General features: G+C 34.8%; 2 protein-coding genes across 2 annotated transcripts; one reads left to right on the top strand and one right to left on the bottom strand.

Annotated features, from left to right (window-relative positions):
* Window positions 1–25,749: 25,749 nt before the first annotated feature.
* On the top strand, window positions 25,750–41,600 carry Zswim2 (zinc finger SWIM-type containing 2). The gene is made up of 9 exons (XM_076866515.1): window positions 25,750–25,914; window positions 27,099–27,175; window positions 28,908–28,948; window positions 33,599–33,806; window positions 34,847–35,098; window positions 36,956–37,040; window positions 37,713–37,828; window positions 39,762–39,915; window positions 40,791–41,600. Exons 1-9 carry the CDS (start codon window positions 25,750–25,752, stop codon window positions 41,598–41,600), a joined length of 1,908 nt encoding a protein of 635 aa, XP_076722630.1.
* Window positions 41,601–59,145: 17,545 nt separating this feature from the next.
* Window positions 59,146–119,271, bottom strand: Fam171b (family with sequence similarity 171 member B). Its single transcript, XM_076866697.2, has 8 exons — window positions 119,046–119,271; window positions 81,815–82,048; window positions 74,631–74,723; window positions 71,841–71,999; window positions 67,807–67,977; window positions 66,639–66,755; window positions 60,710–60,833; window positions 59,146–60,490 (listed from the first exon to the last, which is right to left on the bottom strand). Exons 1-8 carry the CDS (start codon window positions 119,269–119,271, stop codon window positions 59,146–59,148), a joined length of 2,469 nt encoding a protein of 822 aa, XP_076722812.1.
* Window positions 119,272–124,318: the final 5,047 nt, after the last annotated feature.

Consider the following 124,318-nt stretch of genomic DNA (forward strand, 5'->3'; position numbering starts at 1 on the left):
AAATAGGAAAAGAAGAACTTAAATTATCGCTATTTGCGGATGACATGATAATATATTTAACAGACCCAAAAGGGTCTACAAAGAAACTGCTAGAGTTAATAAATGAATTCAGCAAAGTGGCAGGATATAAAATCAACATGCATAAATCAAAGGCATTCCTGTATATCAACAACAAAACTTCTGAAATGGAAATGAGGAAAATCACTCCATTCACAATATTCTCAAAGAAAATAAGATACTTGGGAATCAACCTAACAAAAGAGGTGAAAGATTTATACAATGAAAACTACAGAACCCTAAAGAGAGAGTTAGAAGAAGATCTTAGAAGATGGAAAAATGTACCCTGTTCGTGGATAGGCAGAACTAACATCATCAAAATGGCGATATTACCCAAAGTTCTCTACAGGTTTAATGTGATGTCAATCAAAATCCCAACAGCATATCTTTAGAAATAGATAAAGCAATCATGAAATTCATATGGAAAAACAAAAGACCCAGAATAGCAAAAGCAATTCTAAGTAGGAAGTGTGAATCTGGAGGTATAGCGATACCAGATTTCAAACTGTACTACAGAGAAATAGTAACAAAAACAGCATGGTACTGGTACCAAAACAGACAGGTGGACCAATGGTACAGAATAGAGGACACAGAGACCAATCCACAAAATTACAACTTTCTTATATTTGATAAAGGGGCTAAAAGCATGCAATGGAGGAAGGATAGCATCTTCAATAAATGGTGCTGGGAAAATTGGAAATCCATATGCAACAAAATGAAACTGAATCCCTTTCTCTCGCCATGTACAAAAGTTAACTCAAAATGGATCAAGGAGCTAGATATCAAATCAGAGACACTGCGTCTGATAGAAAAAAAAGTTGGCTCCGATCTACACACTGTGGGGCCTGGCTCCAAATTCCTTAATAGGACGCCCATAGCCCAAGAGTTAATAACAAGAATAAACAAATGGGACTTACTTAAACTAAAAAGTTTTTTCTCAGCAAGAGAAACAATAAGAGAGGTAAATAGAGAGCCTACATCCTGGGAACAAATTTTTACCCCTCACACTTCAGATAGAGCCCTAATATCCAGAATATACAAAGAACTCAAAAAATTAAACAATAAGATAACAAATAACCCAGTCAACAAATGGGCCAAGGACCTGAACAGACACTTCTCAAAAAAGGACATACAATCAATCAACAAGTACATGAAAAAATGCTCACCATCTCTAGCAGTCAGAGAAATGCAAATCAAAACCACCCTAAGATACCATCTCACTCCAGTAAGATTGGCAGCCATTATGAAGTCAAACAACAATAAGTGTTGGCTAGGATGTGGGGAAAAGGGTACACTTGTACATTGCTGGTGGGACTGCAAATTGGTGCGGCCAATATGGAAAGCAGTATGGAGATTCCTGGGAAAGCTGGGAATGGATCCACCATTTGACCCAGCTATCGCCCTTCTCGGACTATTCCCTGAGGATCTTAAAAGAGCGTACTATAGGGATACTGCCACATCAATGATCATAGCGGCACAATTCACAATAGCTAGACTGTGGAACCAACCTAGATACCCTTCAATAGAAAAATGGATAAAAAAAAAAATGTGGCATTTATACACAATGGAGTATTATGCAGCACTAAAAAATGACAAAATCATGGAATTTGTAGGAAAATGGATGGCATTAGAGCAGATTATGCTAAGCGAAGCTAGCCAATCCTTAAAAAGCAAATGCCAAATGTCTTCTTTGATATAAAGAGAGCAACTAAGAACAGAACAGGGAGGAAGAGCATGAGGAAAAGATTAACATTAAACAGAGATGAGTGGGGGGAGAGAAAGGGAGAGAGAAGGGAAATCATATGGAAATTGTAGGAGACCCTCAATGTTACACAAAATTACATATAAGAAGTTGTGAGGGGAAAGCGGGGGGAAATAAGGGAAAGAATTGAAGAACAGCAGATGAGGTAGAGAGGGAAGATGGGAGGGGAGGGGAGGGGGGATAGTAGGGGATAGGAAAGATAGCAGAATACAACAGTCACTAATATGCCATTATGTAAAAATGTGAGTGTGTAACCGATGTGATTCTGCAATTTGTATTTGGGGTAAAAATGGGAGTTCATAACCCACTTGAGTCAAATGTATGAAAGATGATATATCATGAGCTTTGTAATGTTTTGAACAACCAATAAAAAAAAAAAAAAACAAGTGAAACAGGCCAAAAAAAAAAAAATAGATCTTAATTCTCTCCGTCTGTGCATTATTTTTGTAACTTGTGTCTCTGTGTCCAGCCTGGGATACAGTGCTACCAGCTTGGTATTTCACATGCTGCCGATAGCTTTAATACCCTGCTGTTAAACTTCTCTGAGGCCTTGTGCTCAGCCTCTGATTTTCCAACATTTAATAAAGGCTTTTTTGTTTAAGGAACAAACTCAGCTCATGGGAAAAGGTAGAGAAAAAGATATAAGGTGAATTTTATAGTGTGAAGAACACAGCTTTTATGAAAAAACAGACCTAGAAGCTAAGATGGTATCAGTATGGGGCTGCTCAACTCCCTCTGCCTCTCTTACAATGTAGGAATATAGATCCCAAGTTAGACTACTTGAGTCTAAAACCTTGTTCCACCCCTTACTAACTATGTGGCTTTACAAAAACTAATGTATTTAAGTCTCACTCTCTCCATGTGAAAAAACGGATCAAAGTGGTTTCTCCTAATAAGTCTGTTATGATACTAGAGATGTAAAGTGCTGAGAATATTCCCCATAGTATGTAGTAAGTGCCTCATATATGTAAAGCCATCATATTATTATCTCTCCTTATTCCTGTGTCTACACTGAAACACTCCAGCTCAACATGGCTGCCATTTCTTCTCCCTGATTGGCTCTTTCTATTTGAGCCATGAAAACAATGATGTGGATGTAGTTAATATTGGGTTAACTCTCCTCTGAGGGCTCAAATAATAGTTGGCCATGGCAAGGACTATTAGACAAGAGACAGGCGCATGCCAAATTCACACAGGCAAGGGATTCAATTTTGGACTAGATATCCTGAATCTATATACTACATATTACTTAACACAGTTACTGGCATTTTTCTGCTCTGGTTTCCAAGAAACTGATGACACACACAGAGTTTAAGCCAAAGTGACTTATTTCTACTTGTAGACTTTTCCTTCTACCCTATGCCTCTAAATAGCTCTTCTATAAAGAGTTATTTCATCTCTTTAACCACTAGTTTTCTCAAAAGTATAATGTAACTTATGTAAATCAGTGTTTCTCTAACTTTCTTCATGCATCTATGGAAGATAATGGCTCCCAGGAGATAGATTCTCCCATGGACTATACTACAGATGATATGGAATGTAGATTACAGGCGATTACTGGTAGTTTCTCTTCAATTTCATCCCTTTTCCTCCAACTCAAAAGAAAGAAAAACACATTGATGAATAAATCAAAAACAGGTAGATGATCTCTAAGACCTCTGCCATTCCAAGTTACAACTCAAGGAAAGTTCAAGACAAATTCAAAGGAATTCTTTAGATAATCTAAATGATATAAAGTCATTGTTTCTACAGTTATTTAATAGCCTCATAATGTTAACTAAAAACTTAGATAAATATTCACAAGAATGAGTGTTTCATATGTCCTGGAAAAAAGCATAATGATTGTCTTTTGGACTGTTTGAAGGGCTAAAACACATAAAATTATTCCTTATCTAATACTATTTGCAGAATCATTTTATGATATGTTGTCAAAGATAGAGGTTATTATTTAATTCCAAATACATCCTAATTTTTTATTATTATCATTAGTTCAAGAAATAATTTATGAGATATCTTTAATATAAAAGAATGATTCATTTCTAACATCTTTCAAATTTACTTCTGGGTCATAATTGAATATGGGCCTTTCCTTCAGACAAAAACTTTGGCCCTGTTTGCCAAAGAGTTTCACATAAAACAGACATAAATATAAAATTATTATCCATCTAAATTATCAAGATAAAAATTTGTTTTATTAACAAAAACATTTCATAGTTTCATATTATTGTATTCCAATATTTCTGCAGGGCCAATTACCCTCTCAGGCTATTCCCAGTAGGCACATCCCTACTTTTATGGCAGAGAGAACAATTCTTCAAGCACAGGATTTCCTGTTCAGTGGCTGCAAAATTACAAGGACTTTAGTTTGGAATAACTTTGAGCCAAGTACTTAATGGTAAGGAATAATAGCATATATTTGATACACTCCAGATAAAAATTCATTCCTATCTACAGAAATAGTTTTCATTCATTTTCTATTTTGTCTTAAGGAACTTAACTTTTGTTTCCTCAATTCCACAATGAAAATGATATATTCTACTTTTATATATATATGTATGTATGTATCTTAAAATAATGAAATCTCTCCATTGAATAACTCTATTGTTACAAAGATAGCATAGCCAACAGATTTTGATCTAGACTCCTTAAATTTTCCAGTGAATTCTCTTCTTTTTTAAAGAAAATAAAAGTAAATTTTATGATTAAATTTGACTCTAGAAGAATATTTCAGTATTTTAATCAGTGAACAATATAGTTTTTACAGATATAAAACCTGAAAATATTAGGCAAGTATAATAAGTAGAATCCAAAAACAATCCTAAAAGGGTTATAATTGCATTAGTTAAGTAAACCAATAGGTTGGAATTCCCCAGGAAAATGCTTAGTTACTAACACTTTTCAAGTAAAATATGAAGTTATTATAAAAAGTAGTGATGAGGATTTTCCAACTAAGGTAGTCAGAATTCTAAAACTGTGAGCCCAATTCCTATCTGAACTGGCTTCTAGACCATATGACACTTCTCTTAGCAAGGAATCTCATTGACAGCAAATAAAATAATAAAATGGTAAATGAAGCAGGCATGGTGGTGCATACCTATTATTCCAAATGTATGAGGCTGGGACGGTGGATTGCAAGTTCAAAGCCAGCCTCAGCAACTTAGAGAGGTCCTAAGCAACTGAGCAAGACCTGTCTCAACATTTTAAAAAAGGGATGGGGATGTTGCTCATCCCTGGTACCAAAAAAAAAAAAAAAAAAGGCAAATGAAAAATGCATTCAATTATATCACATAATAAGAAAACTAGAGGCCGACTATTTGCTGATGGGTTAATAATGACAAGGTTATGAAACTTTCTACAGTTCTCCTTACCTTTCCTTCATGGTTGTAATCTAGCTACCACAGTTCCAGATATCACTTCTCTAAAGGCAGGAATCTGGAAGGTGAAGGAACAACCAGTGGTAGAAGACTATGATAAATTCATGTTCGTCCTCCTTTCTTACAAGGACTAGAGATAACTTTCCCAAGTATTCTCCAGCAGAGCTCCCTTCTCATTTGTCTCAACAGTTATGTGGACACTTCTGGACACAAACTGGGAAAATGGACTACTTGGCTAAGGAAAACGAGATTCTCATGGCTAGTCAGACTGCTTCCAAGTCTGCACAAATACATTTTTATATTCTATTAACATTAAAAAGGTGTGAGTCTTAGCAAAATTTAAAAAGGAATAAACTTTTGGGATGTGTAATAGAATGGATGAATTTCTAAAGAACTATACTAAATGAAAGATCCAGACTCTACAGGCTACATACTGATTCAATTTATGGCATTCTAAGAAAGATAAAACTAGAGGGACAAAAATAAAATCAGTCATTAACAGAGACTTGGGATGGTGCATGAAGATTTTTAAGAAAAATGTAAATATTATCTGTCTTAAGTGTGGCAAAAGTTACACACCACAAATTTCTCCACATCCATAGAACTATACATCTAAAAAGGGTTACTTTTCCTACATGCATAATATTCTTGAATAAACCAAAAAAGTTGGGGGCTTTCTCTTGTAAAGATAACAGTAGTGTGTATTACAACTCCCTCTCTAAATAAATCTCCAGAAGACTTTAGTATAGTTTGAAACTTAATCTGTGAATCAAGAATTAAATATTCTGTTTAAAGACATTTCCCCCCAAAAGTAGCCTAATCCTGGAAAATTATTTCAATAGAGACTAGTTATGAAAAAAAAATCCAGGTGCTCCAGAAAGTTTCTGGAATAATCTCAGCATTTTTTTTTTTTTTTTTTTTTTTTTTTTGGCCAAAATCTGTTTCCCATGGTCAGCGGCAACACATGGAGCCAGACTTGGCCAGAAAATGTTCCTCTGGCTCTGCTCTCTGTACACAGTATTCAGAATCTCATGTGCCTTTAGAGCATGGCTAATTAATACAAAATTGTGACCTAATACACATAATGGCAGTCATATTTCAGTATAAATACTTTAAGAAAATGTTAATCTTGCAAAATAACATTGCATATAAATTTCTTACATAGAAAACCTTATTTTAATTTTAAGGTCCAAGTCACTTTATATTGCTTCAATTTTATCATTATTACTCTAGTTCAAGAAAGCAAAATATAAATTACTTAGTATCTTACAGTAGTTAAACCCCAATATTTAATTTTATTAAAAGAGACACATACTTTTTGGTGTGGATGATGCCTCTGAATTAATACTTAAGTGATATTGGATAAACTTTTATGCACATTTCTAAAAAACATATTAGCCATTGGTATAATGCTTAAATGAGAGCAGGGTTGGCTCAAATGAGTGAATGCAGTAAACACTAAAACTAGATAACTTGTCTTAAAAATTTATAAATGAGTTTCTACAACAGTACTCTTTTTTTAATTAGTTACACATGACAGTACAATGATCTCGACATATCATACAGTTGAATCAGATGGGATATAATTTCTCATTTTTCTGAGTGTACAGGTTCAAGAATTACATTGGTCATGCAGTCACGTATATACCCACAGCAATAAAAATGTCTATTTTAGTACTCTTTCTTGATTTGGTTCACATGGCAGTGTTTTTGCGAAGTTAATAACATGCTAAGTAGACACAACAGTGAATTTCAATAAAATCAGGAACTTGAACACGTCTATAATTTTAAACCTCTTGACAAACATTTCAGTGTTTAAATATTTCTTCTTTGCTTCATCCAGATATTCTGGAATTTTACAGAAAAGTTAGGAATGGGAAATAATGAGACTAAAATACATCACTCAGAATTTTTATTTTAAGTAGGTTTTGAGAAACAGTCACTAGACATTTGAATGAATATTTGTGATTTTAAATAATGGCCAATTTCCATTATCTATTCTAAATCTTGAACAGCTATTTGCTATTGCTTTGCACGAATCTACTCCCTAAATGTGGTCACTCTTGAAAGGTCATATAGAGATCAACAATACCCCATTAGTTTAGCTTTAGCTTTAAATTGCCTAGTAACTCCCAGGTTTCCCAAACTTCCCTAGTTGAAGATTCAAACATAATACACTAACAAACACAGAGGTTCTGCTGAGTCACCAAACTTAACCTCTTTAAAACAAAGCATTTCTATTAAAATAACTTGCTTGGCACATCATTAGGGTTGTGCTATTATTAGTTCCAAGCAAACAGATGTCTTCCTGGATAAAATCCAAGCAAGGCATCCTTTTTATTTTGGCAAGCTGGTAACATGTTAAATTATACTTTTTCCAGCTTAGTAACTTTTTAGCATCAGAAAAAGATGCAATCTTGCAGTTCCATTAGAATTGAATTCCTAACTTACCCTTTTACAGTAAATATTATAACAATTTTGATTCCTTACAAAAACAAGATAGTAAATTCCATCTTTCCTAAAGATGTAGATATATTACTAGACAATGGCATTAAAAGTATAAGACCACAATATTTGTAATTATTTCAATATCACAATTCCATTCTCTTAAAAATTAAAAATATGCTAATGTTCTTCCTAAAATGTGCCTAGATGTCAAATCTTGAAGCATTCCCTAACAGAGCCACCATATGCAAAGGACTCTAAAATCTACTGTATATACACACTGCAACATTTTTCTTTTAATCTAGAGCAGAAATTTCCTGTTTCATTTTCCCACATAGACACACATTTCAGCAGTATTTTCTGTAGTAAAAGTGTTTTTTTAATTTTCTACTTAAATGATTTTATATAAAAATTTAGAAGTATTGCTGAGACAACCATTTGTCCCAGGTACAATTGGACCTTCTTACTTTCAGTAACAGAACACGTCTGAACTCATGTGAATGCAATTGCCCAACTAGATGTCATCCTCCTAGCCTCCGTTGCCAATGTGAATGGTGATATGGCCATATTCTGGCCAATCAGATATGAAGGGAGGTGATGTGAGCAACTTCCCTATTATTTCCATAAAGAGAAGTTACTCTCCCCACCCTTTCCTCCTTCTCAAGGGCTGCTGCCAAAAAGCAGTTTCAGCCTTTCGTCATGGAGAATGCAAAGTTAAAGTAACCTTAAATCCTGAAAAGCCACCGAAACTTCCAGAATGCTTCCCTATATCTAGAATATTCCTAGAGATACAGTCTAATATGACTCACCATATATTTCATTTTCTTTGCTACCTCTGCTTCATCAATTTTATGCATCAGTGTTTATAATGTGGTTCATCAGTATAAACACAATATGTAAAAATGTTGCTTTATCTGCTAGCGATCCATTTGGGGTATTTTTAATCCTTGTGGTTCAGCTTGGGATGCCTCTGTCATCATTCAGTCATCCAAAATTAATGTTGAAATGTAAGCTTCAAAGCAATAGCCTTAATAGGCAAAGTCTTTTGGAGGTGTAATTAAAAGTGATAATGGCTTCACCTTCATGGGGTTAGCATCCTTGTACAGGGGCTCCATGTTGAAGGGAGCACCATTCTGCCCTTCCCTGCTTTCTGTAATGTCTCCCCACTCCCCATGATGCACCACATTCTCCACCTTAGATGCAGGGAAAGTCAAGTTCACTGACACCAAACCCAAAAGCATCTTGATCTTGAACTTCCCGGCCTCCAGAACCATGAAACTTAAGTTTCTATTTTGTAACAAATAAAAGTCTGTAGTAATTTGTTATAGCAGCACCAACAGGCTAAGACACCAACTTTTTCCACAGGAATACAAAGATCACAGTCTCTTCATTCAGTACTACATTGCTCTATCATGAAGGATGACTGTTTCAAGCTGGACAAGCGACCCATACCAGGCCAAAAAGCCCTCCTAGCTATTTTTGCTAAAACTGCCAGGAAAAAAAAAAAAAAAATCGTTTTCTCCATTGGAACTTTAAGGGTAAGTACCACACAAGTTTGGAGACTCTTAAGGCTCTTGACCATCAAATGGGATAAGTCTGCCTAGAAATCAACGCAACACAAAAGAAAATTGTTTTAGTCGGCTTTCTTTGTTGCTGTGACTAAAGGACCTGACCAAACAGTTGCAGAGGAGGAAAAGTTTATTCGAGGGCTCACAACTTCAGAGGTCTTAGTCCCTAGAAGGCAAGCTCCATATCTTGGTGCTTGAGGTGAGGCAGGACATCATAGCCGAAAAGTGTAGCAGAGGGAAGCAGCTCACATGGTGATCAGAAAGCATAGAGAGGGAGACTTACTTGCCTAATACAAATACATACCCCCAAAGCCATGCCCCCAATTAACAACTTCCTCCAGCTGCACCCCACCTGTCTCCAGCCACAACACAGTTAATCCCATCAGAGACTGACCTACTGATTAGGTTAAGGCTATAACCCAATCATTTCTCCTCTGAACCTTCTTGCACTTCTCACACATGAACTTTTGGGGGACACCTCACATCCAAATCATAACAACAACAAAAAAAAAAGAAAAGAAAAAAAACAAGAATGAAGGAAAGAACGTCCTCTGGATTTGATCTTTTAAACCTTTACATCCTGCTATGCTAAAGATAGATTAGATGCTCCCTAGGTTTCCCAGTTTTATGGGCCAATTTTCATTTGGGCTAAAAACAAATTGAAATTGTGTATGTGTGTGTATGTGTGTGTGTGTGTGTGTATGTGTTAACATACCATCAATTCATTCAACAGAAAATATCTGTGATCTTTGTATTCCTGTGGAAAAGGCTGGTATCTTTGTCTGTTGGTGTTGCTATGACAAATTACTGTAGATTGTAATTTATTACAAAATAGTATGCATATATACAAATAGTGTATGTGTGTGTGTATATATATTCTCTCCATATATATACTTTATTTTTTTTAACCAGGGATTGAACCCAGGGACACTTAACCACTGAGAAATATCCTCCCCAGCCCATTTTTTTGCTTGTTTGGCTTTTTTCTGAGACAGGTTCTCAAGAAGTTGCTTAAGAGCCTCCCTAAATTGCTAAGGCTGGATTTGCACTTGTGATTTTCCTGCCATAGCCTTCCTAGCTGCTGAGATTCCAGGTGTGCACAACCACACAAAAAAAAAAAACTGGATTTCTATAAATTGTAACTAAACAACTCTTCTTAATTTTTCCCTTTCCCTTTCTTTTTTTTTCCCCGTGTGTGTGTACGCGCGTGCGTGTGATGCTACAGATCAAACCCAGGACCTCATACCTATGCACATGCCAAGCAAATACCCTACAACTGAATTATACCCCTAGTCCCTAAGAAACAGTTGACTATAAAACAGGTGTTAATTGTGATCATTTTAATGACCAGAAAATATCATTGACTTTACTCTAAAAATAGTTCTTAACTTCAAAGTTATCCACATGTTTCCAAGAATGTCAGTTGAAGACTATTGCTAATCTTCTTAATTTACATGATCATTTGGGTCTATTAAAATCAAAATCTGGGAGAAATTTATCTTCATGATACCAAGTCTAATTAATGCTTTTAGCCTATTACTTCTCTGCTGTCAACCAAACACACAAATACTCTTTTCCTTGACACACATTGACATAAACAAATACTCTAGTATATAGAACTTAATTGAATTAATATTATTATTTGAATTACAATTTTTTTCCTCTCTCCCTTAACAATATGTATCACCTCTATCTCTACATCTCTTTTTTGTTTTAACTAATGAAAGAGATGTGAAAACTTTCAAACACAATAAGCTTTCTTCAAAATTGACCACTCAAATTAGTTCCACCAAGTGAAGACTCAGGAGTCTTTGGCTATTTCCAATGACTGTCAATTCACTCAGCAAAAAATATCTGAGCAAACTGTGCCAAGCAGTGTTTTGACATTGAGCATACAGCACTGAAGAAAGCCATCAAGCTCTTACTCCACGAGAAGTTTGTTTTCTGAGATGTACTGAATTTCCTCCCACCACCTAATAAGAAGTTTCTTTTCAAGATGGATCTATTCCCAGTCATTGTTGAATGACGTCCTAAAAGTTATGAATCCTGAAGGGAAACTAGTATCACAGAGTTTGCCTCGTTGGACAGCTGACATCACCTGAGGCCTCTGTCTACATCTGCCTAGTGCTCACAGACCTTGAGGCACTAATCCCATCCTGTCACTGTTCACCCAGGACAGCACCAACGCAAAAGTCCTACACTGACCCCTCCTCTCCCCTGTCCTCATTCCCACACACCAAACCCTCTTCTCTTTCCCAACACTTTCCTTTGTACCCTCTGGGGTTTCTTCTCTTTTTGTCTTTTAATTTACTTATGTAGCAATGAATAAATATTATTTATGTAGAAGACAGTGTTCAGCATGAATTTAATTTCCATTGTACTGTTTTTATGAATACTGAGAAAAATTGTTCACATAACAATGTGGGATGGGACAAGTAAAAAGTTTGGTATTAGCAACATAATTCAACTATTGAACTTCTTTCACATTATATGTCACAAACAACCTACAGCTCTCATTATATCATAATCTATATCATATTATGTCATAATCTATCATAATTGATTATATCATAATCTATCAGTTCCCTCAATTGTTTTGAAAGCAAAGAATTAGAAAACCCCCAGAGTTTCCAAAAGGTTTCTTTCTGAGCAATTAGATACATTCACTCCCTTAACATCAATAAATAATTTTCATTTTGTCTGGAATCCCCATAAATTTATACCTTGAGGTGACGAATATCAGATTAGAGATAATATATAATTAGAGATGATATATAAGATCTTATAAAGTGATAGAAATGTGGTTGAAAAACTAAGTGGAAAAAAAAAGAAATGCATGCTATTTTAACTGAAGTTCTCAGATTGGTTAATATTAGGAAAGAATGTACATAGGAAGTGAGGATTCAGACACTGAATCTCTTAAAATTATTCCAGGCTCAGGTACTTGGAAAAGTTTCTGTGGACCTTAAGACATACACATATTTAAGTTTGAACACTGATGATCCACTGTCCCATAAAATTCCAACTTTGGAGTAGATTAGAAAACCATGAGCCACCATATTCTTTTGCTCTTTTCCTTTAAATATCCATAATTCACCAAAATATATTATATATTCACTATTTTAACTTCCTCATCTTCTACTTGGTTCTCAATCATACTTAAACAGCAACGCATTCTTTTAACTTCACTGAACCAGCTCTAGTAAGAGTCATCAGTAATTTCCTAACTCACAAATGCATGACTTTTCATTGCTCATGACCAGATTTCTTTATGGTATTTGATCCTGGTGACCATTCCACTTATCTTGAACTTCACTACTCTCTATGCTTATTGATTTATTCCTTCCTGTCTGCTTGTTTTCCAAGACCCTCCTTTGTTGTGCTCCTAAAATTTTCTTCGGCAAGGTTTCTTCTCTTGGCCTTTTTGTTCTCCTCATTGAACAAATTCTGCCCAGATGTTCTCATCCACCTTTCTGGCCCTTTCTACATCACGATAACTTTTGTATCTCCAGCTCAAACATTTCCACTAAATGCACATGCTTTACAACAGTGTTTGTTAGACAGCTTCACTTTGGTGTCAGCTTGTAATGTCTTAAAATGCCAAAATGGGAATTCATTCTTTTTCCTGCCAAATTTGTGCCTGTTCCCCAGTCGCAACTAGTTATGAATGTCACCACCAAGGCTTCTAAATTACAAAGCCCTAAGAGTCCTGATTCCTCAAACTTCTGCTTCAATAATTGACCAAGTCTTTTTAACTATTGCACAAAAACTCTATTTGTATCTTTAATTCATTCTTTTAACAAATATTATTGCATACCCATTATGTTTGGGGCATGATTAAAATTATAATAAATAGAGATTTAAAAGTAGGCATGCTCCTTATATCTTTAAATGTTTTGAATATGACTATATATGTAGATGTACACATGCACATACATATATATTCTCCACCTTAGAATTATGCCATATAAAAGTTTTTCAATACAAATATTTAAAAGATTGTTATATAAAAAAGAAGAAGATTTTTTAGATATATCTATTTGCCCAATATTTCTTTACACTTTTTCCCTACAGCCTGGAATAATCTAATCTCCCAAAATTTCTATAGTTTGTATTGTTTAATATTGGCTTTATGTCACTTAACTGATTAATATTCTGAATATATTAACTTTTAAAATAATTTTTACTATGAGAAATAGCACTGTGAAGCAGAATTTTTCTATAAGTTTTGAGAAGAAAATTCAAAGAAAAATTACAAGATTATAACTGACAATCATTAATGAGAGGCTCAAAATACTTCAGTAAACTCAGATTACCTTTCCATTGAATATCACTCTGTTCCTTTTCCTTGTGTCTTAAAACTTAAGATGTTGACCACCTTAAAAACAAGTGCCTAATATTGCATGTTTTAATACATTTTTATGTATTGTTAATTGAGAAATACTTCAGCATGTAATGTTTTCCTTTAAAAAGTAGTAAGAGTGTTATTAGGCAAAATGACAAATCTTATACATAATCAGGCAGACAGAAATGAATAGGAAACAACTTTCACAAACACTCATCTGTTTCTACCTGGTGAAAGTATGACTCTGGTCATGTTTGCCCTATTTAATTTAAGTGAAGCTTACCTTCAGAAGAATCAAGGTCAAGTCCACACAAAGCCAAAGCAAATGATGCTACTTGGAGTAGTGACAGGGGAAAGAAATAAGTTAAAAATATCTAGCTTATGAATTACCCAATGCATCCTCTTAACAAGAAAGCTTATCAGTCACCATGGCATTAAGCTACTCAATTATGGCTCATATCCTTTAAAGCATATTTATAAACTAGACAACAGAAGGTGGAAATATACTTTTGATCTTCCCCGTCGGCCAAACGCCTTTCATAACCATTAAAGAAAAAAGCCACTGACTGAAAACCCAAAATACAGATACAGGAAGCAAACCCATTACTGTTATTCCTGTGTTGTAGGAAATTTTTTGTTTGTTTGTTTGTTTTCTATTCTATTGATGTAGATTAGCCTCAAAACTTAATGAATTTAAGCAGCTGACATTATTCTGAATAGGTTAAAAAGTTGGGTAGACAATAATAGTTACAAAGCACAGGACTATTGCATCATTGTATTTACATTTTATATTATCCTCCTTTGGAAAAAAAAAATAAAACCATGTTTATGTACAAGGAATGATTGAATAATTGTTAAGCCCAACAACATTCAGGTTCATAGTGATATACTGACACCTAGTGGAATAAAAATAGAATTCCAATGCTGCCAAGAAATCTGTTTTTAAGCTTTTCACACTTAACTTGTAAAATAAATAATATTCTCTCCCTCTTTCTCTCTCCATATATCACAAACATATGCAAAAACACAAGATGGCCTTGATGCCAATGAAGTATGAAATTACTTGAAAGCAGACACTATCAGATCTCAAAAACATCTCACTAAATTCTGAGAAGTGGCTTATTTAAAAGCAATCAGTATTCTTTACTTTTACTTTTGTTTTAATCAAAGTTTTTAACTAAAATAACTTAAAGAATCAATGTTTAAAACAAAAGTGTCCCTTGTCTTTCAATGCCTTATTGTCCCTTTGACAGTGGCAAATGTGTGTTAATGATTTTAGTTGATTCTTTTTATTTTTATTTTTTATTTTCTGGGCTGAGTGCTCCATTCTGCAGGACCATCTCCACAGTCTGTATTTCAGGATAGTCTGGAGTGGGGGCAGGGAAACAATCTACCTACCACTTCCTGTATTCCATTAGTCTCCCAAGGACCTAAAATCCCCCAGCATTTCCAAGCCCTGGTTTTATCAGGTTTAGAATGAAGATCCAGCTTCTGGAGCACCACCTTCAGCCCTCAGGCTGACAGCCACAGGTCACTTTGAGGAATGGGAGGCCAGAAACACACAGCCTGGTATAAGATGAGGTGCTGTCAGTTTGCACTCACGTGAGATTGTCAGTGCTACTGCTTCTGGGATGATGCAAGTGCCCAAAGGCCCCCAAAAGAGCTGTGGCCACGCTCATCTGAGGTAGTTTATAAGAGAGATGGAAGATAATTTTTTTTTTCTTAATTTCAGTCTCTATCTCTGATTCAACAAGTATCTCTAAAAACTAAATCAAAAACATCATATAGTCTATCAGTTTCATCTTATTCAAGATAACAAATCTGTAATTTTCTCAACTGCTCCAGTCTGGGCTCTTCCACTGGTGCACAATAATTATCCTGGAGATTTCCCTCTGCCTATGTCTCCTGTATGATTCACTGTGTCCTATGTCTTTCTCTTAGTGGTGTATCTCTGTTTTGCTGGAGCACATACTCTAGTAGCTTCCTGAGGGAAGGTAAACAAAAAGGAAAAGAGATTGATGGGAGGTAAATATTTTAAAATGGTGTGTGTTTGAAAATGGTTTTCATCTGCCTAATGCTTAGTTTGGCTAAGAATAGAACCCTAGGTTAGAAATCATTTTCCTTAGAATTTTGGAGACATTACTACAGAGTTGTTGATAAATGAAAAGCAATTCTGATTGCAGATCCTTGAGTCTCTCTCTCCCTGTTTTCTCTGTCTCTATCTCTCCATCTGTCTTCCCTCCTCCTCCTCCAACTCCTCATGCTCCTTTTCTTTCTCCCTATCCTCTTCCTCCATGGGCCTTGACAACAGAGCACTCAAGTCCAGCCCACAGGCATGTACTGCTGATCTCCAGTTATGCAAGTAGGGTGTTCCCCTGAGTGGTTCTCCTACCTATATGCTCACACTCAACAGACAGATTAAACTTGAAGGGCAATTTTGGTTAGTTCTAGCAAATTTTTAAAAATTACTTATTTAATTTTTTCATCCCATTTCTTTTCTCTGGCCTCTTTTTGTAAGTTCTATTATTCTAGATATTGAGCTCTAAGATTCTCTTACAATACTTTCTAATTTGAATTTTTCTGTTTTTTGTTGGTGGCATTGTTGGTGGTGGTAGTAGTGAGGTTCAGCTAGGTTTTATTGTTTACTTTCTTTCATGGGGCAATTTCAACAACTTGAAAACTTGAGTTTTCTTTTGTCATAATTTAAATTGCTACAAGCTCTTTTTCATCCTCTTAATACTTCTTTCTTATAGCATTCTATTCTTTTTTTTTTTTTATGGGTTCAGTAGACATCTCTGAAAAGATGGTGCAAAACTTTTCATGTTTTTCTCACTGCAGAATCTCTTCTTCACAGATTTTTGCTTTCAGGAGTTGATCTCATTTAGGCTAAATTTCTAATCCTTAGTTTCCAGCTCATACTTCAGAGGGGACAGTGAGAAAACCCCAGCATGAAACTACGGGCGCAGGGGCTTCGTGACTGTAATACTACAGATGGTCTGGGCATCACCGAGCCCCTTTCATTACTGTTCATATTGTGAGCTGGGCAGATTGTCTGAAGACTCTTCCTCTCTTCTTGGAAGGTAAACGCCTGACCACCAGAGCTACAGTTTGGGTGTTGAATGCCCCTGTGTTGAAGGCTTAGTCTGTACAATACCACTATTGAGATACCATGATCCTTTAGGAGGTGGGAACTATTGGGAGGGCCTTAGATTATTGAGGTGAAAGCATACCCTCAAAGGGATTTTTGGACCCTATTCTCTTCCTTTTTCTTTCCCTCTTTCTCTGCTTTTCTTTTTTGTCATTCCCCCCCCCACCACCACTGCCCTTTAGCTTTCTAGGCAGGAGGTGAGCAGTTTTACTCTACCCTGTCACTTCTATCCAGAATGCCCACCAGAGGCCCTAAGTAGTGGGACTGTTTGCTCTTGGACTACAACCTCCAAAACTATGAGCCAAAATAAATCTTTTCTCTTTTTTAAAAAATATTTATTTGTTCTAATCAGTTATATATAACAGCAAAATGCTCTTCGATTCATTGTACATAAATGGAGCACAATTTTTTAATTCTTTGGTTGTAACCAAAGTAGGGTCACACCATTCATGCAATCATACATGTACCTAGGGTAATGATGTTTGTCTCATTCCACCATCTTTTCTACCCACATGCAAATCTTTTCTCTTTATAAGTTAATTGCCTCATATATTTTGTTATAGTTATGGAAAGCTGAATAACAAAACCAGTGATCTAGTTACAGAGTAAAGTAAGTGGCTTAAATGCAACCTCTAAAATGCGTTATGTTGACTTCAGAACATTTTTTTCCAGTCTGATAGAACTACTTTCATTTATGCTTGGTATCCTCCAATATAAAGCCCTTCTTTTCTACTTCCTGCAGAGAAAAAAAATCTCTGCTGATTTTCCTGGGTGGAGGCAGTTGCGTAAATGTTCACAGTGGGAAATGGGAACTAAAGAATAACTCCTTCCTAAACAGCTTTCCATCGGCTTCCCTTATTTTAAAATATCATTCATGGCACTCTCTGACTGCCAATGGTAACTGTGCCAAATCTTTAGATTCTTGGAAATCTTCAGAGTAAATGATTCTGTCTCACCTTCTCAATACAGAAGCTTTCACCAAATTGTTCTCATTCCTACCACTCATCAGTCATTCCATTATCCAAACTTATATAGCTATTGTCTCTATTCTGATTCCTTTTGTACTTGTGGGAGTACTACACCCACATACATCCACATGTGCACAAATATGCATACACACACACACACACACACACACACACACACACACACACACACCAACAATAACTTCCCTTCGTGTCTTAGTTCAGTTTCCAACAAATCCAGTCTACTAGGTCACCTTCGTGAAGCCATACCACCAAAATCAAACTGATCTATGAACCCTTGTTCAATATATGTCCACTCCTAATCCACCTGACTATAATAGGAGGTGGTGATGCAGGCTACCTCCTATCAACAAATATTGTAGAAGGAGAGAGTTACTGAGAGGCAGGCATGGATGTGCAGTAGAGCTCTCTCTTCTTTTCTTTGTCTTATTTATGGCAACATTATCCAGGCCTACATAGAACTATACCATTGGAGTGCAAGAAACAACTTTTGGAAACCAAAAGATAGGATAATATTCCCATAGGGATATTTACTTCAAATCATCATCTCATTTTGAAATTTCTCTCAAGACTTAGGTCTAATTATCATACACTCTTCCTGAATCTGAAAACACATGCACACTATACACACAGAGATATACATTTCAAATCCTTTTACCTAGGGAATGTCATATTTTTCTGTTTATAATTATATGCTATGGCCCTGTCCTGAGAATGGGAGGTGTTGTCACTTTTTACAAAGGCAATATTTGATAATATATTTAAACCACAGATTAGCTAAATTCAGTTCCTACTATGCAGATGAGCATAGTGTCAAAAATCACACCAGAAAAAATCACCACCTGGATGGTAAAGAGAAAAGATAAACTAGATTTTTCCAAGTTAATGACTAATCAAGACAAAATAAGATGCAATTTTATTTAATATTAATTTAATTTTTTTAATTTACATAAATCCTATATTGAATATTTACACTGGTGACATTCTGGCCCATGAAGTCTGCAAGAAAGATTCTCCAGTGAATAAGATACTCAAATTTACACATAGAATATTGAAAGTTGTACATCTATTTAAAGAACTCTCAAGATGTTTTTATTTGATTTTCTTTCAATATGGAAACTAAGATAATATTTCCCTATATTTATAGGAAGATTAATGAATGCTACTGAAAATTGTATAACAAATCTTAATTTAAACATAACTTATATATGTCTTCAATAAAACATGTTGAAGTTATCCCTCAATGACAAGTAACAAAGAAAATATTCTGTAACAACAAAAGACTCACCTTTCAAGAGGCAGAGGAAGGGTATTTTTAAAAAGACATTATAAATATTAGATTGCATATCTACTTTATATGCTTGGTAAAATTCATGAAAATATGTTGTCTATTAAAAAAGGGGGAAACAGTGATATGATAACTGCCTGCAATGAAAAAAGTGCCTGATACGAAAGGAAAATTATGTGAACAACAGGCAGATAGCAAATGAACAATAAAGTGTTATTAAATAAACATGTCATGTAATAACTTTCAATGCATTAGAATGAAGAAAAATATGAAAAGCTCACTCGAAAGTAGAAGAAACAGAAAAAAAGAGACAATAACAGATAAATACAACCAAAAATTAACAAATTCAGCTATAAAACATAGTTATTTTGTGTCCCTTCAAACAATAACTGGAGGACTGGGGCTCAGAGGTAAAGCACTTTCTTCTCATGTGTGAGGCACTAGGTTTGATCCTCAGCACCACACAAAAATAAATATACTGTGTGTTCATCTACAACTAAAAAAAACTTAAAAAAAAAAAAAAGCAACAGAACAGAAGCCATAATCAACAACATCACAGATGAAGACATTGCACTGGCCAAATGCCAGGAAAATTTAATGAAAAACAACTTATGAAATGATTTTGCTTGGAATCTTAAACACAAAGAACATACAAGCTTCCAGGAATAAAAGGGCTACCAATATATATACAATGAAAATTCTGGTTTCAGACTTATACCCTGTATATTATGGCTCATTTGCCAAATATATAGCAATTATGTTTATGGTTAAAGAAAAAGGAGATGAATTTAAGTATTTTATAACCAAGTAAAATGTCAATCATCTGTGAAAGCAATTTTGAGACAATTTGGATTATTCAAGAATAGAAAAAGCATTTATTTTCCCTACAGAAAATTTCAAGAAGTTGTTCAGACCACTAAAAAAATGAACCAGCTAGATGGAATGAAGAAGATATGGTATAAAAGGACATATGTCACCATTTCAACATAAAAATAACAAGTCTGGTTTTTTCTAGTATAATTCTCTATTGTTTTAATCACTAATCATGAGTAGTAGATAAGCTTTCTGAATCCTACATGAATGAAAATGACTTTCTTTTGTCTTTATAAATGTTAAATAACTCAGAAAGATATAAAATTCTTTTGTCAATTTTATTTTCTCTCAGAACATCTGCACGACTTTTAGTATCATATAATTAAATGAAAAATCTAATACTTATCTAGTTTTTCCTTTTTGTACCTATTTTTGCATTCTGTGAATGGTCAGATTTTTTCTCTTTATCTTCAACATTCTGAAATTTCTCAGCCACTTATCTAGATATGAACCATTATTTATTCATATTGCTTAGCACTTCATAAGCCCTTTCCATTTGAAAATATAGTTCTTCTAGTAAATTTCCTCTATTATAGACAATTTCCTCACCATTTTCTTTTTTGAAATCATAATAATCTGAATTCATACATCTCAAATTAACCTTCTTCCTTTCTTTTAAATAACTTTTTCTTCCTTTTGGCTCTATATTTGGATCAATATCTTTCAATTTTTCTATTGAACATTTTATTAGTCTATCATTTTAAAAATAAACTTTTCAAGCTCTTTCTTATTTTGATTATTCTTTTCTTTTAACCCATCTTCACCTTGTCACTAGTCAAATTGCTTTAGACTCCTCATCTCTTCACCCCTTTTGGAAGCTCTCCAAATTTTTAACACCACCTTTCCATATTCCCCAAGGTTTTTGTTTTATCCTCCAGATTTAAATACATAACTATCTTTTGCCAAGATTTGAAAGACATAGTGAAGCTCTAGAGAACATGAAGTTCAAATGCAATCATAGTTGTGAAGTCCTTTACATATTATACAGCAAACATAATGGAGGTATGATGTTTCTTGAATGACTCAAATGTATTTGACTGGGAAAATCTGTTATGAGTGAACATTTCTCCTGAGTACCTCAGAGATCAAATTTTGTGGCCCTTCCTTTTACACTGTTGGTGACATTGTAAATTAGTACAACCATTATGGAACTCAGCATTGAAGTTCTTCAAAAGACTTTATGGCCCAGCTATCCCATTCCTCAGTTTTTATCTTAAAAACTTAAAGTCATCTTACTACCAATAATATATGCGTACCCATGTGTATAGCAGTACAATTCATAATAGCCAAACTCTGGAATCAGGCTAGGTGTCCATAAACAGATGAGTAGGTAAAGAAAATGTGATTATATATATATATATCTGAGTTTTATTCAGCCATAAAGAGAAATGAAATTATGTGATTTTTCAGGAAAATGAATAAAATTAAACCATTATGTAAAGCAAAATAAGCCAAATTCACAAGGTTAAGGATGATATGTTTTCTCTGATAAATGGAAAGCAATGGCCTCATATCCACTTTTTGTTACTGTTTAAGAAAATTACCAAAAACACAGTGCCTTTAAAAAAAAGAAGAAGAAGAAAGAAAGAAAGCCTATTTCCTAATCTTCAGGCCTGTAGGTCAAAAATCCAGGCAGGCTCATCTAGATTCTCCACTAGTGTCCCGAAAATTTGAAAATCAATTTGTCATTCAAATTGTGTTCTTATATAACAAATCTGTGCAATAATATACTTTTAAACCAAACCCATTTAGTTTGATGGAAGAAATCCAGATCCTTGCTGCATATATCTAAGGACCACCATTTTCTTGTGAGGCCCCAGAATTCCCTGTAATGTGACCTCTTCCATCTCCATCTTGATTACCAGCAAGGTAATAACTCTTCCATTCTTGTTTCTCTTTTTGCTACAAGCTAGAGAAAACATCTCTGCCTTTAAAGGATTCTTAAAATTGGATTAATCCAACCCAAGTTATCTCTCTTTAACTCAAAACCAACTAAATTTTAAAATTTTCTTTAAAAATGTTTTAATTGGTGATTTTTTTCAATGCACTATGATTTTAACTCATACATAATAAATTAAATAATAAGACAAAAAACAACAACAACTGATTAGTAACTTTAATCACATCTGCAATGGCTCTTTTACCAGGTTACATTACATATGAATATGGGAAGAACTTATACAATGGCAAGTGACATTGGGTCATTTCAAAGAGTTCTGCATACCTCAGCCTTTTCTAGTTCTCTTCATTGCAGTAGTTCAAATCTTCTTTTTTTTTTTTAACTTGAAAAAAAGTGGCATTACCTATCCAGTTTGTCATCTTCAAATAAAAGCCCCAATCTCACTAGTAGTAAGTTGTTCATTTATTTATATTAAACATAGTGGCACAAAAAGTTGAAGTGTGTTTTCTCCATAAATGATTCAATCATCTTTGGTACCCTCCACTCTCCTTTATCACAAAAGAAAAAAAAAAAAAACCTTAGTAAAGTATAATCTAGTCTGATTTAATAATTTAATAGTCTTCTTAAATAAGTGACATCTGTTATCAAAGAAAAATTGCATTATCTAGAGTTAAACAGGTTTTGTTAATACTATTGCACAAAGGGAGAGAGAACAAACTCAACTTCAGTTAATAAAATACATGAGTTTTTAAGCACTGGGATGAGCTAGTGGGAAAATACTGGAGGGCGTTAGGGAGGAGGTTGGTCCATGTAAGTAGGCCATCTGCATTTGTTAATTGGCACCTATTCAAGTTAGTCTCCCATGTTGCCACAAAGTCCAGGATTTAGGAGCCCTAACTTTCTTGATGATTTTATTTCAAAGGGATGGCTCTAAGATTCTTGCCAAAAAAAAAAAAAAAAAAAAAAAAAGTTTTTTTTTTGCTGGGTTGTTATACCGGCAAGAGACTGGGAGAATTTTAGCACCTCAGTGAGAAAAAAAAAAAAAATGAAAATTTTCTACAGTCATATTCGAAGACCAGGAGACCAGGAATCTACATTGAGGAAGGAGCTTTCTCTCTTTTTTAATATTTTTTTAGTGATAGTTGGACACAATACCTTTATTTTATTTATTTATTTTTATGTGGTGCCTAGGATCTAACCCAGTGCTGAGGATGTAACTCAGTGCCTCGTATGTGCTAGGTGAGTGCTCTATTGCTGAGCCACAACCCTGGCACCAGGAAGGAGCTTTCTCAAAGTTTAGTAAAGTTAAATGGAATGTTAAGACTATCTTAATCACTACTAAGGATAAAATGCTTCAAATTCCAGATTTCCACACAATCTCTATTTCTCCCCAAATATGTATGTACAATATAAGAAAACTGAAGCTTTCATAATCCTGTATCTGATAACAAAAAAATGTCCCCTAGATTCTTGCTGGTCCCTTCTGCAATGTGGCCAATCTGAACTGGTCCCTGTTGGTAACTGACCCTACTTGACTTTTTTAAAAGTTGTCATATTGGCACCTCCCACTGGAGTCCTTGGTCATGACTATATACTTTCAGTCTTGAAGTCAGTGAATTCCATATTTTTTTTGTCAGACACCAGTATTCTGCTTTTCTTTGTAACCCTTCACTAGAGTTAAACACAAACTACTATATTCATGGCACGTCTTTAATCCTTGAGAACCAAGGCATTACATCCAGTTCATTTATCAGTCTTCCACAGGTAACTCTGCCTATGGTTACCATGTGTTAAACATAGCAAAAAGCTGAATATTCCTAGCAGATTACCTCTCCATAACTAAATTCCAGAAGTATGCCCCCCAACACATACACACACTTCCCAGGTATTCTCAACCATCCCAAACCCACCTCAATCCATAACTCCACATAGTCACACCCAAACTTGTGCACATCTTTGTTGAACTTGGCAACTGACTTCTTCCTCTGGCTTCTATTACTCTTCTTTCCACCATTCTAAAGTTAGTCTAACTTTTTACAACTTAAATTGGAGTTATAGTAATTTATTAATTTCTGTCTTTCACAATCAATTGTATTGCCAAAAAGGCTAAAAGTTAGTACATGAAATTCAAGTTTATCAATCCTAGAAACTCAGATATATTTGTTTCTAGCAGTGACCAGTTCTTTCTTCCCTCAGGCAATATGTCTCAAAATATAACTTTGGAGGAGAAGATTATGAATTTAAGAAGAACATTAACTCTCAAATTTAATATTTGTAAAATATATCCTCTGTTGCACACTGTTGAAAGATAAAGCTAACATAAGGGATAATCACCTGGCTATAAAAATGCTTCCAAAGTTTTAACTGACAGATATAAAAACAAACGTCTTAGAGCGAGACTGAAATTCTGTCTAGCAATCTGTGCCTTCTCCTAACTTTCATGAGGGCATGAATATTGTTATTTTTTCAAGCCCCCAAAATGGAATTTATGAACCTATATTCAATTTTTATAATGACTATTGTGTCTTAAGCACATGACTTTTTGGAAAAATGGTGGTTATCATTTACGCATGGATCAAGTATCACTAATCTAAGTAAAACACAATGGCTTTAACAATTATTGTTATGCTGATTTTTAAATTCTTAACTATGTATCTATTTATACACTATATATGGCATATATTTGTGTATATAAATGCCATATACACATATATATAACCATTTATATATATATTATACATACACACAAATGATGAACAGTGATTGAACAGTGATTGAAGTACCTTAACTATGAAACACAATTTATCTTTTTATACTGGAAATATGAGTTATAATTTTAAGAATTCAAATAAATTAATAAGTATTAATATAGAAAATGAATTTAATAATTTTTGTTCTCAGCATGAGATTTTTTTCCAGTGGATTTTATTTTACTTTAACATCTAGTACCATTAAGTTGATGTTAATGTTGGAAGTACAGTAATATGCATATTAGTTGTTATTACTCGAATAGAGGAGTAAAAACAATATTTGGTGGGTTAAAATGTTAGACCTAGGGCCAGATGGTGTTTATCCATGTATCTCACACATGAAAGCTGCCATTTCCATCATCTATTTTAGTATTGTGGTTATCCATTTTCTTCTTTCCTGATCTCAACATAATGCAGTTGTGGCTTCCTCCCATGATAAAATAGAACCAATATCTGTGTCCTTGTCTGGGTCACCAATTGATACTATCTCCTGCTTTTAATTTCTTAGATTCCAGCAACATGGCTTCTTTCTCAGTAATTATGGCTCAAATGTTGACCAGTACTTTATTGCAGCTCTCCTTGTGGTATGTGATAGGAAAGCTCAGAGATGACTTACATGACTGGGTCAACCTTGCATACCCTGAAAATACCAGAGGCTTATAAACGTAGAGGGCATGAACCCATAAGTCTGCAGATTCTCTACTACCAGCCCCAAGTCCCAATCTTTATTCAAACATGAAACTTAGAGATTTCTCCTTGCGTTACAAAACACACACACACACACACACACACACACACACACACACACACACTACTAGGGAAATGTTTACGAAATATGATGAAGTCCACAATTACTTTCCAAGGAAGATGATGAATCACCATTCAGAGCCCACTGTTACTGGGCTTGCAACTGTCGTAATACACAAGATTTCATCAGCCCAGCAGAAGGAACGCAAGAGATTTGACAGATAGGCCTTTGACAGCCAGCTTTCAAGCCAGTCAGTTGGTTATTTGAAACACTTCTCAGTCAGAAGCCTCATTTCAGAAAGCAGCGCAGCCTGTAGGAACTGCAGAATCCACGCCCTCCGGCACCCTGGTCTCGAGCTCCACCACAGCACAAGGCACGCTGGGAGGCCACGGAAGCTAACCGCCATCACCAAGGCAACCGGCTCGCAGCACGCGGTTGTCATGGAGACCCTCGGGTGCCTCGGAAAGCCTCACCGAGAAGCCGCCTCCGCCTGCACCCAGGCAGGATGCTTCGCGGAGGCTACCGGCCCTCTGAAAGGCGAAGACTCTTGAACGACAGCCTCAGCTGGCAACAAGACCAGGCGTTGAACAGCAGCATCTACCTCCTACGACAGATGGGCCCCACCGGCTTCCTGCTGAGGGAGGAAGAGCCAGAGAACAGGGATTTCCGAGTAACTACCGATCCCAATTCACCTCGGGTCCCCCCAGGCCCACCCAATGAGTTTAGTCACTGCAGACACTCGCTGCCTGGCCCAAAAGGTGTATCCCTGCAAGTGTCCCACACTAGAAAATGTACAAATTACAGAAGGAAAAAATATTCATCAGATTAGTTTATATATGGAAGTTAGGACCCCAAATTGCCTCCAACTCTTGTGAGATAATGGCCCCTGATCTTCAGGCTGAAAATGTCTGGTTTTTATAGACATGTTCGTTTTGCATTTATAGGTTCTGTTGTTAGAAATCACTAGCCCAGTAAATTAAGCAAAATGGAAATCCTAAAAATCATCTTAGGTAATGTAAATAGTTACTAAATAAATAAAATCAGTTGCTCTTTAAAGATATAACAAGGCCTTGTTAAAGGATGGTATTAATAAATGGTGGTGGTTTGGATAGGTCTTAATGAATAAAAGTTATTTATTGTTTTGCTGAGGGACCCATTCTCACCAGTCAGAATCCAGTCACCACACCACCTTCCAGGTGGTGAAATTTTTAACTTAAGGCTGAATATATTTTAGAGTACTGAACATAACTTATTAATCTATTCTTGTCCAAAACACTTTTTTTACTGTTGCTTATAACATTTGCTTTAATACTCTTCTGTCCAATAGTTTTGGTGAATAAAATTAGTTCTCTTGAATAAAATGATATTCCAAATGCAAAATAAAAATGAACAAATAAAAATGAAAAGTAAACTACCTTACAGGGAGTTTTTAACTCCACTCCAGGTAGAATGTCCTTACAGTTAAGAAATTTATAGTTTTAGGGAGATGGTGTTTGGTTTGATTTTTTGTTTGTTTTGTTTTGTTTTGTTTGGGGATTTTTTTGATTTCATTTTATTTTTATGACTTCAAACTTAGATTTATTTTCATTGGAGTACATATTATTTTAAAAACTGTCTTAATTCACACTAAGTCCTTAACCAAGACAAAGAATATGGAAGTGAAAAATTAGCCCATAATGAGGGGTCAAGAATTAAGATTTCCCAGTAGACTCAATTCAATAATAGACTGAGTTTGGAGTTACCTAAACCAAATTACCTCTTCAAATCTCTTTTAATCAAATTATATACCAACTCAGTTTTGCTCTCTCAAAATTACCTGGAATGTTTTAAAAGGATGCCTTTCCTTTTTTAAAGGTTTTTCTAGGAAATCCTCATGTTTGTAACTGTTCCACATTTCTGAAAAAAGGGGAGCTTTGTAAGCATATATGCTGGTAAGTCACTTTTTAATGAAGATCATTCACAAAGGACCATCTTGAAAGATTACATATTTTATGATTTTTCATGGTTTAAATACAACAAAACTAAACAAATTTAGTGTTGAGGAAATGTAAAGATAAAATGCTCATACCTTTCTAATTTATTCTTCATTATTTCCTTTCATTCTGAAAACTTAAGTTTAAATTGGGAAACATTTAATAATGTAATTATTTTAAATTTACTAAAACAATGTTTAGATTTTCATTATGTGTATAAATGTAAACTCAAACTACAAAATTGGGAGGGGAAGGGGGATGCCTGATTCACACCACTAATGATAATTGTATGGTTCATTTTGAGACATTACTGTGCTTTAACAAATTTTTTGTCTCCAAAAATACATTTTCTTAAAAATCAAAAGTGTTCTGTTTTCTTTACATAGACATAATATTGGAAAGTATTCACCCTTTTCATACTGGTATATGTTGGCCAAGTTTAATAAAGTTTTCCTGCTCAATGAACATTTAGTTATGAAGCCTTAAGGAAAGAAATAGGACCCTATTGAAGATCATTTTTCTCAAATCTGAAATTAGGAACCTATTTGTAGGTTAATTAACCCCATAAATGGAAACAAAACAATCTCCATTTAGTTTAAATCCAATTCAATTCAATTTGTTTTGCCTGCCTATATTTTTATTAACAAATTATTAATTATAAATAATTTATAATTGATATTTGAGGGGGGAAATAAAACCAAAAAAATGAAACTCTGTATATCATTTCTAATGCTTTTCTTCACAGAAAAATAAAACTGTATATATCTTTTTTTTTCTAATGCTTTTACTCACAAGTTTTTGCTGTTTCATTTTGGTAAGTTTTTATTAAGTATGTAGTGACAGGTTATTTGCGCCTGTTAACATGAAGATAAAAATATAAATCTTCCAACACTTGCAATTTGGTATTATTACTATACTTACAATAGGTTTTTCCATTCTTATTTTATGTCCATTTTTATTTTATTTTTATATTCTGTTCTGATTTAATGTTTGAAACTCATTTTGTACAGTATTTTAACCATAAACTAAATGGAAACATTATTCAATATGCAAAAGTATATTTAATATATTTAAATAAGAACTTAAAATGTATTTCCCACTTTTTAAAAAGTCACATTTCAATTGGTGAGACTTGAAAATATTTTCCTATTATCCATTAAAGTGGTATTTGTAGAAAAACAATTACTTGATGTCCTATCCAGAAAATTCCTTTGTTTCCAGGAAATTTTTTAATTTTTTTGTAGTTATACATAGACAGCATACCTTTATTTTATTTTTTATTTTTAATGTGTGCTGAGGATAGAACCCAATGCCTCACATGTGCTAGGAAAGCACTCCACCACTGAACTACACTCCCAGCCCCTGTTTCCAGGGAATTTTAAAGGTAGTATGATGAATATATAAATTTGCTCACTCTCCTCTCTCTGAAGGACTGTATCTTATAAGAAACACATGGACTGTCTAATAAATCTCTTCACTACAGATGTCTTTTGTTTCCATTAATCATACTTTTTCACATGTTTACTTTAAAACATAACTACTAGGATAACAGAAATTTGATGAGCTTTAAATTTATTCATAACATTTTCAGCGGTGCAAATTCTATAATGCTATTTCTATTTTAAATTTTGAAAACTCTATGGTCTTGTCAAAAATAAATATTTTACTTTTTTCTACTTGTGAATATTAGGGTCTTATTGAAAAAATTCAAGCTTCCAAGGAATCATGAATGTAAGTGTTCCGTTTGTTGTTGTTGTTGTTGTTTTACTAATTTAAAATTTTTACTTAAGCATAATATAAACTTAGATGCTTATTTTTCAGGAGAATCTGATACCTATTTGTAACCCAGCTTGTTACACTTAAAAAAGTTGGAACATTTTTCTTCTTTAGTAGAAAATGTAACTTTATATGACATTTCCAAAATTAAAGGCACTTAATTAAAAACAGATAAAACAATGGCCAGTTATTTGATAGAAAATAACTTTCCTAATCCTAAGCAAAGATTCACAGTATGTTTGTACTGAAAGCTATTTTTATCATGAGAAATATAAAAATGCAGGTTTTCCAATCCCACAAGTAGATAACATGACATATAATGTCACTCAAAAAAGTAAACTAACTGAGCCTTGCACGGGGGCGCATGCCTGTAATCCCAGCGGATAAGGACTGAGGTAGGAGATAGTGAGTTCAAATCCAGCCTCAGCAAAAGCGAGGCACTAAGCAACTCAGTGAGACCCTGTCTGAATAAAATACAAATGGGGTGAGGATGTGGCTCAGTGGTTCAGTGCCCCTGAGTTCAATCCCCAGTACCAAAAAAAAAAAAAAAGTAAACTAACTGAACTTATTTTGAAAATAAATATTTTATAAAGTAGTTTTCATGTCAGTACTTAGAGTTTAGAGGCAGGCATATAATTATATAATCTTAAATTTCAGAGTCCTCAAAATAAAAGAAAAAGAAATACAGTTACAGATCATTTAAATTTTTATATTTTATAATAAAGCTACTATCATTATGAAAGTTTTCTCTGCAATAGAGGAGTTGATTTATCTATACTAGACCCATCTAATTTAATAAATTTTAAAATTTATTAATAGATGTTCATAAAATCCCTAAAAAATTTAAGTGGTAAACAGTTTTCACATTTTTTTTCAATTCAAAGGTTCTATTTATACACACTCATGTCCCACCCCCTACTATTATAGAAAAATATTTTAAAATTATATTAGGAAATAATTTAGTATTAGTGTTTCACAAGAATTTTCTTTTGTAGTCTCACTTTACATGCTCTCAGATATTCAGTTGTACCTACTAAATTCTACATATCCTGTTTCTCATATGTTCTAACATGGCTCAATCTTCTTCAGCCTTTAGCTATATTTCTGTGCAGCTTTACTGTTTTCAGTTCCTGAACTTTGTACATCCTTCTTCACGCTCTAGACTTTTGTTTTTATAAAAATCTCACTCTTTCCTTAATTCTCCCTTTGAATCCCTTCATATGTGATAACTGGGTTGTTCAATTTCATACATATTTGCTCATCCATCCAAACAAAGTTAAATGTTGACCGCCTCTCCAAAGGCTTAGTTATTCTTAACATTGTGTATCCAAATCATTTTCCCAAGCTTCTATACTGAGAGGGTTCCAAATAGAAATAAATATAAGATGAGCCAAATAAGTAATTTTATAGACATTTGGTAAGAATTTAAAAGGAACAAGGAGGAAATAACTTTAATAACATTTTAACTTAATGTAATATATCAAAATATTATCATGAGAGCATGTAATCAGAGTAAAGATTATGAGCCATGTTATTTTTGTTTCCACACTATCTTTTTGTTTTTATACTATCTTGTGTGTATGTTACACTTACAGTGAGTCTCTGCTCAGACACTATATTTTTATTGGAAATATTTGATCTGGATGGGGACTTCATAAACTTTTCAGTTGAAAAATAGATTCACAAAATACACAAATTATTACAAACATTTATAAAGTTTTCATAACTATAGACTATCAGTTATAAATTTAAATTAAACAAAATTCAAAAGTCAGTTTTTCAGTCACATTAGCTAAATCGAAATGCATAATATATAGCCAATGGCCACTTCATTAGATGATATAACACCATTCAATTAAATTCAACAAACATTTATTGTACTACATATCTGCCAGAAATTTCACTAGGTACTTTTTTTTATAAATTGGGCCATGTGAATTGCTAATATTTAGATTTTTTTATCTACAAAACAGCAAGGTCTTATGTACCAATCTAATATTTTATGTTACATTTTCCTTTGTACTTTTTGAAGACAAACTATTCTTTTTATAAAAACCAGAAGGGAATGTTTAAAAGTTTAAATTAATTATGCATATTAATTTTGAAAATGTATACTTCCTACTGAAATAAAGATTTTTCATATCTTCTATATTTAAAATAAGTTTTAATTAGTTAACATCAAGAAAATCCTAAATTATACACAGTACAGGAATGTTCAAAAAAAGTAGAAAGCTTAATGACCTTGAAGTTTATCACATAAAATTAAAGCAATAGTAAATATGCACAAAAATTTAAATAATTCAAAGGAAGCTATGAACAGTTTTTAAATGGGATTATATAGAGTACATAAATAAGTGTGGAGGGAGTGGAATTAATACTGAAGGGGGAATGCTTTGAACATCATTTATATACTCTTTCTAAAAGGATTTTGGGAACAATAATTTTACACATTAGTGCTATATATGAGAAATTTGAGATTTTTTTTCTCTTTGAATCTTATAAAAAATTATTACAAGGAATTTTATTGTGCAAATATCAATTTTTAACACTAAATATTCTGTTTCCCATACATTCTCAAGAAAACCTAGATTTGTCACCTCATAGTTTCTTCTAAATGCTATTTTTAAAAATTATTTATGGATTAAAAATAAGATCACATTTAAGGGAAATTTTCTAAGTGTATATCACAAAACTATAATAGAATTCCTCAATTTTTATTTTGCTTTTATGAAAATATATAATTATAAAAGATTATGTATATATGTGTATATATACATATATATGTAGAATATATATATAGATTCATGTCTAATAGTATATTGGAATTATGTGTTCTGCTTTTATCACACAGAATTTCTGTTGCTTTGTATTTTCAAAGCTATATAATCTCTGCTTAAAGTCATCAAAAGCTAATATTATATTTTTATTATACCACACAGAACAGTTTCTGAACATCTCCTTTTATGAAATTGCATTCTTCAGCATTTTCTCTGCCTTTTGGAATCTTCATTTTCAAAAACAATCTTTTGTTCTTCATTTTTCTCTTCCTACTTTTAGAGAGCAGATGTTGCTGTGTCTCTGTGACAAATAGTCTTTCTCATCCAAAGCAATGGTTAATTAAAGTATCTCCTCCCATAAGGAACAGAGGTCTCAGTATTGAAATATAACATGATGTCTTCAATATTTTTATTCTTAACTTAGGGTCTTTCCAGGAAAACAAAGCTTTTCCTTATCTTATAAATCATTTAACCTATATATATTAAATAATGTATAAGATGACTGGAATTCAGGAGATTAATAACAGTTAGCATTTAAATTATGGTTTGTTAAAGAAAGGGAAAGGGAGAGGGAAAATTAGGATAGTAGTAGGCCAGGAAATTAAAAATCTAGGATGTTCTGATCAAAACTATAGGTTCTTAGAACATAATTCCTCATGAGAACATCAGAATAGAGAAAAATCAGAATTCAAAGAATGCACATCCCCAAAGGTACAGGCAATATAGTACCTATAGCATCCCAAGGCATACTGACCAACTCTGTGAAGAACATGGCCACTAAGATGTTCTTGGACAGGGAACAGTAGGCTGAAACAGGAAAACAGGCACAGTTGTCTTGCTCTCTCGTTATCTGTTCACCTAAAGAGGAGCAATTTACACCAAATACAGTGACGCAGCCACTTAATGTTTATAGCAGCTCAATTCAGAATAGCCAAGCTATGGAACCAACCTAGGTGCCCTTCAAGAGATGAATGGATAAAGACAATCTAGTATATGGACACAATGGACTATTACTCAGCTATAAAGAAGAATGAAATTATGGCATTTGCCAGTAAATGGATGGAACTAGAGAATATCATGCTAAGTTAAATAAGCCAATCCCCCGCAAAAAAAAAAAAAAAAAACCAAAGGTCAAATATTCTCTCTGATATATGATGCTAACCCATAATAAGAGAGGGCAGGGAGGGGAATTACAGAAGTTCATTGGATTCAACAAAGGGGAATGAAGGGAAGGGAGCAGGGATGGGAATAGGAAAGATAGTAGTAGAATGAATTGGACTTAACTTTCCTCTGTATGAATACACTACCAGTATAACGCCACATCATGTTCAACTACAAGAATGGGATCAAAATCGTAATGGGTTGTACCCATATATGTATGATATGTCAAAATACACCCTACTGCCATGTATATCTAAAAACAACAAATTTTTTAAAATACCTATTTCTTGCATCTGTGCCCTATTTCTTTTAATACTTTTGTATGCAATGAAATATTAGCTTATGGACAAATAAACAGATCAAAGTAGGACATGATTATGACACCAATCTGAAAATAAACATTATCATATCCAAAACTCTTATAGTGCAGTTTGTCCTGACCCTTTTCACTAAAAGAAAAAAAAGAGATAATTTTTATTCTTTTTATAAATGGTTCTTTTCTGGCATTTTTGTTATAAAGGAGTACAAAGACATGGTCAATGTCAGTATAATAATTCAACTAAAGCTTTTTGATATTGGAAAGAAAATTCTAACTTTCAGCATAACTTATTACATCTATATTTCCAAATTTGCCACTGAATTCTACTACTTTGGGATTTTTCACTAGCTGCTTTCCAGTTAGGTCTTGTAGAAGGAGAAATAAATGACTTGCTACGGGGAATACATCAAGTTCAAACTCCCCAACCAGGAACAAGTGAAAATGCACATGTGAAAGAAGATGGGTATATTAAACAGAAGGAAATTGATTCAGAGGATATCTGCTCTATTTGTCAAGAGGTGCTTTTACAGAAAAGGCTGCCTGTCACCTTTTGCAGGTGACAGTATTTTCTCTTGTGATTCTAAAAACTTGTGAAAATTTCTAATTTAACATGTTTCTAATTTATTGCATTATGATACATGTTGATGGAAAAAATAGAAATCTTTACCTATGACTGATATATACTTCCTTAGTGTTCTTTTGTTTCCTAATGTATATCTCATGAGAGGTTCTATTCTTACCCTAAATATTCCTGAACAACATTTTAAGAGTGAAAATTTGAAACGTTACAATTAGTTTTCCCTCTATTTAAGTAATTAAAATAATATAGTTTTTCATGCTTTTGTTTCATGCACATGAATAAATGACTTGGCTCAGGGTAGTACAAAGATTTTGAATTTATTTTGAAATTATAAAAATTCTCAGTTTTTAAGACTTCTATCTTTAAACTTAAATAGTTCAAATTTTGCTTATGCAAAAATATGTTCATTGAGAGGCTCATATTCATACTATTCTTCATGACACTTTAAAGTTAGACTTAAAGAAATTAGGCATCTATTACTACTGAAATATTTTATTCTTTTTCCTCCTGATTATTTGACAAAATTTTCATCAATATTATAGTTTTTAGCGTGTCTATTTCTGTTGTATATTGTAAGATAATTAGTTATTTCACCAAATATTATTTTTCCCCAGCAGATATTTCTTAGGGGTTCATTTTAGCAGATATTGTATGTTTTAAAAAAATTGTACCCCTGCTCTCAGTGAAGTATTTTATTTAAATAATAATTAACATTATGATTTTTCTTGGTGTGAAACTATATTCATTCTCACTCTACAAATTTCGATGCAAATTCCATTGTATTGGGATGAGAGAAATTTATGTTTGAATTTCTGATACACTAAATTAAAGATAGTAAATTAGATTTGTGTGTGCGTGCATGTATAATCAAGCTATATCTAGGAAATTATTTCATAGTCTAATTTTATGGTAAATAACATTGTAGCACAAATTCTTGTTTATATGAATATGTACAATGTATATATGGATATAGTTTTCTTTATGCAAATGGTAAACTTAAATTTTATTTCTGATAGATTTGGCTGTGGTAATAATTTCCATATAAAATGCATGAAGATCTTGGCTAATTACCAGAATACAGTATCAAACACTTCCACATTGAAATGTCCTCTGTGCAGGAAGGAGTTTGCACCACTGAAACTTATTTTGGAAGAATTCCAAAATGCTAGCAAACTTGTGACTGCAGCTGAGAAAGAACGACTGAACAAACACCTTGGAATTCCCTGTAATAACTGTAAACAATTTCCAATTGAGGGGAAGTGTTATAAGTAAGTATCACTAGTAAAGTTAGAAGTAAGAGAAAAAAGTTTTGTTTTCTTTATTTTTTTTTTAACAAAATTTAGCATTAGAGTACCTTTCTTTAATATTGCCTTCTTCCTCCTACACATATGGTATTTTCCCTATGACAGCTTATTTGGGATTTCTAGACCTGTGATTCCTTTTTATTTTCTTCACTTTGCAAAAGTAGTGGCTTTGCATTCTTGTCTAGGTTGAATATGAAGTAGCACCCTGTCTTAGTAGGATGCTTTGGCCTAAATAAGGTTCCAAGTGCAGAGCCCTGCTGGATCTCTCACTCCTTGTAAAATGCTTTGGTCTACCAATGAGGTCATTGCTAGAATCTCCTAAAATTAAGCTAAAAAGATATTGACATACATTGACTGAATTTTTAATTCAGTTTTATCTATTCCAAATTGCAAAGAGTGTAGATTTTTTTTCTTTCATATCTTATACCTCAACAATAGCAACAAAGCAAGATAATTAGTATGCTAATAAAATTTACTGTTATTATGAGTAACTCCAAATTTTCCTACAATTTCCACAATTAAACATCAGCTAATTGCTATGCATTGAATATTGTGTTTTCTTAGTTAAAATTTTTTAAATATTTTTTAGTTGTAGATGGACACAATATCTTTATTTTATTTTTATGTGGTGCTGAGGATCAAACCCAGGGCCTCACATGTGCTGGATGAGTGATCTACCACTGAGCCACAACCCTAGCCCTAAAATTTTTAAGTTAATGATATGTTAAAAAAATATTTTCTTTCAATATTTATTAAAAACTTTTCTGAAATGCATTTACTTTTCTGTCTTCTTTGAATTACATTATGATGAGCCCAATTTGAATTACATGTTTTAAATTTCTCATAAAACCATAAAACATTTTTTTACACCCCAACTACAAACATACCTTTATCCTTTGGATTTATTCCTTAGTTTTCTGTATGTGTCACACAGAAAATCATTAATCATTAGTGAAAGTCTTTATCGGAAAATTGTTAGCCTGATAAGGCTCCAAAGGAGCACTGCAGCTTGAGGAAAAAAGGCGGAATTTTGACAGACATTTAGCAGGAGATGTTCAACTAATTTAAGGAATATTGGTTAAAGAGGATTCTAGGAAAAGCATGACCACAGCCAGTGTTTGTGGTTGGGTGTAAAAAAAAAAAAAAATCCTATAGGAAATTAAAGAAAGAGATGACTAAAAGCTGTTCATCCAGGACAGCATCATGAAAGGGGCATGTGGTAGGTACAATAGTGGTATCCTATGTATTTCAATATCCTTATGTCAAGAACTTTTAGGTTAGACTATAGGTCATAGGGGAATTAGGTTGCAGATGGAATTAAGGTGTCTAATCAGCTTACCTTGAAATAATGAAATTATCTTGACCTGCATAAACCAACTATAATCATAAGCTATCTTAAAAGTGGAGGAGGGTGGCAAGAAATTCAGAGGGAAATGAGGTTGTTGGAAGAAAGGCAGAGAGATACTCCATTTCTTGCTTTGAAGATGGAGCAAAGAACAGGACTAGGAAAGGTCAAGGAATGGATTCTTCTAGAGTTTCAAAAAATATCACAGACTTGCCAATGTCTTGCTCTTAGCCCATTGAGGCCCATGTCAGACTTACCTTATAGAACTCTAAGATAATGATTTTTTGTTGTTTAAGCTAATAAAGCTTTGGTAATTTTTACAGTAAGCAGTACAAAACTAAAACAAAGTGAGACTTGAAATAGGCCTTGTCATGTTTGGATGGTTCCCAGAAAGTTTTGATAAGAATTTTCATGAAAAGCCATCACAATAACTGGATTTTTTTATTCTTGCACATTATGGTGTTTTGCATTTGCAGGTGTACCGAATGTATAGAATATCACTTATGCCAGGAATGCTTTGATAGCTACTGCCACCTTTCTCACACATTTACATTCCGTGAGGTACAGTATCCATCTCAAATCTAATATAGTGTTTAATTTATTTTGTTGTAAAGCTAAGTAAATCAAAGAAGAAGACGAATAGATAACACTGTAATAAAGATTTTTTTAAAATAAACACCTAAAACCATATACTCAGGAGAACTCTTTGTTGCAGGGGTACAAAAGGTACAAAAATTGCACTGGTAATTTATTAAAACCAAGCATCTGATGACATAAATAAATCTTAAGAAGAGGAACTATAGCTAGCCATCACAGTTGAAAATTAGTTTTAAAATATTTCGGCCTTATAAATTGGCTTATAATAACATCAGTAGTAAACGTTATAGTTTTCTCTTTGAATTTTTTAACCAACAATAATGAAACATGGAACTTTATAAGATCATTTGAACTAAGTATCTCCTAGTGCTGAATAATAATGCTAGCTTTTCTTTCAATTATCATGAATATTTTTACCTTAAAAATAATGTCATCACTGTAGCTGTGTAGTATGTGAAACTCAAAAGACTTGCTAACAATTTGTAATCTTTAATATAGTAAAAAATATAATAGATATGTTTAAAAACAATGAGTATCATTCACATTATCTTATTGATGTACAGCCTACTAATTTTAATCCACAAAATAAAAATCCCATGACTTACAAAGTAACATCTACCTTTTTACATATTATAGAAGAGAAACCAAAGATGGAGATCATTAGACAATAGACTGGATGAAGGTGTAAAATATTTAAATGTTAAAAATGAGATAGAAGAAGAAGAGATGCTACATGTTCAGGAAAAGCAAGGGTGAGATTATCAGTAAAAAGTACATTTCTTGTATGGCTTGAAATTTTTGAATAACTTTTCAGTTTGAAAAACTTTGTATTTATTCCTTGATTTAATACTTATATAGTATTTACCATATTCTAGGTGACATTATAGCATACAAGTGGAAAGCAAGACTCTGAAGTCAGACTATTTGAATTCAATCCTAGTTCAACCACATGTTGTCTATGTAAATTTTGGGCAAGTTACTTCTCTTGGCTATATCTTCCTCACCTTAAAAATGGGAATAATTATAAAATCAATCTCATAAGATATTTTATTATGAAATTAGTTAATACACATGTAAATAGTCAAATAACCTTGTCTATTATTAATTCTATCAGATTGTACTAGGTTGAGGATACAGCAGTTTTCTCAGCAAATAATCATCTAAATAGATGTTAAACTAAAACTATCATAAATTATATAAAGAAAAGATATAAAGGGATTTGGCCTCTAGGAGAGGGAGGTCTTTGCTGCTTCATTCCACCCTTTTACCTGTCTACTTCAGCCCATGAACAGATTTGTCATATTTCAGAACATAGATTGGACTGTTTAAGTGGACAGATCTCCAGAACTTTTATCATGTTCCTTGTCAATTAAATAAAATTAAACATTAATAATATTGTTAATAAATTATATGCATTGTAAAACATATTCTAAAGAGACTATTTTTAAAGGATAGGGTAAAATTGAAATTTTTTTAAAGTTCTAATGAATTAACCAAATTAAACTTATGTTTATTCTCATTTAATATATAGATATACATATAATATACCCCCCCATACACACCACTACCACATATACATATATTCACATATACGTGTTTCTATTCAAATCTCAGTGGACATTTAACTTATGTACAATGGATATAGCAACATTTTGGAGATTAAAGCCCCTGTGGGACATATATTTAGCTTATTCAAAGGTGCTTCATCTTCGTATCCCCTTCAGGTATCACATTTCATCCTATTGATTTAATTGTATAACTAAGAATTGAATTAGAAGATAAGGGAATAGAAGGTTTAGAGAGAGAACATTGGAGTAAGAAGGACATTCTAGGCAGAGAAGATGGAATAAACAAAGGAAACAATCTCAAGTTTAAAAAAACGGGGAATAACCTTAGGAATACTATAAACAAACATGTTTAACTGAAATTAGATGACCTTTATGAAAGCAATTTTATAGCATGATGGGAACACATCTGAAGAGTAATGAGAAATGAGTTTTTATCAAGAATATATGGAGACTATTCTGAATGACTTTTGAATAATGGGAATGCATCTGGCCTTTTAACTCAGCTTTTGTTTTTAAATATTTGTGTTATCTATTTTGCCAGTTGCTAATGGAATCAAATTAAGTTCATTATCAATTAACATATCATCTTCATTATGATGGTTAGTCTAACAATATTACAGTAAGCATATACCCCAAGGGAAAATGAATTTCCTCACAGAGTACGATTACCAATTTAACAGAATAGGCCAGAATATGTAATGTGGTTTACTTGTGCACCCCACTTCCTACCAGTTGACAAAGTAAATTGTATTTAATTTTTCTAAACATACACTGAGTGTTGACTCATACTGAAATAATTTGAGTATGTAGCTCTCATCAAAATTTTGTTCTAGTTTTGTAATTCAGATTAATATATAGATGTACATATATATACATATATATATGTATATATTTAGACTAACTAAATTAAACTTTGTTCTTTATATTGTTGGATCCATCATCTTCAGGATAGATATAATAGACTTTTTAATTCTACAATGTATGAGATTTATTATCATTGGTTCAAGAAAATTTTGGGTTCTGTTGCATTACTTATGTAGAAAACCTGTAATATGGATTACTTTCAGATCTGTAATCACATATGAACATTCAGGTATCTCTGCATTTTCTCTCTCAGTCAGGTTTACACACCAAAACACGTTGTAAAGTCACTACCACTCCTACTAATTACAAAAAATAGTAAGCTGCTTGCTCCAGGGTACCAGTGTCGACTTTGTTTGAAGTCATTTCATCTTGGTCAACATGTAAGACTGCTACCGTGTATTCATAAGGTAAAGTCACATCATTTTATTTTGACTTCCCCCATGGGACCAGCTTTCACAAACAAAGTGACAATTTAAGTTTCTACTTTCATTTTTTAAGTTGTACTATGTGCAGATATATTCAGATTGCACAATAGAGATAGACAAGCTGCTACAGGGATTTCTGAGAAGGCAACTCTGCCTCCTCATGATTAGGACTCACTTCTGTATATGCTGTCTAGGAAAGATGAATGGTATTAGGTTCATTATCTGCTTTATCTGTAAAAAGAAACAGAATGCTAACATTTTGTTATATATTTTTATAATCCTTTAGGTGAAATAAATACCTAAAATGACATAATTAATTATTTCATATAAACTCACTACAATAAAAGTCTTAGTATTGCATGATTACTATTTAGTTGATAACCAAGTTTTTCCCAAAATAAAATTGTTTCAATAAATACCTTTGGGGTCACCCATACCTCAAGTATCTGATAACTCCTTTTACAACCAAAAATGTGATTTGTTATTTTACATATTACTATTATCAATCAATTTTTAACTCCAATTGGTTGAAAATTTCTAATAATTTTTATTCACTAGAAATAATTACAAAACATGAAATTAATAGCTTGAATGGTGAATTTTTTTACTGACTTGTATTATTCATACAAGACTTTGCATTTTATTATTGAAAATTGGAGATAAGTCCATAAATCATTTGTAAGTAAACTTCAAAATATTTTCATAAAACTTGATAAATTACAGTTACCTTCAATTTTTTCTAAATAATTTTAATACACAATTATGAAGCTGGGAAATTTTGTTTAAAAAGCAGATTTTAAACATGATAATTATAATTAACTTATAATCTAATTAACTTATAATCTTTTTGTTTTAAGTTTCATAGGAAGTGTATTGACAATTGGTTATTCCACAAGTGTAATTCATGCCCTATTGATGGACAAGTTATATATAACCCTTTATTATGGAACATTACAGCAATGAATGGACAAGCCCATCAGTCTGCTTCAAACATAGACATCGCCCATCTGTCAAAGCAAGAAGAACCAAAACTTTTTGTTCCTGGTACTGGATTAGTCCTAAAGACAAATGAACTCAGAATCTTACCTAACATATCTCAATGTAGTTTTGAAAAGTTAAATACACTTCCAAGTCCAATAGATACTTATCAGAACATAACAATAGATGATCTATGCTCAGTCAAATTAAGTGATTCAAATTCAAGAAAATTAATCTATAAACATAAAATTAGCCAACATTTCCCCAGTCATCTTCAAGATTTACCCACTGGATCTTTTGGAGAAGTATCTCAAACATTCCTTCCTTCTATTGCAAAAAAGAATATTATGTGTCCCACTAGAATAGAAAGCCCATGTAACAATGAAAAGTGCCATGCTGGTCAAAATCAAAAGATGGCCAAAAGTCATAAACATATTACCCTTGATCCAAAGAAGACTCTTGGTACTAAAATAAGGGAAGACAACAGGAAATCAAATACTTTACTTCCGGAAGATTTAAATCTTATTATCAATTGGGGTAAAACTAAACTTAGTTCACCTAAAAGGTATAATAATTGTATGGGGAAAATTAGAAAAAGATGTAGTCACCTATCAAGACAACCTGTATCTCGCCCTTTAAATACAAAAAGTACTGAGCTATCTTTAATAATGGAAGGAGTTCAGTTGTAAAAAAGTATTTTTGATTGGCACCAGAAAATATTTCAATATTCAATATAAAAATGTTTTATTTATAGAACATAAAAACATATACACATTCTTGACAAATGTATATAAAATTCTGTTATCCTCTTTCCTATTTGTCTATGAATAACTTACCATGCTTAAAGGAAATTACCCCATTACTTACAAGACAAGGCACTGTCTTAATGAATATGCTCAGGATATTATAAATTATGAATAATTATTAGAGCTTTCATATTTTATTTTACACTGATTAAATTTCTTATAAAGATACAGATTTTCTCTGCTTTGAGTCACTGCTTTCAATTGTTCCACTTGAACATAACAACATGTAGGGATTATTTCCAGGTACTTGTATAGTTTTGTTTTGTTTTACTTTTTGCCAATAATTACCACAAACCTATGGAAAATCCAGATCATGGTTTTATGGTTTACTTTATTTCCTTGAAGGAGGTTCACTATACATGAAACAAATGTCAATTATAATGCTATAAACATTTATAATGTTCTTAGCATTTTAAAGAAATTTATGTTTTATAGGTACTACCAAATTTTTTGATACCATAATTATTTAAGGAACTGTTTTTATAAACCCATTCTATTCTTAAAACAACTATTTCTTCAAAATTCATTTGAAAAATGTAACCCTTAGATTCTTATTTTGTTTAAATTTTAATTTCTATGTTCTATAACTCAGTGAATTTTCAAATATCATTTTTTAAAATCAATGATATTGATTTTTATTATCTGTAAATAGGGAAAAAAACTTACATGGTATTTTTTGTCATGGTGGAAATGAAATACATAGTTTTATGAAACAAATTTTGAAGACATCAAGTAAAGCTCTATTAAAATAGCATTCGAATTTAAATAAATGATTAATTTGAAGTTAATCAGACAGAAAGTAAATTACAAAAAAAATGTAGTTCAAAAGCTTTACTTGAGAGAAAAGGAGTTGTGTTTAAAATTAAATGAATTTTTTTTCTTGTTTTTGATGTATCAGCAATCTAGAATTTTAACAAATTAATTGCCTTGAAAAATAGGTTTAAGGAAACTGCAAAATAGTTTATCAATTAACCAAATATTATTTATGTTCTAATAGTGCAGTTTTCTTTTTAAAATCATCCCTCAAAAGTGAATAAAAAATGCTTAGGAAGCAGAACACTTAAAGAGCTATGAAAGAATTTGGGATACTAGTGGAGAAAAACAATACCCCCAAGTTCATTTTTTATGAGAAAATTGTAATAAGGACACTATTCTTGTCAGGATTGTTAATTATCATCCTGCAATTATTTCAGTTTCATTTTTCAGTAATATATTGTATACAAAGTGCTCATGATTATGCTGAGCATGCTGGAGAATGCCTTGTAATCCCAGTGACTTGGGAGGCTGAGGCAAAAGTATCCCAACTCCAAGGTGAGATGCTGACTCAGAACAAAAAATAAAAGAAACGAGGGATGTAACTCAGTGATATAGCACCCCTGAGTTCAATTCCCAGTATGAAAAAAATATAAAGGAAGGGGGAGGGAGGAAAGGAGGAGAGAGAAACAAAATACCCCTAATTATGAAAGTAGAGTAGAAGTTATTACAACAGCAATTCCTTATGACTAGATGAGCAAACTTTGCTTAGAGTTAGGGTGACTAAAAGAGGAAGTTAACTATTTTTTTGTTTGTTTGTTTTTGTTGGTGGTGGTCAAAATAAATTTTACAAAGTGTGTCTTCCTATTTGTGAAGAAGAAGTGGCCCCAGTGTTAGTATTATGCTTATCAAGGGCAGTAGCAAATGACCTAACAATCTATCCAGGACCTAGGAGAAGATGAGAAAATTGTAGATAACTGGTCTGGGGCAGGTGGATGACATATGGTCTAGGGCATTGCCAAAACTCTACCTGCTGGGAGGATTTTCTCTCCCTGATTTTTAACACTACTCCTAGTAACAGAGAGCTGTTGCCATCCATCTTTTAGTATATACCCATATACTCAGTTGACCCATCCAGAAACCAAATCTAAATTTTTTGCTCCTCTGTCACCTCTTCATAGATGTGAGCCTAAGTAATGTCAACAGTCCAACACTGGTGGATAATGGGAGGCTGGACTCTGCTCAAGGAATTTTAACTTCAGTAAATGTTGGGTTTTGTAGATTCCCCATAGATAATAATCATCTAATAAGACTCCTGGACTTAAAAAGTATATGCACTCTAGTATGTCCACATCTCTGAATTTTTAGGTGCACCTAATGTTATGGCATTTTGGTATCTCAGCTTCACTTAGAAGTCATCTTGTAGTGACTATGCACCATCACCTGGAATGTTTACCAAGTTAATAAATCCCTTTTCACAAGAATACTCTCAAGTTAGTAAATTCTCCTCTGCCCAATATTATTTTGTGACCTTCTGATTAAGTACACACTCAGAATTCCGATGCCTAGGTTCTATTTCTCAACACTTGCCAATACACAGTGGCTAGGATATGCAACTTATTTCAAGGATCAGACCTTATTAGAACAGGCACATCCCTGGCTGGGTTATGCTATGATGGCTAATAATATGCCATGCAATCATAAAAAGAGGTAAAGGTAAGTCCTAAAGAAGAATATATGATATTTTATGGGGGAAAGGATTCTGCATTACACTCAAGCAAGAAAGATGGACTGCTCCTGTATTTTCAGAGTTCAAAAGACTCTGGACGCAAATATTTCAGGGCCACCCACCTAGGTATTCTCTTTTTCAGGTGTCCAGGTCCCTGTCGGGGCTAGAGGGGGCGGGGGACAGGCTCATTTTTTCTAATGGGACTCTGATCTTGGCATAACCTGCCTAATCTAGTTGAGCATCCTTGGGGCAGGCCCAAAATGGCTATAGTTAAGCCCCTTAACCAAGACTTCCAGCAGGCTATATTGTTTTATGTTTTTAGTGTAGCCAGGTCTAGGAACCATCTACGTTACAGTTTATCAAGGCCAGAAACACACTGATTCAGCATATATACTCAAGGTCATAAATATTAACTTGTGAAAATGCATCTCCCTAATGTAACCTGTTGGCAATGTGCCTTATTTGAACTGTACATAAAACGGGTCTATAAAAATAGCTTGGGGGCTGGTCAAGGACTATGGCTACCTCCAAATAAAGGATGACCAATATCCCCACCATGCCTCACATCTTCTTTCAACTGCTGGATTCTCAAACCTTGGTTCCTGGGTTTGAGCCTTGCTCTCCCTCTGACAAGCATTTGATCTTATATGGAGCTCTACTGCACAACTAAAGTCTGGTCCTCAGCTTCCTCTGCCTTCCCGAGGTACAAAAATGTTTCTGTTCACTACTAGGAAAGTCCACTGGCTTTCATGCTAGGTGTTCCATTGCCCACCATCTTTCATTATCTTGTTCTAGGGTAGGTAGGGATTAACAGTAGCCATCTATTTCCATTGTCTTTGTAGTTAATATTTGTCCAGTATTTCTCAAACACGTCTCACCAACTACTACATACCCTCCTCTTCCAGTGGAGAGTTTCAATAATTGGACATCTTACCTTATGCACGGAGATGTCTGTGTTCCACTTTTCAGAGATGGGCTCCTCATTGCAGCTGGGCTGAAAGTGTTCCAGTTCCCAAGATATAAGCTGCTTTTTCAGACCTCTTCCATTACCAACTGTAGAAGGTTTTTTCTTCCAACAGGAAGTGACTAAACAGAATTCAGTAGGCAGGGTCTGTGTTAAGCATTGACACCTGTGAAAAGGGGCCTGCCTCTTCCTGTTTAACATTTTGATGTTTTGTTCATCTCTCTTCATCTTATTCCTTTTTTCTGGGGAAAGCAAACAAGATTTGGGAAAGGAAGATGTGGAACCGTTAAGTCTTAGTCATCCCTCCTGCCTCAAGCAATTATGGGATAGAGGTCATTACAGGAAGAGTATGCACTTGGGTTTGGTTGTGCTCTGCAACCCAGGCAGAAACTGAAGAAGCTGACAGCTGCAGTCTATTGACTGATACCATTCTCAGCAGCTGAGATAACAAAGCCTGCCTTGGAGACTGATTAGGCAATATATCCACCATAAACAGAAAATTAGACAGTTAGGTGGTGATAGATCAAGGAGGAAAAAGAAATTCAAACAAATTCTTTTTGTGGTAGGTCTTGTACACCTGGTTCCTTCCCTGATATTTTCCTGTGAATTACATGATTCACTCTTCCTTATGGATGAACAATACTCCATTGTGTATATGTACCACATTTCCTTTATTCATTCATCCACTGATAGATATCTATGCTGATTCCATAACTTCGCTATTGTGAATAGTGCCATGATAAACATGGGTATGCAGGCATCTCTATTGTGTGCTGACTTTGATTTCCTAGGGTATATACTCAGGAGTGTTATAACTGGACCACATGGTAATTCTGGTTTTAGTTTTTCTGAGAAATCTTCATACTGATTTTCATAACAGGTTTTTTCGTTGGTTGGTTGGTTTTTTGTTTTTGTTTTTGTTTTGGTAATTTCATTTTCTAAAGGGTAAGATAGAATCTCAGTATAGCTTTGATTTGCATTTCCCTGAGGGATAAAGGTGTTGAGCATTTTTCAACTCATTAGTAGTGTTTGCACCTCTTTTGAGAAATGTCTGTTCAGCTCATTGCCCACTTATTGATTAGATTTCTTTTGAATTCTTTGTATACTCTTGATATTAATCCTCTATCAGATGGATAGCTGTCAAAGATTTGATCCCATTCTGTAAGCTGTCTTCACTCTGTTGATAGTTGTCTTTGCTGACCTTTAATTTGATGTACTCCCATTTGTCAATTCTTGCTCTATTTTCTGAGCTATTAGAGTCCTATTCAGGAAATCATTGCCCACAACAATATTTTTAAGTGTATCCCCTATATTTTCCTCTATCAGTTTCAGTCTTTCAGTTGTCAGTTTAAGGTTTTTGATCCATTTTGAGTTCAGTTTTGTGCAGGATGAGAGATAGGGATATAGTTTTAATCTTCCAGTGTGGATACCCAATTTTCCCAGTATAATTTGTTGAAGAGGCTTTTCTCTCAATATGTTTTTGACTACTTTGTCAAGAATCATACAGATGTATGTGTGTGGGTTCATTCCTACTTTATTCTATTCCATTGGTTTACATGTCTATTTCTATGGTAATATGATGTTTTGTTATAACCGCTCTGTAGTATATTTTGAAATTGGGTATTTTGATGCCTCCAGGTTTGTTCTTTTTGCTCAGGATTTGCTTTGGCAATTCAGGATGGTTTTATGCCTTCATATGAATGTTAGGATTATTTTTCTAGTTCTTTTAAGAATGCCATTGGTTTTTTGATGGAATGGCATTGAATTTGTGGATTGCTTTTGATAGTTTGAAAATTTTGACAATATTATTTCTCCAAATCCATAAATATGGGATATCTTTCTACCTTCTAGAATCTTCTTCAACTTCTTTCTTCAGTGTTTTATAATTTTTCATTGTAGAGGCCTTTCACTTCCTTGGTTATGTTTATTTGTAGGTATTTTTTAAAAAGGATATTGTAAATGGGATTATTTTCCAGATTTCTTTCTCGGGAGTTCATTATTGATGTATAGGAAAGCTACCAATTTTTGTATGTTGATTTGTATCCTGCTACTTTCCTGAATGTGTTTTTCAGTTCTAGGAGACTTTTGGTGGATTATTTATGTTTTATTGGTAAAGAATCATATCATCTACAAACAGGGTTAATTTTACTTTCTCTTTCCCTATTTTTCTTTCTGTCTCGTGTCTGCTTGCTCAGACTAAAATTTTCAGTATTATACTGAATAAGAGTGGTGAGAGTGGATATCCTTGTCTTCATTTCTAGTTTAGGAGAAAATATTTTCAGTACTTTTCCTCACTCTCAGTACAAAGTTGGCTCTGGGTTTGACATGTATTGTCTTTATTATGTTGAGATATGATCCTTCTACACCTAGTTTGGTTAGTGTTTTTATATCATGAAGGGATGACAGATTTTGTCCAATGTTTTTTCTGTGTCTATTGAAATGATCATGTGAATTTTATCCTTGATTCCATTCATGTGAATTATGTTTATTAATTTGCATAAGATGAACCAAATTTGTGTCTCTGTAATAAAACCAATATGATGATGGTTTATGACCTTTTTAATGTTATGTTGAATTTGATTTACAAATAAATCATTGAGGAGTTTTGCATCTATTCTCATGTAGCATAATGGTGTATAGTTTTATTTTTCTTTTGTGTCCTTCCTGAGTTTTGGTATCACGATAAAACTGGCTTTTTAGAATAAGTTTGGAAGGGTTTCTTTTCTTTATATAAATATATGAATTGTTTGAGGATCATTGGTATTAGCTCTTGTTTAAAAGTTTGGTAAAAGTCATCAGTGAATCCATCCAGTCCTGAGCTTTTCTTTGTTGGGAGACTTTTTATTATTACTTCAATCTCAATGCTTGCTATTGACCTGTTTTTTAAATATCTTCTTGGTTCACATGTGCATAGAAATATGTCTATTTCCTTTACATTTTCTGTCAGATATTTTTTTGAAATATTCCTTAATCATTCTCTGGATTTCAGTGGTATCTGTTGCAATATCCCCATTTTTGTCTCTGATTTTATTTATTGGATTCTTCTTTCTCATTCTTTTGGTTAATTTAGATAATTGTTTGTTAATTTTATCTTTCCAAAGAACCAAGTCTTAATTTCATAGATCCTTTGTATGGTTCCTTTAGACTCTATTTTGTTTGTTTCTGCTCTATTATTTCCTCTACTAATTTGGGGTCTGGTTTTATCTTTTTTTTCCCTAAGGCATTGATGTGCAGCATGAGGTTATTTATGTGAAATATCTCTGTTTTTCCAATATAGGCACTTATAGCTGTAAACTTTTTTCTTATAACTGCTTTCAATGTGTCCCATAGTATCTGATAAGTTGTGTTATTATTTTCACTTGATTCTACAAATTTTTAAAGTTTTCCCAAATTTCTTCAATGATCTACTGCACATTCAAAAATGTGTTGTTCAATCTTCATGTGTTTGTATATTTTCTGCAACTTTCTCTTGTTGATTTCTGATAATATAAGAAATCATTTCAATTATTTGTGCTTGAGATTTGCTCTACTGCCTAAAATGTGATATATTTTGGTGAAAGTTCTGTGTGCTGATGAGAAGTATATTATTCTGTAGCCACTGGATAAAATATTCTGTAAATGTCTGTTAATACCATTTGATATTCAGTGTGATTTTGTTGATTTTGATATATTTCTTTGAAAAATAGAGTGTGGGAAAATGATTGAGAAGTTGTTTGAAATATTCCCTTTTTTCCTTGGAGAATTTCATGATTAACTGCAGACATGCACTTTTCTTTTTATATGTTTCATGCCATATTCAAAACATATTCAAAATGAGTTTGGGAATTGTGATTGTTTCCTGCATATATTGAAGCTTTTAGGAAGTGAATTTCATCAGTATGTGAGTAACATTAAAGTTAACATTGTCTGGACCAATTTTATGTACTTTGGTTTAGTTGTATTAGTTGTCAATTTGAATACCATCTTATTTACACAGGAGTTCTTATCTCCCCCAAATTGGCACATCTTATTCATTTCCTATATGGCCCCTTCTTTATAGCAGGCAAATTTCCCAAAGAAAATGAAATCCAGGAGACATCTTAGAATAATTTCACACATCACTCTTTTCAAAATTTGAGTAAGTTTCTTTTTCCCTTACTATGAAAGTGAAATTAACAAAGTCTTCTTCCATCCAAAGCCCTTCTTCAGCTATGTAGGTTTGTAAGTTACCCTTAGTTTTTATTTCCATATTCTCAGGTAGGGGAACAGAACTAATGAAGCATGAATCATTTTTCATTTTTAAGTTTTAAATATTCTTCTCAGAGAAAACTGGGAGAAAATAAGATGTGCATGTGAGTGCTATAAAAATGAAAATATGGGGATATTTTCATAAATTCCCAGTGAAGCTTGGGACTAATCTATTGTTTGTAGCATCTAAGGATTGGTTATGGCCTCATGTTTGTAACACATGATGATCTAATCCTTCTCATTGCTATGTTATAGTTTATTGACAAAGCTCAGAGAAAATCAGCAATTTTGATATTCTTTTTCCACCAATCATCTATTTTATTTTTCTACCTAGCTAGGGCTAATATTAGAGTAAATATTCCAAGGAATTTACAAAAGTCAATCTAAAGTCTAAATAATTAATATTAAAACTATTTTGTAGCTTTGGCATTTATACTTTTTGTGTCTCAGTTTCTTTATTTAAAGAATATAGATGATTATGTCAATCCAGTGTACTACACAGAATAATGATTCTCAACTAAAATAGAAAGTATGAAAGGTCTTTATAAAATTGAAAAGTGCCATATAAATCTGGGATACCATTCATTTTGTTGTGTATAAAGATGTGATTCCCTGTTCTGACTTCATTAAAAGTCAGCAAGGTGATGAAGAAGGCTAAATTTGGATTAGATTTCTTTCTACTACTCATATTTGTATATCTCTACTTTTTAATGTATCAAACTTAATCATAACTTCAAATTTATGCATCCCCTTTCCTTAGGACCACATTCTTATCTTCAGAGAAAGAATATTTGAGCCAACTGCAGTAGTGCAACTTTTAATCCCAACAGCTCAGGCTGCTAAGGAAGATAGCAAATTCAAAGCTAGGATCAGCAAATTGGCAAGGTCCTAAGCAACTTAGCAAGACCTTGTCTCAAAGTAAAAATACATCAATAAATAAATGTCTGGGGATGTGGTTCAGTTGTTAAGCACCCCAAGTTTCTATCCCTATGAAGAAGATGTAGAAGGGCTCAGGCAGTTTGGACAAGATGGCAGTGAAGAGTTGAGGGCAGGGCCATAACAAAGGAGCATGGAAAGTGTCTTTTGATGAGTTTAACTTCCTGCTTGAATAAAGCATTCATGAACACAAGTGGAGAAATATCAGACAGACACTCCCCCCCCCGCCCTTTTTTATGGAGTACGCTGGATGTCTCTACAATTTTGTTCAGATGACTGCAGAACTTGGAAAAGCTATTGCTGTTATTGATGCATAACATACTGATGTTGTTAGTTTTTTTATATGAATGTATATATACACATACATAATAATTTGAAAATTTTGAAACTTTAGCTGGGCTGTCAACTTCGTAAAAAGTATCCCAGTTTACTGTGTTGAGTTGGTATGGTACAGAAATTAACAGCCACATTGATCTACAAATGTTAAACTTGATTTTTTCCATTTGTACAGGGTTAATGCACTGTACTAAATATGTAAGGTTTTGTCTACTTGGGTTTGATTACAGAAACTAATATTCTCTAAATAATGAGAAAAACCACTTCAGATATTTTCAATTAGACAAAAATCCATTATCTTTTTTTTTGATCTGTAATACCATTGAATAATATTTATTGAGTATATACTTTATAAAAAGTATTATTGGGAACAAAGGGATTATAAAGCAGTTTCTGTTCACAAAAGTCTTATGATCTAAAGAAACAAATACAAGTATCAGTTCAATATAGGAATTTAGTACATTGATAAGATAACACATACATAATTACCATGGAGATTTTATTTTCTTTAGAATCGAAGCCAGGAGGGGCTGGAACTGTGGCTCAGCAATAGAGCACTCTCCTAGCACAGGCAAGGTGCTGCGATCTATCCTAGGTACTATGTAAAAATAAATAAATAAATAAAGGTATTGTGTCCAACTGCAACTAAGGGGAAAAAATTTTTTAAAAAAAGTGAAGTAAGGAGTCTGTCTTGGAGCAGATGAGATTTTAGAAATTCTTTTTGTTGTTGTTGTTAATGTAAACTGAGTTTTTTTTCACATTTTTAAATTTGTTCTAATTAGTTATACTTGACAGTAGAATGCACTTCGACACATCATACACAAATGGAATATAATTTCTCATTCTTCTGGTTGTACATGATGTAGGTTCACACTGGTCATGTAGTCATATATCTACATGAGATAATGATACCTGATTCATTCTACTATCTTTCCTTCCCCCATAACTCCTCCCCTCCCTTCACTCCCCTCTACCTAATCTAAAGTACCTCTATTTTTCCTCTGGCCACTTTATTGTGAATTAGCATCCGAATAGCTGAGAAAACATTTGGCCTTTGGTTTGGGGGGGGTTTGGCTTATTTCGTTTAGCGTGATATTCTCCAGCTCCATCCATTTACCAGCAAATGCCACCATTTCATTCTTCTTTAAGGTTGAGTAATATTCCATTGTGTATATATACCACAATGTCTTTATCCATTCATCTGCTGAATGACACTGTTCCATAGTTTAGCAATTTTGAGTTGAGCTGCTATAAACATTGATGTGGCTGCATTACTGTAGTATGTGCTGATTTTAAATCCTTTGGGTATAAACTGATGAGGATTTGAGAAATTCTATTATTCGGACTAAATTTGTTTTACTAAGTCTAATTTTAATAGTATTAAATTTCACCTTCACTTCTACAAGGAACAGGAATAGTTTCCAATATCAAGAAGAATAATTTGTTTATTACAGCTTGTCTCTATGTCGCATCATAAAAAAAGAAAATGATGGACCCATAGTAAGGTTGTATTTTGAGAAACCAGGGTTTTAGAAGACAAAAATACATTAAAGATCATTAACGTAAAATTCACTTTTAGAATTTTTTACAATTTTATTTACACATTAAAAAAATAACTGGGTACAGTGGCACACACCTATAATCCCAGTAAATCAAGAGGCTGAGGCAGGAGGATGGCAATTTCAAGGCAAGTTTTAGCAATTTAGTGAAGCCCTAAGCAATTTATCAAGACCCTATCTCAAAATAAAAAAGGACAAATACTCTAAGAATTCATGTCACTCCAGTCAGAATGGCAGCTATTAAGAATATAGACAACAATAAGTATTAGCGAGGATGTGGGGGAAAAGGCATACTCATACATTGCTGGTGGGACTGCAGCCAATATGGAAAGCAGTATGGAGATTCCTTGGAAAGTTGGGAATGGAACCACCATTTGACCCAGCTATCCTACTCCTTGGTCTATACCCAAAGGACTTAAAAACAGCATACTACAGGGACACAGTCAAATCAATGTTTATAGCAGCACAATTCATAAGAGTTAAACTGTGAAAACAATTTAGATGCCCTTCAGTAGATGAACGGATTAAGAAAATATGCTATATATACATAGTGGAATATTTTTTATTGATTTTTTTAAAAAAATTAAATGACAGTGGGATGCATTACAATTCTTATTACATGTATATAGCACAATTTTTCATATCTCTGGTTGTATATAAAGTATGTTGACACCAATTTGTGTCTACATACATGTACTTTGGATAATGATGTATATCACATTCCACCGCCCTTGCTAATCTCCTGCCCCCTCCCTTTCCTTCCTACCCCTCTGCCCTATCTAGAATTCATCTATTCCTCCCATGCTCCTCGTTACCCCACTATGAGTCAGCCTCCCTATATCAGAGAAAAAAATCGGTATTTGTCAAATCGGTATTTATCTTTTTGGCATTGGCTAACTTCACTTAGCATTATCTTCTCCAACACCATCCATTTACCTGCACATGCCATGATTTTTATTCTCTTATTGCTGAATAAAATTCCATTGTGTATATAGCAGCACAATTCACAATAGCTAAATGTGGAGCATATATACAAAGTGGAATATTACTTGGCATTAAAAGAGAATAAAATCATGGCATTTGAGGTAAACGGATGGAGTTGGAGAATATAAAGATAAGTTAGCCAATCCCCCCCCAAAAATAAAGCCAAATGTTTTCTCTGATATAAGGAGGCTGATTCATAGTGGGGTTGGGAGGGGGAGCATGGAAGGATTAGACAAACTCTAGATAGGGCAAAGGGGTAGGAGGGTAAGGGAGCAGGCCTGGGGGTAAAAAAGATGGTGGAATGAGATGGATACCATTACCCTAAGTACATCTATGAAGATACGAGTGGTGTGAATATACTTTGTATTAACATTAACACCCTCTATAATTGTCAGTATTCATAGTTTTATTAAGTAATCCATATAATAATGTGAAGCTACTCATTTTAAAAAATTAGAAATATAAAATGAACAAAAGGAGTAACAATGAGAAAATTACCTATAAAATGTTAACAATTAAACTTTTTGTATTTTATTGGTTACAAATCTTTCAGAAATTATCTAAATTAGAAATTTGGGTCACAAAATAGTATGTATTACACAATGTTGGATAACAGAGATAGAATTAAGCTGAAAACCTCAGCAAAGTACTTTCTATGTAAAACAAAAGTATTTTCTGATCTGAAATAGGAATACATAAAAGTTTTTCTGGGATATTTATTCCATGTTGCTTTACACCACAATTGTGCTCTTTAGTATGTTATTTAGGAAAGGATTTTAATGAAGCTGTTCAAGAATAATAAGCCCAGAGACTCCTGGGAATGTAATTATCTGGTTTGTTTTGAATCAGACTGTCTGCAGTTCGTCTAGTGTTTTAATAAGGTCTACAAGGATTAGAACCAGTCAACATATGAATTATGAAAATCCTAATCAACCTGAAAAGGGAAAAAAGACCAAATCATGTGGGAAATGGGAGAGTCCTTACAAAACCTTGGAATATCATTCATAAGCATATCTACTATAGACTTGAAAACCAGGAAATATAGGGATCAACTAAGAAAAGTTTGTCAGCATGTACTTCTCAACATGTGAGCCTTCCCAACAGAAATAGGAAGGTATTATGCATGTAACTAATGAAGTGGATAAAAGAGAATTGCAATATTTTGAGAAGCAATACAGGTAGTAAAACCTGAGATCTTTAAGCTTAGCTCTTTCAAAAAGATAATTACCTCATTTTTTTTCCTATGAAATCTGTCATTGTATATTTGATGATGTTTTTCCATGTGTAATCGATTTTTATCAACTTTTTGGTATTTAGCCATCATAAACTGCAACCAACTTCTAGACAATTTTTCTGGGGTCAAACTCTGACAATATGCATCAAAGTGCATTCTACTGCCATGTGTAACTAATCAAAACAAATAAAAAATGTAAAAATCCTGATAGAATTCTACAGTCCCCAAATAAACTAGGGCTCAGAATAAAAGAAAAAGGAATCTCTATTTTGATGGAAAGGACAAATACAAATACAAGATCATTGGCAGTTTCCTCAGAAGAAATTAGCTCTCCAATTGATTTCAAAGTAGGCTATTATCTCACTGTGTATCCTGATAAATATAGCTATAAAAAAGTGGCCAAAATGTTGATTTTATGGTCTATGTAATGCAATGTTGTGGCAAAGTTTAACATTTTCCAATATATGGTTCAAAGGAAGGGTCCCTAATTATCTGTCACAATCATTAGTACTAATAGGTGAATCACTCTTGATAAAGTAAAATATCTCCTCCAACTTCCTTTCCTAGAATCTATATTTCCCATAGTTTTTCCCACATCAGTTTTCCTTCTAGGATGAGAATGTGATCACCAGCTCACTAATGTCATCTGTTTGGCAGTTGTGTTTGAGATTTAGAAAATCTTTTGTTACAAACCAGTTCCATGTGAGCTTGGGTTCCTGGGTGACTCATTCTGGGGAGGCACATCACCCTTGAGAAGACTTAAGACTCTGTCCAAAGTGGAAACCTGGCCCTAGAACAAGGGCAGCTATAAACTGGCTGGCACCTACAGGGCTCTAAGCAGAATCTCTAACTCAATGGCAGTGGTGGGGGTCATAATGTCCCATTAGAAGTGACCAAAGGTATTTCTACTAACATATTAACATAAAAGTTAGGGTGGGCTATAGCTCAGTGGCAGAGTACTTGCCTAGCATGTGTGAGGCACTGGGTTCAATCCTTAGCACCACATAGAGGTAAATAAAATAAAGGCATTCTGTCCATCTACAACTACAAAAATTTTTTTTAAAACCCATAAAAGTTATAGGAACTATGTAAAAACATGGCAGCCAGGACAATTCTTAAAACTAAAACTCCCAAACTGCCTGAACTTAAATATTGCTCAATTGACTAAGCAGAGGCTCTCAAAGACGTTAACACTGCAAGTATAAGCAGTCTTTGGGTTATCAGCTTTAGTTATCAAGTCCAAATAATATTTGAAATGGGTGAATACAGGATTTTTGTATTAAGAGTTTTGGGGAGTTGTAAATTATGTTGCATCTACTGAACTCTTTTAATCTCATTGCATGAAACAATTTATCCACCCTCAGCTTCAACAGTAAAAATGTGAACTATAGAGACTTGAAATAGAGATCTAATTTATTTTATAAACAGGTTTATTTTATTATGGAGAGTGGAATGAATAAAAAGTAATGAATATTTATTAAATTAAATGACAATATAGGAAGCCCTTGCATTTCACCAAAAATTAAACAGCACATCAAGTATGCTTTTAAATTTATTTTATTATCTTTAATGAACTATGGTGAACATTTTACAAATCTTCAGACTGTTACAGTTTTCAGCAGTAAATATAGTAATAACAGCAATAAATACACTGAAATATGAGATTTCTCTGATCAAAGAATACAAAAGAAAGCAGTTGGAAACGAGGACAAAATGCAGACTCTAGATCTGAAAAAGAAATTAATACAAATTCCTTTACAATGTTGGTGTATGGAGAGGTGAGTAATCCATACCTGATAAATGAATGTGTAACTCTGAGCTTCACCTTTCTGGGAAGTTTTGAGGGGCATTATTTGGCCCCCATATCTCTAAAACCCTACAATATGTATTGATAGTAGAGAATTCAAACACACAAAAGGCGATCTGAAAGTGATTGCCAAAGCAAAGAAGTGCTTTTATTCCTCAACATCTGTGATCTTTGTGATAGACTGTGTATTATAAAAGGGCATAATCCCTATACAACTGCATAAAGTCATAAAAATTGATTTTATAAAGTCTCAAGATCATAATATGTATTCAAAAATACATATAGCTGTGCTTTAGTAAAGGAATCCAATAGTTGAGTAATAGCTTTGCCTCTTATATCCAAAGTATATACAAAGGATCCACAAATGTTAACAATTTGTAATCAAAATTACCTAGGTTTATATTTGCAAAAGGCTGTTGGTTTTTAATTTAAAAATTTAAGAAAGTAGTGGATATTGTTTATCATCACTTGGGCTAAGAAAAAGTAGATGGCTTCCACTTTTTTAAACAGGAAATTTGTAAAGTACTCACAAATAAGTCATATTCTTTGATCACTAGAAAAGATAAACTGCCTATAATTCCCAATTGAAAACAATATGTGCAGTGTCCAAAAAAAGGGGGGGCGGGGTTTGTTCTGAAACCAAACAAACAAGTAGTTCAAGAAAAGCCCTTGGGATACATTGTTTCATTTCCTTTACACAGAATGAATAAAATAAGTGGCATACCTGAATGGTATACCTATACCAATAAATCTATTTCACTACCAAGCTGAGAAATGAAACATTTTTACTTAAAGGTGGGGAAAAACATACATGCAATATATTGCGGAGGTACAATATTTTGCTATATTGTTTCTAACTTCATTCCAACATAATTTATTCCAACATAATTTATCAACATATGCTGAATTTTTAAAGGGATTAAATACACAAAAGAAATATGACTTACATGCAAAATTCATTGTTCCAACATGAAACACTAGATCTATATTTTTAAATAAAAACTGCACATCTTTTTAATTTGGGTAACAAAAAATGTACATTTAATATGTTATTATATCCTTCTAATAATGCAAGTCTGTATCAAAGGCACTTCCACAGAGCATTAACTCCTTAACCTTTTCAAAAATCTATTTCATTCATACTACTTTTACTGTATTGTTCTGTATATGACCAATAAAAAGCCTCCTCTAATTGTGAGCCTTATTGGTATTTTAAAAAAGAAAAAAAAAAGTAAGCCTACATATTACCCAACACATTCATCTCTTCTATGGATCGGGGTACTATGTAGCAAACATATGTTCAGGTCTTTTAAGTTCTTTGGGTTACCACAGAAAGGGAGGAGTTATATGACAGAGTAGATGTTTCAGAACTGGTTCCAGGAGAATAATTGGCTGAAGTCTACTCAGGAGGGAAAAGCTGCTGTGTCTCATTGTATATCTACCTACAATTTTACTAAAGCTCCTGTGGCTGTTTTCACTCTTAAGTGGCTTGAGTCTCTATGCTGCTTCTATGTTGAACACTAGAGGATATGAAATAAAGCAGTTTAGTTTCATTTTTCCCCCCACCAAGAAAAGAAAAAGGTACACGAGATGGGTCTTCATGCAATTTTAAAAAAATGGATGGAGCCTTTATTTTTTTAGGACTTATGAATGATACCTCAGTGCTGAAGACACATAATTAAAAATAGATGTTAACTGTGTTCACACTTCGTTCTTTGCTATGATGAAAAGGATAGGGATATAAGACTTCCAAAACTCAGGGGAAAAAAAGCTGAAAAACTACAAGTGATGTAAGGAAAAGCTTACATTTGCCCTGAAACTGAAACTGTTTTCCTCAAACATCTTTTTAAAATGTCAACATTTGACACATATAAATAATATCCTGAAGATATTTTTTTAGCCTCAGGAAAATGGCATTTCTTTTTCTGCTCAATGACATGAAATGATTATTTTTCTCTGCACATTTTGTTAATATTTTGTTTAAAAAATTATCATTTTAAAATCAAGTTTTATAGCCTTTAGTGACTGAATTTGGACTTTTAGAATAAAGGAAATAAAACTCATTTGAGCCTCCATGTTATCAGTGAGCCTTAAACTAAAGTAATAGATTTTTTTTTCCCAGATTGGAAAAAAAAATTTTGATATCTAAGTCTACCCCAGTTTTAAGGAAAGAAAAAATAAAGAAACCTTAAAATTCAAATTTGTTATCAGAGTTTTCATTTCTCAAATTTCTATGTAACTTTTGATTTATTATGTGAAGTTATATCCAAAACGTTGGCACTTCCCCTCTCCAAGGACCAAGAAGCTTCTTGCCCATCTTCCATGAATGTAGGATTTACTTTGGGGATGACACAATATACATGCTATTTATCTCAAAAAAGAAAATGTTCTCTAGTCTCTACAATAACATCAGCGAAAATGTTTATGTGGTGGTTCTTGAGTGCAGGCAGAGAAGGACATCATAGTGACATTTTACAGGGCTGATGCCTGAAGAAGACAGTTTCATTTCTAAGGGATCCATGGGGCAGTCACCAAGGCAGAAGTGACAATTTGGGGAACAGCTTTAGAAGTACACATTTTACTATCTTATTCTTAAGAGTCAGTACCAAATTGGCTAACATTTTCAGATACTAACATCTTGACGCTATTTTACACCTTGAAAGCTTGGATACTTTAAATTCATCACTCAAAATTACAGAAAAGAATAGGCCAGAAAAGGCATTCCTCAATATCATTCCCTCTGATTACTGAATTACCATTTTACTATTTACTCTGCTCAGGGCATGTCCAGGGCCAAGAAGAGGTCACTCAGTCTCAACTTCTTAAGACGTTCATACTGCAGTTTATAACAAGAAGCAAGAACGCACAGCACAAGACAGAGACACAACCACCTTTGGAGCTAATTGATGGGAATTAGGGGGCGCTCCTCTCGCTTCTTCCAGATGTTAGTCTTGCTATCTCTTTTGGCTAGTGGTGGTCTGCCCCGTCTTTTAGAGGGAGATATATTGGCTTCAAAATCTTCAATAGTGCTTTTTCTTCCTGGAGATTCTTCCCCAGGGTGCTCCATAATAACCCCACTCCCTCCATCTAAGATGTGCCTTAAAGCCGGGTCTTCCGGGGAGCAGACAGTGGTGCCACTCTCGCTGCTACTCAGGTCTAAATCTTCTAAGTACAGGATCTTGGGCTGATGCATGCTTTTGATGAATGTTTTCTCCCTCTCAAGCTTTCTACTCGAGTGATGCTCATTCATGTCCACCCCAGAGTCTAGACTCGTATCATTGCTCTGGGTTCTCTTGCCCTTTTTCAGGTCTATAAAGGAGTGCCTTACTTGTGCTACTGGCTTTCCATCAAGAGACACAAACCATGCTCGGGGATGGGGGGAGGGCTTTCCTTTGGACAGCTCCAGGAGGGTCTGTTCTGAAATCCCTTGAAGTTCCGATGAAAATGGAGTCATTACAACAGCTTCATTCAGTGTTCCAGGAACAGAGACAGATTCCAGCAAGCTGTTGGAATAGCGGCTCCAATCTGAGGTCTGAGAAGGCAAGCTCTGTTGACCTTCAAGGACGATATCCTCTTCCCTGGCATCTGGGGTCTGTGTATGGGAATGCATTGGCATTTTGGGCAATGTCTGCGTAAAGTTCTCTCTGTTTACTGGTTCCATCAGTTGGCCATAGACTAACTGGCCCTTTCTTGGCAAAGTGGCTGACTTAGCAGCATGTAACTGCTCTGAAGTGGGGAAAAGATCAGATGTTTGAAGGATGGCGATGGGCTGGCTATAGATATGCATAAGCTGCTCAGGAATGTGGGAACGCCCATACCCCTCCTCATCACCTGTGAGATACCTCTTTTCCTCTTGAGCATCACTTAATGATGAAGATAGATTGTTGCTGATATGTTTTGATTGTTTGGTCCCAACATTGGGCTCCAAAGACTGTGTTGGGTTTCTTGAGTAATTATTTTGATTGACTGATAGAAATGAAACATCTTCATTGTAGATTTTGAAGTTGTCCCGGGTTTTTACCATGGAAACTCTTTCATCTGCTTCTGCCTTTGATGGTTCTTTTTTCTGAGGGCTGTAGGAGGAGTTTTTGGCATTGTATAACTGTGACTTGTCCTCAGCTTTTAAAGCAACTTTAACTGAACTTATATGATTTATGTGTGTTGTTGAAGTTGTCTGATCTCTTTTGAGGACCTCCAGTTTAGTGATATTTCTTTCTCTTTTCTGTGGAGTAACACACTTATCCCTAAAGAGGAGGAGTAGGCAAAAGTTATGATCTAGAAGGTTAACTTTTTAAACACATCACATATGTAGTGCTATTGTTAGAATATATTTTTATTTCTAATCTACATATTTTAAAGACTAATCTATTTCTACAAACTTTGTAATGCACAGAATATGTTGAAGTGATACTATAATTTGATAGTTTTCTGGATTTATGCATATTGACTAATGTTGTTCTTACCTGCAATAACAAAGCAGTACAGCAAAAAATCCAATGACAATAACTATTGTTCCTCCTAATATGGCTGTAAGAAACACTGTGTGATAGGCAGTTATGTCCTTGGAGTCCTCATTCAGACCTGAACCTAGATGGTTCAACATAAACCAAAAAACAAAGAGAAAACATTATTTTAGGTCAAATTTTCAAGTATGTCACATCCTAGATAAGGCAGACTGAATATGTATGCTTGGTTTTGTTTGCTTCCCCCTGATGTCAGAATTCCCCGTGAATTAGCATGAAGTATGCTTTCCCTACCTTTTGAGATTAATAAACTGTTTTGCTTTGACCAATGAACTATGAACACTTTAAATTGATGGTATAGCTCTACCCTCTTACTAAGGCACTCTAATATATGAATAGCATATCCCACAGTGTATGTAACTAATCCTTCAAGCTGAGTTCTGGAATGAGAAAATAGGTTAAACTGAACCAAGCCAAATGCAACAGTACAGCAGTCAGCCTAAAATACTTCTACAAGCCTGGTGCAGGGATGCACACCTATAATCCCAGCAGCTCAGGAGGCTGAGCCAGAAGGATCTCAAGTTCAAAACCATCCTCAGCAAAAGCGAAGCACTAAGCAACTCAGTGAGACCCTGTCTCTAAATGAAATACAAAATGGGACTGGGGACGTGGCTCAGTAGTTGAATGCCCCTGAGTTCAATCCCTGGTACTCCCCCAAAAAACAAACAAAAACACTCATACAATATGGAAAGCAAATAAATGTTTGCTACTGTTAGCCACTGAAAGTGCAGGGTTGGCTGTTACAAAAAATTGGAATCTGGATGCTGAGATGCTGCTAAAACAAAAACCTAAAATATGTAAGAATGGCTTCCAGAACAGGCAAAAAGTAGGGAAAAAATTGTTTCAGAAGGCAGTTAAAATGGTGATTCAAGATATAAAACAGTAACAAAATATTTGGTAAAATAAACCAGGAAAAAAAATATTTCTAACTAATGTGGGCTTTGTTCAATCAGGTTTTGAGACAGAATGTTGTGAGTATTGATTATTAGTTGCATTTAATTTAAAAAAAAAAGAAATTTTAAAGATATATTCAAAAATGCTAAAGCAAGCAAGAATATAAAGAACAGAAAAGTCAGAAAATCCTGGGACTTAAAGAATTAAAAGCTGCAACTCCTTCTGTCTGGGCTCTGCAATAAGAAGACACTGTGATCCCAGGTAAGTTGAACCCAGCTGGGGCACAATGGACCCACTATCCTCTTGTTCTGAGGGAGCACACACCTGCAAATGCTGTGTAATAAGTTTTATTGCAGCAAAAGCTGGCTACTACAATAGGATGATCAGTGTAGGTTAATAAATTCTGAATAAACGTGAATTCTACTGAGAACTAATTTATGAAGACTTCATTTTCCTCTGAGAAGTGTACAATAAGACTAGGTTGTTATCAACTAGATTGTAATATGTATTCAGGGTGATGGTACAGCTGATTTTCTGATAATCTCTACCATGAGAAAACGTCCAGAATAAGGACCCTAAGTGCACCAAGGACACTGGAAGAAAGTGAGGGACCACAAGGTCTTTAAGTCTATTCTTTACATTTTGCATCATCCAATTTTAAAAAAGTAAAGAAATAACAGCAATATTTAAAATATTTGGAATACAGCATTGTGGTTATGCATATAAACCTTGGAACCAGAATGTGTGAATTAGAATCCTGGCCTTGCCATTTATGTTTCTGTGGTCTTGGCAAGTTTCTCTTCTTTGTGTCTCATTTCCCTCATCTATAAATCAGCAATAACAAAAGCCATACATAACCAATGTGGGTTGTTGCAGCTTAAATGAGTTAATAGTTATGAAATACTTAAATCTGTGGTTGGCCCATGGTAAGCACTCAAGTGCTAGCCATACAACACCACGGTTGTTACAGAATGAAATGTTAAGGTTACATAACAGGCTCTTTTGTATTAGCTACAGATTCACAGATGGTGACTAAAAATAGTGTATCATATCTAACAAGTAAATAAATACAGCATTGTTCAATGTAATTTCTCTTAAAAAAAAAAAAAAAGAAGAAACAAAAGTGGCTTATTCATATCTGTAGAACCAAGAGCTACAACAGAAAAAGTATCAATTAGGCAAAAAGCAATTTTTGTTCCTAAATATACATGAAAAAAATATATATATATATGCCTTTACAATAGAGTGCCACTAATAATTAACACTTCACAGGATTCTAGCAGAACTGGTTCTGGAAATAAGAGGTTGGTATTGTTGGACTGGCTCAAATCTTACACTTTCTGCTATTGTCATACATGTATGTCTGCTCGTGTGCTTGTTAGGTACATAGAAGAGGCCAGAATGCTAAAAAAAAATCACATATTAATTCAAATATATATGTAAATGCATATTTGAAACATTGATAAGTGGTTGTTTATTAAACTCTGCACTCATTCACCTATTTTCCTTTAGAAGTCTGAAAATTACTTTTAATCACTTAACCATTCTTTTCCCCCAAGGAATTCTAGAATTCTATTTTTAAATGTTAAAAACAAATTCAATGTACATTTAACCAAATTGTAACCAAAGTAACTCCAGCATACCGGACACTAACCGATCATGGGACTAATTTTGGCTTTACAGTAATATATCCTAAAATATTTAGGGACATTAGTGATTGCGACATTAAAAAATATATATTTAATCTCTTCTGCGGGTTCCTGCCTCAGAGCTCCTAAAAACCCTTGGGATTTCCTAGGTTATAGGAGTCATTTTGGTCTAATGAGATAATTCCTGGTGGGCTCCTGGAAGAAGGATGATCACCAGAGTGAAAGCCCAAACCATAAGGAAGATAGGAACTTGCAGACCAGTCCCACACCCAGCCTCCAGAGTTTTCCACTGAATTTTCCTCCAGAGTTTTCCACTCTCCACAGAGTTCTGTGAGCTAGCACAGCAAATTATTAAACCTAAAAAGGCGATTGTGGGAACTCCCAGTCTGAAGCCAAGACATACAGAAGTGTAGGTAACCTGGGGAATCTGCTACTTGCGACTGGCGTCTGAAGTGGGGGCAATCTTGAGGGATTGCCTGTGGTGTATGAAGATAATTCCAGGTAAGTACTGTCAGGATGGTAGTGTAGTACACTGCAGAGAATGCTCACTAATAACTAGAGAGTCATGCAGTGTAAGGAACGCCCCCACACACACAATTTGTGTCCAAAGTGTTCTGTGGTAACATTAAAAAAACAACAACAAAAAGTTGATTTCTCCCTTTTCAGGGATGACCACATCTGTTAGCCCTAACATTCATATATTGGATCCTTAGCTCCCAGTGTTACCATATTTGGAGACGGGGCCTACAAAGAGGTAATACAGATTAAGTGAGGTCATAAGGATAGGGTCCAAATCAGATAAGATTTGTGTCATTGTAAGAGGAAGAAGAGACACCACAGAAGTCTGTTTCCATGTATGCACAGAGGAAAGGCCATATGAAGACTTTATTAAAAAAAAACTATCATCCATCAGCCAAAAAGAGAGGTCTCATCGACCCTGAGAGCACCCTGATCTTGGGATTTCCAGCTTTCAGAGTGTGAGAAAACAAATTTCTGTTGTTTAAGCTGCCCAATCTGTAGTATTTTGTTATAGCAGCCAGAGCAGAAAAATACAATATCCAACTCCCCCTGTTTAAGAACAACAACAACAAAAAAAAAGGAATACTCAGATGAATACCTATTTCTTGCTTACTTAATTATGAGCAAAGTCAGAGATATTATCAAGTTATACATACTTCTAATAGTGGAGTGTTGCTTTGACTATTATGTTTGCAGAATCGATTTTTCAAAGGCATTACTAGAAGGCGTCTAAGTGAGAATCCCATAATTCTATTTTAGTACTCTGTCACACACAAAATCTTTTACAATAAATAGATAAGCTAGAAAAGAACTTCTGGGCTGAAGGTTTAGTTTAGTAGTATCATGCACAGGATGCTCTGAGTCCCCAGCACCAGAACAGTTTAAATTGAACTTAAACTGTTTTTAGAAATTATATTGGCTTTTGTAATTCAAATGATCACATAGAAACTAGTCCTTTTGGATATATATTTTAGTGGAAGTACACTTTTCTGTAAAACTCAAATATTCCTGGGTTATTTTTTTTACTTAAAATGAAATAACTAGATTTGAGTTTAGGCATCAAATATTAATTGTTCTTTTTAATCAATATTTCATTATTGTTGCAAACTGAGAATAGGATAAGGCCAGACAGCTGGCCAGACTGCATGATATTTTACAACATGAAGAACAAAGGTAACCACCCTCTGATTTGTGAATAAATAATCTCATAAGCACTAAGTTCAAATAGAAACAGAAAGAATATCCTTCTTGATCACATATGGCTAATGGCTCACATGTCATCTACTGGAATAGTAAATATATTGCTTTCATTTTTTAAAAAACAGCCATGTGATCTTGCATGTTTTAAAATTCAAATGTTTCCAATGTCAAGTAAAAATCAAACTGGATTAAGAATGCTTTTCAGAAAAAACTCGGAAATAATAATTACTATAAAGTTAGATTAGAGAAAACTACAGAGAAGTTATGTGCAAAATGTCATCCACATCCTGGATCAGAGTGTGTACTGCAACTATTTTTGACTAGCATAAACAGCCAGGGAGTAGCTTCCTCTCAGCTAGGAGCCAAAGCACTTCAAAAGCCAAAAGAATGATCTGTGATACTCGATCGAAGATGGAGGAATTATATATGTATTTAACTTTCAATCCCAAGTCTTCCCTAAAACAACACTAAAAGTTTTGCTTTGTTTTGATCCTATAAATACACAATCTACAAAGATAAAAGAAAATTGAGATAACAGACAAGAGCAACAAAATGTTGAAAACTAGAAAGTTGACTTAACAAAGCTTGGTATAGGGAAAGCCCTGAAGCAACTCGATTTCTGCCAGCAAACACCCAAAGGCCCAGAGAGCGGTAGCAAGCCCACCATTCAACCAGTTTGGACGACAGCAGGTTTGAGGATCTTTCTTTATTCATAAAAATTTAATGGATAGAATAAGCAGTCATTCAAATTTTTGAGAAATTTTCTGCATGAGATTAATGTAGAGTCTTCTTAGGTTTAGATCATCTGATACCATGTTAAATGGAAGAAAATAAGATACACATTTATCCTAGAAAATTATAGTTCTTCCCTAGTGAATAATTCTTGGTTTGTGGCCACCAGCCCCCACACACCTTCTGTTAGAAATGTCAGGTCAATTTTCATTTGGTATATCACCTATATTCTCTTCAAAACAGTCTGGAGACACTATTCTCCAAGAGCCTTTTCTTCCCCAGCTCCCACAAGAGATGTGCTTACTACCCAAGCAAATTCTTCACCCCTGGGATAATCAGGAATCAAATGAGAAAAAATGCTGGAAAGCAGTGGAATTGGCCATCACACAGCAACAACCTGGCAAGGACAGCAGAGAGAGTCCCCTAACCAGCCCCTGTGGAGCTGCAGAGATTCTGCCTTTTAGCATCTGGTTGTCAACCTTCTCTAGGACCCTATAAATTCCCCATATGCTTTTAAACTTGTTTTAAATTATCCAAAATGTTTCTGTTGCTTGCAACAAAAAGCATCAACTGATCTAGATAGAATTTATTCATGAAAAACATAAACTAAGAAATATTTGATTTGAATAAACTTCATTGTTTGCAGACTTATGGGACACTCTAACTATAAGGAACCTTAGAGTTTATGGAGCTTAATCTTCTCTTCTGTGCATGGAAAAAAAGAAAAAAGAAGAAGAAAGGGGAAGATGAGGAAAGTAAGTGCTTTGCCCAGTATCAGACAGTTGATAAGTGGCTGAGTGGTGGTCCATGAATATCAAATCCAGCATGATATCTAGATTATTTAAAAAAATTACTTTGTTTGACTTTCACAGTACCTCTAGTTCCTGGAAGTGGAGCTGCTATCCAGTAGCCCAAATGTGGTGCATCATAAGTCCAAATTAAGTGATTGTTATATTCTTTGACCATTCCCCGGCCATGGTTTACCCAAGCACCTGAAAAGAAAGGTAAGCAAAACACTAATTAGCTACTATTATGTATCTTTAGGGTGATAGAAATTGGTTGATAGTAATGTGAAGAATACAGAACTTTTTGAAAAATTATGAAAACCATGACAATATATTATCAGGTAATGCATATTAAACATTAAATTATATTTAGAATCTATTATAATATGTAAAATATAATTATTTGAATGATTTGTTATGACCAAAGGAAAAAAATCATTATAAATAAACTAAGAATGCAGACATACTTAGAAAAATCATGACTTTCCAATTAGTGCTCAACTTGTGTATGCTCAGATATCTTCGAAGGTTATAAGTAGTGGAATCCCAATGTAATCAATAAATGGTTATTGGTCCTCTGTCCTGGGAATTTGATTAAAAACTTACAGTGTATGTTTTATGACCTTATCAAGTTATTGAATATTGTTTTGTTCTACTATTGGTATAGTTTTTTAAGAACTTATTTTTTTAACTTTAAAAAAATGTTATCTATTCTAGTAAAATCTTGCCATCTAGAGAAAACATTTCAGTAAAGTCCTTAACTTTTATGAAGTTTTATGAATGTACAAATTGCATAATAAAGTTATTATAGGTTTGTTGTATAGGTATATATTTGTATTTTGGTGTATTGACTTGTTACAGTAAATTATTTACAACATGTAAAACAATGTCTATTTTATTTTTCAATTGACACATTTGTATATATTTATGATAATGTGATACATGTAGACAATGTATAAACATAAATTTCTCAATTGCCTTAATCAAATTTTTAGATAAGCTCACATCACCTATCAGGAAAAAAAAAACTAAGAGGATAATTTTTAATTTTTTTGTAAGTAATTAATGTTGTATTTTTTCCTGTACATTATATATTTGCACCAATTCCTCCATGGTTATATTAATCAAAGTAAGGCCGACTTTAGTCACTAAACTTAGTGCATAAAATTATGTTACTGAAAACCTAGAACTGCATCAAATTCTAAGACAAGACATTCAACAGAAAAATATTCAAAATATATTCACCTAGCTAACTTACCTGTGTTCATATCAAATGTCCAAGCAGGTATGCGATCCCCCACATTTATATCATTTGTATGTAAAAGGGGAAGAGAAACTTGAATGGAGCCATCCACCTTTAATTCTTTTCCTCCAGAATATATTTTCACACATACTGCAGCAAGAGGAGTCAGTTCAATATTTTCAAAACCTAGAAAAGACAGTTTAATAGAATCATGTACAAACAAAGGTTGCAGTTATATAGTAATTGTTATGGATCTAAACTACCTGATTTCTCCATTTCACTCAGGGTTATGCATCCTTTTGCGTGGGGGGGGGCAGGGTTGGGGATTGAACTCAGGGGCAATTGACCACTAAACCACATCCCAAGCCCTATTTTGTATTTTATTTAGAGACAGGGTCTCACTGAGTTGCTTAGCACCTTGCTTTTGCTGAGGCTGACTTTGAACTCACAATCCTCCTGCCTCAGCTTCCTGAGCCGAGTTATACATTTTAATGTCAAATAGTTATTGAATCCACATTAAGGATTTTTATAATGTCATTTCAAAATACTTTATATATATAATTTATGCAATGTAACAGTGACAAATCAGTAGGAATCTCAGTTTCCTAATTTTCTCAGAGTCGTCTGATTTAAGGGATCTTGAATCTAACTGAATGCTTTTAAAAATGAACTAAAAAATAAACAAACATGCCCAAATAAAGGCTCTACTGTACCATACCATTAATCCAGTTACAGGTTTGCAGCATCTGGCCCTGCTCCTCCCAAGACCATCTGTTTCAAGGAGGGCCACAACAAACAGTCATGGCTGCACTACTTAGTAAAAAGTATTCTTATTCAAAATACAATTATTAATCGCTAGGTTTGGCAATTCAACATAAAACAAAACCACCCACAATACCATTATTTAATGAAGGTGATATGCTTTGATATGTACTTACTAATACTATAGTGAAAAGAATTAGTATAATTGAGATTAAGAAACTTAGATTTTAAATATTAGTATCACTTAAAAATTCAATGCCCCAAAAGTAGGAGAAAAGCAGGTTAATAGAAGGTTGATTTTACTGTTTTCCTAAAGGGTTTTGTTTTGGTACCAGGAATTGAACCTAGAGGTGTTCAATTACTGAGCCATATCCCCAGCCCTTTTTATTTCTTGTTTTGAGAAATCACTAAGTTGCTTAAGGCCTCACTAAATTGCTGAGGCTGGCTTTGAACTTATGATCCTCCTGAGCCACTAGGATTATAGGCATGTGCCACCCTGCCCAGCTGCTTTCTTGATATTTTAAATATTTGATTATATAATTGGTAGAATGACTTCTGAAATATCAGAAGCTATCTACAGACTTCTGACTCTGGAGGAAAAAGCATAGAAACTGCATTTCTTTTGTTTTTGAAATATAAACAATGCCCAAATTATAAGATGTACCAGAATATTTACAGTAAATAAAAATATGGTTAGATGTATCATGTTAAAATTCCAGTTTTAATTTCTATAAATAATTAATTATAGACTAAGTACTTTACTAATACATGATAAACAGAAAAATTATTCTTTTTTACATCTTATTTGCTTTGACTTCAAAGCTTAAGTTTTATGCACTCAGTTACTGTTTATTATAAAACCTCAAAGGTACCACACATTAATATGGATCACAAAGATATGGTAAGTACATGATCTCTTTTTGTATTACCTACTGTATATTTTTAATTGCTTATCACTGTCAAAAATCTTTGTTTCTTTAATCATGGTCAGCTTCTCTCCCACCTGAATGTAAGCACATGACAATTCAGAAAGGCAATGAATTAGGTGATCTAGGAAGAATCCCAAGGAGGGATATTTGAGCTATAGTCATATGGTAAGGAGCTACCCAAGCAAAAACCTCAAAGAATACCCTTCCAGGAAGAATAAACAAGTACTAAGCTCCCAAACCAGATGTCACCCTGGTAGGTGTGGCCCAGGGCTTGGAGGGCAGAAGGAGACAGAAGCCATAATGCAGGGCCTTGGAGAATATGGAAAGTAGTTCATTTTCATTATTACTACTACTACGAGACCTAGGTCTTCAGTTAGTAGAAAGGGCAAACACTGAATCACTGAAAATGTTCAGTTAAATATAACAATTTGTTGTAGTAAATTTCCTGAAATACTAATATCAAATAATCATAGTGATACCATACATATTTTGTAGACTAGTTCACTTGTTAGTGATCTAATGTTAGCACAAATCAAGCATTATATAATCTGCTGAGTAACTATTTCAAAATACATATTAAAGTCCATCAGCTGGCTTTCTGAAGTCCCTGCTTCAACCCCATCCCTTAGCTGTATGTAGTCAATGGCTTCACAAACCATAAAGATTGACACCCCATTTGAGATAAGGTCAACTCAAAGGAGGACATAAAAGGAAATGTGTGAAAGACAATGAAAAAGTCAAAAGAAACTTTTGACTTACAGAGCTCTAGAACTTCACAGTCCAACAGAGTAGCCACCAACTGCATGTGGATATTTAACTTAAATCCATTTCCTTATTAAATTACTGGTCATATTTCAAGGCTCAATGGCCATATGTGGCTACTGGCTACCAGGCTGGACAAAGCAGAAGAACGTTCCCAGATGGGCAGCACTGCTCTATAACTTGAAATGATAGTGACATTCTCAGGATAATCAAACATTTAATGAACAATTTCAAAAGCAGGTAGTAGAGAATGTGAAGACATGGAACTCATTTTGACCCCTTCCCACTGTATCCAGTGAGTCTTGTCCATAATACCCCCAACACAACTGTATCTTCATTGCCACCATCCTATACATGCTTTCATTTTGAGCATGCTTTAATTTATACCTAGGGAAATCTTGTCAGGTATCTTAGATTGGCTTCCTCAAGAAGCAGAACATCAGATAATCTGAGCTTAGACTGTTCATTTGGAAGGTAATCTCTAGAAGCATCTACCATTCAGGAAGTGGAAACATTATACTGAAGGAAGCCAACAGAGGACATGTCAATAAGCAGATTATCACTGTGGCAACTCCACCTCAGTCCCACTAGGGACAGAAGCCTAGCTTAGAACTGTCCTAGCCAAAGCAAGGAAAACACAGTATTAAGTCTCCTTTGCCCCCTGTAAAGGCCAAGCCTGCTTGAAGGACCAGAGAATGTCATCAGGCAGTCACAGATGTGTGCAATAGGAGACAACGTGATAGCAGAAGAGTGGGGGTCATCTGGCTAGGCACTGATACATCAGCTATGGCAGGTTAGAAAAATACCTATGTACCCCAAAGGCCCATTTGCCCTTCTTACTCTCATTTATAACTGCTCCTCAAATGAAATGAAACAAATTTGACATAACCAAAACCACCAGAATTATAAATTGTTTGAGGTAGAATTTCAGTTGTTTCAATAAGTGGTAGAAATCATGGAACAAATGTGGATATATTCTTAAGTATGAAATTCCACCATTCCCTTAACTTTTAAACCATGACTAATATTAATATAGTAAAGCTGTTGACTTTGGAAAAGATGTGTTTTCAATATTTATTTGTATTTCACCCACAGAGAATAGAGAGAGAGAGAGAGAGAAATTACAATATTTACTCCAACCTATAAACTTAATAACCTTTTCTATATCTTAATAATCATGGACACTTCTCATCAGTTTAATAAAATTGAATAGGAGGTCAAATTACAAAAAGATATGTATAAATATCTTTGAATCTCTATTTGTATGTGTATTTTTAATTTTGCTATGTTTTATAATCTGTTATTTTTATATTTTGCTTACATGTTTTGGATCAAATGAAATTTAATGAACTAAAACAAAATTTTCATTATTTTGAAATAATGCATGCCAAAGACTTAGGTATAATTGTTTTGTCATTGAATAAATGGGAATTGCTTATAAACATTTAACTCAATTTGTTTCAAATGTGACATGTATTCTCTAAAGTTGAATATCAAATTTCTATTAACTATCTAAATATCCAAATATATAATGTTTGGTTTATATGTGACTATTTCTTATAAGTAGTATTACATTATGTAAAAACTAGAAAATACCTGGTTTATTGAGAGTAATTCCAGTGGTATACAGAAAATTGTCCACTTTCAAAAATTGTTGTAGAACTGTAAGAAAGCCGGTAACGTTGCTAATATGATGGTTGTCAGGAAGTTTAATTAAGGCTTTTGAAAACTGAACACTTGGTTGAGATTTGGCATCTGGAAAAAGGAAACCTCATTAACAAATAGATAAAACAAATGCATGTTAAGTATATCACCATTGGTCAGGATTTCACTTGAAAGGAAGTGGTTATAATTATTTTTAAATGTCACTATCATGCCCTCACATAATTATTTTAAATTCAGAACTGAGTAAGAACTTGTCCCTTTCTTCAGATCACACAAAAGCACCTTTGTACTGTTTGATTCTTTTGCCCAGAATTTCTTCATCGTTTTTTTGGATTTCACTCTAAGGAACCACATACTGACCCTTTTTAGTTCATATGGTTCACTTAGGGTTTCCTTTATTTTCCAAAATGAATGGACAGTGTATGCCAGGAAGGCTGAAACCAGTCAAAAGCATTTTATTATTCTCTTGGTCAAAGTGATTTGTCCAAAAATAGGCCTTTTCCCAAGCACAGTAATGAGATATCATGCGAGTTTTGCTTGAACATGGTGGGAATGGGAACTTGGTTTACCTCTACAGGATTTTCTGTGAGCAGAATCATATCTAGGAGTAGCAACAGCTGTCTTGTGACCAAAAATGAGAGCTTGTTTAAAAATTGAGGCAACATTCATACAGTGGAGAGTTTAGAAACAGAGAAAAACTAGTTTTCGGTAATTTCAACTGAAGTACTGATCAAGCACATCTAAAGTGGGTCCAACTAGGGGAAGAGGGCTTCCCTTGGGTGGAAGCTTGTTTAGGACTATATTATCAGCTCTTTGCAACAGAAGGTGTCTTTGATGGCATTTGGCCCCATACTTAGGTGGGTAGGTTCTCTATTAGGTACCCAAGCATTCATTAAAAGTCTTCCAAATACCAGTTCCTCAATTTATAAATATTATCTTAATTCAATAACTTTGAATTGACTATCTTTTAACCTTTATCAACTGAGAACTGAGAACTCACTAACAATACTGATATTTCTGTAACCAATACATTTATTTAAGTAAAGGACCAACTCCTAAATAAAATTAGAAATTATTAGAAACATCAGCTTTTATTTTGGACTTTAATAAGAGCACTGATAAAAGCAGAAGAAATAAGTTGAATTATTAATAGAATGGGAAAAAAGCAATTTTTAAAGGGTTGTGTGATATTAAATAATAACATAATGTAAACTAATTCTCAGAATCACTCTCTATTTGATTTTTGATGTGTAAAGCCAGAAAAATAACTCCCAGAAAATAGAAGGTTAAATAAAAACAGCACAATCACATATAACTGTTCCCTTATTTGACAGAATAACCCAATACCCTCATATCACTTACAAGTACTATCTACAACTTACTCTTAAAATATGTGGCTTAATTGTGTTAATATACCCTTGAAAATGAGCACTGTATGCAAAATATCCAGTTGAGCATTCTGAAGGATTCCCAAAGTTTCTGATTCATCCTTTCATCACAAATACATTCTCATGCCAAACACTATCACTGTACAAACTGAAGAGCTTTCTGTTTATAAATTTTATGAAAATGTACAATGTCTACAAAAGTTTTAATACCACCAGAAACACCCATCCTTTCTTGCTTGTCTTTACCAATAGGTCCCCTCCCAACAGGACCTGCCAAGGGATACCCAATACTGTCCAGACAAATGAGTCCTCCTCACTGCTTGGTACAGAGGCCAAGGAGTGGACAGGACATGCTCAGACAGGTCCAATGCATGGATTTCAGCAGAAAGAACAATTTCTAGTAGGGTTTGAAGAAGCCCATAAGGGGTAAGAAAATGTAAAAAGACCAAACTGAATAAACCCAACACATAAGTGGGCTATGGAGAACCGTATTTTAATGGGGCCCCAGCAACATAATACGTGACCTCTGAAGATACGTGGTTCCTACTTCTTCTGATCCCTCCAAACACAATTCCACATCCTCCATTCTGTCATACCCGAGCAGAATTAGTGATTCAAAATTCTGCCAAATTTCTTGACAGCTCAGTAAGAGGTCTACTACCTCACTCAGTAAATTATTCCAAGATTAACCAGGCCCAAGTTCAATGTTTCCCCTCCCCCAATAATAGTATTAAGTTTTCTCCTAAGTACCAATTAAAGGGCCTGGGGAGTTAAGGTAAGGACCAAAGGATCATCTTCAGAGTTGGAAAAGAAGAACAGGAGGACTCAGCTTGAATCAGTACCCCCAATAAGGCCATTTGCATTCTTTCCTTTGGGATATGCAAGTAGGACAAGCTATATCTGCCTAGCAGATCCACTACCCAGTCTGAGACCTCTCTCACCCAAGCAGCAAGGTTAACCCAAGGGACAAAAAAGGAATGACCTGCAATCGGAGAGCCCAGAAGTTCTCTGGGACCTTTTCCTTATTTCACCAGCCACAATGCCCCAGTGAGAGAAGTGATGTAAAGCACAGACAGACACTGTTTTCAGTATTTTCTAAAATCAACTATTCCCATATGGGTGTTAAAATAGTAAAAGAAAAAAACAATTCCCAGAATAATGTTTTCTATATCTATATAAAACACATAATATAGTTTTATACTAAGATGAGAATCAGTTCAGATTATAGTCAATACTAATCACTGACCAATTTATGTTTTTCCCAAGTTATAATCCATATTAATTCACTTACATAATAATCATTTCAAGTGTAAGTAAGAATTTCTATACTTACCAGCTAATTTTCCAGTAATCAAAACAGTGTCTTCAAATAGCCATATATTTGCTTGGCTTTGTGGGAACAGTGAAAGTGTAATTGATGAATAAACTGTGAAATATAGCACAATTAAAACATTTAATGTAGGGGAAAAACTGAGACCAATATAGTTCTATCACAGAAAGTCCTAAAAAGTGGAAAAAAGCAAACTACTTGATGGGAAGAGCAATTTAAGACAAAGGAAGAATGGATATGAAATATGACAGAGAAAAATAATAGAAAAAATATTAACATTACTATTTTATTCTATTGGTCTTTTCTATTTCAAATAGTTTGACCAAGGTGACTTATGAAGTTCTATAATGGGACCCAGATGCAAATGATTAAGTGCTTAAATAACTGTGCTATTTTCTCTGTATAATTGTTCTTCAGTTCTTAGGATTTTGAAAAAAAAAATTTTGGCTTCATGACTCAAGGTTCTTTAACTAGAGATACTTATGACATACCTACTCTCCACTTTTAACTGTCCATATAAGATCACAATAATACTCTTTTGCTTACAAGTTAGTATGTCAACCGAACTCAGAGTTGGCAGAGGAGGAACCAATTTAGCACACAGAAAATGATTCACAGGCAACATTTAGTAGTTATGCTGGATGAGTAAGGGCGGATCATTTGAAACAACTTATTTTCTCCATTTTTTATTGGCACATTATAATTACACATAATGGAATTCAATATGCTATATTTGTACATGCACACAACATAATTTGATCCATCTCATTCCCCAGGACCTTCCCTTTCCTTCCCATCTCCCTGCCCCTGATTCACTTGGTCTATGTTACTGATATCCCTTCTATTATTATTTCAATTAGTATATTATAACTAAATTGTTTCAAAATTGGGGTCAAGAAACTGAGACAAAATATCATCTTATAAATAAGAAAAATCAAAAAAATAAGGCACATGCCTGTAATCTCAGTAGCTTGGGAGGCTGAGGCAGGAGGATCATGAGTTCAAAGCCAGCCTCAGAAAACATGAGTCGCTAAGCAACTCAGTAAGGTCCTGTCTCTAAATTTAAAAAAATGCAAAATAGGGCTATAGGGCTGAGGATGTGACTCAGTGGTCAAGTGCCCAAGTTCAGTCCCTAGTACCAAAAAAAAAAAAAAAAAATGAATAAGTTTTGGGAAACTATCAAAACCACAACTTCTCATTTTGTATCTTTACCCTATGCTAAGTAAGCATCTAAAATGAAGAAAAATAACACAGTATCCTCAAGCCTCTTAGAAGACAAAACACATTTACATGGAAATAATTTTAATACTTTTAGATATTTAAAAGACCGTTAAAGGAAATATGAAAAAGGGGGGAAATGCTAAAAGCGTACAATGATGGGTGAAAGTAAAATGAAATATACTTCTAGTTACTTGCACAGAAAATGACTTGCCAAATGAAAGTGTAATTTCAATTTCAGGATACATTAGGATTTGAAGTAGTGGATTTATTATACTGGAGAGGAGGTGGAGAGATTGTAGCCTGGACCTCAGGAGGATTACAAGCAGGGCCTTAACCCATATTTGTATACTTTCTTTGTAAGAGGGATTTCCCTGACAGCTTCTTAAGGCTACAAAACCTGGGGAGAATCTTTCTAAACCTCACTAAAATTATACTTTGATTTCTTTTCACTTAAAATTTTTTTCTTACTATAAAAGGGATATAATCTCCATGGTAAAAATGTTAAGAAATACAAAATGATGGTTATTGCAAAACCCCACAGAAACAATCATTAATATTATATCCTTTGATAATTCTTACTGTGATTTTTAAAATAAGTATAATATACAGAATATTTTCACACTGCTTTTGTCATTTAATAACATCAGCACTTCTGTCTCTAAACAGAGTCTCTTCATAACGTATGTAAGGCCACATGTCTCGTTTGTTAAAGCATCAAGGTTTACGTAAGCCCTATACTACGTGCAATAATATTATAGATTTAGATTTCTAATAGTTCCAATATTTTTGTAATAATAGTGAACTAACATCTGGTGGACGAATGTCTTCCACTCTATTATTTGTATGTTTGTTTTCACAAGAGATTCTAGTAAGTTTGTTGATAAAGACTCTGAAGTCATTAATGCTACTGCCTGCTGCTTCCTTACCACATTAATGCTCTCCTTTACAAATCTATTAATTTAACCAAAACGCATAATGCAAGTTCCTCTGACACTAATCTAGGTGCAGGTTTTTTTTTTTTTTTTTTAATTAATTTTTATTGTAGGTTGTTCAAAACATTACATAGTTCTTGATATATCATATTTCACACTTTGATTCAAGTGGGATATGAACTCCCATTTTTACCCCATATACAGATTGCAGAATCACTTCAGTTGCACAACCATTGATTTACATATTGCCATTCTGGAGTCTGTTGTATTCTGCTGCCTTTCCTATCCTCTACTATCCCCCCTCCCCCCTCCCCTCCCCTCTTCTCTCTCTACCCCCTCTACTGTAATTCATTTCTCCCCCTTATATTTTCCCTCCTTTCCCCTCACTTCCTCTTGTATGTAATTTTGTATACCCCTGAGGGTCTCCTTCCATTTACATGCAATTTCCCTTCTCTCTCCCTTTCCCTCCCACCTCTCATCCCTGTTTAATGTTAATCTTCTTCTCATGCTCTTCTTCCCTACTCTGTTCTTAGTTACTCTCCTTATATCAAAGAAGACATTTGGCATTTGTTTTTAAGGGATTGGCTAGCTTCACTTAGCATAATCTGCTCTAATGCCATCCATTTCCCTCCAAATTCTATGATTTTGTCATTTCTTAATGCAGAGTAATACTCCATTGTGTATAAATGCCACATCTAGGTGCGGGTTTGAAACTGGAACTCACTTTCTTAAAATTTGTTCTAATTAGTTATACATGAGAGTAGAATGCATTTTGACACATCAAACATAAGTGGAGTATAATTTCTTATTCTTCTGGTTATACATGATATAGAATAACACTGGCTGTATGACTATACAACCTAGGGTAATAATGTCCGATTCATTCTATTATCCTTCCTACCCATATCCATCCCCTCCCTTTACTCCCCTCTACTTTAATCTAAAGTAACTGTATACTTCCCTAGCTCCCCACCACCACCATTATGGACCAGCATCCACATATCAGAGAAAACATTCAGCCTTTGGTTTTCTGGGATTGGCTTATTTTGTTTAGCATAATATTCTCCAGCTCCACCCAGTTACTGGCAAATGCCATAATTTCATTCTTCTCTACTTTTTAAAAACTTTTCCATGGTGAAAATCTTAGAAGTGTGTATTTGGTGTTCAGCTCTTGGTTTATTAGGAAGGTACAGCATGCTATTTTGTTAACCAATTATTTGTATTTCCATTTTTGAACACTGTTAGGTCATCACATGGTCCATTCACCTCATTTAGGGAGGGCATTGGCACTTGCTTACTGATTTGTGAAAGTTCTTCCGTATCAAAGACGTCATCTCTTACTGTTTCACATACATTTCCAACCTCAGTGGCTCTATGCACAGGAGTTTGAGGGCCTTTTGCTGTTGTGGCTTTTTGATGTACAGGAGTCTGAGCCTTTTGTTTTTTAAAAATGATGAACTAACTTTTATGACATCTTTTACTGCTTTTAATTTAAACAGATCATTCCTAATTCAAAGTTCAGACAGGTTTTTTCTTTATATTTAATATTATTTGATTGCATCTGCTCTCTTTGAACAATGTATGTTGGCATATGGATCCAATTAACTCATTCCAAACAGTTTACCAAAACAGCTCTATACCATTGATATTTCACTTTTCTCAATGATTTATAATGATTCCTTATCCCAGAATACATATTTAATATGCTCAATTTGTATCACAATACAATTTCTTAGTCTGGAATGGCAAATGGCCCCTAGCAAATCTTTTTTTTTTTTTTTAAACAAAATGAATTAAGATTATAAACCAATTTAAGGAGAAGTGAATCTGGGGGTTGTGGTTCAGCAGTAGAGCACTCACCTATCATGTGTGAGGCCCTGGGTTTGATCCTCAGCACCACATAAAAATAAACAAAATAAAGGTATTGTGTCCAACTACAACTAAAACATAAGTATTTAAAAAAAAAGTAGTAGTAGTAAAATCATTACTATATTCAAGCTTCCTAAAAAGAAACATATTTTTCCAGTTATCCAGGATTTTGGCTTATTCAGTTTTTTTGTAGTGGTTGATTTATGTGTGTGTGTGTGTGTATTTTTATGTCTGTCATATTTGGTAGTTTTAGTTTCCTAACACACATAGCTGTTTTAAGGTTTTTTTGTTTGTGTTTTTGTTAGGTTGCCCTAAATAACGTTATTGTTCTGAGAGAGATTCTTATCATTATTTTTCCTAACTGGTTACTATTGCTGAAATATAAGAACATATACTAATTTGCACAAATGCTAATTTTGTGATCAATAAATCTTGAAATTCCACTGATTTTAAGAATTTTAAGATTGATGCTCTGTAATTTTCTAGGAATATGATCATATCAAAAAATAATGGGAGCCGGTGCACATGCCTGTAATCCCAGCAGCTCAGGAGGCTTAGACAGGAGGATCATGAGTTCAAAGCCAACCTCAGCAATAATGAGGCGCTAAGCAACTCAGTGAGACCCCGTCTCTAATAAAATACAAAATTAGGCTGGGATGTGGCTCACTGGTTGAATGCCCCCGAGTTCAATGCCTGGTACCAAAAAATAAAAATGGTTTGATCTTCTCTAATAGTAATCCCTTTTTCCCCCACTTGTAACAGCTTTTTACTCTAAGAACCTCTACAGTGTAAAATAGTATGAATATCTGTGTTTATTTATTTTAGTAGGATCACGTCTAATATTTTAATTAGGTATGTTTGTGAAATCCTTACCATGTTAAGCATACCTTCATTATTATGGGATTTTAAAGACTTTATTTACATATAGATTCAAATATTGATATTATAAGACAGTAGTTATAATTTGTTCTATTAATATGATACATAAAGTTAATAGAGTTTAACATAGTTATCATCCCACAATCCTACAAGAAAAGAAAACTACTTGGTTTTAATAGGAAGTTACACTTAAACAATGATAAACAACTTCTTACTATTCTGTTTTAAGAATGTTTCCTTTGGAGTTACAGGTAAGATTGGTCTATAGAAGAAAGAGAACACACACATAAGAGCATCTATTGATATCACCTCTATTAGATCTTAGGATCACAGTACATTAGTTTTGTGAAAGATCTGGAATACTTTTAAAGTAATCTTTGAATCAGGTTATTTTTACCTAGAATATTCTGGGCCTACTTCATCAGAAACCAGTATAATCATTTGTGTATCAGAAAGTTTTTCATTTTATTGAACTTTTTAAGCTTACTGCCAAATTTGGTGTGCAACATTTTATGAGTCTGAAGTTTTTATGTATGACTCTGAAGTTTTTATGTATTCCTCTTCTTTTCCTTGTCTTTTATTGCCTGTTTTCTGTTTAGGTTAGCCAGATACTGTGTTTTCTTTTAAATTTCAAAGAATCAGTATTTTGTCAATCATCTCTTTTTTTATATTTTCCTGTATATATCAATCCACTTTAATCTTCATTAGTTCTTTTGGATCATTTTACCTGGTTTCTTCTTTCATTATTGTTTTTCTGTTTATTGCATAAATAGTGTGGTTAAGTTCTTTCTTTGGGGGAAAAAAAAGCATATATTTAAAACACAAATCACATTAAGCTCATTTCTATTATGTTTTTCTGATTATGACTTTATTCAAGTTTTACTTGTTTAAATCTTATTTTTCATTTTGTTTATCATTAACAATTCAAGAATTCAAATGTTTTCAATATGAAACCAAGTGAATTATCTAAATTCTAACAAGAACCCTACAGTAAAAAGAAACTGATAATATAATGGGTCCTCCTTCCAATCAGTCAGGCTTGCATTTCAGTATCTTGTGTGGCACAACTTTCCCAATATCCAATTAGTCACGCTAAGCCCTGCCAATGCTTTCTTCAGTTTGTCTCTCGTATTCCCCTATCCTTTTCACTCCTTCTCCTAATCCAGGCTGTGGTCCCTGCGCACCAGGAGCGCTGTCACAGTTTCTTAGTCAGGCTATCTGAGTCAACTTTAACACTGTTGCTTATACACTGTTGCAGAGATGCAGTTTCTATATTTAAACTCACTGTGCTCAAGAATCTACAATGGCTGCCTTACTATTTAACATACAAATCTAATTCTTTTGTCTAATCTTTTCCAAAGGTTCTTCCATCATCTGTCCCCACAACCTGGCCCACCCTGCTTTTCACTAATCCTTTGAAAATACCAATCAATCTATTACCACCTGCAGCACAATTCCTTTAAGCTTCTTTAGAAGAAAAATGACTTCATGATTGCTGTGGCTTGAATGTTTATGTCCCCCCAATTATGCTGAAATCTAACCCCAAGGTGATGGCATTAAGAAATGGGGCCTTTTGTGTGGTAACTAGGTCAAGAGGGGAGAGCTTTCATGAATGAAATTAGTGCCCTTTAAAAATAGGCCCAAGGGAACTCCTTTTGGCCCCTTCCACCAAGTGAGGGCACAGTGAAAAGGTGCCATCTACATCCAGAAAGCAGACCCTCACCAGACACCAACTCTGAGGGGAAAGGAGGGAAAATATAAGGGGGAGAAATGAATTACAGTAGAGGGGGTAGAGAGAGAAGAGGGGAGGGGAGGGGGGAGGGGGGATAGCGGAGGATGGGAAAGGCAGCAGAATACAACAGACTCCAGAATGGCAATATGTAAATCAATGTGCAACTGATGTGATTCTGCAATCTGTATATGGGGTAAAAATGGGAGTTCATATCCCACTTGAATCAAAGTGTGAATTATGATATATCAAAAACTATGTAATGTTTTGAACAACCTACAATAAAAATTAATTAAAAAAAAAAAAAAAAAAAAAAAAAAAAAAAAAAAAAAAAGAACATGAGAAATAAATCTGTGCTATTTACAAACCACCAATTTTCAATATTTTGTTATAGCAGCCCAAACAGACTATGTTTTCTTCACTGGCCTCCCTTCTTACCTACTTCAGTAGACTTCCCTAAGAGAAAGTCATTTTCAGCTTACCAGAACAACATAGTCCCAAGAGAGAAAATGCATATCATTTACATTTAGTGAATGCAAAGCAATTTAAATGCTTACTTGGCATTCTTCCAGTCTTCCAAGGCAGAGCAGTCAACACGTAGCCATCTTTGTAAGCAATAATGGTTAAGCTGAGGCCTAATTTATAGGGTACTTTTATCAACACTGCTCCATTGTTTTTAGTTATTGTGGAATTTGTCTTCGTGTAGTTTACAAATACTTCAACAACTGCTTGACTCAGGTATTGACGACTGATGATGTCATTCACCTGAACTTTCAGCATAAATACAGACACTGGAAGAGAAAGGCAGAAATGGTAACCTATTAGATCCTACAGTGCATGTCATTGTACTATAAAATGTCCCTCAACTCATTCAAATAACAGTATAAAACTGAATAAAGAAATATTGATGAAAGGATAAAGAGAAAAATTCAACAAATTCATTCTTCTTTCTAAAGCTAAATAGATTTAAACACTTATTTTTAATAAGGCACAGTATTTTCTCCATTTTTTTCTATTAAAAGAAAGCAGTACCCATTCCTTTTGACACATAAATATACTTTTACCCTGTTTCACTAATTCTAATGAATCAAGTTACAAAAATTTAATACTAATTCCAAATGCAGTCCGAATTCTTAGATAAAATGCATCTGAATACCACAGAAGTGCATGACTAATTCCTTTATTTTGTTGTTTTCTCTAGAAAGCAGAGGATGCTTTTTAGTTCCTAATATACAAAGTATCAAACAAATTATTCCCTAAAATATCAAAAAGAATTATTCATTAAGTACAGAAAAAATTAACATAAATTGAAGAAAATTAGAGTTAAAGCAGTCTTACTCCTCAAGTAAAAATCTTGACCATGTGCTCACTGGCTTTACTAATGAGAGCATCCAGCTAAAAAAGAATTTGTACCACACTAAAAATGCCTTTGCAAGCATGCTTCACAACATCTTTGCCAAGCAATCATAAATGTGCCTAGAGTAATGATGCCCATCTCATTCCACCACCTTTCCTACTCTCATGCTTCTTCCCCTCTCCTTATTCCCCTCTACCCAATCCAAACTTCTTCCATTCTTCCCTTGCACCCCCCATATGGATCGACATCCACACATCATAGAAAACATTTGGCCTTTGGTTTTTTTGGAATTGGCTTATTTTGCTTAGCATGATATTCTCCAACTCCATCCATTCACCTGCAAATGCCATAATTTTATTCTCTTTTAATGCTGAGTAATACTCCATTGTGTATATATACCGCAGTTTCTTTATCCACTCATCTGTTGAAGGGCACCTAGGTTTGTTCCATAGCTTAGCTATTGTGAATTGAGCTGCGCTATAAACATTGATGTGACTGCATTACTGTAGTATGCCGATTTTAAGTCCTTTAGGTATAAACCAACGAGCGGGATAGCTGGGTCAAATGGTGGTTCCATTCCAAGTTAAGAAATATCTTTTAAGGATTAACTGTTTTGCTCTATATTTGCATAAAGTGATTTTTCACCTAACATTTTTCTTTTAACCAAGAAAAGCATGTCAGACAAACATAGACTAGTCAATGTTGACTATGCCATGATATTAATTTTAAAAAGGCCATTAAACCTCGTCTATTCTTTGTTAAAATACACTGGACTTTATATTGCTTTTGAATAATAGGTATTCTAAGTACAAATAGAAAAAATTAACAACCACTCAGTCCTAGGAAGGTACAATGAAGAAAGTTAAAAAATAAATTAGCTCTGATCCTTTAAAAAACCCTCACTAGAGAGACAGTGTTGTTTTCTTCCTTCTTACATATATTAGTAACAGAGAGGTTTGACTATTGGCCACAACTAACCCACAGCAGATGGGACAGGCATAAACTCAGTACTGCTCTCCTCAAAGCTTGTTTGTTGTTGTTGTTGTTGTTTTTGGCAGGGGGTGGCAGGGACTGAACTCAGGAGCACTTGAACACTGAGCCATATCCCCAGCTTTATTTTTTGTATTTTATTTAGAGACAGGGTCTTACTGAATTGCTTAGGGCCTCACTTTTGCTGAGGCTGGCTTTGAACTCGCAATTCTCCTAACCCTCCTGGGCCACTGGGATTACAGGTGTGCATCACCGCACCCTGCACAAAACTTGTGTTCTTAAGCCACTGCACTGTCTGATTATGTGCTTTCAAGCAATACTAGCCCAAGTTTGGAGGGTGGGGAGGAGAAGAATTGATTGAGAAAATGTAAGAGAAGGTATCCATCAGTCCTTAAACTAAGGATCCATCAGTCTGAGTGAGGCATTGCTATTTCCAGGACAGCCAATCTCACATACAGTCCTGTACTCCACAGTGACATTTTGGTCATGAGCTAGCTTAATGAATACCAGTGGGCTTCTCAGATTGTAATACAGGTGAAGAACTCCTATTATTTATGGACAACATGGCCATCATAATGTCAGAGTACAAGGCTTTCCTCGTGTGTTTGTGGATATGCTGGTGGAAACAAACCATTTGTGCTGCCAATGCTATAAAAGCATATCACATAAAATTGTGTACAGTACATAATGCTTGATGACAGGTAACAAGCAACTATGTTTCTGGCTTATGTATTTACTATGCTATTTACATTATTTTAGAATATACTCCTTCGACTTAGAAAGTCTCTTGTGAGATAGTGTGTCGTGTTATGCTGACAGCAGACTATCTCACATCTACTCTGTCCAGCGGTTTGTGTGAGTACATTATATAATGTTCACACAATGACAAAATCTCCAGATGATACATTTCTCAGAACCCTCTTGCCATCAAGAAATGTATGACTATATACTCAAAGTAAATCTAAGGAAGAATTTCAAGGCAAAATATAGAAAAATGAAAGATATCCACAATTCTGTTTTCTTTCAATTTACTTGGCATTCTTCCAGTCTTTAATATTAGCCATGTGGGAAGTCAGATTATTTGTGAGTAGTCATTACTATCATTACTTTTAAGATTTTTGGTAGAGTGCTTGCCTCGCTTGTGTGAGGTCCCGAGTTTGACCTCCAAAACCACCAAAAATAATAAAAAAAAAATGGAAAAATAAATTTAGGAATGTCTGGTACTAAAAAGATCAGTTGAACTTTGGGTCTTAATGTCATCTGGTCCTCAACAATTTTTTTCCATCATATAAATGCAACTCATTAACTAAAACCATGTAATAATTTAAAATCATATATAAAGAACTGGCAATATATATATATACATTTCTGGTACATACAAAGCCTTTTATACATATTATCACAAAAAATCTCAATATTCCTTTGTAAAATATATTAAGTTCATTCTGCCAATGAAGACATGAGGATTAAGACAGGTTAGGCAAGCTTCCCAAAACCACCAAGAACTCCAAAGCCATCTTTGTACCTTATAACACTGAGGTTTAGGGTCACATTACTAAAATTAACCCAAAGAACATAGGATCATGATCATCACTGAGAGCTTCAATTCTTATCTGACATCAATTTATAAGAAAAAACAAAATGTCTCCTAGCAACACACATACACACTTATAACAATCTATGGCCTCAAATTAAATGGGAAATGAAACTCTTGGGTAAAAAATAAAGTGTTGTATTGTAGATGACATGATGAACAGTTGAAAAGGTTCATCAGGTACAAAGAACTGTTGAGTACAGAGTACGGTACCCAGCCACTCATCCCCTAATCCTCTAGTCAAAATTTACTGAGCCACTTGCATAAAGTACCCCGCTAATACAGACTGCCTTGACAGAGACTCTCAGGACCTCAAAATGTGAATAAAGACACACAGAGGCTGATGGTTATAGAGTTGAATATCCTAGAAAGGCCACAAGATTCTACCATTATGTTTTGCGCTCTGCCCTGGTCCTCTCTTACCAGAGACTGGGTTGTGCAGTCCTCTGGCAAATCTGTGAGCTCCACCATAATCCTTCCTGTGAAGTCCCTTTACTTACTGTAGCAACAGTCAGTTCCTGTTGCTTGTTCCTCAAGCAAGTGCCTTAAATGATACGTACAGTGTATTTTATTAGCAGGCCACTCACTTTTCTAAGAGAAAGTAAAAGAAAGGAAGGATAATATTAAATACTTTTCTTTGGCATAAGGAGGCTGACTCATAATGAGGTAGGGAAGGGGAGCATGGGAGGAATAGACAACTCTAGATAAGGCAGAGGGGCTGGAGGGGAAGGGACCAGGCATGGGGTTAGCAAGGATGGTGGAATGTGATAGACATCATTATCCAAAGTACATGTATGAAGACATGAATTGGTGTTAACATACTTTATATACAAAGAGATATGAAAAATTGTGCTGTATATGTGTAATAAGAATTATAATGCATAAAAAAGGTATTCAGTTTGGGGTATTAGAGCTCTAACTTGATTTGTTTGCATTTAGGAAGATTAATCCATTTTTCTTCATTGTGGTAGAATTTTAAAAATTTTACTTTTATCTACATCAATATTGATTTGTAACTATTTTTTATCATAAAACAATGACAGCTGAAGAACTTAAAAAAAAAATAAAAACCATGAGAAATCAGTTGAGAGAGAGGTTGGCCATAACTGAAAGTTAAGGGGAAAATAACTAAAAGTTAATTAGTACTCCTTATTTAAATTTGATAATTGTGTTATTCAAAACAAATGTGCTTAAAATGGCTTCTTTGACAGCATATCAAGAAATGATATTCCATGGGGAATTTATTAATCAATTTGCTTCAAATATCAATTTCAAAAATTCTCAGTCTTTGGAATCTCAAATTCCCCAAGTGTGGTAAAACCACAGTTAAATTCACAAAATAACTACATGCTCCATCTGTTTCATCCTTGAAAAAATACAGTTGCCAAAATAAACCACAGTCAACTCCTGACAATCTGAAGCTGTGTTTGATTCATAAAATGTTTTTTAAAGGTTTCCTGATCCAGAATGTATGATTTTATTTTTTTTAGCTTACAATGTTGCAAATTTTATGAGAAAATATATTTAGAAAAAAATTTTACAAAGGTCAAATTTTGATTATCGAAAATACTCTCCCTCTCTGATGGGATCCCCTGTAGCTGTACCTTTGATGGTTCAGGAGACAGTGCCTAATGGGAGATGGACCACCAGGGTCCTTTCTAGTTCAACTTGGAAAAAGATAACTAGCTTCTGTCCTGAAATTGTTTCCTCCCCAATCCCATGGACACTATAAAAGCAGGAGAGACTGACACATACACACACATTTTATGTGAGACACACACAAATATCAGGCCCAAGGCCAAATATTACATATGTTAACCAATTTCATCCTAACAAACCTGCAAGACATTTTCCAGTGTTAAAGCAAGGACATTGAGGCTAAAGCTGCAGAGTTCACAAGTTCTTCCTAGTCCACATCCCACTGTCTGTGCTCCACACACTCTCATTGACTTGCTCTCATCATACTTACTAGTGCACTCATTTTCCCTCAATCAATTCTGAGAAGGAAGTGCTCATTTACTTTCTCTGAGTCTCTTTTCCCCATCCTGGAACCTGGTTTATCACTCACCCCAGTGCAAGGCTTTTTAGCTAAAGCAGCATGAAAAAAATAAACAAACCTTGGTCAAAGTAATTAGCGAGACATGAACCTCACTTTATCCTTCAAATAGAAAGGAAAATTATAAGAATTACGTGCTCATATCTTAAATAGGATGCTTCTGACTTTTGTGGTGTCAACAGTTTGATCATGCAAATACCACTAGCAGCCATAAGCAATATATATCCACAATAATTTCTTTACTAGTTTTCTCCTCCAACAAAAGTACTTTGACATTTAGACTGGGCAGATTCCATGATTAAACATGTGATTTCAACCAGAAGTGCAATTGTCTCCATAATCTACCTACTCTGCTCCATTGTGTATTTCAGCTTTTTATGAACATATTATTTTCTCTGTCACTTAATTATAATCATTATGTTTTGCCCACAAAAATCTTCTTTTCAATATGTCACCCTTGGTTTAAAAATGGTTCAATATCAAATGATTTCAATTGCACCCTTAGGAAACATATAATTTAAATGTTGAGTAAAAATAAATACATATCAATGAGCTAGGTCCTTTGGTTGCTGGTTACTATTTATCACATGATTAGAAGAAAAATTATTATGTAGTTAGAATCACTAAGATTTGAACAATAATGAATAAGTAGGTATAAAGGAATTTATTTTATATGTATATCAGAACCAAGACTATAATGATTTTGCTATTTAAAAAAATAGGTCAAAACTCAAAAGTTTAGAAAGAATTTCTAAAAATACTGCTAACTATATATTTGGGTGACAGCTACATCTTTATTTGGGATGGACTGATAACATTATAACCCCACCACTTTTCAAGAGAATCTGACATCAAACTATTATGCTGTTATCATTGTGTAGGTTACAACTGCACATATGGAGAAACGACCTCATTCAGATTTCTGCTATAAAAATCTAACTTGCTTCTTTCCTATCTGTGCTGCAAGCATCTCACTTAATAATCATTTAATAATGAGATTATTGTAGATGCTTACAACAAATAGAACTTTTTTTCCTCTTTAGGAACATACTACAACTTTTTATCTCTATAGGAATAAAATGCTAAAATGGAAGCTTTCATAAACAGATAAACAGACCACGGGTCAAATTTTTAAAAATAAATAGTTTGATAAAATAAATTCAAAAGTCTTTACTAAATTTTAAGTACTCTAATGAGAAGTAGGAAAAATGAAGAGCACAAAAATATAGCTGAATAATGTATTTTTCTCATAATAATTAGAAATATTACTTCCATGAATTCACTAACAAATATTTAATGACTACTTACCTTGGGTCAGACCTACAGTCTGATTAACAGAACACAGTCTTGCCTTGAGGACAATTTATTCATGAAAAGAAAAACCCTGCATAAATTCTAACAATAAAGGAGTTTAAAAAGTAATGTTGATACACACGTAAGAACTTTTTATAGTATCTAACATAATCTATGAGATTTAGATACTAGTTTAGAATATGCATAATTCCTATAAGTATCCAAAAATATGGATCCAATATCTGCTATGGAATTGGTCCATGCCGGTTTTCTGAACAGGGAGAATGTCTATTTTTTGTTATTGTTGTTCCAGTCAGTTACACATGACAGTAGAAAGCTCTTCAATTCACTGTACACAAAAGGAGCAGAATTTTTCACTTCTCTGGTTGTATGTACGTTTTTAGTTCAGATCTCAAATTCAAAGACCTGCCAGGGGTGTGTTTTGTTTTTTTCCGTATTTGTCTTTTCTCTCCATAGAGAAAGCTTCTTGGAAAACAATAGTGTTTTAAACTCAGCCCTGTGTTTTGCCAGAGTTCAATAAGGGATGGCAAATAAATACAGAAGAGAAAAGAGACAGGGAAGGAGATGAAGATGAGGAAAGAAAGAGTGAATGAAAGGAGAAATGGAGAGGGAAGAGAAAGGAGAACATCAGAAATGACCAGTCTCTTCTCTGGGAGAAAATGACCACTGTGGGATTTGCCCAGGAGCCATCTGAAATTACAGGCAGCTTTATAGTGCCAGTATTATATGCAAAATCATGAGTTTATTCCTACGGTTGCCAGTGAAAATATTTTACTTTACTACAATAATCACAAAAATAAATACATGTTAAGATTTCTCTTGATTTGGGAAATTAGTACAACTTTTCCTTCTTTTTCTTGAGCCATCTAGCCTGGACATTTTAACTAGAGACTGCATAATAACAAAATTTCTTAAATAAATATAAGGAAAAGAATCACAGTGAAGATTAAATTTTATCCTTATTAGAAAACAATACCAAAAAAAAAAAAAAAAAAAAAGGAGTTCCACAGGTCTTTCTCTCAGGGTACTAGTACAATTTTCCTATTTAATTGGAATGAAAGCTGAAGGTTTAGAGAAGAGCCAAGAACAGCAAAAGAGATTATAAAGAGAAAGGACCTTATAATTATGCATTCTGTAAAGCAGAGAGGGAAAGGACTTAAACAGTTTAATCTTCACAGAATTTCAAATATGGACACACAAGCCTCCTTTTAAAGGGTGCTGAATTTAAAAAAACAGAAACCTCAGTAAAGTAGAAAAGATTGCTTTTCTTTACTTAAGTCCCAGAACTGGATCCGAAATTCTTTTTGGCTTTGGAGTTTAAAAGAAAAAAAAAAATAGTGTGCATGTTTGAGGAAAAAACATTTATTTGCAGTAAACTATTATTCATTTCAAAGAAAATGTCAAATCAAAGAGAATAGGGACATAATCTCCAAAGGCGAAAAATACTATGGAACAAATAAAATACACATTTTCCTCATTAGAACTGAAGGCTTGAGTAAGTGTGATTCATCAAAACTAATGAAATGGTAACATAAAAGAGTCTTTATAATTTAAGAACTAGCACAATGACAGACAACTGAAAAGGAACAAATGTGAGCACTGAGCCATTAGTATTTGGACCCAGATGCTTCTTGCCTATCCAAAGGGTCCTTTTCCTCAATGAAAATAAATAATCTGATTCAAGGTCCTACAACACATTGTCCTGGCTCACTCCACAGGCATTTCTCATCCCAACTTTTTTTTCCCCAATTTTTCACCGTTTTTAATAATTTATGAAATTACTTACGAATGTATTTAACACAGGTGTTTTGTTGTTGTTGTTTAACATGTTTTGGGTTGTAGATGGACACCATACCTTTATTTTATTTTATGTGGTGCTGAGGATTGAACCCAGTGCCTTCCACATGTGAGGTGAGCACTCTACCACTGAACTACAACCCCAGCCCTATTTAACACAGGTTTGTTAAGTACACTGTATGTGAAGTCACAGAATACAGAGCATCAGAAAACTAAAAATCATTGTGTTAATTAAGGTATTTGAAAAAGCATTAGTCATGGCTGCTATGGAAGTACTAGATACCTCAGTCAAAATAAGGTATAGAAAAGGGTTCTTTTGTGGAGACCAAAGTAGATGTTTTTTATGGTTATAGTCATTTATGAAATTGAGTTTTGAAGGCATGTGGGAGAACTGTGAATAGGGTAGCCCTCTGAAATCTGGGAACTCAATCACCCATCCTTAAGACAGCTCAGAGGCCTTCTCCAGAGTGGGAGGGGATGTTGGGGGAACTGGCTCTCCTCTTCCTTTGAACTAACAGGACTCAACTCAGAGTGTTCACCTAAGGTCAGGGTGATGTTGGTATCACAAATGAAGAGAGAGGAAGTAGTGAGCCTTTTCATCTGAATTAATTCAGAAAAAAAAATGTAAAGACTGAAAAAAGACCAATCCAGTTATGAATAAGACTGAAAAAAAAAAAAGAAGTAAGTAAACTGAGAAAACATGAAAAACAGATATTCTTTACCAGAGGAAGGAGAGGAATTTACCAATTCATCCAACAAGCATATACTAACTCACATCATCTACCCTAAGAATGAATGTCCTTGTCTGATGATGTGCCCCACTGTCTCTCTGGGCTTATTTCCCCTTCTTTACCCTGACTCATGCTGATCCACTGTAGCCTCCTTAAACTTCCCTGAACATACCAGTCATGCTCCCACTTTGGGTGTTCACACAAGCTGTTACACTTAAGAGAATAGAATTCCAGGAAGAAGTATCAATGGTTCATGCCCTCATCTCCTAAAGTCTGTCAAAACGATACTTCTCATGATTCTTATTCTCCCAAGCCCTTTACCCTGTGTTTCAGAAGTCCCAGACTACCGTCAAGTAGTGATTCACCACAAGATCTCATGACTGGATGGCAGGTTATACCCACAGCTAAGGTTTATTACAGCAAATTGTAAAGAATAAAAGAGGAGAAAGATATGAATGGCAAAGTTCTCAGAGATCAACATAGGATTCTGAGTCCTTCTCATTCTGGGATTACAGACCACGTTTTCTCTAGTTATAAGTTACAGGTACACATGTAAAGTCTCTCTGTGGAAGGAAGGCCAATCAAGTCTTAGGGTCCAAGGCAGTCATAAGACACATTTTTGTTATATAGAAACTCATAGTAGAAACACCGGACCCTGCATAAGTACCAGGAGCATATCATAAACTTGCTAAATAATCCTGAGAAGTCTTGACATGCTGAAAAGATGCCCTATTGTTCCAGACATATAGATCATCATCATCATCATCAATTAATAATGTAAGAACACATCCAGGTCTACTTCCCAAGGAGCTAGCTGAGGGCAATCATGGTTCCAGGCTGCATGACACACAAAAACTGAGCAACCAGACCTGCTATATTAACACTCTCCTCATGCTCTGATCTATTTTTCCATAATTACTTCCACATTATCTTCTTTACACATGTATAATTGACTCATTATGATCATTTTCTGTCTCCCCAACTAGAATGGTAACTCTGCAAGGTCATGAGCTTTTTTATTTACTGTGATAGCCTCAAACATCAAGACTCATTTTCTAATGAATGAATAAGTGAATTAATAAATGAAGTCCTTTCTCTAGTGCCATCAGTTGGGACCACTTGATTCAGAACCATTTAATGATTGAAAGGAAGGATGTAAGTATGTAAAATGAGGTAGATAAGCCTTAAGCAGGGGGTATAACAAGGAAAAACACTGCATATGCCACCATTTCTGTGCACAGACTATCTATAAGTTATGTACTTTAAGCGAAGTGCAAATTTTTATATTCTTTACCACTTCCTTCAGCAACTTCAAGAAGATTATTAACTCTTGTGATTTTGAAAAATGACTTCAAAATACAAAATTAGGAGAACTGTTGTTGCTTTTCTTAGAAAAACAAATGTGATCACATTTTATCAATTAACTACTACATGATTTTAAATAATTAAAAAAACATTGGAACCAAAGTTGAAGCTAGCAATAAAAATGAGAACAAGCAGTACAGCTGGGGGTGGGGAGCTAGTGCTAGACTTAAGTTTCTTAATAAACTGCTATTTAAAAGGAGTCATTCACCAGGAATCTCTGAATAGTACATTTTCCCCTCAGGTGTTTCAAATATACTGATGATAGAATATGTGGCAAAGACAAAAAGACCTTTGGGGAATCAACAATTACTGAATGTTCCCTCTCATGAATCTAACAATGTAAGTCTGGTTAATTTTCTTAGCTAGGGTACAATGCCCCCTTGGGGATGAATTAAGAGTGAATTACTTGAATTGAATACAAGTACTCTAGACTCCTTTGCAACACAGAGACACTGTGTCCTTAAGTATGCCCAATTTAGTGTAACTGATGGATAGACCAGAGAGAACTATATCATCTCCAGGCCAAAAGGAGAATCAAGTGATTGCTATTTGCATAATTAACACCCTGAAAAAGGATTTAGCTTCTAAAACTGTAAATGTTACTCAAAAACTATCCCCCCACCCAACAATTTTCTCTCAGTTTCTAAAAAGGATGCAATATCTCCAAACAGCAGATAATTGTAAAGTATGAATCTGTTTTGAGTATATAACTCTAAACCAGAGAATCTGGAGTCACAAAAGAACTGCTTACTCCAGTCCATGGTAACCCTTTTAGCAGAATGAGCTTTAAGGTGAGTCTGTCTTCCAAATACAAAGACCAGTGACATACATCACATGCCAAGAAAACTTTGCCCTAAGCTTGACATCTCTAAATTCCCAGTCCTCTGTATTATATACCAGTGTTTTCTTTACCATTGGCATAAGCTGCATTCAAATTTCAAACACATTTAATGTTTGAAAATATAAAAATGTAACAAAAAATAATGTTGGTCTCAAAGAATGTGATACTTAAAAATACATATTAGCACAGTGCCTGGAATTTAGTTGTTTTCTTCTTTTAAGTACCCATTTTTAGTGGTTCCACATCTTAATGCTAAAAAGAAATAGTGTAACTAGTTTTCTCTCAGAATGTACACAGATGTTTGGCAATCAGATATCTAAACTGAATCACTTGAACAACAACAAAAAATTATAAATAGTGTAAATGCCTTTTCTTAAAAAAAAAAAAAAAAATCACATGCCTAACGTTTGAGGCCAGTTTCCAAACTATTCTCAAAGTCACCAAAATGAAACAACAAACTCACAGGAATGCCAAAAGATATTTTTAAATTTTTCAAGCAAATACAATGATACTAACATTTGCTGGACACCACACAAACTCAAGAGAATTTTCAATCTCAACATTAGAAAATAATACACTCAATTCAATGGTATAACATTTTTGTGAAGTTGGATTTTCAGTGACTGCTCTGTGAGCAAACACTATATTAAAATGAAATATGAACAGAAAATCAGAGTGGCAGGATTCAATCTTACACAAAGTTGATGGTCATACAGTGCTTGACACACGCATCACATTAAGTAACAGCAAATATGTGTTATTTGACTACCAGGTTATTAAAAGTTTTTTTTAATAATAAAAATAAGAAACTTACTAGGCACTAAGGAAACAGAACCAAAAAAGTTAGAAGTCTCTGTGTTTGTGCAGTCTTTATTATCCACATTTTCATTAAGCACTTACTACATACAATATCTGTACTAATCATTGAGAGAGATAAAAATCAGATGCCTTCAAATACAAACATGAATCAGTTGGAGAGATTCATAATGAATGCCAAGAAAATTACAGATAAAATGTTTGAGAGTTCAGACTATACAATTAAATTATACTGGTTAACAAAGTTAAATGAGAAATATGTTACATATGAACTTTTAATGAACATCTTGCTAAAAGGTACTATTCACTTTACTGTCTTAGTAAGAACATTCTGGAAATGTTCTTTTTCTTTGAAAAAGTCTAGTATCATAAATATGCACTTACTTAACTATTTTCTGGATGCATGTCTGATTGGATCAGTAAATAAGTGAAATGTTGAATCAGAATCTTCCAAAAACTCAAAATTAGCAATTCCTGTAACATGTTACTATTGTTACTTCTCCAGAATACTCAACTTTTTTGGCTGAGGACAGCAGTGCTGAATCCTGACCACATGTTAGACTAACCTGGGGACTTCTGCTGTGCTCCCTGGCCCCAACCCAGTCTAATTATGTCAGAATCACTGCAGATGGGGTCCAGGGAATTGTATTTTTAAAAGGTCCCAGATGATTTTGGTGACTGGCCAAGGCCAAGAACTACTGAGATATAATAGGTCAAAGGCATAAACTGTTAAGAGATTCTTGACGTGTATTGCTAAAATGCTTTCCAGAATGTGACCAATTCATACTGTAAAGAGGAAAGTATTCCTATTTTATTTTACCATAGTCAATTTATCCATGTGGTTACTCCCATCTCCCTGGGGAGTGAATGTGAGAATGAATTTAAAGCTTTACTGAAAATTCTTTCTGTTTTCCTTTAGCTTACCTTTCATTCACAACATTGCTAGTTGTTTTATTTATTTTTTTCACAACACCCTCTTGATAAGTTGAGAAAGTACTTAGGAAGAAAATCAAATATACACACAAAAGCCTAACAAAGGACAATGAGAACCCAATAGATATTCTTTTGTTGTTTTGCAATTCCATGGGTGAATTCACATACTTCTTTCACAGTAAAATAAAGTGGAAAGGACTTAATAAAACATTTATTTTTCCCTTTTACCAAAGTGTTCTCTCCTTATTCTATCTGCATGCAAAATATGTTTAAATCAATGAAAGAGAAAATGGAACTTACTTAGAAACTGCCAGACACACACTTCAGCACGTCATTTAGAAAGGGTCTAAAACCTGCTGTCAGCATTTCATTTAAGCAGATGATTGAGACCCCTATGCTGAGAGAGTGGTTAGGTTTAAACAGAAGGTGTCTCAGCATTCTCCCTAATGTTTCTTGAACACCTTAGTATAATGTAGCATTTTTCCCTGTAATTTGATATATGAAAGGAGCACTGACAAGTAAATAGAGACCCAGGTGCCATAAGAACAGGGTGTGCCTGAGACATTAGCCCAGCAGGAACAGTATCCTATATTGGCAGACACTGCCAGTGTTAAAAGCAGCAACAGAGAAGAATCAGACAAAAAAAATAAATAAAAATTTGTTTAGGATCTGGCAACTGATGCAATATTGAAATTTAAAATGTGCTGAAATTTAAGCAAAGTAACCATTCTTAAACTTATTCCTTCAATGAAAAATATTAAATTGAAAGATCTTAAAATAACAAAGCAGGTATGACACATTGCTTATGTTGTACATATTTTGTATGAAAGGAAAGCCCATTGGTAGCACCTCAATAGTCTCAAAAGATAAAACAGCCATTAAATTTACCCCAGCAAACATTTATTGAGGCTGATCAGGCATTAAGAAGGTGCAAAGCCCAGCAGAAGCGTATATCACAACAGCTTCTGTTTATTCAATACCTTGTCAGTACCTACATTAAAATTTTCATGCATTTTAGTATATTTACTCTTCCCTGATTTCAAGCCTAAAGAAGTTAAAAATCTACTGGGAAGAGCATATTTTAAAAATGAGATGGACATAGTGTTAATGGGTATACAAAAAAAAGAAAATATTAATTCTGAGGAAATTTGTTATATTTTCCGTTAGGAACTAGTTAAGATTGAAGTTGGAAGAACACATTTTAAAATCTAGAGTTTAAGCAAGGACATATCAGGAAAAAAATAACAACATGAGAAAGATTACCAAGGTTTTAAAATTGAATAAAAGAAAAGAAATGTGGTGTTAGCGTAATGACAGCCAGATGTAGCAATAAAGATAAATTAGTCTGGGAGCAATGGGAGATGACTGGATTCATTCCACCACCGATGCAATGAAGGTCAATCAGTGCACGACAAGATCTTCCTTCTATAAAAGGACTTCTATGGGAGCAATTTGTAAAATGAACTCACTTGAGAGAAACTGGAGGTAGCTACTGAAATAGTTTAGAAGCAAATAAAGTCAAGATTAGAGCAAAAGTAGCAACAGAGAAGAATCAGACAAAAAATTCATTTAGGATCTGGCAACTGATGCAATATTGAAATTTAAAATGTGTTGATAGTTTCGTGCTTTAACAACTAGAAAACCAACTGTAATATTACTCAATAAATAAATATTACAGAAATGTCTAGCAAGGTGACAGGTTGTCTCTGATGGTCAAACAGAACAAAATAACAATAATCTCTAATCTATGAACTAGATAGTCTAATGGGAGGCCAAAGTCAAATCAATAGGCCATTTCAACCGAGCAGACTGTGCTTCAGTGACTCAAGTGCTGTGGAAACACATGGCAAGGACAAAAAAAGCCAGACCAGCAGGATCCAGAATGACTCCTCATGAAAATGAAAGCAGATGCCACAACGTCTCTCCTCACCTTAACTAGCAGTCTCTCCAAACAGTACAGAGTTCTAGGCTGGTAAGCAAAGACACCAAGGTCTAAAACAGCAGAGGACAGGAACTGCAGGTAGGAAAGCCTCACTACTGCAAGGAAAGGAGGGAGGAGCCTGAAAGGTAGGAGCAGCATCTGAGCAAAAGCCCCTATAATGATACGGCCATCCACTGTGTTGGAAAGAAAGCACAAATGAGCTTTCAAAGTTTGCTCATCCCAGTGACACTGACATAGCACCATTTAAATTCTCTCTCCATCTTATAGCACAACAGTAATTCTTTAATCTTTAATGCTATTGAGAATCTAGTTAATCTACATGATCTCTCCTTATACTCCAAAAATAAAAAATCCCATACTCATACAAATATTCTATGTGATAATTCATCCTACAAAGACTCCCATGAACTAAAGTTCTAAGTATTGCTAAGGATATCATCACATTTCATGGTTCACATTTTTTCAAACAAGAAAGGGATAGATTGTTTTAACTACCACTGCTAACTTTGTGGATAAGCTCTGTCATTCTCTGATAGAATGGCTCTTGCCCTAGACTATAGAGCCTAACAGCCAAAGTTCTAACCAAGGACCATCCCCACTACCTGGGTCATTGTGACAAGTTATACAATCTGTTTGAATTTCATAGGTAAAATTTAGGCAATGACAGCACCTAAAAGATATGCCTCAGAAGAGTAATGAGAGAATTATATGAAATAACATCATCAATGTACACAGAACAGCACTTAGCCCCAAAGTATGTATTACTAGATTTTGGTATTATTATTCCATACTTATAAGTATTTATAACTTTTGAACATGCATCTCCTGATATTTTTGAAAGGATGTTTTGACATTTCCAAGGGCCCCCTCAGAAAAATTAGCACTTATGTTAGTGTGAATAATATGACTCTTCTGGAAATTTTTCTTTCATTTTAAGGAAGTCTATAGAAACACTATTTCTATGTAACTAAACCTCAATAAAATACTTTACATAAAATACCATTTATGATATAATGGAATGGGAATGTTGGAATTTACTAAAAAGTCTTAGAGCAAATTTTGATAAACGATTCACATTTGTGAGTTACCAAAACATGTGATTTGTTATTACTTTTTTTAGGCAACAATATTAATCTCATATTTAAACTTCAATTTAATTGATCTGGGATGAACTGGAGAGAAAAGACAGTCTAGTTAAGTAAGAAATTTTTGTATTCAACAAATATTAAATATATAAGAAATGTTAGCACTAGGGTGGATTATAACACTCTTGCCTGGTGAGTCATTATGTTCTAGGTAATCTCATATATTAGGTCATTTTAAGTCTCAAACATCTTAGGCACCATTCTTCCCAATTTAAAAATGACAAATAGGGGATGGGATTGTGGCTTAATGGCAGAATGCTTGCCTAACATGTGTGAGGCATTGGGTTCAATCCTCAGCACCACATAAAAATAAAGGTATAGAAAAAAAATGACAAGTAATTTGCTCAACATCTCATTCCTAGACAGTCAGGAAGACAGTGCCTTGTCAAATAAAAATATTCCTTCTCAAGTTGAAAAACTGGGGCACCCCATGATGTGACAGCAACCAATAAGAAGATTCTAGAATATTAGATGGACTTTCACGTAGTTGTTTCTGCTAACTCAAATAATGCCCCAAGGTGTATTGGGGCAAATTTATTAAATACCAAGTAATATAGTCTTTTTCCACCCCCAAATCTAAATATAAGTTGCTCTGAAGAAACTATATAATAATCTAATTTTTGAAGGTGTCAATTCAAAGTATGCTATATACAAAAAAAGAAATTCCTACACTCCCAAGATAGGGATGTTCTCTAACCATTGTAATACCCACCCCCCAAAAAAATGAGCTTTAATATTCTTCATCAATATATGACAATCCTGCGGCCTTGGAATCACTGGAAACGTTTGAAAGTTGATTAACCAATCATTGGGAACCTGTCTCAGTAAGACAACCAATCAGTGACCAGCACCCCTAAGCATAAGCCAATCAGGAATGTACTCATTAGTGATCTGCTTCTGAGTACCAATCCAACCAGTCTCCCATGAGAAGGCAGCTTCCACAGCCAACAGATTCCTACCATCACCATAGGAAATCCTCCAATCCCAATATTCAATGCTTCCTCAAAAAAAAAAACAAAAAAACCTATATTATAATCCACAAGAAAGACTGCCTGACCAGCAGAGCTCTCCCTATCAGCAAATAAATAATTCAGTTTTATTTTTTAAGGTATGATAGTCTCATTCTATGACACACACTGTGTTGTTTCAGGCCTTAGCAGACACTGAATACAGTATTCCCTACATTAATAAATAATTTTGCAAACATTCTTCCAAGCCTAGAATTAAATCTCTCACACCAATACTATGTATGACATGAAATCATTTGCCTTATAGATCCTTTTCATTCTGAATGCTTCTAAGGCAATATTACTTCATACATAATTTAAAAGAATATAATACATATTTAAACAGAAATGATGCAACAATTATAAATAACTAAATATTGAAGAATTTAAAAGCATGTATGCTTTTAAATATTCCAATATTTCTCAAAGCTTTTTCAGAACTAGAAAAACAACATGCAAAGTTTTTAAAGTTGTATTTTTGTTGTTGTTGTTTTCTTCTGTAAGCAAGTTAGATTTCATGTTAAAGATAATCTTGTTAAGTATCTGGGGAATGAACCTGGTCTACATTCTTCTAAGGGGAAATCCTTGACCCAATATTGAAATCAACAATGGAGCAGGTTACTGGGCCCCAATCCAAGATCAGATTAGTGGGCAGCAAGACCTGGAAATCTGCATTTAATTTTTTTTTCAAGGATTTAAATCATTTTATTATGTTTCTATCTTACACTTTTGCTATGGTTTAGATATTAGGTGTCTGCTAAAAGCTCATGGATGAGACAATTCAAGAAGGTTTAGAGAAGAAATCATCGGGCTATAAAAGCCTTAATCCAATCAGTGAATTAATCCCCTGATAGGATTAACTGAGTGTAGGTTAAAGGCAGATAGGGCGTGGCTAGAGGAGGTGGGTCATTGGGGGCATGCCTTTGGGGTATATATTTTGTATGTGACAAGCCATTTCCTTACACCACACTCTTCTGCCATGATATTCTGCCTCACTTCGAACCCCAAAGAATGGAGCCTGCTGTCTATGGATTGACACCTCTGAAACTGAGCACCCAAGTAAATTTTTCCTCTTCTAAAATTGTTCATGTTAGGTCTTTCAGTCACAGCAGTTAAAAAAGCTGACTAAAACAACTTTATATAAAAATAAATTCCAAATAGGTAAAGATTTAATTATGAACAGAAACAGTTTTAGAATCAAGTTCTGAGATAGTTGTTTTGTTGTTACATCAGATTAGATAAGGAAGTATTAAACTAAATAGGTGAATGTGATGATTAGTAAATATTGCTAAATTAAGATGTAAAAAATGCTGCCACAAGATTCTAAAAAGCAACATTAAAAGCAAGTCAGATACTAGAAAAAGCAATGTACAAAACAAACAAATATTTCTATTCAAAAGAACGAACGAACTAAAAAGATAACTCACACAAAAGAAAAATGGAAGAGGAATAATGGGGAGAATATACTGTGCAGTTACCTCCAACCAGAAAATACAAAATTTACCACTACTTTTTTTTAATTGTTTAGTTGTTGATAGATCTTATTTATTTATACGCAGTGCTGAGAATCGAACCCAGTGCCTCACACATTCTAGGAAGGCGCTCTACAACTGAGCTACAATCCCAGCTCTTTCCACTACTTTTGAAAGCCATTTGGACACATGTAGAAACACTGAAAATGTATACCCCATACAAGCCAGCATCCCATTTCTTTTTATGAACCCTAGATAATTCTTATACACATCTAAAAGGAGACACCTACTAGATTGATTAAACTTCCTGCATAATGAAAAAATAAATAAAATTTAACTGTAGTCTATCAGAGTGGCTTATTTATATAACAAAATGTTATGCAAAAATATCAATTAAAGTGCTTAATTTTGTTTCTGGTCCTGTGATGAGGCAGTACCTCAGGACAGAAGAGAATGACACAGCAAAGCTGCTCACATCGTTGTGGCCAGGAAGCAGGGAGAGAAAAGGAACAAGGAGCCATGGATCCTTTCAGGTCAGGTCTCCAGTGACCTACTTCCTCCAACTAGACCCATCTACTGCAGTTTCTGCCACTTCCCCCAAAAAATCCATTCAATGAATCCATCAGTGGATTAGTCCACTAGTGAGGTTAACACCCTCAATTTCCAATCATTTGCCAAAAGTCCCTCCTTTAAATACTGCTGCATTGGGATGGGGATGTGGCTCAAGCGGTAGCTCGCTCGCCTGGCATGCATGCGACCCAGGTTCCATCCTCAGCACCACATACAAAGGTGTTGGGTCCGCCGATAACTAAAAAATAAATATTAAATACTGCTGCATAGTACAAGCTTTCAATACAGAAGCCTTTGGGGCACATTCCAGATCCAAACTATAATAATGTATATGTACAGCTATTATAATTTTTAAAAACACAAAAAAGATTGACAACCATTTCAGGACAGTTATTAATTCTGGGTAAGGATAGAAATGGAATGAGAACGGGGCTTGATTCCATCTTTAATTTCATTTCTTAAAAATGAAGGAGAAAGGGGCTGGGGTTGTGGCTCAGTGGTAGAGCATTTGCCTAGCATGTATGAGGCACTGGGTTTGATTCTCAGCACCACGTATAAATAAATGAATAAAATAAAGGTCTATTAACTAATAAAATATTTTTAAAAATGAGGACGAAAGAAATGTGAAGCAAATATAACAAAGGCTAATACTGGATTAATCTTAACAATTAAGTACCTAGGTATTTATTTGTTTGGAATCTTTTATAATTAATTTTTTAAAATAAAAATAGTAGTAGTTGGAGAAATAACTATCATGGTGAATATGTGAGAAAATATAAATCAAAATCTTAGTTTCTATTTCCTTAAGTTCTACCAGCTAGCCTTATATTTAGAGGCAAACAGAAAAATAAAATTCTCCTTATTCCTTTCTAGTCACCACCATTTATGTAGGTTCTAAAACTGTGCTGATAAAAAAAAAATCAAATAAGAAATAAACAGCTGGGAAATCAGTCCCTTAATACTTTAAAATTTGTCTCTCCTTCCCTTTTTCCTCATTGTACTTTAAAATGCTAATAGAGCATATTATGACAACTTGCCATCTATTTATATATGTGTATGCCCTCTCCACCTATAAATATTAAAGAGAAAATACAAAAAAAAAAAAAAATGCTCTTCAAACTCCTTTCAAAAAGCCAGAAATTCAGTGCTTAGTAAATGTTCACTTGCATTTGCTGTGTTGAATTTGAATATTGCACTACAGGCCCATTTCTCTGCTTCAATCTCTTCCATTTGAACAGTTTGGTACAACATCTTTAAGGTGCCATTATTGGCCCTTACAGACTTCAAAAGAAATTACTAAAGTAAAATTTTACTAAGTCTTTCTCTGATGACAAAGCCTGAGGGAATAATAAAAAACTGAGTGACAGGGTTCAAATCTTTTATTTATCAGGCCTTCAATTTAGACACAGCTGCCTTATTGACCTTTGCCACCCTTATCAATCAATTCCATCTAACTGATCAAGAAGTAAAAGTTTATCCATCAATCTAACCATCCAAAAAGCTATTGCTATAAGCCCAACACAAGGGCAGGGTTGATACTGTCTTCCTGCTATTTGCCAAGCACTGGCTAGAAGCACAGGGCAAAAGAGGTCATTTAACGTGACTGAATCCTTTGTTTTCAGCTATAGCCAATGTGGACTAAAAGTAATTCCTAAATAATGCTCCCATTTCTTTTTGTACCACCAATTTTTCAAACCATCATTCGATTTGTTACTTTAATTTGGACATAATCCATATCACAACTAGGAATTTTTAGTAACTTCTGATGAATTCTATTTGGCCTTTATAATTCATGACTTTCTCCTTCATGTAGACACAGAATGAAAGGTAAATAAATTCTGAACAGTTTTCTCTTGAAGTACAGTTTCTAATCATGATGAAAAAATATTCTTTTACTTGTGAATATTGACAACATTTGAAAAATTTTTGTCTGGATGCAATCAGCTTTGGATTTCACAGAACATAATCTTCTAGATCAAATCAATATATTAATCAATCAACTGCCTCCATTAGGATATTAATGCCCTTCTCTTCTGTGGAGTGGTAACTGCAATACTAGAGAGAAACATAATTGACAACTCCTTTGAGTAAGTGTTCAAAATAAAAAGATTCCAACTACTTTGCAGCAGAATTCACTTCTCAAGAGACTATTCCAAAACACACCATTTTAATGGATATATGATATGACCCAACACAATGCCAAAGCTAGCAAGGACAAAAGAGAACTATAAAACATTCTGGTTTTTTCCATAAAGAAGAAACACTCTCTTTTCAATAAAAAGTTTTTCAAAGCACCACAGTCAGCTTTTCTTGTATCTGAGAACATTTTAGTGCAAATTAAGAATTTATAGACAGAATAATAGTAACAACAACAACTACTCTTACTTGGATTCTTTTTTGTTGTTTTAAATGTAGATAAATAAATAAAAATAAAGGTATTGTATCTATTTTTATGTGGTGCTGAAGATCAAACCCATGTACTAGGCAAGTGTTCTACCACTAAGCCACAACCGGATTCTGCCTTTCTTAAAAGCCAGTTTATCTTTACAAAAGGGACCAATAAAACGGTGAAAAACTGAAGCTTACACATGAATATTTCACTAATTTGTGTTTTTAAATATATTTTCCTTTCTTGCTTGATCTAGGTGATGTTTCAGAGAAAATATGGTTTCTCAGTTGTTTTCAAAGCACATATGCTTTCATATGTTTTCAAAGCACATATGCTTACTATAAGAGGTTAGTTTTCCCATTTTTTAACCCTATTTATTTTATCTTATAAATCAATAAGATAAAATTTCATAGTTCTGAAGAATATAATTTAACAAAAATTATTCTCAGTAATTGTTTGATGAGTACCCATTGAGTTCTACACATTTTACATACATCATCTCTAATATGGCAGTTTTGCATGTACATGTGATTAACTCCATCTCTGAGTTCAAATCGTTTTCCAAGAATAGATTTTCTTGAACACATTTTGAAGTCTAAATCTCTAAACACCAGAACCCATCCATGCTCTGGCTACGAAACCACATAGCCCTAGAATGAGTTCTCTGCGAGTAATCAACTACAGAAGCCCAGGAGAGATCAGAGAACCTGACGCTCTGCCTGACCATACCCAAGCTCTGCCTCCCAGCCCAGGACCCTCTCATTTCACTTGGAGGCAGACACACTGGCCTTCTTGCAAGTCTCAAATTCACCCACTTACTTCTTTCCTATCCAACCTTACAATCATATACTGATATTTAGTTAGCCACCTAGTTTTTTTTTAATTGCGAAAAAAAAATTATTGAATGACTGTCAGTTGGTTTTCGTGGCAAAGAATAATTTGGTAATTATTGATGACTAATTAGCGAAATGTACTCGTTTGCAATGAGATTTAGAAATGTATTTTTATAAGCCAGAGGCCCTTGAAGAGTATTTAAGGAGAATAAAAAAATTCTGTGTGGAAGAGAGACACCTAAGGACATCTAAATTAGTACTGCAAAGTGAGGGGGGAAATGAAAGAGAAAAAGGAGGGGAGCAGGAGTGAGAAGGCATGAGGTTACTGTCACGGATTGAAAAGCGACAAAACTAAGTGCTAATAAGAGACAAAAAATAAAGGTAGAAATGGGAACAAAAATATAGAACATGGGGAAAAAAAATTACTCTGAAAAAGTGTTCCAGATTTAAGAATCGTACTTTAGTTCATTAATACCAGGATTGACTGGTTTAACATCAGGTTGAGTAATAGCGCTAAATCTCAAAGCATATTTTGGTGTTGTGCATCACCTTCTAACTTACTTAAATATCAATATTTTGCCATGAACTCAAATCTGAGAACATATTTTAAAATTCTGGAGTCCTTAGTGTGTGTCTAGCATTGAGAGAGGCATGGAGATACTGCAGAAGACCACAGAGAGAGAGCTCCCGGGCCTTACTCTAACAAGACAGCACATATGATCCCATTTAAACATATTTTGCACTGAGTGTTAGATTTACTGGGATATAAAGTGGTGAATGAATACATCTATGCTATGAAGGATTCCAGAAGCTCAAGAGAGTCAAAATAAACATACCAGAAACAATTAGAAACTAATTTTAAAAACATATTAGCAAATACTGAATTATCAAATAGAGCATGTATGTGAGCTAGTGAGAGAAAGATAATCACTGACAAGAAAAGCTTCTTGGGTAAAGGAGGGCTAAGTCAGTTTTTGCTGGAGTTAGGGCTAAATGCAGGTGGAAGAAAAATGTGTCAAAAGATTTAAAATTTGCTTAGAGTGAGGACATTTGTGGGAAATAATATGGAGAGCTAATTAGGACTTTGGCTTTAATAATTAAGGAAATCCAGTAGTAATTTGATGAAGCAAAAAATATATGAATTTATCAGCTCATGGAATACCTGGAAGGGTTGGCAAAGCAAACCATGCTGACAACTGTCCAGCCTGATCTTGGGAAGGACTGAAATCAGGAGCTCCACTTCTATGTGAGATTCATCCTCTCTGTTGTCCTTGGCTCTCTCCACCTGGTGGGGATCGGGGCTTACGATAGCGCAAGGGTTTTACCTCTTGCCATCTCCTTCATCAAAAACGGAAGAGTAAGCATGGCATAAGAAGAAGAAAGGGAAAGAGAAGTACTGGAAAGAAAGTTCTGATACCCACCATAAAAAACTACATATAGCAGAACTGACCAAGAGGAAATGACCCGAGATTGGCCCCAAATGACCAAAGAACAAAATAAATTGGAGCCTTGGCAGGCAGTAATGTAGCTAAAATGCTACCTTTATACAATACTCAAGTCTCACCGCAACCTTATGGGCATATAACTTAAATGTATTATTTGCACAAATACAAGTCAATCAAAGTGAACCTTAAGAATCTACCAGATGGGCTGGGACTCAGTGGTAGAGTGCTCACCTATCACATGGGAGGCCCTGCGTTCGATCCTCAGCACCACATAAAAAGTAAACAAAATAAAGGTTATTGTGTCCAACTACAACTAAAAAATAGTTTTTAAAAAAGAGGCATGCTGAAGCTTTTAGGGATGAAAAAAATGTTTACATATGTGTATATATACACACACACACACACATATACATATGCACACAAAGTTTATATTTCTCTATAAAAATGTATATTTCTCTATATATGGAACCAACCAAGTTTCAGTTGGTTCTAAAAGTATGTGTAAGAAATAGCAATAAAAATAAAGCAAATGACACAATTTTGACAATTGTATCTTGGTGGAGAATATATGGGTCACCACTACTCTCTCTCAATTTTTCAGTCTATTTCAAAATATTCATTAGAAACAATTGGAGGTAGGTAGAAACCTGATAGAGATTTGAGACTTCAAACTTTAATGGCAATAATATATATATTATATCATAAATTACATTTTATGAAACAGCAGTTTCAGGAAGATGCATGCAGAAAGGTCATGATTTAAGTTGGAAGAAAAAATGGGGAGATCAACAGAGTACTATACCAGTTGGAGAGGAGACCTGAACAGGGAATAAAACAGCAGGAAGATACACTAAAAACTCTGTGAATGGATACTTAATATGTGGGAAGATGACAGACCCAGTGATAATTCCTGGTTCTCTCCGTGAAATGACTAGAGACACAATGGAAACAGAGAAGGCCCAATGGGGGAGCGAACTTGTAACGACAGTGACGTTCATTAAATATACTTATAAATGGCCTCATCCACATAAATACAGTTCACTCTCTCAATGGTGGCTATGAGGTGTCATCTCCCACTTAGCTCTGAAAGCCTAAAAAGACACACGTCACACAAGTACCCTGAAAATGCTGGGCCAGAGCCCAAGGGAGAGCAGCCACAGTTGGCCCATATGTTCCCCGTTAGGCCACCTGTTCCCTGTCTCAGTTCCCCCGCCTGCAAGATTTACAGAATTTCAGAGATTTTTTTTTTTTTTTAATGAAGAAACTGCATACAGGGTACTCCAAGTGGTAAGAGGAAATATTGGTTGTATTCACAAAAATACATCAATGTATATAGCTTACAGTGAGTGTGATAACTTTATTATTTCTATTATTGGTGTGTGTGTGGGGGGGGGTGCTAGGGATTAAACCCAGGGCCTCTCACATACCAGGCAAGCATTGTACTACTGAGCCATTTTTGAAACTCATTTTAGGTATGCTTTCTTCTAGGAAAGTCAAGCAAAATTACCGTCTCCAAAACTTGTTTCCACAGTAACTATATATCCTTCTAATATACTTATCATACTCTATTTTCATGTGTCCCCACTATTCTCTGCAAGCAGTGATAATGTATTTTATTTCTATATATTTGATACCTTGCATAATGCCTGGCAAGGAGTAAACACTCGATGACCTTTGTTTAAAAACATTTGGGGCTGCTGGGCATGGTGGCACATACCTATAATCCCAGCGGCTCAGGATGCTGAGACAGGAGGATCCCGAGTTCAAAGCCAGTCTCGACAACTTAGTGAGGCCCTAAGCAACTCAGTGAGACTCTATCTCTAAATAAAATACAAAAAAGGGCTGGGGATGTGGCTCAGTAGTTGAGTACACCTGAGTTCAATCCCTGGTAATCCCCCCACCAAAAAAAAAAAAAAAATGGGGGGTTAAGCCTGTATTTCAGTGGTGAAGCACTTGCCTAACACGTGCAAGTGCCCGAGTTTGATGCCCAGCACTTTAGAACTAAATAAAATATAAATTTTTAAAAAATTAAATGAATAAAATCATTTAAATCTTGTGTTATTGCCACACCCATATATAAACCAGCATTATAGTGTGTTGAATTCAAGTAAATAGCAGTTCCTCCTGTATATATTTTTTTAAAACCAGCATTGCTCTGTATCAAGAACTATATACTTTGGCCACATCACTCCTGAGGACCTTCAGCCTTTGCCCTATGAAAATCCTTTAAAAATCAGCTCAAGTGTGAGGATGAAAAAATATATTCCATCCCCCAAACATTTATTTATATGGAGTCATTTATTCAATCAAAAATTATATCGGTATATAGCCCCAAACAAAACAATTATGGCACCTGGCCTCATCTGGCTTCCAATCTAGAGGAAAAGACAAATATGGAAATATGGAACAAGTGCCTAGCCAAAAATGAATTATAGACCTTGATCAAGTAGAAGGTGCTTATGACAGAGGAATCCAGTTCCGACTGGAAAGTCAAAGAAATGTTTTTAGAAAGTGGCATTTAAATAATATCTGAAGTTTGAATACAATTATCCAGATGACTGGGGTATGTCTGGGGGAAGTTGCTGGATGATAGAAGAGTCACAAGCAGACAAACAACCTGTATAAAGGCCCTGAGGTACCTGTTAGTCTCGGATGTATCACTCTCAACACAGAGAATTTGAGCATAATGGTGAAGAGAGAAGCTGAAGCCAGGACTGAAACAGCAAATCAAACAGAGCCTTATAGGCCATGTTAAGGATTCTGACTTGGCTTTCAGGGTAATGGCTCTCAGTATACAAATTTGTACTTTAAAATAATCACTGTGAAAGGAGGATAGATCAGGGGAACAATTCCATGACTTTCCTGGGGAGTATGGATGTGAGAGCATCAAAAACAGACATGAGACAGTACGTTGCTATTTGTATCAGTATTTCCATTGTATAAAATGTAAATGAATTTAATATCTGTTTATTTTTTTTTCCTTGATAATTGTAGATGGACAGCATGCCTTTTTTTTTAATGTGATGCCGAGAATTGAACCCAGTGCCTCACACGTGCTCTGCCACTGAGCTACACCCAGCCCAGATTTAATAGTTTGTTTAAAAAAAAAAAAAAAAAAAACAGACATGAGGGGACCAGTTAACATGTCAACCTGCAGGGGCAATGAAAATTAAGAAAAGTCAACAGGTGAGGAATACTGAGGGGTAGACTACTAGACTTGTTAAATGAGTAGAGGAAGGTAGAGCTGGTGGCAAGAATGCACCCACGACTCTCATTGGCCAGTGAGGCACATCACTGACTTTTAATGACAGTAAGGAAGGAAGCACTTATTCTATATGATGTGGTGGGAAATCAAGAGTCCAGTTTTAGATGTGATGAAACAGATCCCTGTGATATATCCACACAACGAGTTCTAGGGAACCTTAGCATATAGCTGATATTTAAAGCAACTGAAGTGGATGAGATCACCTCATGATAGGGAAACAAACACTGTTAAATTGGAAAAAGCTACTTTTTCTGCTTTTATGTTTTAGAATATAAAGATGTTTTAATGGTTCATATATTATAATGCAAACATCTTATGGCTATAACAATATCTAAGTACAAATCTTCAACATAATTATTAGCTAATAAATCATTTTGGTGTTATAGAGTTTATATTGTATTGATGGGGAAGGAGAGGGAGCCAATATATTTCCATCTGACATTGTCAAACCTCTCTAAGCTACTGGACTCATGATGTCCCCCCACACACAATCCCTGTATGAAGTCCTAATCCTTACATACAGCAAGCATAATGACCACAATAGGTCTTGGATTTTTCAGGGACACCAAAATCTATTTTTCCCCTCATGTCTTTGCCCCATGCCGTCCTCTGAATCTGCAGCTTTCCAAGTCTCAACACACTATTATTTACCTTTGAAATATCACAATGGATGGAAATACAAATTTCTGCATTTGGATTTTCAAATGAAAGAAAAGGCTCTTCAAGATAGAGCTAGTCCTCAAAACAAGGAAATCCTTCACTCTGCTTTTCACTCTTCATAGTATCTAGCTTTTCCAAATGCAATCAGTTACCACTGAAGCCAAGAGAGGTGTGAATCAAAAAACTACGAAAAATATGGGCTTTACTGACTTTAAAGAAATTAACTCCAAAGTCTGAAACGATGTTGGTGACAAAAACAGTACATTATACTACAGATCTAAATCACTTTTAAGCTGAAATTACTTCTTGGACCCCCAAAATGTTTAAAGACCAAAGTTTAATATTTGTTTCAGCAGGTGGGAAAGGTTTGGGTTTTTATACATGCCTTCCTAGGGATTACAACCAAGGTAGGCATGCTAAAACTATTTGAGACTTATCAACACATCTCAAGGAAGAGATGACTGGGGACTGGCAAAGCAATCAGAGCCCATATTAATCATTAGCTTAATCTCAGCGACCTATGCTTCAGTACGGTAGCCAAGAGCAAGATGCAGAGTTTCTGGATTGACTGCCAAGGAACTCTTAACACAGGGTTTTTCAGCTATAAGCTATCCCACTGGTTTGTTACATAATAAAATCTGGATATAAAGCAGTTCAAAGTCATGTGATTTATCAAAAGATATTTATTACATATTGGTGTGCAAACAGAAAGGAAAAACTAAAGGCTGAAAGGTTAGGTATTTCCTAGGTACTACATGCTAAGCTTCACTGCTTGCCAAGATTAAAGCCTTCTCATTGAATTGGTTATACAGCTTATTTTACCCATCTCATCTGCAAAATAAGAGAAAAACCTCACACATATAATAAAACACAGAAATGCTATTTGAATCAACCTGCTGTTTTTTGTTTTGGTTTGGCATAGCAGGGATTGAACCCAAGGGTGCTTAACCACTGAGTAACATCCCCAGCTCTTTATTTTCTATTTTGAGATAGGGCCTTGCTAAGTTGCTGAGGCTGGTTTTGAACTTCTGATCCTGCTGCCTCAACCTCTTGAGCTGCTGAGATTACAGGCATGCGCCACCATGCCCAGCTAAGTGTATTTTGAGTCTGAATGTTACCTTTGCTCTTTTCTTATTGAGTCCACTAATTAGCCATGGAGGTTTTCTTGACCTTTAGAAGCCAGGAATTCCTTTGAAAAGCTCATAGACACTGAACACTGGACAACTTCAGATTGTAAAATTAATTTCAGGGTTTTTATGAACCTATTCACCCCCTCTGCACCCCCCCCACTACAGGTTCCCTAGAACCTCTACATTATTAGACATAAGGAATAGGGAGGACCTTACACATCCAGAAGAGAAACAAGATTCCCCACTTAAGAATATTTTTTACCTCAGCAAACTTGACTTACCTGACTCCCTCTCGTCACAGTGATTCGTAGTATCTCCTCTCTAGGGCTGCCAAAATCTTCACTTCCCACATCTTTACTTCCTGTATTTGCCAAGCTCTGTTGAATCACAAGACTTTTTCCCCATTTGAAATATGATACAGAAGCAATTTTTTAAAGACCCATTCTTTAGGTTCACAAACTTGAATCAGGCAGTAATGAAAGTTTGAAATTATGAAAAAGCTCATTCTCCACCATATTTGCTACAAAGGAAACCATCAAATTATCCTTAACTAAAGTCTATCAGACTTTGTAACTGCCAGGCAACACCACAATTTCTTTCAAGGATATGTGGTGGCTTTCATCACACACTTTTCAAACATTGCCAGAGGAAAGCATTTAGGAGAAGGCAATTTCCATCTCATTCTAGTTCCTAAAGTTCAAGAAGGCTTATCATAAAGTATAGATGGCAGCAGAACCTGCAAAATGAACACTTTTGTTTAAAAATGATTACATATTTTATAATTTGGACATTGCTTCATTGTAAGCAGCATTAGATCAGATGTTCTCTCATACTCATACCTTACCATAAAATATTTTTCTCATAATTATAATGACAAACTTAACTAATATAAAGGCACATTTAAATTTGGAGACATTCAAATCACAACATTCTTGGTAAACCTCTAGAATGTAACAATACAAATATATCATAAAATAAACTCTGAGAAGTACTTACAATGTGACATGAAACTATTTATCTTTCAATGTAAATATTTTTTAAAATACCAGTTTGTTGAAATATAAATAAGGTGACAAGATTTTAACTCCAGGTACACAAATTTAATTAACCATAATCTGTTTCACAACATGCTCTTGTCACTGAACCGTGCATGGTTCGTTCTACTTAAATAATTAAATAAATTCTACTACACTCATTATTCTTGTTGACATCTTTCCCTTACACAAAAAGAATGGTCTCCTTCTATTTCATTTTGACAGTAAATGTATATTCATTTGGTAAACTTGTCTCAGCTCATTTATAAACAAACCCCACTAGCACAAATGTGAAAGACCAGTATCATATTTGTAAGTTTTTGAGGAAATGTAATCCACTTAACTATTCTGAGCCGCATTATGACATCCCTTAATTTCTATCCTTTCCCCAAGTATAGGGGAGCAGGCAAGTGTGGAATGGGTTACAGAATCCAGTGATTCACAACATCCAAGACCTCTGCAGTCTCTATTCACCTTCTGGTTATAATTAACACATTAGGAAAAATAAATCTTCTATCAAACCATCTGTTTCTGTTTCTGTCACATTCCTATTTTTAAAAAGCAGAGGAGTCTGTAGATGGGAATAACATTTTAGAAAGGCCAAAAGATATGGAGTTCTATAATATCCCTAGAGCATGTAACTCAGATGGAAGCCAGAAGCCTGGCAGTATAAGGGACATGACTATCAGCTTCCACCTGGTCAGACTGAAACCTTTTAAACTCCACAAGCATTTGAGTCCACAGATATGAATTTTAATTTGCCTAGCCAGGTAAGTGTTCTAAATTTCAGCAGAACTAACCAGTGAATTAAAAATATTTTATAAATATTTCTTTACTGAAAAGTACAATAATTGATAATACTTGTAAACGCTTATTTAAATGTTAAATTATTTCCTAAAGGGATGTGACATAGAAACCTGATTAAGAAGCATATTAAATAGAAATTACTTATAAATCAAGTTAATTTTAAATCTTATCTTCTGTGCAAGACAGAACCTTAAAATGGAGAACTTTGATGTCAAACTCAAGGTTTCAAGAGTCATGATCCATTACTGAGGCACAATACAGTCTTGGCTCATAAGGTCATCGAGGCGTATTTGACATGTTAGCAATGATGGAAACTGATTGCCATTTCCTTCAAATCCACTGCCCTACATGAAATGGCAATCAGAATCACTCACTCGTTTTATGCCCAAGTGAACTGGCCTTTATATTCACAGACATCACCAAGAAGTATTTAAGAAAGCAATCTAGTGATTATGATATGGATAGTCATAAAAGAAAAATAATTGAAAATGCACAGAAACCCGATATGGCTCAGGCATGTGGACTGTGCTTACACAAAAGGTCAATTAAAAAGGCATCTCCAAACAGAATCTTCAAAGCAAACAGAAGCTGTTTTCTTAAGCTTCCATTTCACTACCACACATAAACATATAGCTCTCATAGTTTATACTCTTCCAGGTAAGTATTCTAACGCACACTTTTTTCCAATTATAGGTGGAAAATACAGCACTGATCTCCCAGCTAGAGCAATTTGGAAAATGGAAATTAAGAAACATTACACTAAGCCAAGTAAATGAATGACTAAACATTGCAGCTAACCTAGTCAGACAGAACTTTGAAAGGGAGTCAAGTTCAATATTTATATACTTGGGGGCAGAGTTTTGTTTCAGAAAAATATTTGGTACAGTTTCTGTTCAGTCATATTCAAAACATTATAAAACCACCACTAAAACAAACTGGACTTAAATTCAACCTGTAATCAACACCAAAAAAATTGCTCCTTTTCTTTGCTAAAATCCTGGAAAGAAATCATATTACCCATCTGGGAATATGACCTTCACAGCATGAGTACTTTTAAAATAGAATAGTCAATGTCTAATCCCACTTTTCCTATTGGTTTTCAAGTTCCTTAAAGAGAAAAAAAGATAAACAAATATTTGCATAGGTGGGAGATTTAAATAGGGAATAAAATAGTGGTTATCAGGGGCAGAAAGAAATTATAAGATGTAGGACATGGGTACAAAGTTGCAGACATGTACGGGTAGTAGGTCCAGAAATGCAACATTATAATATTGTATTATATCCTGGGAATTTACAAAGAGTAGGGAGAAAAGGAAAGAAAAGGCTAACTAAGGATAGATATATTAATTTATTGAATGTAGTAATTACCTCCTTATATCAAGACATCACGTTACATACCTTAAATCTACACAATAAAATTTTTCAAATAGGAGCTGGGGCTGTAGCTCAGTGGCATGTGTGGAGTCACTGGGTTTGATCATTAGCACCACATAAAAATAAATAAAATAAAACAATTATTTTTTTAAAAAAATTTCTCAAATAAATTTAAAAAGTTTAAATCAAGTTATTTTTTAAAACCATACAGCAAGGGGCTGGGATTGTGGCTCAGTGTTAGTGCTCTTGTCTAGCATATGCAAGACCCTGGGTTCTATCCTCAGCCCCACATAAAAACAAACAAAATAAAGATATTGTGTCCAACTACTTCTAAAAAATAAATTTTTAAAACCATACAGCAATACTCTATATTAAAGTTAGTATAAAACATTAATTTAAAGTTAATTTTGAATTTTTAAAATTATATTTTACTTCTGTGTATTAGACTTCATTATTTTTAATTAATAATTTTATTTAGTGACACAGGTCCCACCTACATGGAATATGGGTGGGGGGGGAATCCTTTTAAACTTCAAAAGTATACCACTTGGCCAAGCAATTCCACTCCTAGTCTTATCCACAAGATACAAAAACATGTCCACATACAGACCTGTATAAGAATACAGCAGCTTCACTTACAATAGCTAAGGCTGGAGACAACCCAAACACCCATAACAAAGGAAGCAATAAGCAACAACTATGGTGATTCATAGGATGGAATACTACCTGAGAGTAAAAAGAAACTACTGAATGTGTTCTAGTGAATGAAATCCATGAAAATCATGCTATGTGAAGAAGAGCTGGATATGAAAGATAACATCCCATCTAATTCCATTTTTTGAAGTTCTAGAAAATGCAAAGTTAATCTCTGATGAAAACAATCAGAACATCAGGTGAGAAGCAGAAACTGCCTAGGAAGGAGACTTGTGGAAACTTCTGGGTGACGTAAATGTATGTATCTTTTTTTAATATTTATTTTTTAGTTGTAGTTGGACACAATACCTTTATCTTATTTACTTACTTTTATGTGGTGCTGAAGATCGAACCCAGGTTCTCACACATGCCAGGCAAGTGCTCCATCTTTGAACCACAACCCCAGCCCCAAATATATATATATCTTAATGGAGTGATGGTTACCTGGGAATCGTCATTGTTGAAAATGTGTAGTTAAGGTATTAACTAGTAGTTAAGGGATTAACTACACATTTAATTTCCAATATATATTACCTCAAAAAAAATTCATGTAGTAGAAATAGGTAGAGATGTGGGTGAAATGACATGGCAAATTTTTAATCAATCATTGTTAAAACTGAGTGACAGGTATAGTCTTTTATTATGCTATCCCTTTTGTTTTCTATAAAGTTTAAAAATATACATCACTAAAATACACAATCGAAAAATTTTATACCACACAAATATACTTACCAAGAATTTTTTTTTAAATTTTTTTTTTTTTTTAGTTGTAGATGGAAACAGTACCTTTATTTTATTTATTTTTATGTGGCGCGGAGGATCGAAACCAGTGCCTCACACATGCCGGACGAGTGCACTACTACTGAGCCACAACCCCAGGCCCAAGAATTTTTGTATGCACAAGGCATTCCTAAAGATCTATGGAGATCCCCTGTGTCCTATGCTTCATATGAGCTACATTTAAAATTCTCCATTATTTTCTCCAGCTCCCCTCACCCAAACTCCTAGCATGCCTCCCACCTAATGGACCATCAGAGTGAAAATATTATGGTTGTCTCAACTACCACCAGCCCCCAAATTAATTCTTCTCTAGACCCTAACTTACTTATTTCTAGCAAATATGGTACAGATGGAGAAATCAAAGCTGCTAGATATGCTGGAACAAACAAATGATTTAATAGATCCCAGTCTCAATATTTCTTTATTCTCACTATTCTCTGAAGACAATGTTTGTTTTTACAAGTTACAGACATGAATTTTCAGAATAACGAAATCCACAGAACACTAACCAAGGCAGATGATCAATTTCTCTACTATGGACAAGTACCAATCAGTGAATGTGTCTTAGTTTTCTAAGTTCTTCTAAGATTTGCCTGAGAAAAATTCTATAGCTTTCACATGACATGTCCATAAAATCAGAAGCACCACACAGAGGCAAAGGATAAACTCAGGCTCAAGCACAGGTGTTTAAAGGTATAATACGTTAATACCCTCCTTGGTAATAAGAGGATATTAAGTGCACCTCGGTAAAGAATCTTCATGACAGGACCTAGTCATGAAGGTCTCAAGTATCAGTATCAGTATCAATTAATTCTCTATAGATAGCATAAAATAAACGTTGAAACTAGGTAAAATTAAGCACCCCAAGTTTATATACTTTATCACCTCTACTACAAATTTTTTTTGTTTTTATTGGAATTTAGCAAAAAATTAATAAGAATTTATAAGAAGTTAAATATTTAGAAAATACTCAGAAAGTAAAAGTGTTCATTGGTGCCAGCATATTCATCCATCCAGCAAACCATTAAATGTCTGCATACCAAATGCTCTTAACAGCAGTGAAAAAAGTCTACGCCATACAGAGCTAACATTCAAGTAATGGGAGACAGGCTGATAAGAAGGGCTAAGGTTAAGTACCCAGGAAAACAGAATAATCAGGGTAAGGTCAGAAGGATATGCAGATTACCATACCTGGCCAGGAAAGCCTTCTCAGTTACAGTGATATTTGAGAAAACCTGAAGAATGTGAAGTTCCAGAATTCCAGGCACCTGAACCTCTTTGCAAACTTAAGAGACATGGAGCCAGTGTGGCCACAGTGGAATGAACTGGGAAAGCACTGTGGAAGTGGGAAAGAGAGGGCAACACAGGATTCAGACCACTCTAGGCCATTTTTAGATCTGGGCATCTAGCGTGAGAGAGATTGTGAGCAGACTGGAGGATTTTAAGCAGAAAAGATCCTATTTAATGCTTTTTTAGAAGATGACTGTTCTGTATGAGAACAGACAGGAGGGGAACAAAGGTTGAAATGAGGAACAAGAAGAGACCAAAACATATTCAGAAGGGTATGTTAACTTCACTTATTAATATGCTGTTTTATTATTTGACACACCATATTCCAATAACTCAAACAGCAATCAACTGAATTGCTCTCATTTGGACTGGACAGGGGATTAGAGTTTTTGAGGAAGAAATAAGAGACATATGCTATTTTTCAGGTTCTAGTTTGACCTATTAGACAGTGGTTCCTTACGTCAATTAGTGTAGTAGGTAAATAAAACAAAGACTGCTAGCTTCCCGATCATCCTTTTAAAAAATCTCTCTCAAAGGATAAGAAAAAAAAAAAAAAAAAATCAATATTTTATTTTCATACTGGATTCAAAATGTTCATACTGCTATTATTCATAGCTCTCATCACAACATACATATAATGTTGTAGTGAAAACCCACTTAACTTATATTCCTGAAAGATAAATTGAAATAAATATATTGCAAACCATGAAACCCATTAACACTCTCCAAGACTTCTGTTTCATAGTTATTTATAAAATCCCTCCTGTGATGAAGACACTCAATCACTATCTCCAATTTCCTTGGTTTAGCATGTCTAACAGCAGCCTCACCCACACCATGTTATTATCACTTTTGGGTACTAAAAGCTGGTTAGGAAAACCAACAAACACTGAACACCTTTCAATTCTTTCAGCTGTGCTTGAGTGTTATTAATTGGTTTAAGAGGGTATCAGAAACACATGCTTTCCTGCACACTTTGGTGATTTCATCCTATGCTCAAAGCACTTCCATAAATTAAATCATCCTGGCTATGTCATGAATCGCAGCTGGCATGCCTGAGTACTGCTCTTTGATGATGAGCAAGCAATACAAAATAAGATGCTGAATCCACTCTTTAGAATTTCATTTCCAGCATCTTGTATGATGTTACTCCGCAGGATTTTAAAACAAAAATAAACGTTATGATATAGTTCACTTTGGTTTTGCAAAACCTAAGCCCACTAGCCAGAAAATTGATGGCTTTTTCCCTTTCCAAAAAAGCAGGCTACATCTATAGCCAGGAAGGGAACTGGGTTGGGGGTTGGGTAAAGGCTATTTAAATGGATAATCCAGCTTTTAGCTTACCAGTGGAGATTCAATGGGGGAGTTGCAGGCTGCAACTGGGAGTCTGTTACAGCCACATACACTGCACCCCTATTTCTTCACCCTCACTGGATGTGAGGCAAGAATCTGCCTCATTTAAGTTCTACTAACAAGTAAAGAGATTCCCCTCTCTGGGGGCAGGCTTGTGCTGCACTAATATTGTTCCAGACTATCTTATCTGTTCCCTCTCTCCTTTCCCTTTAGTTACAAACTCCTGTTTCATTTTTATTCCATCTTATTGTATTGGAGACATTTTTTTTTTTTCCAAAATGCCTTAAACCCTTCCTGGGATAAGGAGAGAAATAAATCAAGATTTCCTTCTCCAGCTCAAAATTTAAATATAGCAGGCAAGAAGAAACGGCGAAAAGGGGTGTGTGGGTGTATATGGCAAGATTTCTAGGTATCTAAGAGAAAATGGATTAGAGGGGGGAAAAACATGCTAAAGAGATCTGAAAGCTGTGTATGTGTACACAATCAATCCCAGAGCGGAGGGAGGAATTCGGGAAGAGGGGAGGGAAAAGAAAAAGATCAGCCGAAGCAGTAGCCCACCCCGACCCCTCCCAACCCACTGCAGCGCTCTGCGCTTCCCAGAAAGCTCATCCCCAGTGAGCAGATTTCCGGCGCCGAGCAATGGACCAAAGGGTGGACAGGCAGTCTGGGGAGGTCGGGAAGGATGGGGATGGATAAGGACAGGCTAAGGGATGTGTTCTGGCTAGGGAAAGAGCAAGGAAGCCAGCGAGGCCAGATGAGACCGCTTGCCGAGATGGAAAGGCAGGCCGGGACTGCCAGCACCTACCTGGAATGGTCAAGGTAGAAGATGCCCCCTGCACCTCTGGCTTCTCCTCCTCAGCCTCCTCCCGCTGCTTCTGCTGCTGCTGCTGCTGCTGCTGTTGTTGAATGAGGCTGAGGTCCGAGCGGCTGAGTTCGGCTCTGGCGGCCGCCGGGACCAGCGGTGCCTTTAGCAGCACCGCAGCCAGGCCGAGAAGCAGGGTGCAAGGGACGCGCCGGCAGAGTCTCGCCATGGCCGAGAGCCAGAGGGCCGCGGAGGCATATTGCGGGGATCTGGTCAGCGGCCGGCGCCAGGGCTGCGGGCTCCCGGCAGCGCCCGCCCGATCGCTCGCTCGCTCGCTCTCTCGCTCCCCCTCGCGCCGTCTGCCTCGCACACCCTCACCAGGAGGAGGAGGAGGAGGAGGCCCGGGAGGCGGAGGGGGCGGAGGGGACGGCGAGGGGCGGAGGGGGGGGGCGTCAGCATCCTCGCGCACGTGACCCGCCGGGAGGGGCTAACCAGTACCCGCGGCCCCTCGCCCGCCTGCCACCGAGCTTCGGCAGTGATGCTGGGGTCGTGCCCTGAGTGGAGACAATAAGGCGAGACTTCTGGGGGCTAGAAGACCCTTTAATCCATACCGAGGCGGCGGGAAATTTTCCAGAAAGTGGAATAAAATTGCTCACACCTGACCTCAAAGTCAAAAAGAGGTGGCACGTGGATTACCATCATTTAACACTTAGCAAGGCATCAGCGGATCCCAAAGCCTAGGTCCCTTCGCCACGTAGGTTCTGCGGCGTCAAGGTCTTCTTAACTAGAATCTTGCGGTTCCACAGATTTTAATAAACTTCCCTTTCCCGCCTGAGCGAGAACTTCTTTCTACATCGTAAAATATTCCTGATTTCTTTTTTCCTAATTGTAACCTACACTTTTCATTTGCTCAAAAATGTATCTTAACCAAATACTTAACTAGGTGCTTACTATGTGCCATCATTTAGTCAGGTGTTTGAAATAAGTAAAATACAATCCCTGCCTTCTAAGAGTTCACCTGTTAGGGGAGAGCAACTTATCAACAAAACATGAGCTAAGGTAGTGGTTGCAATTGAAAAAGCATGGCAACATTCAGAGGTTGCACAGAATTGGAAGGAATTAACTAACGTATGGAAGAGGGTTATGAAACACTGGGAAAGGAAGGATGTAAAGAAGAAGATGAACCAGACTCTCCTGTAATCCTCAGCCTCCTGAGATAGTCAGCCTCAGGAGGATGAGGTAAGATGGCAAGTTTGAGGCCAGCCTCGGCAATTTCATGACGCCACACAAAAAAGGGCTGTGAATGTAGCTCAGTGGTAAAGTAGCCCACCTGGTCCCCTGCAAAAAAAAAAAAAAAAAAAAAAAAAAGTTCTGCAGCGTCTTGGTCTTCCTACTTAACTAGATGTTATCTGCGGTTCCTGCCCCCACCAACCCCCCCCCCAAAAGAGTTCCACACAGATTGGAGCAACCAGGTCATCTAAAAGTGAAATTGTGTGTGTGTGTGTGTGTGTGTGTGTGTGTGTGTGTGTGAGAGAGAGAATATGAATATGCTAGAGCGAGAGCTTGGGCGCCCAGAGGTGTATAATCGTACGATGTGCATGGAAAAACATGGAGCCTTGATTCTAACAGAGGACTGTTTTAAACTGAAAAGGAGAGAGGAGACCATGTCATTAAGAATAATAGCAAACTTCTATACTTCCATAGTACTAACTGTATCGGACACTGTTCAAGTACTTTACATTAACTCCTGTAGTTACCATGGATACTTTATAAGGGAGTTAAAATTTACATTGAGGTGACTATGAAAGATCTTAAACAGGGAAGATAATCACTACCATTCTTGCATTTTAGAAGGATCACTTTGCTATCATATGGAAGATGGATTCGAGGAAGATAGATTGAAGGAGAGCAGGCTAACAAAACCCCAGGAGGAGATGTCAAGGACCTGTGAGACTGAAAAGGAGAGGAAAGGAATGAGAGAGATGATATGGCTGGTATTAACAGGGTAGCCAATTTGGGTAGATGGAGGGAACAGGGGTCTATTATGATACCCAAGTTGCCAGAATGAAATCTTGGGTGACTGCTTAAGGTATTACCAAGCTTGACTGGTGGTACAGACCACAAAATAGTTCAGTTGTCTTGTATTTGTAGTACCTGTGGGATATCTGTCTAGGACATCATTCCATTTACCATCACAGCCAATTCAGCTGATTGGCAGATGGGCTTTTTTTTTTTCTTTTTCTTTTTTTTTTGACCCTATATCATTTTTATGTGTGTTCCTCCTAATATTTCCAACTTGCTGGAAAGCAACAGAATTCTCAGTAGTGGAAAATTATTATTTATTTTTTTGGTTAAGGGTATGAAAATAATGCCTATATTACTATGAAGTAAAATAATAACAATAATAGGCACATTACATACATTATTTCATTATATCCTCAGAGCAGCTCTTCAAATTAACTCTCATTGTTTAGCAGATGGAAACACTGAAGATCATAATGGCTCTGTGTCTTGCCCAAGGTTACACACTAAGTGTATGTGACTTCACCCTTTTGCACTGTTTGAAACTTTTGTCATGAGCTTGTATTAATTTTTTTAGTGAATAAAAAAACTATGTGGGTCAAATATGATTTGGAAAGAAGATGACAAAGTGAAGCCCCTGAAACTAAACACTCCTGTTTTGTCACAGCTTTGCCTCTTGTCTGAGCAGGAGCTATCCACAGAGGGTGCTTCTAGCTGAATGCAGCAAGTCTTCCTTAGTCTCATCAAGCTGTTTTTGTTGCATTCTTTTCCAAGTTATCTCTGCACCTGGAGAAAAGAAAGGGGGAAATAGAAATGGCTCCCAAAACTTGAGTGGTGATGGTAAGGAAAGGAATGCTGGCAGGATTGTGAAGTCCTTCTCATATTTTAGCAGCCTTACTGGGGAGTAAAGCCATTGAAGCACAGCCCCTAGTAGAGGGTGGACCTCAAATTCTCAGTGTGTAGGGCTGGGGTTGTGACTCAGTGGAGGAGCACTCATCTAGCATGCATGAGGCACTGGGTTTGATCCCCAGAACCACATAAAATTTTTTAAAAATGAAGATATTGTGTCCACCTAAAACTGAAAAATAAACATTTAAAAAAATTCTCAATGTGGTGGACTACTTAAAGAGATAATACTTTTGTCAGCCAAAAGTATTTAAATGCTCTTTAAATGCCCCATTACTCATGTGGTTGAGGCTTAATGTCTATACAGTGAACAAAACTCATATTATCTGATGCAATCAAAGCATTAAAATAGTTGGTTGAGATACATAAAAATCAATATGTTGAATGTATCTTAAACCTCTTATTTTACCTGAAAATAAGTAAACCTATTCATTCACCAGTATTTTGATGTAGGGCCAAGAATTTCTCTGAGTATCTAACCCCATTCTAGAAGCCATAAAACAGTCATAATGCTTCCCTCCCATTTGCAGTTTTAGTCTAAGTGGGAAGAGGATGCTTGACAAAAAAATTGAGTGCCAGGTCCCTTGAAGTTCATTTATTTTCCCTAAACATTTACAATTTTGCTGGGCATGGTGGCACACATTTAGGAGGTTGAGGTAAGAGGACCATGAGTTCAAAGCCAGTCTCAGCAAAAGTGAGGTGCTAAGCAACTCAGTGAGACCCTGTCTCTAAATGAAATACAATATAGGGTTGGGGATATAGCTCAGTGGTCAATTGCCCTGGAGTTCAATTCCTGGTACCCAAAACAACAACAAAATTTAAAATTTTCCCCACACATTTAGTATCAAATTTCATAGGAAAAATTATACTTCTTTGACACTCACATTTATTCATTCCTATAACATGCGGCACTACCAAAAAATACCCTAAGTTTGTGAACAAACAACTGAAATTTGGTCTATGCACTAAACTACTGATGAGGGTAAAAACAAAGGGACCTTCAGGAAAATATATCCTGTTAAATACATGCACCTCATCTGTCAGTCTTTGTGTTTACAAATGGATGAAAAATGCCAATTAATCCAGAAAGTTCTTTTCAGGTGCATAATCCATAATCATGTCAGGTTTAACACAATATAATCATTTATGTTAGAAATTTTTCATTCTTACAAGAATACTGCAAAAGCCATCAGAAAGCAAAGTACAATACTGTAAATGTAATTCTTGCCTGCTAAGGTCTTTTGGTAACTTTCCATTGCTCTTACATAAACTCCAGATCTTTAACATGATATCAAAGCCATTTATACTCTGTCCTCTAATGACCTAAATTCATCTTTTAATATTTTCTACATAACCCTGCCCCCACACACACACACACACAGGATTGGGGATTCTTCTATTCCTTTGAACTAGACTTATGTGAGTTGCCCCCATACCTTTATAGTTGCAGTTGCCTCTGCCTGGAACTCTGTTCCCTCCCCCACATAATTGGCAAGCTCCCATAGAGCCTGAAGGGTTTATTTTCCTCTAAACTATGTTTTCTGACTAACTTTGACAAGAGCCCCTGCTGTGGGCTTACACTGCACCCTACATTTCCCCTTATAACTCCATTATTTTAAATGGGTGTTTATTTGCTTGAATCCAAACAAGTGTGGGTTTCCCAAAGGCAAGGACCAGCATGTTTACAGCTCTATCTCAAGCTCCTCTCACAGTGCCTGACACTGTTTGATTACTCGTTTGGTTGAATCAGTTATACACTTTGAAGAGGCAGGACTGTTGGTTAGGGATGGAGGACCTCAGAACCTGACTCCTCTGTTATTCACCACTTAAAAGTTATGTAATTCATGTAATATTTGAGGCTTCAGTTTGTTGACTATATATTCAGAAAAATTACAGAACGAAAAAAGAGGTTACAAAATGAGATATCATATAAAATACTTAGTCATAGAACTCTTCAGTGTATGTCAGCTACTATTTCTTTTGCTGAAGTGATGTATGGTTATTCTGTTTCATTTTATAGACATTTTATGTTTATATAAATGTTTATGTTATAAGCAGCCAATTATCATCTTACATGATAGTTACATCTATGAAGTCACAGCAAACATTGAATCAGCTACATGGAGCCATTGTTCCCAGGGCTCAATGTGAGGCTGAGTGAGGTTCCTGTGAGCCTTACTTCACATCATCATCATCAACTGATCAATATATAATCTTGTTCTATCTGTGTTTCTGTTTAAAAGCATCTTGTTTATTATACATTATTGGGTTCATTAACAATAAACTCGCAACCAACTTGTGCCTGAACAAATCTTATCTATCACTTGGGTTTTCTCTGTAAGGCACAT

The sequence above is a fragment of the Callospermophilus lateralis genome, chromosome 9 (genome assembly GCF_048772815.1).
Source record: "Callospermophilus lateralis isolate mCalLat2 chromosome 9, mCalLat2.hap1, whole genome shotgun sequence".
NCBI lineage: Eukaryota > Metazoa > Chordata > Mammalia > Rodentia > Sciuridae > Callospermophilus > Callospermophilus lateralis.

Coding starts and splice junctions, on each gene's coding strand:
- Zswim2 (XM_076866515.1), top strand. CDS start 25,750: ATGCTTCGCGGAGGCTACCGGCCCTCTGAAAGGCGAAGACTCTTGAAC. Junction 33,807..34,846: donor CTGCCTGTCACCTTTTGCAG/GTGACAGTATTT, acceptor TATTTCTGATAG/ATTTGGCTGTGGTAATAATT. Junction 37,829..39,761: donor CATGTTCAGGAAAAGCAAGG/GTGAGATTATCA, acceptor TTTCTCTCTCAG/TCAGGTTTACACACCAAAAC.
- Fam171b (XM_076866697.2), bottom strand. CDS start 119,271: ATGGCGAGACTCTGCCGGCGCGTCCCTTGCACCCTGCTTCTCGGCCTG. Junction 82,049..119,045: donor TTCTACCTTGACCATTCCAG/GTAGGTGCTGGC, acceptor TTTCTCTTCCAG/TGTCTGTATTTATGCTGAAA. Junction 66,756..67,806: donor GACATTTGATATGAACACAG/GTAAGTTAGCTA, acceptor CTTTCTTTTCAG/GTGCTTGGGTAAACCATGGC.